The 144,179-nt window shown below is 35.6% G+C and overlaps 7 protein-coding genes across 10 annotated transcripts; 2 read left to right on the plus strand and 5 right to left on the minus strand.

The window, feature by feature from the left end:
• Positions 1-745: 745 nt before the first annotated feature.
• Positions 746-35,125, minus strand: LOC106133844 (transient receptor potential cation channel subfamily A member 1). Its single transcript, XM_060953527.1, has 22 exons — positions 35,019-35,125; positions 30,870-31,034; positions 25,210-25,365; positions 18,303-18,459; positions 17,705-17,795; positions 16,966-17,035; positions 15,508-15,633; positions 13,830-14,126; positions 12,684-12,923; positions 12,174-12,281; positions 11,626-11,804; positions 10,522-10,801; positions 8,337-8,506; positions 7,818-7,962; positions 6,941-7,048; positions 5,932-6,229; positions 4,642-4,847; positions 3,696-3,884; positions 2,613-2,885; positions 2,069-2,228; positions 1,325-1,455; positions 746-1,134 (listed from the first exon to the last, which is right to left on the minus strand). The coding sequence occupies exons 2-22, from the start codon at positions 31,020-31,022 to the stop codon at positions 997-999; spliced, it is 3,675 nt and encodes a 1,224-aa protein (XP_060809510.1). The 5' UTR covers positions 31,023-31,034; positions 35,019-35,125; the 3' UTR covers positions 746-996.
• A 3,357-nt stretch (positions 35,126-38,482) lies between these two features.
• Positions 38,483-43,719, minus strand: LOC132903986 (fer-1-like protein 6). Its single transcript, XM_060953816.1, has 11 exons — positions 43,489-43,719; positions 42,751-42,921; positions 41,919-42,067; positions 41,394-41,551; positions 40,402-40,580; positions 40,015-40,132; positions 39,746-39,845; positions 39,494-39,660; positions 39,240-39,340; positions 38,903-39,094; positions 38,483-38,555 (listed from the first exon to the last, which is right to left on the minus strand). Exons 1-11 carry the CDS (start codon positions 43,692-43,694, stop codon positions 38,483-38,485), a joined length of 1,614 nt encoding a protein of 537 aa, XP_060809799.1. The 5' UTR covers positions 43,695-43,719.
• A 1,786-nt stretch (positions 43,720-45,505) lies between these two features.
• LOC106133811 (fer-1-like protein 6) lies at positions 45,506-59,327 on the minus strand. The gene is made up of 17 exons (XM_060953835.1): positions 59,200-59,327; positions 58,614-58,764; positions 58,053-58,197; positions 56,610-56,796; positions 55,706-55,881; positions 55,023-55,173; positions 52,314-52,340; positions 51,559-51,725; positions 51,006-51,206; positions 50,534-50,683; positions 50,205-50,357; positions 49,863-50,039; positions 48,595-48,708; positions 47,516-47,647; positions 47,172-47,321; positions 46,549-46,700; positions 45,506-46,446 (listed from the first exon to the last, which is right to left on the minus strand). The coding sequence occupies exons 1-17, from the start codon at positions 59,276-59,278 to the stop codon at positions 46,008-46,010; spliced, it is 2,751 nt and encodes a 916-aa protein (XP_060809818.1). The 5' UTR covers positions 59,279-59,327; the 3' UTR covers positions 45,506-46,007.
• Positions 59,328-61,175: 1,848 nt separating this feature from the next.
• On the plus strand, positions 61,176-76,761 carry LOC106133957 (probable 3',5'-cyclic phosphodiesterase pde-5). 4 transcript variants are annotated; one of them, XM_060953451.1, is made up of 16 exons: positions 61,176-61,250; positions 61,838-61,903; positions 67,158-67,248; positions 68,561-68,674; positions 69,281-69,319; positions 69,917-70,038; positions 70,560-70,631; positions 70,897-71,058; positions 71,599-71,757; positions 72,591-72,805; positions 73,068-73,352; positions 73,757-74,321; positions 74,811-74,969; positions 75,178-75,353; positions 75,677-75,869; positions 75,949-76,761. In XM_060953451.1, the coding sequence occupies exons 2-16, from the start codon at positions 61,871-61,873 to the stop codon at positions 76,414-76,416; spliced, it is 2,853 nt and encodes a 950-aa protein (XP_060809434.1). In that variant the 5' UTR covers positions 61,176-61,250; positions 61,838-61,870; the 3' UTR covers positions 76,417-76,761. The 4 variants fall into 4 exon arrangements, with proteins under 4 accessions (XP_060809434.1, XP_060809436.1, XP_013189320.2 ...); XM_060953453.1 differs by having other exon boundaries at positions 72,594-72,805; XM_060953452.1 differs by lacking the exon at positions 61,176-61,250 and adding an exon at positions 61,588-61,608.
• Positions 64,650-65,501, plus strand: LOC132903929 (uncharacterized). Its single transcript, XM_060953454.1, has 2 exons — positions 64,650-64,725; positions 65,256-65,501. The coding sequence occupies exons 1-2, from the start codon at positions 64,650-64,652 to the stop codon at positions 65,489-65,491; spliced, it is 312 nt and encodes a 103-aa protein (XP_060809437.1). The 3' UTR covers positions 65,492-65,501.
• Positions 76,762-80,295: 3,534 nt separating the features above from the next.
• LOC106133851 (macrophage migration inhibitory factor-like) lies at positions 80,296-93,429 on the minus strand. Its single transcript, XM_013333696.2, has 3 exons — positions 93,228-93,429; positions 85,450-85,625; positions 80,296-80,510 (listed from the first exon to the last, which is right to left on the minus strand). Exons 1-3 carry the CDS (start codon positions 93,333-93,335, stop codon positions 80,438-80,440), a joined length of 357 nt encoding a protein of 118 aa, XP_013189150.2. The 5' UTR covers positions 93,336-93,429; the 3' UTR covers positions 80,296-80,437.
• A 675-nt stretch (positions 93,430-94,104) lies between these two features.
• LOC106133871 (macrophage migration inhibitory factor) lies at positions 94,105-95,851 on the minus strand. The gene is made up of 3 exons (XM_013333724.2): positions 95,670-95,851; positions 94,721-94,896; positions 94,105-94,250 (listed from the first exon to the last, which is right to left on the minus strand). Exons 1-3 carry the CDS (start codon positions 95,775-95,777, stop codon positions 94,166-94,168), a joined length of 369 nt encoding a protein of 122 aa, XP_013189178.1. The 5' UTR covers positions 95,778-95,851; the 3' UTR covers positions 94,105-94,165.
• Positions 95,852-144,179: the final 48,328 nt, after the last annotated feature.

The following is a 144,179-nucleotide window of genomic DNA, read 5'->3' on the forward strand; positions in this document are numbered from 1 at the left end:
ACCGCTATGTTTCAGGCCCCTAGGCCCCCCGATCCCTGGCCTGTGGTCCGCCTAATGACATTTTCGCGACATCTAACCAGGATTCTTATTTTAATACTACAAGTATGAACCTGAGGGATTAGTGCGAGTTTTACTTGATCAAAAGCGTCGAGCATGTAAACGCGAATTTGTATGTGATTTTATCAGCGCCACCTAGTGGTAACGCAATGGCACTAATACAAATGACTTGCTCGACCCGATTGATCAAGTAAAACTCGCACTATCCCCTCTGAGAATCAGGTCACATACACGCGCCCGTCAGATATGTTGGTGGCTTTGTATTTCCCTGTAAAATATGGCAAATTCCTTAAATCTAACATTAAATACTTACAAAAATATATACATAAGTACTATACCATTGTGTACTTTTATAATCGATAAAATAAAAATACAATGCGTTTCAATCAAACATTATGGGTAAAATATATATATATATATATATATTGTAACATTTACAGTTTTATTAAATAACAATATGCGGACTTAATGGCTAATAGCAAACAAATAATTTGTAAAAAGAATGTTAAACCATTTTTTTGTGTTAAAAACAGGTAACACGTGACAAATTGGGACATATAAAATTAATATTTTTTTGCAAAATAAAACTTTGAGGAGATTGGAATGCACGTCATACAAATTAATAAACATAATACTTTATATGTTTACGAATGTAGAAAAACATTCGTTCAAAAAATATGATACGGCGTTAGTACTGTTACGGTGTTGTAAACAATAAATCAGCGTTACGGATAGAATTGGCAATAATATTAAACTATAGAAGTGGAACTCTGGAATGTGTGGTCGCAATATCGTAACGATTTATTTTTTGCTTTTTTTTAATTTTGTTCTAAAGAAAACGACTTCATAATGAAATACAATACGGTGTTCATATTATTCCAATTTCTATAGCGTAACACCCCTTATTATTTTTATTAGTAGGTATTCATGCATTAAAAATTAGCCGCCTTTATTAAAAGAGGGCGCTGTGCGCAATTTTTTTCGGATCCTCGGTGAACTCCATCGAGGCACGACGCGGGTTTCTGATGGTGAAACACCTTCATCAACGTCGCCAGCCTCTGTTTTTATCTCCATTTTCTAAAACAAATAAGATAATGTGCTAAATAACAATGATTCTGGGAACGTTCTGGTGGAGGGTCAGTCAGAGTGCCCTTAACCGACCTTGCATAAGGAAATGATAAAAAACGTAAAAGGGCTATTTTACTACCTAAATTCAGCATTATCATTCACAGTATAACACGTAATTTTGCTTTTTCGTAGTCCATACCTGAACTATAAGACGGACTAGCGTGTGTTGTTGTTCCAAGAGCTGTGACATTTCCCTTAGTCGACGTTTTTGTTTGTCCAACTCAGCCGTGATGAAGTCCTCGTTACTTTCGAGCACAAGGTCTAATCCCGCTGTAGAAAAATAAATAAAAAGAATGAATCTAGCGACACTGTATTAGTATACATTTATCCATGAAGCATAAAGAAAGTCATAAAGTGCCCATAACCCACGACCAGTTTAAGATTTTGGGTCAGGTTCTAATAATCTCGTCGATACTCCCGATGAAAAAGTTTGCAAGTCTGTCTTGTCTGTGGCGTAGTAGCTCCGGAACGGATGAACCCGATTATAATATTTTTTTCGTTTTTAAAGCGCAGTCATGAGAGTTCTGAGCTAAGTTCAACTGACAAAAATCTATCCAAGATGGCCGTCGCTGCTACAAAATGTCGGATTAGATATAGTCTGTGGCCTTGAGAGTTTAGTTGAATACTTCTACACAATGCCGAAATTGCATCAAGGCCTTTTAAAACGTTTAATTAAGCACATTGGTAAATTATATGAAATAGAGATGCCATATATATATATATATATATATACACTTCACCTGACCTTAACCAAAACCATTCCCAATTTAACCAAAGTATCTTTTCTTTCCGAGACACATGTTAGGAGATGGACCTAATGGTTCTTTCTTTTTTGCTGTAAAAACTGTTAAAATACTCACACAATTCTTGTCTCCAAACTTACCGTCGTCGGTGAATGGATTACAGAACCATTTCCTGAGTATGAGGTCAAGAAATCCCAGTTTGCATTTGTTTGTGTTCGGGTATTCTATCAACTCGTCTTTGTCCACTCTCTCCAGAAGAATCGCTGGCAGCTGCCTTTCCAATTCGGTGTGAAGGACCACCTTGTCAAGAACAATCCTTAGTGAATTACCATACATTCATACATACGGTCACGTCTATGTCCCTTGCGGGGTAGACAGAGCCAACAGTCTTGAAAAGACTGAATGGCCACGCTTAGCTATTTGGCTTAGTGATAGAATTGAGATTCAAATAGTGACAGGTTGCTAGCTCATCGCCTAAAAAAGAATCCCAAGTTTGTAAGCCTATTTCTTAGTCGCCTTTTACGACATCCATGGGAAAGAGATGGAGTGGGCCTATTCTTTTTTGTATTGGTGCCGGGAACCACACGGCACTTTCCATACTACGGTATATAGATCCAACAGTCTCAAATAGACTGAAAGGGCAATTGAAATGAATTTAAATTTACAATAAACAAACAAACTTACTTGCATAGCCAATCGTTTCAGCTGAGCGTTCCTCCTGACGCTCTCTATGTCCCCGACGGCCAAACCGATGAGTAAGTTCATCAGCAGAATTGGCATCAAGACCATAAACACACCTAGTATTAGGAAAGTCGGCATCGGGAATGGGAGGATAATATCCATCTCTGGTTTATAGTAAGGTTGGACGTAGGTTCCGACAAAATCTATCTCGCCCAACATCATGGCGAAAGTTCGCATCAGGGACATTGGTATGCTATTGAAGGAGACGTGCTGACCCTGGAATAAAAACGAACAATATTTTTTGGCGAGGAGTTCCTGTAATAACAGGATTTCTACTAGTGATATTAATTAACGTCAAAATGCTTAAGCATTGCTTAAGCAAGTATGTTCTTAATGGTATGAATGACATGAAATTAATGGTAAAATAAAAATAGAGAATGAAAAGATGTATGAAATGTGTAACGAAAAATACAAAATAAAAAACAAATCGCAATGCAATATTGGTAAGGTTGAATTATTTTAATTTCGCTTAGCATTAAATAACATATATATAAGTATCTCTTAAACCACTGAAGTTCATGAAATTCCTATAGGCATCAAATAACCGGATGTGCATCCCTATGAGGAGACTAGTAAAATGATAAATCGCTTAGCAGTTGGCAAATCGTTTTTGGTACATTTCTTGTTAGTAACTTCTTAAAAGAAATAAAAAATATATAAATAATCTATAAATAATAAATATGTACATATAAAAAATAAAAGTATATATGATATATACTTTTATTATTTATATTTATATTTATTGTGCATTTAATTTAGTATTATTGTGTATATAAAAATATATAAATAATAAAAGAAATAAAAAATATAAATAATCAATATATTTCGTAACACAAAATATGAATTTTAAGTGTTAAAAAGTTTGATCTATTCAGGAACGTATTAAAGCAAGTTAAATAAACTAGGTACAGAAAGTTGCCCAATGCTCTTCACATGTCTGAATTACATACGAAATCATTTAGAATGTTTGAATAAAATAAAACGGAACATGCGCTTAATGGCTATTAAAAATAGTAAACGACTCACTTTAGACAATAGTATAAAGAATGCCAATCCGAATGCGATGATCAATATGGAAAATACCATCAACACCTTGATGAGCGTTTGCAGAATCTCAAGAAACATGACCACGTAGATGCCGACTTGATCGAAACGTTGCAACAGTAGTAACAGTTCAAACCAAGATAAAAACACTGTCACCGAAGCGGCGGAAAACTGGAAAATATAAATAGTTATATGTATTAGAAACAAAAACATTAAAATATTTGTATTTCCAGAGAAAAACAATCTGGTTCTTTATATATTCCAATTGATCTAGTAGCAGGCTGATTATTTGAAACAACGTGCGTCACCCAAACTACGCAGATTCTTCATTGCGAATTGAATTAAAATATCGAGACAGTCTTATGGTAGTTCATATAACAAAAACAATTGATGGCAGACTCACGTCCCCAGCTTTGAAAACGTGGATCCACGCCTTGTATATTGCCATCCTGCTCTCACTAAAATGTCTTTCTCAACCCGCATTTAGTATGGTAAGCAAGGGTTCTGCGAATATACGCGTAGGTTTTTTTCGTCATAACAGAATGGTTCATTACTAGGACTACCGTCCATTGTCACCAACCCAAGATCATCCATCAGGCGTCAACCCTAAAATTGGGGTTCCCCTATGACCACGATCAAGGATTACGGAAATAAGCTTAATACACTTAACGACTCCCGTCTACCTCCCGTGGACCAGTTAATGTAAATTACTCCTAATACAACATGGATCAGCAACCTCCTGACTTTAGTTTCAGTCACGTCTTCATTTCACTCATATATTATAGTAACACTTCAAGTTGCCTAAATATGCCGGTTTCCTCAGGACGCCTTCCTTCACCGAAAGCAAAACCAATGCGAACCAATACATTTTACTTTTTTTAAATCGGGCATTTTAATCGTTCGATCTTAGACTACTCATTTCACCAACCTGAATATCAGAATAGTTGCCAAGAACAGTCGGAAACACCATAAGCGAGGAGCAAAGGTAAAGCGGCCAGGAAACGAAGTTCGAGGGGTCAACCAGGTAATGCCATTTCTGCTGTTTCACATTATACGCCTCACGACCAAGACAGATTGCGTTATACACCAGAATAGCTACTGTGCTCGTGTACATTGCTACTAAGGTCTCGAAATCTGAAACATACGAGGCGTATTTTTCTTATAAGTTTAATGAATAGTCCAGGATCCTATCTGCAATCGCGGCGCAAATCGCGGTGTAATTCGCAGAAAAGTTGCCACAGTTCCACATTCGCTGATGTTCGCTCTTTTGATGACGATGATAAATTATAGACACGTTAAAACTGCTACTGTTGCGTCGGGACTACTTTGTACTTTGGCATTTAATATTTTTACTATTGGACGTTTGGACAGTTTGTCCTAAGGGTACATTTAATAAGGAGGCCTAGCTTCTGGATAAATGGATCTGTTGGACATCAAGACATAAAGTACTATATGACTTTTGGTTTTCTTGCATCTGGATTTATTAACCCCTTGGATCTAAAGACATCCGCTGTGACATACCCTGGAGGGAATAATTCAATTATGACATTCACATAATCATACTTTTCTCCCGGGTGGCTCATACGGATTAAGGTCTTTGAGAGCTGCTCCTTCTCCAAGTTTAACGTTTCGGAAGTTGACTCATTTCAGGAGTCACGTTTTGCGTATCACCTTACATCATCCTCCTTGAACTCTCTCTCATTGGGTACTGCCACCATAACCCGCCAATCGAGAGGTATTACTCCCGTGTCAATGAGAGTAATGATCATTTGATGATACAGTGGAAAATCTCTGTTGTTTGGTAATGCATGACGCTCTATGTTGTTGGAGGTGACCGTACTTGTTCCTGAAAGCCTTGGTGTCGTTATTTATCCATTTATATTTCCACTCTCCTTTTCTTGGTATGATGGCCTAGTCAGCGTACATTCTTGTCGAGCGTGGGAATGTAACTGTTAACGACAGCGAGTGTGGAGGGACATGTTTTTGGAGCAAATTACGCCGTGAATTTACGCAGGATCCTGGAGCCCGCATTAGAATGTTTTCGTTTGTACATATCAAAATAATCATTTTGGATGATGTATCCATGCATTCAATACCTAAGGAATTTAACTTAACTGTTGTTATTGTGATAGTTGGATCGGTAACAACAATTGTGTATAATTATGTATTGCTTACTATTAAAAATAAAACAGTCGTTTTTCTAAGCTATTTAACTTACCACCATTGAATTCAACGTTTCTGTTTCCACAATTAGTGCTTTGCGTAGTGAGTGCGCTTGCGTTCGTTCCGTTGTTGGCCTTACATATCTGATCTTCTCTTCTTTGAACGGACGATGTGCTCGGATCAGCATTCAACATCAACAGATACGTATAAACGGTAACAAAAGTCAGATATATACAGTAAAAAAGCAAATTTGCCAAATGAAAATATTTGCCGTAAGAATTCCATTTCATTTGAAGATATTTTTGGCTCAGTGGATGAGCCAGCAATTCTACACGACCGTGTGCCACCATGGCCTGAAAAATCAATTGTTTTGTAATTTCACAACAAATATATTAATATCCTCGCACATTATAACCATAGAAATCAGAATAATACCAATTTCTATGTAATAGACAAACATTAAGCCAATGTTATAGATACGAGTAGGTAATAAACCTTTAATTCTAAAATGGACTTACCATACTTACTTAACAAACATATTTTTACATTAATAATAGTATTTTTTCCGTAACATAAATTTTTGCCATGAAAAAAGTTATTAATGCATTAATGACGTTACTAGAAGCTCAAAGATTTGACATGATGCTATTCCCATATCCAGATCCAGGTCGTGTATCATTTTGTGAAAGATAAGCATTGTGATCGTGAAAGAGTGCCATCATTAATCAAACACTGATGTTGCCAGTATTCCTTTATTTTGTAACAAAAATAAAAAGAAATTCTTTAAGAGGTCATCTCTACGTTACCCTTCTACTTTAGAAAAAAAAACTTGTTAGAGAAAAATTTCATACAACAAATTTTTGCCAAAGCTACGAAATCATCTATATACACATAGTCCTTAATTGGGACTTATTTCTTTTAAAATTTATTCTGGTGATTTTAATAAAAAATCCCATTATCACTGCATTGTTTTTTAATTTTATTCCTTTTTCGAATACTTGGCAACATATTTGGACGGGTAGTTGGACACAAAGAAGCGAATGTGCTATGTGGCATCCACTCACGTTGATCACACTCAACGGTTCTGGCCGGTATTTGGGGTCGTTCAGCGCCAGTCGCAATGCGTCTATCTCAAGCTTGGAGTGTTGGTAGAATTTGAAAGAATACTTTATCTGTACGAAGCAAAAGATATATCGTTATCAAATAGGAAATGACTTACGTTGAGGGCGGGCAATGGGATTTTCTGAGACTTTGGTACGCTCTCTGTTTTCTTGACGCAGTCTTCGTCCTTCACTTGAGGACACAGTGCTTCGAAGTTGTATTTAATCTAGATTTCATAAACAGTTTTGATATTTATATTGGTTAAACAATAGTATCTATTAGTGTAAGAAATAAACACGTGTGTATAATACATGACATGCATCCATATAAAGTTCATTATTAATACTTAATTACAAATATTTTTAGTTAATCAATGTTAAAACAGCTATCCGAAGGATTTCTAAAACAAAGGACGATGATAAAAATCACTTTTAATAGTCCCAAAAATTGTTTTGTAAGCCTAACGTGAAAAAGTAAAACATCTTTTAGATTTCACGTTACATACAATTATTGCAACTATTGACTGTGATTGATAACTTCTATAAAATTATACCCTGTATAAAGTAAAATTAAATATATATAATTAAAAATAAAAAAAACCGCATGCTCATATTGCGTGCTCCGCCTAAAACTGGAAAGGTTTGGAGCGCTATGCATGGTGTCAATTTTCTCTTCACTCTGTCACTCGCAGCAATAAAATGGACGAACATTTTTGACAGAGTAATTTAAGTACATACATAGGTACATACACCAAAACTCCCACTTGTTAATAACAAGAAAGATCTGGCTAAGAAGACCCAAGGTCTCCCACTCCGAGCATAAAGAAATAGAAGGACTCACATAAAAACTTTTGGAATCCTTCTTGCAGTTGGCTTTAGTTATACATTTGTCCTGAACAGCTTCGAACACTCGCGGCATGTAGGCGATGAGGGCGAGGGTCACACACGGATGGCGGTCTGAACGCAACGACATTACTTCCTTCGCTCTGAAAATATCAAGAAACAAATTTTAATGTTATACATAAAAAAAGTATACCATGATCCAATTTAAGTTAGGTTTCCTACAAAGAATGCGGAGTTCAGATTAGAGTCTGAATTACGCGATCCTGTATCATGGTAGAAAATGCCACTTGGACTCCGGAACTGACGGTAGAAAGAAGGCACATAAAAAAAGTATACAAGAATAGTTATTATCTTAACATTATCCTTCCTTTGCGTCGCGCAGTCGTATAAAAATATCACTCCATTCTCTGTCTAAAAGTGAGTAAAAGAAAAAAAATATCCATAGATTTCAGAATATTATAAGACCATAGAAGTGTTATGAACTGTTGAACATGAAGAAGAAGTGATACGAATTTACCTTTGTTCATGAGTGACCATCGCCAACGCTGCCTCGGGGAACTTGTAGTAGATAGCGTAGTCTATAGCGCTCATGTCCAGATTATTATAAATGAGTCGGCAACCCATAGACAAGAGGAGAGCTATAGAGTTTGGCTTGTTCTCCATCGTGGCGAGGTGTAGAGGAGTATTCTGCAAAATTAAGTGTCAATAAATAAATAATAACACAACAACACAAATTGAGCTATCAACAACGTTGACCGAGAATTGAACTCGGGGCCCTTTGACTCTAAAAATAGTATTGGAAAGTGCAAAAATAAAGGTTAATTCTATCACCGAAAAGCTTTTAACGTTTTAGGGATACATCTATCGATTTTCGTTAGTGTAAAAGTATACTACGTTTTTAAGCCTCTCGCCATCATTTAAGAGTTTAAAAATAAATGCGGCGCGAAGCGTTTTAATGACATTAATTATTCGTCATCCAGGTAACCTCGCTATGTAACTTAATTTAGCTGTTGAAGGTGTAACCTCTCCCGTGGAAACAATGTCAAACTAAATTTTTTCAGAAATGTTTAAAGTGCTCCCGAATCAGGATGGGTTGGGGAGCAAATAAACGATATCTCAACAGTCCGATAACTAAGAGATATTTTTCAGATGCAATGCATTATCATATCCATAAAAAAATTAAAATAAAAAGAGTTTATACAAATAATAAAGAAAATTATAGAAAATTCATATTTCTGTTTGTACCGAATAAACTCAAGAACACTATTTGACATAATTTGGCACGAAGATAAAATTGATCTTCAGGAGTAATAGGCTAGGCTACTTTTTCTGGAAATTCCTACGGTATTCCCACTTACCCCACCTTAATCGGCCTGATCAAGTCAGTGAAAACGAATTGAGTGCAGCATCTCAATAGTTTGCGTGCACCAGTTAGCTTTTGATAAAGCACTTACCCCATCTTAATCGACCTGACCAAGTCAGTGTGAACGAATTGAGTGCAGCATCTCAATAGTTTGCGTGCACCAGTTAGCTATCAATATATCACTTACCCCATCTTAATCGACCTGATCAAGTCAGTGTGAACGAATTGAGTGCAGCATCTCAATTGTGTGCGTGTACCAGTTAGCTATCAATATATCACTTACCCCATCTTAATCGACCTGATCAAGTCAGTGTGAACGAATTGAGTGCAGCATCTCAATATTTTGCGTGTACTATTTAGCTATCAATATATCACTTACCGCATCTTAATCGACCTGATCAAGTCAGTGTGAACGAATTGAGTGCGGCATCTCAATTGTTTGCGTGTACCAGTTAGCTTTCTATAAAGCACTTACCCCATCTTAATCGACCTGATCAAGTCAGTGTGAACGAATTGAGTGCAGCATCTCAATTGTGTGCGTGTACCAGTTAGCTATCAATATATCACTTACACCATCTTAATCGACCTGATCAACTCAGTGTGAACAAATTGAGTGCAGCATCTCAATTGTTTGCGTGTACCATTTAACTTTCAGTATATCACTTACCCCATCTTTATCGATCTGATCAAGTCTGTATGAACGAATTGAGTGCCGCATCTCAATTGTTTGCGTGTACCATTTAGCTTTCAGTATATCACTTACCCCATCTTTATCGACCTGATCAAGTCAGTGTGAACGAATTGAGTGCAGCATCTCAATTGTTTGCGTGTACCGGTTAGCTTTCTATAAAGCACTTACCCCATCTTAATCGACCTGATCAAGTCAGTGTGAACGAATTGAGTGCAGCATCTCAATAGTTTGCGTGTACCAGTTAGCTTTTGATAAAGCACTTACCCCATCTTTATCGACCTGACCAAGTCAGTGTGAACGAATTGAGTGCGGCATCTCAATTGTTTGCGTGTACCATTTAGCTATCAATATATCACTTACCCCATCTTTATCGACCTGATCAAGTCAGTGTGAACGAATTGAGTGCAGCATCTCAATTGTTTGCGCGTACCATTTAGCTTTCACTATATCACTTACCCCATCTTAATCGACCTGATCAACTCAGTGTGAACGAATTGAGTGCAGCATCTCAATTGATTCCGTGTACCAGTTAGCTATCAATATATCACTTACCGCATCTTTATCGACCTGATCAACTCAGTGTGAACGAATTGAGTGCAGCATCTCAAATGATTCCGTGTACCAGTTAGCTATCAATATATCACTTACCCCATCTTTATCGACCTGATCAAGTAAATGCGAGTGGACTGAATGCAGCAACTCAATAGTTTGCGTGTAACCACTCATAGCGGCCAAGTGTAGGGGATTCCTCCCATTATGATCTCTATGCAACAAGGCGCCTCGGTTCAGCAGCAATTGTACTACTCTTGTGTGACCTTCTCTTGAAGAAATATGCAGGGGAGTGAGTCCTTCTCCATCGCTCTCGTTTATGATAAACGTGCCCTTGTCAGAATCCAATAGTTGACAAGCCGTGTGATAACGACCGTATCTGGAAACATCGCAAGAAAATGTCTTGAAATGTGGCAGGAAATTTTCAATTTAAGATTCTTTTAGATATTAAGAACAGCGCTGGCAATAACTGGATATCGCCAGCAGTTGGTCGTGCAGACTTTTGATTATTGTTAAGTTGAAAAAAACTTATTTTCGTACGAAGAGATACTGAGAATTGGAGATAACTAACATAGTGTACCGAATCGACACAATTCGAATATTATATTGTTAAGTATTGTCGAAAAATTTGTTATAACCGCTAGATAGAATAAACTATTTAACGGTAGATAGTTAATTGGAATAAATAAACTCATTCAACAATAAAAGTTAAGTGCGTCTGCGTTTATAGTGCTATTGTGTTTTTTTGCTGTCAGACATATTAAAAGAAACAGAGGGGTTAGTGCGAGTTTTACTCTTTCAAACGCGTCGAGCAAGTAAACGCAAATTTGTATATGATTTGATCAGCGCCACCTAGTGGTAACGCGATGGCACTAATGTAGTTCCATACAAATTCGCGATTACTTGTTCGACGCGTTTGATAGAGTAAAACTCGCACTAACCTCTCAGGTGTAAAAGTTTTCCCTGTCTGCCACGTCCACGCTTTAATAGTTCGTATCTTGTACAAACTTGGGATTCTTCTTTTAGGCGATGGGCTAGCAACCTGTCACTATTTGAATCTCAATTCTATAGTTAAGCCAAATAGCTGAGCGTCTTTACAAGACTGTTGGCTCTGTCTACCCCACAAGGGATATAGACGTGACCACATGTATGTATGTATCTTGTATAAAGGTTATACAGTGAAATATTTGTTTGCCAACTAACCTGGCAGCGAAGTGCAATGGACTCTCATTATTGTTATTTTTTAAATTAATGCAAGCCCCGAGTCGAATTAAATTCTCCAAAGATCTGATGTGACCCTCTCTGCTGGCGTAGTGCAGCGGTGAACAGCCAGTGTTATCTTTCTCGTTTAGAAGCTGAGCCAAACTTTTTTCACATCGATCCTGAAATAAACAAGCCGAACCAGGATGAATATTCGAAACATCTACATTTTTTTTTAAGTTAAGAACAAGCAATTTCAAGGAAAGAAATAGATAATAATAAAGCATTTGTTTCTCACCACAAAACAAGTATCTTAATACTAAGGTACAAAGATTTGAGTACTGCTAAACAGCCTGTTTGCGGGAGCTGACGCTTGTACTATGTTATTACCTGTATTACAAGTAGTATTATATAAATTTATTATTTTTGACTTTTCAAAAATAATAAATTTATATAATATTGCTTTATCATATTTTCTTTTTGTACATTTATAACGCTCACGTCACTTTTTTAGTACAACAGATATTAACACATTGACGAAGAGGACTCACCTTGCAGTTAGCAGCAAAGTCTTCCAAGCGACCACCATTCATAACTACTAGATGAAGAACATTTCTAGAGTTGATGTCTTTTAGCTGAATATCTGCACCAAGCCGTATCTGAAAATGTAATTACTTAGAATAAAAGCCATTTATGACTGCTTTTCTTTCTCCTGTCATTGATCCATGATAACATCCAATACTTCTTTCAAGTTTTTGACCATGATCTTGGATTGTGTAACTCAGGTTTTTACACGAATTGATCGTTGTCTGACCCCCGCAACCTATGCAGGGGAATCTAGATCAATGTTGTTGTCATATTTTATAACATGGGAAAGATGGTTCCATTTTATTAAAGTGTCGGAGACCACACGGCACAATAAAAACAATTTTTTAAGGGGAAAAATTTATATTTTCCCCTTAAAAAATTAAAGTGCCTTGAATAGTAAATAAACTTGGACTATCGACCAAATACAACTTCGAAAGTAGCTCTGTTAAAAAGTTTAAAATGTGCTGACTCACCAAAGTATGGACCGTCCTCCATCCCGCTCTAGAAGCAGCAAGCAGAAGGGGCGATCTTCTTTCCTTGTCTAGCGGATTGATATCTGAACCTTCAGAAATGAGATAGTTCACTATGTCGGGATGGTCGAACATAGCGGCGCAGTGTATCGGAGTCATTTTCTGCACGTCGCACGAAGTGAGGCAAGCCAATTTCTCTTTAGGTTGCATCGTAAACATTAACTTGACAATTTCCAAGGCTCCCTTAAAAAAAATAGAATAACCCAATTCACTTACCACGCAAACCGTTTAACTTTATCACATCAGGGACTCTAGACAAATTGCACATATGTACAATTTTCATTCGTTATGAGATAACTATTTCTAAAGGAAAATCCCTATTAACTTGTTTGAAATCATATGAACCTTATTAATGAAAACGAATAGAATGACTCCAGTCAGCGTGTGTTTTTTCTCAGCTCTTCCATACATACATTCATAATATCATGCCCCTTCAACGGAGGGATAGGCAGAGGCTACATCTTTCCTCTTTCCACAATCTCTTACTTTCGCTTCATCAACATTCATGACTCTCTCATGCAAGCTCGGGGTTTCGGGTACTCGTGACCTTTTGCCAGGATCTCCTTAATTTGATCAAGGTACCTACATTCGTCTAGACTCCTAAGAAAAAAACGCTTAAAACATTGCGAAGCTTTGTCATGTTGCTAAAAATTAATCATTGACTACTTGCTCCCACAAAAAAAAATATACTGAAAATCCGCCCTCAAATTGTTATTGGCACAAACTCAATTTTTTTAACGAGTGATACCGCTTATATCTAAAGTCACTTGACTAGCTATGAAGAGCTGTAATGAAATATGATGTGATACAAAAAAAGTCAACCAAAATCTACTTTTAATTCTTCGGTTATTTTAATATTAATTATAATATCATCATTATTTTCGTTGACCTAAGAATAAGCGTCGATCACAACGGCAACAGTGTACGATATCTTCAGCTTTAAGTATATTGTCTCTCATATATCGATCACATATATTACCTTTAACGAGCAACCTTAGATTAAAAGTACAAATTATTTAAAACTTAAAATTCAAAGATACTTTATTTTTTTTTATTACACAAGTTTTCTATAAAAATTCTCCTCCTTACCTGGGCACAAGCTAAATGCACGGGGGTCGACAGATCATGTTGTTGTGTAGAAATCTTAGCACCGGACCTCAGGCATAGTTCTACCGCCTTGATATCCCCTCCATGAACTGCAGAATGCAGTGGCACATTGCCTTCGTTGTCATAAAGTGATATCATCTGTTCTCTCGTACAACCCTTCGCCTCTCCCCATTGGAGGAAAACCTCCATAGTTCTTGACGATGCGTTTTTTGCGGCCTCGTGGATTGGATAATAGCCGTTGTTGCAAGGCCGTTTGCATTCCGCGCCCAAGTCGGTGATCTGTTCGGATATCACCTGGATTAATCATTGCAACCATATTGAAAGTGCCAAGGTCATTTCATGGCAAAATTGGAAAACTTACAGGGATGATTGAATGTTTTTTAAAATCGAGAATTGTACCTTAAATGGTGCCTTAAAATGTGAAATCCAGGACGAGGACAGTCTTTAGACATTCAGAATTATCTTTCGTTAAAACTGAGTTCCCAAAGATAAAAGCTATTTTCTTTATAGAAACAGGAACTTATCGTATTATGATGTAGCACAAAAATCACTGACATGTGAAATGAACTTGAATATATATTTGTTAGGTTCACGCACGCTATAGGGCTGTCAAACATAAAAAGTGTTGTTTCGTGGAAGACTTTCTGTCACAGTAGTGGGTCATAGAAGATTTATTTACTTTATAATTGGTGAAAAAAGTGAAAAAAATGTGGTGTGACTGTCAATAACAAAGTACCTTAAGTTAAAATAAACAAATACAAGTAGTTATTTGGCTTTATTACATGAAAACTGTATTATATATTTTTAAGGTACCTGAGTCGTAGGATATATTATTATACCTGTATCCATTAGCGGTCCGAATGACACAGCGGCCAATTTTCCTATTTATTTATATATATTATCCTTATCTATCCTTTATTAAAGTAAATAATAATTAACTATCCAATGACCTTTGGTGAGGAAAAAAATCGCAAGGAAGCATATTTAAGCAACGAATGTATAACTATGGTACTAAGTGGATTAGTTTCATCTGCGACCAGCAATTTACTGACGTTTTCACTGGATAAACGCATACAGGTTATAGATGATGATTCAATTTAAAAATATCTTCTTGGGTAAATAAACTTTCCCGAAATTTAGTATGTAATAAAATTTTACATTGATAGCGTAGTATTGATTGTTTTTACTGATGAATACTTTCCTAAATATTAAATCAAACTCGGGATATTTGAAAATAAACTCCTCCCGCGACACAGCATAAATAAAATATCATTATTAAAATACAGAAATGATTCGTTTTCCTTAATATCATTTGAAGAAAATTGGCATGGCAAATCATGGTCTCGTTCCGGAAGATCCTAATATACATGTGGGCCCTGCCGCGGAGCCCCCTATTAAAAAACATATCAATACATACATACGCCACGGATTTCATCACGTCTCAATCATTTAAATTAGCTTTATGATTGTATTATCCGATTTGTAATATTTATTTTCAAGTGTTAGGATAGACTTATAAGTTGGGATTCTTTTTTTTAGACGATTGTCTAGCAACTTGTTACTATTTGAATCTTAATTCTATCATTAAGCTAAGCAGCAGTCTTTTCGAGATTATATGTATGTATTTTGAAATGTTATTCATTTAAAAATAAATATTTACCAATACTCTTGCGCACAGGTCGTGGTCGTGTATTGCAGCAAAATGAAGAGCGGTACGCCCGTGTTCGCCGCCTAAATCCACGTTGAATTGGGTTTTGTACTTTGCGAAAACTTGCAACACAGATACCTGTAGAAAGTAAAGTGTAATGTTACCAACGTACTAATGTAACACACAGAAATTATGATATTACACCATTGTTTCACTGACATTAAGTCAGGTACTTCTTGATATCAGTTTTCGATAGTAACTATTTGTGCGCGCCAACCCTATCCATATTTTCCTTTTGGATATACCTAGTTATCAAGTCAATTTTGTAGCAGTAGTGCAAACCTCATTCCCTTAGTTCATTCCAAAATATTTTGGTAGCTTTAATATGAATTGTGAAATGAAAATGTGTTGCGTGTATAAAGTAGCAAGAAATTAGACGTTATCGTATTATTGTTTTATTTGGTACATTATAATATATCAAGAACAGAAACCTTAATTTATAACAACTTTTATATCAAAATGGCCCCCGCTCAGCATTTGTCGTGGTTTATACCACAACGCTGGTCTTCCGTGGGCACCATCGGGGAAAATAAAATAATAAATAAAATAAATTAAAAATATGGCTGCTCTCTCGGTACACTATTATACTACTATAAAAATATCATATAAAAATAAAAAAATGAGAAATTGAAGCTGCTTTTTACTTTTGAGTATCCAAAATATGACATTTTAATTTAATATTAAAAGATTTAGCTGTGACTGATTGTCTTATAGGAGGTGGTAGGTATGTTGTTCCACCAACTGGTTGCAGCTTATCTAAATCTATTTGTCCACAGAACGATTTATAGGTTGGATATAATAAAGAAAATGAAATTACACTTTTCATTCAATCCACGTTGAAGGATCCCGTCAAGTTACAGCGGGTTTCTTGAATAAACATGCATGAAGCTAGCTTATGAAATATGCAATGCATATATTTCGAATGTTATTCAATTGAAGTGCACAGGGAATCATGAACCAATGATATGAAACCTAGAAATTCTGCATAACATAGATAACATTGCAGATGCATATATAACTCCCGGTCACCCATAACGGATATTATTTTGTAGTTGAATTATCAAAAGACATTTTTTACACATACTAAAAAGATGTTTACACTTTTATCGTACAAATCAGAAAGTAACTCTCCTCTTAATTATTCAATGGTTGACTGGAAGAGATACTTTAATGGGATAAGTCTGCCTTTGTAGATTTTGTCTTACAAATCTACTGTATTTTTGTGTTTTTCGTATGTTACCTACATACGAAAAACACAAAAATACAGTAGATTTATAGAATAAATATATTACAAACCAACAAACAAACAGAAATAAAGTTTCTTCTGGAACACAAAATACAACATTTATTGATTGTTTGTCCAAACATTATTAACATATAAGATTAAGTAACAGTTGATAAAAAACGTACCTTATTTAGTTCTGTAGCCAAATGAATAGGTGCCTGAGTCTTTTCGTTCAATAGTCCCGTATCAACGTTTCTGCAACAAGGGAACATAAGGATAAGGGATAATGAATGATACATACATATAATCACGTCTATATCCCATGCGGGGTAGACAGAGCCAACAGTCTAAACAGACTGATTGGCCACGGTCAGCTGTTTGGTTTAATGATAAAATTGAGATTCAAATAGTGACAGGTCGCTAGCTTGTCGCCTCAAAGAAAAATCCCAAGTTTTTAAGCCTATCCCTTAGTCACCTTTTACGAAATCCACGGGAAAAGAGATAGAGTGGTCCTATTCTTTTTCTATTGGTGCCGGGAACCACACGGCACAAGTAAGGACAAGACAAAGGCAGGATAAATTGTCACTTCAAACTACTCGTTAGTTCTTCGTAAGTAGTTGTCCTAGAATCCCGTTGCTGTGAAAATTAAATCCATATCAAACCTAAATTAATCTTTTTTCTCCCACACGTAGAGTTTATACTGTAAATATTTCACTATTACCAAATCACGAGGTGAAATACTTCGGGATTTTCAAATTAAGATTCACACATAGTAGCAAGTTTTAAATAATGCAATTTGTATTAGCATTGACTCTAGGAAAAAAGTTATATTTTATGAAAAATGGTAGAAATTATTGTTCTTTTTAATTCCTGTAATAAATTAAGATTATACACACATGTCAAATTAAAGAAAAAGGTACTTACTGTTGTAATAAAAATTCAATAGCGTCTATAGCTTCGTTCTCAACAGCTACATGCAGGGGTGTGTTACCATTGTTGTCTTTGACATTAAGATCTGTAATAAAAAACAACTAAGTAATTTTCCCCCAACTTTTGAATCATATCATAACATTCAAGCATTGATTTGTAGCGGGAGCGATAGTTCGTCTCGACCGCCACCAAAGGGAAGATCAATCTATCATATGGCCTATAGAAACGCCACAGATTATATTACCAATTTTGATTAGTACTTGTAATGATATACATACATACAGTCACGTCTATATCCTTTGCGAGGGGTAGACAGAGCCAACAGTCTTGATAAGACTGACAGGCCACGTTCAGCTTTTTGGCTTGATTATTTTGATTCAAATAGTGTCAGTTTGCTAGCCCATCGCCTAAAAGAATCCCAAGTTTATTAGCCTATCCCTTAGTCGCCTTTTACGACATCCATGGGAAAGAGATGGAGTGGTCCTATTTCTTCTCTTTTGGTGCCGGGAATCAAACGGCACCGTAATGACTTACACTTATAACGACCAATTGCTACAAAAAAAAATTACAAATTAAATATTAATGACTCTACCTCCACCGTAGTTGTTGATGAAGTGTAATATGTTGGTGTTGTTTCTCGCAGCGGCTTGGTGCGCCGCTGTCCGCCCGCGACCGTCCCGGACCGCCAGCCGAGAAGGCTCACTCAGATACAAGCGCATAAAGTCTTCAACATTGCCGCTTTCTGCCGCCTGTTGGCAAACGTCATTTCTCAGACATTCTGAGACTTAGACTGCATACATACATATAGTCACGTCTATATCCCTTATGGAGTAGACAGAGCCAATAGTCCCGAAAAGACTGAATGGCCACGTTCAGCTCCTCGGCTTTATGATGGATTGTCACTATTTGAGATCCAAATAGTGACAGGTTGCTAGCACATCGCCTAAAAAAAGAATCACAAGTATGTAAGCCTATCCCTTAGTCGCCTTTTACGACGTCCATGGGAAAGAAATGGAGTGGTCCTATTCTTTTTTGAATTGGTGCCGGGAACCACACCACACGGCACTTAGACTGTATATACATAAATGTACTAGGTATATGTAGGATTAGAATGAAGGCTTGTGTTGAAAAAATGGCGCAAGTCATTAATTCTGCTAAAATTGGAAAGAAAAAATACACATTTCAATTAAAAAAAGTCTCTTGCTCAATTCACTTTGTCTATAAATTAACAAAGCCATAATCATTCACAAAATAAATACAAGACAAGACCAATACCTTCAAAATATCAATTGATATGACCTCAGATAACAACGCTGCCACTGCGCCATCATACATACATACCACCACGCCTGTTTCCCATTGGGATAGGCAGAGATATACATTTTTTACTTCCTAAAATCCTAACAGACCTCTCCCGCTTCCTCAAATAGGACGTTTAATAGTGCCATTTTGTCGTAGAATTAATTACTCACTACAGCTACACATTCACATCCATATCACGAAATAAGCATCTTAATTTCAGTTCAAAAGTAATAAAGCAATTAGAAAAGTCACGTGTTTCAGAACTATATCGTTTTCATGTTTACTATCACGTGTTAGACTTCTATATACTTAGCTCTTTTTTACTGGGATAAATAGCTTCAAGCTTGGGATTCTTTTTTTAGGCGATGGGCTAGCAACCTTTCACTATTTGAATCTCAATTCTATCATTGAACCAAATGGCTGAGCGTGGCCTATCAGTCTTTTCAAGACTGTTGGCTCTGTCTACCCCACAAGGGATATAGACGTGGCCATATGTATGTATTTATGTATGTATGTATAAAAAGCTTCTGGTATATAAGGCTTAAATACTATTTAACCCAGAATTCCGTCGCATAATTTCCACTCCTCAAAATCAGGTCCATTCGAATGATTCTTTCATACTGTTGCGATTGATCTTGACCAATATATCTCGGAACTATGAAATTGAATTATTCATGGGAGAAACTTAGCTATTTTCTAAGTGCCACTGTCACAAGTCCATTATTCATTTAGTAATGCAAGCAGAATATCTTATGACGTGACAAAGAGGAATGTGGAAAAGTATGTGCAATATTTTTTAACATCATTGGGTATTGTACAGAAATTACAAATGAGCGGTAACGATAGATTGTTTAGACTTAGATCCAGAACTAGACCACATGATGCAGCACCATGATAGTCCAGCTAAACTATAGGAAATATAGAAATAAAGATATCTTAATAAAAATCGTTTAGCCATGCGAACGAAGTCATCAGTCATAATAGCTTGCATGCGGAGAGTTATAAATGTGGATGAAGTGAAAGAAGTGAACATGGGTCGTGCCAAGTGGAAAGATCTGCCTATCCTTTCGGGAAATAGGTGTGATGTTATGTATGTATGTATAACACTCAGAGTTACGTAATAATAAAAAAAAAAAAACAATTTAGTCTTTGTGCTTGCTACCTTAGCCAATGCGATAATAAAATCATTAGGTACTGAGTTCAATATGGTTATTAGACCCCAGACAAATATAAATTATTATTTCCGTAAAATGAGTTAAATGAATTTTCGTAAATGCAAAATAAATTCTGAGCATCCTACAAGAAAATAGCATGAACATTAAAAATATTTAATTGATATGTTTAATAAACAATACATACATAATATGGTCACGTCTATATACCTTGCGGGGTAGACAGAGCCAACAGTCTTGAAAATACTGCATGGCCACGATCAGCTATTTGGCTTAACGATAGAATTGAGATTCAAATAGTGACAGGTTGCTGACCCATCGCCTAAAAAGAATCCCAAGTTTGTAAGCCTACCCCTTAGTCGCCTTTTACGACATCCATGGGTTTGGTGTCGGGAACTACACGATAAACAATGGCTGGGCTTTTATGAAACATGCATTGATATGAGGTACTTTCCCCTTTTTTATTAACATCAATGCGCGATTACATTGTGGCGCCACAGAAATATTAATATATCCTAATTGGCCGGCAACGCCATAAAATTTATTTCTCTGCACGTTGATGAACGATATATCATCCTATCCAGCCTAGAGAATCTGAAACTTAGCCGCGGCAAACTTTTAAAATCTATACTAATATTATAAAGCTGAAGAGTTGATACGTCTAATAACATCAATATATTTAATCTATTTACCTGTAATATTTCCTCAATTGAAGTTTTGCTTACATTTACAAGACCTAACATTTTAGACCAGTGACGCGGTAGTTTTATGGCGCCGTTTTTTAAATTTTGTAAATTAACAAGTCTCTTAGACGTATTGAATGGACCCATCTCTAAATTTGTTTATTTTTTTTTTTACCACAAAATAAATATATATCACAGTTCCAGTTGCAGAATATCTTCGCCAAATAAAAGGCGCGCGACTTCTTTGACTACATGTGTCAGACTGAGGTCTCAATATGGGCGGGCAGACGGAGGGAAATTGTTCACTTGTAGACTCGGGGCTGCAGCTCAATCAAATTAATCTTTCGGGATGTTAAGGTTTATTTTGTTTTGTTGAACTCGGTAACATTTAACGTAAACATTGTACCAAGTAAATAGCGAGGGTACGAGTAGGACGTAAGCGTTGGTTTGAAAACTTTTAGATTATAAGGGTTACAGTTGTTCTTTAAAGAATTTTATTTTGCTCAATCAATCACACTGACTGTAGAGGGATTATATTAGCATTAAGTATTCTTTTTTCAACAAAAAAATGTACAGTACACTCTTTTCTTTATATTGAATCTCAAACTTATAATAAGAACGTATGTAATATAGAAATCAAATTTATATTACTAATAAGGTTAAAGACTTCAACGACAAACCAAGTCAACTCCAAGTCTATAAATAAGATAGTACAATGAGAACACAGCGTAGTTAGGCTACAATAAAATGGTCACAAATGACACTTTTTCGTTTTATTAAAGTCTGTCTTACCTTAGATACAAACAACATTGAGCTTCATTCTTCGGTCGAGGTCAAGAGAAGTAGCAATATTTTCTTTAATTAGTTTTGTTTTTTATAAGGGAAATATATTTAAATGTATGCTCAAATCTATGCGCAATTAGGTATTATATTATTTTCTTAATTATAGCGCAAAAGCTTGAATAAAAGTATTTTGCACATATATCCATACATACACATTTAAATACTATTTGACCGAAATATCCCATCAGTTTTCATTAAGTGGATATTTGGCCCACTCATACGATTGGTCCGGGCGATCACACTCATATACATTTTGAAAAGTTGTCATTTCGCACGCAGGCGCAGGTCAGATTTTTGTGGGCGAGATATCCCTTAACTCGATTGTACAACCGCAACACGGTTTTATCAAATTTGGTCATAAAAAAATATTTAATTTGGAAAATAAATTCGTTGTACGACACATAGGTACAGGAGGTACGAAGGCGGTGTTTTTTTTTAATGTCAAGTTCTAGTATCAATTTTTTTGTAAAGAAGAAAATTAATTAAAAAAACAATCAGCTTGTCTTTAAAATGAAATTGTTTGGGTGATGAATTACGCAGAAATTCACAGCACATTCTGTTGCTTGAATATGTAGTCCTTTACGTTTTCTTTTCTGTGAGTGTTCAGGTCGTATACACTTTTACAACCACAAAGAAAGAAAGATGACTGGACATGGCTTGATGTCCTCGAATGTCATATTGGAAAAGAAAATATTCGCATCTAGAAAGCCGGCACTGCCTGTATCTAAGTTAAATCAAATTATAACCAAATATATCAATTATACAGCGTATTTTCAACTTAAAATCTCCTCCTTCAGCAGACTAGAAAGGCCGATGCAATCAACAGAAGTTGGCAGTAACAAATAAAAGTTTTAACATACATATGTACATACATAAACGTCACGTCTATATCCCTTGCGGGGTAGACAGAGCCAACAGTCTTGAAAAGACTGAATGGCCACGTTCAGCTATTTGGCTTAACGATAGAATTGAGATTCAAATAGTGACAGGTTGCTAACCCATCGTTTAAAAAAGAATTCTAAGTTTGTAAGCCTATCCCTTAGTCGCCTTTTACGACATCCATGCGAAAGAGATGGAGTGGTCCTATTCTTTTCTTTGTATTGGTGCTGGGAATCACACGACGCTTAAAAGTTTTAAGTATAGGTATATTAGTTTTTAATCCATGCAGCTTTGACGCTCTAATTTACTAATGATAAATTGTTCTTCGTTCACAACTACAACCATAAAAATAAGAATAAAATTATATAATTTGTTTACTTATTAGCGAATAATGTCATTATTAACATCGAACTGACCTCGGTAAGCTTCGCAGTACTCAACGGTAAAGCTGGTAACGTTTGTGACCTACGAAATATCCACATTTTCCACGATAAAAACTAAATGAGCTCCATTTCACCCAGGCCAGGCTCGTAGAGATACTGTACTTGGTTCCACTCATTATCTGATCGTTTTATCGATGCTAATCAAACCATCACATTAGTCCATTACCGGACAAACAAAGGCACTTATCTAAAGCTTTTGACTTTGTTGTGAAAGCTGGTAACAATTTATACAATGGCTTCACATTTTTGTTTAGCATTCTTGCAGGTTTTATTTCGCCTATTGCAATCCAAACCAAACTGGTGGGATAGAACGGCTGTTACATCATTTCATTTAATAATTAGCATTATTTGTTGTGTTTCTGCGTGCAATTTTATTTATTTATTTATTCTTTAAAAACTTACAAAGTATCATTACTATTTAATTTTGTTATTGCTTCGGCTTTGCTTTTCATAGTAAATATCTAACTTAAAATAACAGACCCGGCTAAAAACGATGTAGAAATGTCACCATTTTCCCTAAATAAATAAAGACAAGGCTATATGTTAATATTGCTCGACAATTGTCAGCTAGGAGTTGGTACAGATAATTAGACTCGTAAATAAGTTACACGAAACAGTCCCCATTGAGCAATTGGTTAGTGACAAATTCTTAAGGCTCTATTAGTTTTACCTAGAAGCGCAACAATCGGCTCAATAGAAGTAAGTGGTGTTCCTTCAACATCAAGTAAAGAAGTTTCTTCATTATCTGACATCACTGCACAATTGGCCTTTACTCCTCGCCACACCTCACAATTTATTTATTTAAACTTTATGCACGTAAAATGTACAACAGGTGGACTTAATGCCACAAGGCATTCTCTGCCAGTCGCCACAATCGCAAGTACAGTCTGTATGTGTAGTGTGCAAACTCAAATGTCTCGATTATCTCTCTTGAAACGAAAGCAGAGTGTGCATTACTCGATGAAATTCCACGTACGATATGCTTTCATGATTCCTAGAAATAAAAGATGACTCCCATGCTTAGAAACTGGATATTCGTAGTCATCGAGAAATGTGTTCATGCTTAAAAGATTTTACGAAGTGACTTTAACGCTGAGAAGTCAGTTTCTATGTCGAAAGTAATTGTACCAGTAAAATTAATGGTCATTGATAATTGCCTTTTCGACATTATCCAGTCTGCGTGACATGACAATATGTTCTGCTTGTTATGACCCTTGAAAGCAATTTAATAATGGATTCCGAGATATAATATTTTATTAGAGGGCAACTCGTTCGCTGCACAAGCATCATTATTGGATGCTTCAAAAACACAAAGTTTTTACGCATAAAGATAAATGAGAATAGACGGCACATAACTGCCATTGAAAAACTTACAATTGTCGGTTTCCTTTGTCACTTGATCGGAAAATTTCACCTGGTCTTAAAATGTATCTTTTGCAGAATGTCTCTCTTGCAAAATGTCGCGCCAGGGACTTAGAATAAAATTTGATTCTCTAAGCGAATATAAAGTTCATCATAAAGTTTGATGTTGTTTAATGATATTGCTTTAAAAATTGATAGTTACTTCAATTTAGATCCCTACATATTTAATTGAAATTTGTAAGCGGTCTTTTAAAGTAGGCTTACGTATGTAATCACACTCAGTAGCTTTAATTTCTTTTGTTCTTACGTTTGGCCGCACATTAGATCCTCTTATAACATGAAATGGCCGATGATATTCAAACAGTAATACCCGTTTAAACGATGGATTTGATAAAGTTATCTAGAGTGCTGGTGTCCCTCATTATCTGACTAAACAGCGGAACGTAACCATTGATTTATACAACATTCTATCGTATATCGATGAATCAGCTCAGCTATACGCAACACTAGGCATAATTATGAAATGAATTGAAATCAAAGTCTAACAAGATTTTGATTATGTCTTGGCTCAATCTTGTCGTCCCATCTTTTGTCACTCAAATACCAATATTGAATTAGTACAAGTAAGCGATTGATTTTATACGATTATGCTATACTATACACCAAATATGATGATAGAAGGTGATTCATTGAAAAAGTATTAACCTTTATAGCATGTAGATTTCGAAGATTATAATAAAAGCAAGATTATGAATTACTTGAAATATTTACAAACTATAATTTGAAAAAATATACAAACGTATATACGGACTTACCCTCAGTATTCGATAAGGGCTTTCAGCTAAAAGGCACACTTCACCAGAATTTAACTTATCTTGATCTTTACTCGGCAGCATTATTTGGAGTTCTCCGCCATGGTCGAGTTTGGGTCTTGGTTCACGGTTATGTCCAGTTAAAGTCCACATCCATTCCTAAACAAAAAAGATAAATAAACAAATTGAATTGGGTTTTCAGCTATGTTAAGTCTTTTGTACGAGAACATCATAGAAATGTTAAAGTCTACAATTCGAGTTTTATCATCATACTGCGTATAATCATCTCATTATCAAATAAAGCCTTTATTGTGAAATGGTTCTACATTATGAATATGAGCGGTAACTTTCTAGTCAATGATTTGATTTTATTCAAATTTGGCAGAGCGTAGGAAACGTTAGCAGTAAGTTGGGCTTCAAAATCGAGTTAGCTGTCTGAGATTATAATGAAGATGAAAAAATGTGACTATAATACAAAATTTTCTTAATAGGTAGCGTTGAAATTAATTGCTAGAGTTACGTTTGTTGAATGACTAGTTTGTTTAATTTTTTAGACCTTTTCACACACAAAGAATTTAAAATCTATCCAGTCAATATACGATTTAAAAGAACACATTACTTTAAAATCTCCACCATTCGTTTCTACAAAAAATTATGATGTTAATGGTGTAAATTACCTATTTGAGAATTTTCAGACACTGCAGTATTATTCTGTCTAGTCTGTGATATAAATTTGGTTGTGATAAAAATTTGGTACTTTTTGGTTAAACTAGGAAAAAAGGAAATATTTTAAAACTAACGGTTATGATTTAGCGATGAAAAATAATAAATGAACTTCAAATAAATAAAATTTATTTTTAATAATATCACACCGTCCAATTTGGCATCCTAAAAGTTTTGCTACAGCAGAAAAAAAAAGTAATTTTAAGAATTTTTCCTCTTTCTTTAATTAATGTTGGATAATACATTACTTCTTATTTACTTGAATTGAGTAAATAAGAAATAATGTATTATGCACTGTTCATTATAACAACCATAAAATAATAACAATTTAGAACAATTATTATATTTTTAATTAATACGTCTCGATATGACTTCCTATAAATTAATTTGCGGTGTTGATTAAGTTACTAGTCGATGAGAAAATGTCACGTAACAATATCAGCGTTGACTCGTGATTTACCGCGTGATCTTAATATTAGAAAATTTAATTAATTGTGACACATTTACAATACATAAATATTGTTACCAGTATTTAGGTATTTAATGAGCCGTTTGGTTTACGGCATTTTAGAATATCTTTCCAATAGATGTCGTAAAAGGCTAAGGGAAGGGCTAATAAGTTTGGGAATCTTCTTGTAGGCGATGGGCTGACGACGTCACTATTTCAGTATCAATTCAATCATTAATCTATACAGCTGAACGTGGCCTTTCAGACTTTTCAAGACTGCTGGCTCTGTGTACCCGGTAAGGGATGTAAAAATTTGCTCCTACAAAATGATATGGATACAGTTTCCTTTCTAAGCGGAATAGCGTACGTTACTCACCAGTCTAATTAATAATCATTATGAAAACGTATTGATGATTAACCTTATAAATACCTGTGTTTAATATAATTTGTATTGTGCAACCTCTTTTCAATTTTGTTCAGAATATGTCATATCTGGCCAGTTAAAACAAAAGAAAAATAAAATTTTTAAGTGTGCATTTGATTCTTTTTTACAATGTAATAGGTATGTAGTACAAATCAAATTGTTGAAACATCATTGTATCAATAAGTTCAGCGGCTTATTACAGTGCATATTTAAAGTTAAACCAAAGTGCAGTTTTACTTCATCCCAAAAGCATCCCCAGTTTATTTCCATATCTAAGTTTTACTTTTTATAGAGCTTACGCTTACTTACTTACTTGTTATTGCTTTACCGTCTTCAATAACCTGACTATCAATAGGTACTATGTTAATTATCTGAAGAAATGATAAAACTTTGTACAGATTTGTTATTTACTTACAATTAAACTGACTGATTGTTATTTTCAGTTTTATTTCATACCTCTGTCACATTTCAGCGCAGTAATCTGTCGAAGGTAAGTTCTGTAGAAATAAAATCAGCCGAATAAGTGCATTTCGAAATGTCTTCTGTCGAAGCTGTATTTTCGAAGATGTACCACCTTGTTGAAGTAGTTTCTGTCCGAATAACGCTAGTCGAATGTGTGTTTTCTCTAAGCAATTTAAGTCGAAATTGAGACCAAATCGAAAAAAAATCTGATGAAATTCAGACCTAGTCTTTCGTAATCAATAAAGTGTTAATTTAGAGCGTATAACAGACTATTGTGAAACGTATTATTGTTTATTATTGTCAAATTCTGAAGAAATTAATATTAGAGATAACCGTTGCCGCCAAATTAAAATTCTGTCTTTGCGCGTAGGGTTCTTTACTCGTTGTATCTTCTAACCGGTACCCTATCTGACTTTACCACCCGGGCACCCTTCGCTATCAAATATTGACAGGGTTAACACACAAATTAACCTTTTCCGGCGTCAAGAGCTAAGCTACAGAGTCGGTACATTAGTTTAATTGGCAACTAATACCCTTACAATGGTGAGGGGAAATCGCCAGGAAATCTGCGCTATCAGACAACTTTTATAAGGTTTCCTTGCAAACCCATTTCTGAAACGTGTCCCCCAGCCTACCCCAGGGTCCTTTGTGGGGACAGCATCGGCCCTTGCTTCAGGAAAATTATAAATAAGTACTCTTGCTGGACACGATAAGTTTGTTTGTTTGAACGCGCTAACCTCAGGAACAACTGGTTCTAATTGAAAAATTCTTTTTTCGTTGAATAGAATATTTATCGAGGAAGGCTATATACGTTCAGCTGTAAAGCCCATCGCCTAAAACAAGAATCCCAAGTTTATAAGCCTATCCCTTAATCGTCTTTTACGACATCCATGGGAAAGAGATGTAGAGGTCCTCATCCTTTTTTTTATTGGTGCCAGGAACCACACGGCGATAGAATTTTCTATTGTTATAAGCTTGTTATTACTAGTGTATCGTATGATATCACATTATTGTATTAAACAAAGCTGAAAGCATCATAACAAGACTAATGTCGCATCCTTTGTGCCTGAACTGGCATTTTAACACAAAAAACGAAGTTTCTATTAAGCCTTTACGACTAAAGTGCTTCATTTAATATTTTACTTCAAGTTGGATATATGCAATCATTCTTGTATTTTATATGTAGATTAGCTGTGCCCGCGACTTCGTCCGCGTGGAATAGTTATTTTGGGCATCATTGAAACCCTTTAAGGATAATTAATGTTTGTTAACTTATTCCATTATTTATTTGCTCCTTATAGTTGTAGCGTGATGTTATATAGTCTAAAGCCTTCCTCGATAAATGGTCTATTTAACGCAAAAAAGAAGTTTTCAATTCGAACTAGTTCCTGAGATTTGCGCGTTCAAACAAACAAACAAACTCTTCAGCTTTATAATATTAGTATAGATATATTATTTACGGCAGCCGACGTTATACAGATTTTTAATCTTTTATACCTAATAGTGATGACAATATACCGACTACTACAATGTGCCGTGTGGTTTCTGGTACTTTTTATGGAATAAGACCACTCTCCCATGGATGTCGTAAACGGCGACAAAGGGAATAAGGTACATTCATTCGGTGCGGTTTTTAATATAATTCAATTTTGGCTAGATTTCCTTGCAAAGGCTACGGAGGTCAGACGAGAGTAGCTTCGAGTAAAAACCTAACTATCCAGATTCGTGGGTAAAAGGCAAAAGGCCAGGTCTCCCCTCTGGGGAGGTGAGTGATGTAAGGTTCTGAAAATAAAAGGTTGTAACAAAAGTGCGTCGGAGGAATCTTAATTTTTTGCATATTGGGTTACATATTTAAAGTTAAGCATTAATTATATTATCTCAAGGGACAAGTAATTTATAATAAGGATTTTGTACGAAACTGAATATATGGTGTGTAGGTTTGATATCTGGATAAGGCCTAAAGTAATGAGTATGAAGCATCTACGAGTATTTGTATTATATTTTGTCTTGGACGTTGAAGTATTTATAAAAAATATGACAAGTATATTATATTTAATACTAGCTGTCCCGGCAAACGTTGTTTTGCCATTTACATAATTACTAAGCAATTTCTAATTAAAAAAACAATGTTAAGGGACAACTCTTATCACAAAGGGGTATGAAAAACAGATGTTGGCCGATTCTTAGACTTACTCCATATGCTATAAATATCATGAGAATCGGTCTAGCCGTATCGGAGGAGTACAGGAACGAAAATTGTGACACGAGAATTTTATATATAAGATGTACCTATCCCTGCCGAGGTAGAAAAAATCAAAGGTCTTGAAAAAGACTTTAAGGACATGTTCCGCTAAGTGGCTATGATGGAATATAATATGACCTTATATAACTAAAAGTTTAGGGTTTCTACATAGTCAAATGGAAAAACTACTTGGTTTATGGGGTAGCTATGTCCGTTGACCTGCCTTTTTGACAACAATTTTATTTGAAAACAATGCAAATACACCTTCAATTGCAACATTGAAGGTGTATTTGTAAAATTCTCACCTTGGGACATAGAAGCTTTCAAATGGAGGTTTCTAAAAATGTTTATATTATACTAATTTGCTTATAAAGTAGTAAAGAAAAACATTCACCTCTCGCACTTGGCCGGATTTCTAAGTAAATAACTCTTGAAGCTCGCGGCATCTTTAAACACCATACGTCGCAAAAGAGGGTATAAAAACTTAAGGATTATGAGATACATTACCCCTTTGTTGACGCATTTTAGGTATTTTTCCGAGATTTTGTTTTTCACAAGCTTAGTGAGTGTGGATGTGCGAAACAGTGTTTGTCTTTTCCATACAAACTATTAACTGGATTTGTTTGAAAATAGAAAGCCTATTTGTTTTTAAATTGTATTGTACAAAGAATTTTGATACAATTGGCCAGTATTAATGCGTTATATACCTTTGAATTAAACAGAGAGTCTGGTCCCGCTTTAACCAAATTTCTTGAAATGTTGCGTATTTATAAATCAGAGTCTGGAGAAGGACAAAGGGTTTTCATACATACATACACAAAATCACGCCCCTTTCCCGGAGGGGTAGGCAGAGACTACCTCTTTCCACTTGCCACGATCTCTTAAAGACTTTTAAGAGTTTTCATCCCGTTAAAAATTACAATACCCGTGCAATTTGCGAAATACACAAGAAAAAAATTGTATTGTTTTGTAAGTGGCGCTAAATTCGCGCGTGTAGGTAGCGCTATATTCGTGCGGGTGAAGCTGCGGGTAAAAGTTTGTAGGCTTTACAGTGAAAACTATAGTAACAACTGAATCTGTATCAAACGATACAAATTATTAGACCGGGTACTATCTCCCAAAGTCCCAAATCTGTCAATTCTATTACGATACATCAAACGTAATTTTCCTTTCCGATTTATATACGGGACATACGAGACAAATTACGAGTACACAGATTGAGTTAGCCTCGAAGTAAGTTCGAGACTTGTGTTACGAGATACTAACTCAACGATACTATATTTTATAATAAATACTTAGATAGATAAACATCAAAGACTCAGACCAATCAGAGAAAGTTCGTTATTTAGTGACGAAATACTTACTGCAAGTCCTCTTTTTCTAGGCACTGAATGGGAATCGTGTGAGAAGATTGGTACGGGGGGTACTCCGCATCCAGCTGAAGCGACTACCGCAGGCCCCCCACTCCTTGGTGGCTGCCTTTCGGCCGCCGCGCCGATGAACCACATCCTCGGCATTTACATTCAAATCTATAAAGAAAATTATTTTGAATTAAACTTTCTGTTTAGTTATGAATGTGGATGATGCGAAGGAAGTATGCAGAGATCGTAGCAAGTAGAAAGATGTAGTCTCTGCCTGCCTCTCCGGGTAAGAGGCGTGATTTTAAGTATGCATGTAAACTTTATGTTTGCGACATACATAATTTATATTGAAATTAAAGTACTTACCTATCCCTTTTTCCTTCTTAAGATTCTCAAATATATGTACGTAATATATCAAGAAGATATTACAAATTTAGAAACATCAAAGACATCAGATTTCTTTCTTTAATTTTGAAAAGTATTATCAAATTGTGTGCTCATAATAAATGTGTAAGTCAGTAATTGAAATCTCAAAATATCTCTCAAACTAAAATCTGTCCAGCCCATTTGCTTGGACCACTAACTTCATATAAATATAATCGGATTCTTGCTTGAGAATTACTTTTAAAATTTAAAATTATTAAATTTATTGCATCCTACTACTATTATAAAGGCGAAAGTTTGTTTGGATGTATGGATGTTTGTTACTCTTTCACGCAAAAACTACTGAACCGATTACCATGAAATTTGGTATGTAGGTAGCTGAAGACCCAGAATAACACATAGGCTACTTTTTATCCCAGAGTTCCCGCGGGATTGATAGGGTTTCCATGCGGACGAAGTCGCGGGCGGCCTCTAGTGTATTAATAATTGTCAAAAAAAATAATTGAGAAATTATGAAACTACATATTGGAGAGCAATATTGGTGCCGTGTGGTTCCCGGCAACAATATTGTAAATGTAAATAAGTGTAAATAGAAAAAGAATAGGACCACTCATCAGATTATAAGTTATGTTATGTTATGAAAAATAATACTAAATGTATGTATAATACCTTTAAGCCAGTGTTAGAGATTTATTTAACCAAGTCAGCTTGCAACGAATCAGCGTATTGTGTAACCTCGTCATACACATGCATATGCTGAGTGGAAACCATTTTGTTTTTTTTTTTATTTCTATGTCTATGAACAATGTAATAATACATCTTGCGCCAAATAAACATTTTTCTGTCTTTCTTTTCTTATCTTTTCTTTTTTGTTATAAACGAATTACTTTTCAAACCATAAATAAGATTACGAGACACAACAATACCTATGTCTTGTAATCATATTTATGTCAAAACATTGCCACGTAGAGGAAAGTCACCACAAAAAAAAAATAACAATTAAGTATAACTAAACAATTACTCCTTTTAAAAGCTCCAGTTACGATGTATGTTAATCAATTTATATAATTTGATAGCGGTCGGTATCTTTCGATCGCTCATCGCACTAATGGTATGGGGCGCACCTTCGAGTCTCAAGTTTGAACAGCGAAAAATTTATTTTAGCGTAGACTTAGTAAGATTATAGAAACACTATAACGTTCCGGAAAGAGTAATTTTCTGTATGTAGGTAGGTATGTACATCGACACTCTATCTATACAAACAGTGAGGTAGGTACATTACATTAAGATTGAATAATTTAATTCTTTTGTACATTTTGTATTCTCTAAAATAACGAATTTAGCCAAATGTTCCGATACTTCTGGCGTTAATTCCAATCCCGACATATCCCTTTTGGAGCAGGGCCCAATTGCCCCTTTTGACGATTATTCTGGATTGAGAAGTCAGGTATTACACAAAGCGACTCCTGCCTGACCTCCGCAACCATTGCAGGGAACAAAACCCATAATAGATCACGGTATCAGTTCAAATGAATAAATTGGCCTATTCCCTTGGCCGCCTATGACGACATCCATGAGAAAGAGATGGATTGCACCCACTCAAAAGAAAAAACTGAGGTACCTATTTCGTCGAAAAAACATCGAAGTATCATGAGTTACATTTATAGGGCCAATAACTACGAAACGGCACTCGGCAGGCTTCTGGCGCTGATTAAACCCGTTTAATCATTTGGATGTGTGATAAATAGAAGTGACATTTTAGTGAACAATTTTTTTTACAGGCTAGGCTAAAATTTTATTTTCGATATAGATTTTTTCTTGTAGTTAGTAGAAGATTAATTGTTTATACAATCTTTTGTATTGTACAGATTGTTTATCGAGCGTAGGTAGTATAAATTATAACCGACTAAGGGGGTATTTACATACATTTATAAAAAAATATATAATATGAATCTGATTTATAAATTACATAACGAAATCTTTTTTCTTTTCTCTTTTTATTTATTATAATTAGTAATGGTTAATACCTGTTAACAAATAAATATATACGAATTTATTTGAAATTGATAAAATGATTCATTAAATTCACAACATAGTATATCATAAGACCATAAGTCGTTTTTTATCCAATTACCTACTATATAGAAAATTAAACACATTTTGTAGCGGCTCATTGTAACTTTTGAGGTGACATCTTTGTTGGTAGGTAAAAGTTCTAGTAAAGGACTTATATTGCGTGTAATGTAACTTGTATATGCGTCATACTATAGCTTTACGTAACTATAGCATATTAACAAAAACGTCATGAAAATTAAGATTGTAAAAGAACGCAATAACATTTTCCATAATAAGTGGTACGCGTATCTTGTGTCGGTTTCTTTTTTCTGACGCTACTTATTATTCAAAACCATTCCTTCAGAACACATATACATATGTCACGTCTGGAGTAATAGAGTACACGCGTTGTATATACTTACCTCTACATTCCTTATAATGTTTCTTTACATTTAGACTTTAATACGTTATTTATAACATTAAATAAAAGCGTTAATACCTATATAGCAAAAATCTAGATCATTGTTTCTAGTGGTTTTATTGAATATCTGGAAATATATTTATCGATGTCCTGAGAACGGGAGAAGGGACCCCACTGCAACCCAAACAGCATACAGATATGTACAATGGGAAATTTCTATGACTTATATAATAAAGAGAAAAGATTTGTCTTTTTCTTTGTAACAAATAAACTCACAAACTAAAGTCTGGGCAGATTTTGATTTCGCACAGAGATAAAATTGACCTTACGCAGAAACAACAGGCTTTTTCTGGATATTCTCAAGGGAGCAAGCTCCGTGTTAAAGCAAATTGTCAAATAAAGATACAATTTTATCAAATTTCAAAATACATAAATAATCATTTAATGTATCTTTGAGCTTTTGAAAGCTACAATCACAACTAACAAGAGACTTGACGAGAGACTTTTACGAAAAATCATCTAGGTACATAATTGTAATTATGAAAAGGCAGATGGCTACGAACCGGCAGAACCTGAAAGTTTGGGTTTAATATTTGCGAAACCCAGACTAGCCCGGGTGACATTCTAAGAAATAAGGACTAACGTGCAAAGCCAGGAATTGCAGGATTTAATTCAACTAAGGTTATTTCAAGTAGGCATAAATATAATATTCTTGATTGCATCAAGACAATAGAATACAATAAAAAACAAAGCAAACATAGCATAGCATAGCATAAGTATATAGGGGGACAAGTTATCGCTTAAGCAATCTTAAAAATGACATTTGATAAGAGTACATACAACTTTGTATTATATTTTTATACTATGATCAGTCATTGCGACACTGGAAACTTCTTCTAAAATCATGGATTTTTTCGATCTGAAATGACGGCAATCTAGGTTTGTAAGAATAAAAGCTACTAAACTGTTGGAAAACACACACGATACGGCAAAGATTCGAGTATTAATTACATGATATTGAAATCTCTAAAAAAAAAACTTTGCCCTTTTTAACGTTGCGTTCGGGAGGATATCAGAAAAGTAAAAAAAATACAAAAAATATTCACAAGCCTGGGTCAAAGCAAAGAAATTTCGCCATTGGTTAGGACAATAATATTTATAGACAATTCATTTTGTATCTGATTTGTACAAACTACGATAAGACATACAAAATATTATATATCACTAACATTAAAGCCATTTTTTAATTATATATTTTTTAAATATGCACGACATTCCACATGTTTACATACCTTTTAGTTGCAGTTCATAAAAAAACAAGAACACTTCTAAGAACTTTCACAATTTCGCTGAAAATCTGAATGTTTAACGTAATGAGCGAGCTTACAACGCGGCCGCGTTTCCTATGGTCAGCGCAAGCCGCGATGAGATAATGTCGCCGCTCTCAATACACCAAGAGACAGGCACACATTTTCCTGCCAAAGTAAGTTTCTATAAAAAGAAAACTCTTTGCTTCCATGCTGGTCTAGATACGAAGAAACCACCTGGTATTTTCCAGTTGTATTTCTTCCAGAGCACATTGTAAAGTCAATCAAGGGAAAAGCTGCTAAACATTTAGATTCTTCTTTCAGGCGAGGGCTAGGAATCCCATTTTTTTGTTGCCTTATAGTAAGTTGTAAGATTCCTCTCAAATTAACATAATTACTGTTACCAAGTTTAATAAAATTAAAAAAAAAGACTTTTTAATCTGATTGCTGTGTTGTCCCTAACGTTATATCAAACCTATGGAATTTAGTATTACGTATATTATGTGTGTATGGCATTATACGTAACTTCCAAGAATTCGTGTTACCTACCTCAAAAATTTGTTCGACATATATTTATACACATTATTTTGAAAAGCATGTTTTAAAAGTGTCAAAATCATAAGCGACAAACGTGTGTACAATTCCGACTTAATATAATTTGGGCTAGCTCTTAGTCTAACTTACCCTTTTGTGTAGGCATGCGTGTTAACGCTCTAATGTCACAGCGGACTTTGAATGTTCAACAAGTTTAACTGATAGACATACGATTATGAAGTACAAGATGTACGAGGTTTAATGTCTATGTTATAATATATTTTAATAATTAAAGTAAAGAACAAAAAAGAAATGTTTTATTTTCCGTTACGGATGACGAATCTGCAGTTATTTTCTTTTCTGTCTGTCTGTATGAACGCACATGTAGGCAACCTACTTCATTTTATTATAGTAGTTTTTTTAAATATTTACAGGCAAAGCCAGCTGGTATACCTACATATGCATATACTTCTTAGTTTTCCTTAAATATAGTGCAGTGCTATACATTTGATTCTTTCCTGTTCAGTTCTCCTTTTTTCTCCCTCAGTACCTATTATATTCTTAAACTTTCAACAATTCTTCCGACACACAAAATCCACTGAAACGATTTAATTGAATTTCGGCATGAAGGTACCATACATGGAAACATTTTATCTCGGTATACTGTCATGTTCCCTAAGGATACTTAATCCAAAAACAGATATTTAGGTATTAACTTGAAATTGAGTACGAAGGTACCTAACATACCGGGGTGACATCTTAGATACATTTTATACTGGTACACTGTCATTTTCCCGAAGAATAATAAAAACAGAAACTTGGGTATATAATGCTCGGAATACTAGTTCAAGTTGCATTATTAACGGCAAATGTACTTAACAATAAGGTATCCGAAAGCACCAGTTCTTAAAACCATCCCAAGTGAGAAAGGAATAAGAGGGATCTTATCGTCGTCGACGTTTCCCGCAAAATAGTGAGTTTACTGACACTAAGTATAACATCACGCCTGTTGCCAACAATATATGGATAACTTTCAAAGACGTTTCGGGAACATGGAGATGATGAAGATGGAGATGAGTAATATAGTGTCGAATCTATAAAATATATTTGCATACTGTAGCGGCCGTTCAGCCTCCATGGACAAACAGACTCTTTGACATGACATTTTAGATGACCAAAACTGACGGACAGACTAATGAAAAAAAGGCCAATCGAAACTAAGACAAGACGACATTAAATAAATAAAAATATTGAGGGTGCCGAGAAAATGAAGAAAAAAGTTTTGTTTTGCTTTGATGTCGTTTTTATGTTATTATGTTATAAAAATAACTACAGTATTAATAACTAAAAATAAATTAAATATTAATGACACCTGTTATTATAACATAAGTATTTTCCGTTTGTATTTAGAATTATGAAAGACTTAGGATTACGATGTATGCCAGTGTTTTCAGATTAAAAATTAATCTAGACAGATTTTAAGACTTAAAAATGAAAAAAATAACGGAACCCTTATAGGATCACTCGAGTGGCTGTCTGTATGTGATTATACATTATTATGTATAGGTACAGAATTGTAACATTCCTAAATCACACAATATATTTTTATGTATATTACAAAAAAATATTTCAATCCATACATGACACATCTGCAATCATACATTTAGCTTTTTGTTACATTATTACGAAGATCGTCATAACACTCCCATCGCTTGCCTCGGAAACAATGTGATCTTTAGTGGCCAATACTCTTTACATTATTTGTTTTAGGACCCGAAATACAGACTGACAATATAGACTTAGTAATAGGGTCCCGTTTTACCCTTTGGGTACAGAACCCTAAAAACAACGTCAAAGAAAAAAAAACATATGCTAAATAGAAGTACACTCGCGGTCTGACGTCAGGATGGCGGGTGTACCTATTTTGTTTAAAATCTTTACAAAGAAGGAGGTACGCAGATTTTTATGATAGGTACACTGAGGTACACATCCAGTACGTTTTAAATCCAAAACATATATTTAAATCCTTGAGGTACACTCGTGATTCTGACACACATGAACAATTTGCTTGGGCTGATTTGTAACCGCACACATACTCGTGTATTAAGGGACTTACATGCGCTAAATGAAATTAAGACACGAAAGCACACATTGATATCATTAGACTTTAATGCCATCTATCAACAACACTCGTGACCACTACGTTTATAGCCACTCAGGAAATAATGCCCGAGTTTTCTTAGAGATGGCGCAAGTGATGGGAAAAAATTGAAAAGATAGACTCAACTAAAAATAGACACGTCATGGTTTTTATTATAAATTAAATATACAAATAAGGCGTCTAAGGGATAATCGTATAAACTGCGATTCTTATTAAAGGCGGTGGGCTAGCAACCTGTCACTATTTGAATTTCAATTCAATCATTAAGCCAAATAGCTAAATGTGTCTTATCAGCCTTTTCAGGACTGTTAGCTCTATTTAGCGTGACCGTGAAAATTATCTGGCTCAGAGAATCAGCATTGCAATTAAATTTCAGATTGTTATAATCTTTTTGTTTTAAGTTTAAGTTTAGATTTTGTATTACCACGTTAATATTTATTTTTAATCTGTTCACTGGATTTTACTTTTCTTTTCACGAATGATTTATTAATTAATTTATTTCCTGAATACATTCAGAATGTAAATAAAAGGTCTTATTTTTTAAATACGGTTCTCCTAATGGATACTATTGGGGGAAAAAAATTAAGATAGTGTAGTTATTTTATAATAGCTTGGTTAATATAAAACAACTACATATTATTATTTTTTATTTCAACAACCATTAAGTTAGTGAAGTAACAATCATAGCCGTAAAAAGAATATACGTTTTTAGGTTTTTTTACGATTATTTCTAAATTTATTCTTGGTTATAAGTTCAACTATTAGCCAACTGATTTGCCTCCTGCATTGGCTCTTCAGAAATATCACCACCGAGAATTCCGATGTTTCTAGAAATAAGAAAAATAAAGTCATACATAATCATGAAAAAAATTTTGTATTTTTTTAAGATACTATTTTTATTTTGACATATTTTATCCGTGGATGTCGTTAAAGACGACTAACGGAAAGGCTAATAAACTTGGGAGTCTTATGGGCTAGCAACTTGTTACTGTTTGAGTCTCAATTCCATCACTAAGCCATAATACTGTGAACGTAAAGAAAGAAGAAGTCTACAGACATAACCACAAAATAGAAGTGAAGGAAAATGAAGAATTAACTATACCTACCTAGTTTAAAAATGTAAATATATTGTGAAATTCAAAACGATTGTCTGTAAAAAAATATTTATACTTACTGTAAATATTCTTGTACTATGGAAGTGTCAACGCACAAAATGAAGTAGATAGCCACGATTATTGCGAAAACGGTTAGAGAAATCATAAAACTGTGACGTCGAATGAAAGAACTTTTGCCACACAAATGGTCTTCATTATTTGCTTCTCTTCCGCTGAAATAATAGCAGAGAAAACAAGTAGCACTGGATTCGCTGAAAACGAAAAAATCTATTTATACATTGATAAAGACGTGTTATATGTATGTAACGTAAGGACAATTTTCTCTACGTCCAATTATTATATGTATGCTATAATGCTTAAGAAACTTAACTAAAGAGGATGTGCTTCTCAACTTACTGTGGATCAGGCAGCGGCGAAGGAGGACCACGTCCTAAGCCCACAGGCACCAGATCAGCTTGCTCTTTGGGTAGCAACGTCATTTCCAAATCTATCGCACCCTGAATATAAAAAAACTTTAGTTCACAACGACTCATTTTTGTTTCCAGTACAAAATCAACTGATTGGACTCAAGAATCTGTTTTATTCTTTTTTTAATTTTATAGAGCTAGTGAAAAAAAAAAGGATTTTTTGTAAATATAAACAAATCTTACCATCAATACGTCTTTCCCGCAATTGTCTGCGCCCTCTAAAGGCCACCAAGCCCTTACAGATCTCGTTAAAAATAAATTAATTTTTCGATGTTCATCAAAATTCAAAGAACAATTTTGTGGAAGCTTCACGCCGCGTGGAAAATCTGTTAAACTAAGTGTTAACGATGCTGAAAAATTTAAAGCGGACAAAATAAGCTAGATGAAAAAAGATTGAAATTGTATGAATAGATAAATAAAAAATAGGTAGATAACCTATAATCTGTTCTGAAGTGTTATCAATTATTTGAAGAACAAAATTAGGCGGTATCTTTTCCTCATACTCAGTAAAAGGTCCTCTGTTTTTTACTATTAACTGAAAAGAAAAACCACCAGTATCAGAGATCGTGGCAAGTAAAAAGGTGCAGACATGCAAAGAGCCTACCTTTCCGGTAAAGAGGCGTGATCATTATACGTAAATATGTATCTCGTTGCAAAACTAAAAATAACGTTAGCGTACATCATAATACATTAATAATTATTACCATGCTTTCGGAATGTTGGTAGCAAATGTGAAATATCATTCGCCAATTGAAACTCGCTTTATCTGTTATTCCGTAACATACGTCGGTGGTTTGAGCTTGATCACTACAACCTATGAACCTTAAAAGAAAAGAAAAACTAATTTGAGATTTTGATTCGAGGTGTAGATTAAACTTGTTACTTCCTTACAAACTGGTTGTCTGGAAGAGTTTGCGGTACGAAAAGCCGCCTTTTGTCTATTTGTTAATAACCGGCCATTCTGATGTCAGAAACAACCGTCACTCAAAAATATATTTATAACATAAAGATTATGTTATTATATTATTATCAAATAATATGTCCAACGGTAAAATCTTTGTGTTTTGTTAGTTTTCAGAAAATTTACGTACCCTCTTATAAAAACATCTACACTCTTCTTCGTCATTAAATTTCTTATATTTAAGCCGTATAGATCCCAAAGAACTATTCTAAGTTCGTATTCTTCAACTTTGGGAGGTGTTATATCGACGGGTGGCGGAATGCCTTTGGAATTCAATGGAAATATGTCGATCCACATCAATAGTTTACCCTAAAGATAAATAAATTAAGTTTAAAAAAAGTTCCATAGTACTACTACAGGAAATATTTATAAATAAATAGTATTCTTCTTCTTCCTGGCTTTAGTCAGAGTTTTACACAAAGCGACTTCAGTCTGACCTCCGCAAACTTTACAGAGAAACCTATCTAGTGTTGGATCGATCACTGTTTTGCTCCTCAAGATAATTTCCCTCACCGTTAGGGCATTGGTTAGTATTCAAACTAATGTATATAATTTAGATTACATTAGAAAAGAGTCATTGGTGCATGACCGAGGTGGGATTTAGTAGACAGACAGAAGTGTCGGTAGATGAAGAAAATTCGGAATCAATGTTATGTATCTATATTTTTTATCATTACAGTTGATAAAATAGATAAACAGGGAAAAATGCGTTACTTTATGTATGTATGTATGTTGATAAACAGGAGTGTAAATAGCCTCTACTAGTTCCGTCATAAACATTACTTCCGTGTTTTAATTGAGTGGGATTTTTTAAGTCATAGGTTGCATTGTTAGTGACAACGATGATAGAATTCATGTAGGTCTTTAATTACATAACAACTCCTACAAATAAAATTTGTAAGGAGTTGTTTTGTTTTTTATTATTTAAAGTTAGGATAGTTGTTGAATAAAATGCTGCAGTGCAGTTTGTTACCGCTTCTTCTGCACTGACGATTTGGAAGCGGCAGTAAACTCAGTTTTAAGTAATTTAATTGACGTCAATTAATATTGTGAAACCAAAAGATATGACAATTATTGAAGTGTCCCATAATAGAATTTGTGGTAAACCAAAAAGAAACCCACTTGGCTTAATCCTGGTTTATCAGGACGATACAAAGTGCGAGTTTCAACATGTTCTGGAACCAAGTGATAGCCACACAATGGAAGAGTATGCCACTGATGTAATATGCTCAAGCAAATATTTTCTTTTTTATCCAACGACCATATGCTATCTTCCGAATCTGTAACAGTAAAAAGGCAACTTTTTTGCTGGTTAGTCCAAATTATCAATTTGTGTCAACATAAAGGTTGCACCTCAATCTTAATGTTTGGTTTGATGAGCCAAGTCATAACATCATGGTTGAATATTCATAATGGCTTGGTATGATTTTGTAGCATTTGAGAGTAAAAAAATAGAGAGAAATTAAATGCGCTATTTCTTCGTTATTTAGTAGTGAGTATATTAAAATTGTAGGATAAGTTTCGGTAACACAAAATTATTAGTTTGGTATATATGATATGTATGAACCGACTCCTTAATTTAAATGTTTTCGATAAACAGATTTTCTTATTATTGGAATAAGGATGCGCGATTAATAATATGCTGACTTGTGTTATTATGATTCCTGTATTCTACGCCATTAACGACAACTGTAGCTACATCTGGATATGACGGTGGCGGAAGGTGATTCAAGCAACATATTTCTTCAAGAATAGCCGATGGTTTCCGACGGTCGCGCCATTTTGCAGGACCAATCCTGAAATAAGTATACTTTTAGAAATCATTCGTACGCTTTCGTTTCGATTGTGTGACGCTTTTGGCATTTGGCGACTTATAATTAGTCTATAAAATTAAGGTTTTCAAACACATGTTAGTTTATTATAATAAAGGATTTTTTTTTATTTTACATTTTCGACATGTACCTATAAAAACAGAAATGTCTTAATAAAATTGGCATAGAAAATTTTAACACAAACACCTAAAATAAATAATATTTGTTCTTGACATTTCGAAGAAAAACAGTATAACAGAACTTTAAACAATATAAGACATCGCGGTGATACTTTGCTTTCATGAGAATAATCAATACATTATTACATATAATAAAAAGGTAAACCATACATCTCTGAACGTGGCCTTTACTGACTGACTATATGTATGTATATTCACTTAATATACCAATTAAATTGTAAATATTATTCATTATCAGTGATTTATTTATTTATTTATTATTTAAAAGCCCAAATGTATGGTTGTCATATTAAACTCGAATGGTTTTATTTTGGAAATTGATACATCCGATGCAGAAACTATAAACATCGCAATTAGCTTAATTTCAAATAACTTCAAAGAACGACCTACTTTTGGAAACCTTCAAATATAACACCCCTACGTAACCGAAATGCCCATATTTTATTAAGTCCAAAAGAAGAAACTAACAAATCATATTTTCGGGATAATCCAACACAGGCATTGTGTTTAGTATAAATGCGGTCTTCCAAATCAATACTTGTTTGGCCAATCAATTCCTCAGATGAGCCACCTTCAGAATCATATAAGGATAAAGACAGCAGATATTCTTCTGGTATTGTACAACGCAATTCATACATTCTGGAAAAAGTTGTTTTGGATTAAAATTAGAGACGACTGAGTAACTTACTCTTACTGAGAAAAATTACTGTCATTTATAGAGGGTGACAGATCCCTTCAAGCAGATTCATAACAATAAGCTTAATTTCTGAATGAGTGGACCAATTAATAAGCCAAATATATACATATAGATATTTATTAATTAATCCACTAAATACTACTTTTAGTCAACATTTTTATTTTTTATAAATAATACAGGTATAAAACGTTTCAGATCATGTTACAATGATCCGTTGTCACCACCGTCAGCGTCGTCAATGTTTAAATGTGACAATGAGTTGGTACTTTTATACCTTTGACTACATCAACAATATCATAACTTGATCTCTGAGACACAGGATGGAATGACCTTTTACGCACGTTTGCAAAAAAGATGTACCATAAAATATGAAATCACATCTGTCCAAGCGATCAAGCTATATTTTAAAAACGTTAATATAAAAATTGACCGTTAATAAAATGACTTTATACCTACATTCATTTGAAACGATGATTCACAAAACTAAAAATCAGAAAATTCAGACTCACTCTCCAAACATGGACTTATCCGAAGATTGTGAGTTCCGTTGGTGATCCTTATATCGCTTTTTTCCTAAAGATATTACAATTGACGGATCTTGATCTTCCGAGTTATCTTTAGATGCGACATCTAAAATCTTTAGTACATACACTCGAACTAAGAATTTGGCAGGACCATTGGAAGGATAATCAGCGAAATACCTTAAATATTTCATGGCCAATAAGTGAAAAAGATATAAATTAACAATCCATCATTATTTCATTACAATTATTTACTCTAGTATGCAAAAATAGCATTTAACAGTGAGGCCGATGTTTTGATCGCGCAAAACGAAAAACCTCGTTGATGATAAAAATAATAATGATTTCAGTTCCGCGGGAATTTTGGGAAAACATATCTTAGTACCACAAACATCCCTATACTACATAAGGAACCTACATGACAAATTTCAAATATCAAGCTGTTATACCCAGCGGTTTGGGCTGTGCGTCGATATGTCAATTAATCAGTCTCCTCTTTTAATTAAATATCAAAACGATATCAACCGCAAATAACTCATGAGTTTGTAGTTCATTAAAAATCTAACATAATGAAAATATGATTTCCTAAGATGATTATACAGGTAAACATAATAGTGGCTGTGGTGAAAACGTTGTTTGACGCAGAACTTGGCAACAAAGGAAATTAGAAAATTGATAAACTTTTGTATTTGGTACGATTGGTTTTTGATAAACTTTTGGATTTGGAATGATTGGCTTAAAATCAGGGATAATTTTTTTTTACCCTTTTTTCAAATCAACACCACTTGTACTGACGACAACAGAGTCTTCAGGTGGCGGCCAATCGTAAATAGCTATGCCAATTTTCAACGATCCACAATAACGCTGGTCATCTTTCCCACGGGCCGGCTTTTTTTCTTTGTTGTAGAATTTAATATTGAAGCACCAATCCTTAAACTTTGTAAACTGTGGTTGATTTTCTAGTTCTGATGTATAAATCTAAAAAAGAACTTTCGTTATTAACTCGTGTAAAGAGCGAGAGGGAAGTATTCTTTTAAGCGTTACGGCAGGATAGTCTTTAAAAAGGTAGAAAGTGAAATTTATCATTCATAACATGAAATTTATAAATAATTTAGAAAATTGATTGATTATAATTAGTTACTAACCCTACAATTTTGAGTATGGATAAACTAAAGTAAATAAAAAGGGAGTAATAATGTTGCAAGTACCTTACTTGCCACAAAATATACTAAAACAGATTATTTTACTATTTTAAGCAGATTTGATATTTTAAATATTCAATTTAAAATATATCATCTCCAGCGCAATATCATCAGCATACAGGAGAAGTAACGTGGGCTACTAGGTAATAGGTGTCTCAATGTGAAGTGAAACATCTCAGCCAATACTCAACAGAATGCCCCGAAATGTTCTTTAGGTATATTATTAAATGCTGTCGTCGACCTCCATCTTTTTTCTTACAACATTAACTTATTTAACCTTCATACTTCTTTCATCACTTTCACTTCCACCTGGATCTAAAAATATACTAACAACTATATTATCTTCACTGAAATCGTCATCATTTAAACGATTCTGCAAAAAAAAAAGAAGTGTTTAAAAGAAAAAAGTATTTTTCCTCCTGGCGTTAGTCGCGATTACATTCTCACTTCTCTAGAGAGGAGTCCAGGTAGCGCCTTCGACCATAACCCTGGATTTGGTAAGACAGGAGGTTTTAATACGAAGCGACTTTCGTCTGACCAACTAGTTAGGGGAACTCAACCCATATAAGTCAGCACGTAATTGGTACATGTCTGAGGTAGACATGATACCTTTCAATCATTACATCTTTTTTTAATTCTAATGAACAGAAAAGTCGTTGGATTAGATTAGGGAATGAGAAGGTAGGGAAAAACGGTATCATGACTTTTACGTCATTAAAAAAAAGGAATATGTTCTCCGTCCCGGCACGGCACGCTTTCGCTATCAAGGTATCTCCTTATATTTCAACTATATTATTCAGCAAAATATGACGTTAAAGACTATGTCAGAGATTTTGCTCCGCACAGTAGAATACGTAACAGAAGGCATGACTTGAATAAAGTAACAAGATGATAGGATTAGTATCATCAAACAGTAAAGTAATGGCCAGTTTGTAAAGTAAATAATGTTTCATCCTTATTTTTTCTTACTCGTACGTACAGTAAGAGCACTTGAAGAACAACATTTTTGTTTGATTATTGATAACAAAAGCGATTGTGGCCGGGCCAAGACGGAACAAATCAATTATAAACCTTTGAACAAAAATATCTTTGCCACCAATCTTTTAGGGCTGAAGCGTTTTCATGTGTCTTATTTTCAATATCAAACATAGGTAAAATCATATATTCGTTTTCATTAACTTGTTTTTTTTTATTGATAAATTTTCTCCATTTTGATATTTTTAAATCATTCTCATTTTTAGTGGCATCTGCGATACATTCGCTACGTTGCGATTTTTTCATCAAATATGCTACGTGAGCTGAAAATTAAACATCAACATTTTTAAACTGGTTTTTGTGCGCAGTTTTCCTGAAAATGGACATTTCAATCTCTATATTCGGAACGAGATAATAAAAACCTTGATGAAATGTCGAAGTCTTTATTCTCTTGCCCTTGAGCTGACGCTCTCTTTCCGTCACAGAAATACACTTTACCAGAAATTTGCTAGGATTCTTAACAACATTTGCTCCAAGAAACACCGTACGTCCAAAGGTACTACAGTCATAAAGTCGAAAACTTAAAGGTGGGCAATAGGATTCTGAAAGCGGTGCCTCAAAATTATAGGAAGATTGTTCATGTGGAAAATTGCAATTTTCTTTTTTATCTAATACGTTTGACTTGACTGTTAAATTGTTTATTTCTAAAATTACACATGGTTTCTTTGTTACGGAGAGGTCTCTTAATCCCCACCATTTTATATCGATCCTGAAATGAAAAGTTTAGGAGTGTAAACTAATTATTAACTGTAAATTACAAGGCAGTTAATATAATGTATGAATTAAAAGTAGCATGTCAATAAATAAGTACTTGTATGATTTCGTATGAGGCAACAAGCTCTGAGGTAAGGCTTCAACTTCATTGAGGTTAGAACAAATTTTTGAGTCTCTATTTAAATTAGCATATTCACGTATCTCTGCAGAAGTAGTGTAGGAAGTAGTTTTTAACAGCTTTTCTGGAACCTGTCAGTTGAAATTCCATATTAAAGCTCTTCAAAACTTTTTGTTCAATTACTACCTATATCAATACTACATGCTGATTTGGGTGGCAATATAAAGACACCTAAATCGTCCCATTTATTAATTGTATTTTCCGAGTTTAATATCAAAAGAATATTATAGAATACTTAGAACTTAAAATGTCGATAGACATTGTGGCAAATAGTGTATTTTTTTTAAATTGAGAACCTGTCGAAATTCAGATAGTCCTTTGTCTTATAATTTTAATTGGTTTGAATTGAGGTCCTTATAATACGCAGAAGAATATGCATGAAATGGGCGCGACTATTAAAACTTAACTATAATATTGGTAAAAATATTGGATATAAAGCTAACACAACATAATTATTTTGGTATCATTGTGTTTGGTGGCAGTGCATGTGTTAAGCTGAGACGTTTTAATATATACATATTTTAGGATGACATTTGCACAACCTGCAACAGTTGCGCAGACATAAGTATTTCGCCTACATGCTCAGTACAAAGGTAGAGTTCAAAGATTCGTAGCTTTGGAGCGTATTCATAGGACTGTCGGTCATCAACTGTCGGTCGTATGTTCACTCTGCCAACTAAACATTCTTTCCCCTGAAAGGTTACTGAGCATTAGTTGCCTTTACTAAGTTAATTGCCGTAGGTACTCGTAATATCTTAATATGCTCTGCTCTGTAGGTAGTCCAGTTACACGACACTAAAAACATTGTGAGGAAGTGGTTTCTATCTATTTTCTATATTCATTCTAACAGTCTCAATACAAACAAGAAATCAATAAATTCCAATACCTGTGTAGAACTCTCAACAACATCCACAGTGAGTTCAGGAGGGCTGATCGATACTTTATTTTGTGTCGTATAGGTTTCCAAGCGTACCTTAAGAACTTGGTTCCAAGTTAGTAGAGAAGATTTCAAATGATACTAATAAAAAAACATAAAAATTGTGTAAGTGCACATACGGTTTAAAAATTAAGGATACATTAGACGTTTTCAGTGACTTTTTAAGTGCCAATTCAAGCCAATTCTACCTATACTCTTATACCCGAGCGAAGAAGCCTCAGTTCCCCTATCGTACCTAGGAAAAACTCGGGACACTACAATAATTATAAAGATTAGAATTATACATAAACAACAGATGTTCAACAAATATTCAGGGTTAAAGTATCCTAACCCTGAAAAATAAAATCGAAAATTGTAGAGCTCTTAACATTTTTTATAATTTGTTTGGTCTCCAAAGAAGACTTCGGCAAAGGCTTCAAGTCAATAGATATTGTGATGATTATCATGACATTTATTGACGTTCTTATGCTGAATCTCAGCATACCCTTTGCCCTTTCCTGTCATATGTAATATCACATCTTTAAACAAGACCTGCACCTTCCAACCCTCTTATGCCAACTAAAAAACACAGCAACAATAATCAAACCTGTGCAAATTTTAATAATTTCGACTCACAAGAGCAACTTACGAAAAAATTTAAAAAATAAGATTGCCTCCCAAAATCTCCAATCCAAAAACCCTCTCAAAGTTAAAACCCACTACTAATAATGATATTAAAAAAATGCTGTGCAGAAAGGAGGAAAAAAGACTTAGGTACCGCTGTAGCAATAAAAAAAAACGTCACTCAAAGTTTTTGACTGGAGAAAATTTGAAGAAAGGAATTAACGGAATTTTTAGTTCTTGCGCGTTGTATGTTGCAGACAACTTATTGACAACAACAAGGAGGAACTGTTCGTTGAAGAGATTGACTAGACATTTTGACCATGAAAACGAACTGACAGAATTAGGAAATAAGAAAGGACTGCCGAAAATTATAAGGGGCGTAGAGGTACGACCAAAAAACTAGTCTTGAAAATCTCTGTACTTACTAATGTCTCACAAACGTTATCTAATATGTGTACCCTAGCAAAAACATTAGTTTTGGGGTTTGTATCACCAACTCTCAGCTTTGCACTGTATATAAATACGCGGCACTCCAAAATCTGAAACAAAATATATTGTCAAATATAAATGTAGTGATTTAGGATCACATTTTGATTGTACTTAATAATATAAATGTATAGATAAATAAAATAAAACGGACAATCATTCCATTTTTATGTATATAGTCCGCCATAGATACGGCGAACGAGTAATTTTGAAATGTCTTTTTGACAAGAGAGAAGATTTTGTGTTTTCCGTTCGTTCATCTACGCTTGAATACTAATTTATTTCTTCCATATTTAGCTACTATCCTTTTCCGTCTACTCTTCGTCTGACTGCGCTTCACATTCTATAAAGTTAGCCTTAACGCTATCGCTTCATAGATATACTTTTTCGGTGTCCATCAGATGGACCGGTTACCCAGAATATTAAGCACGAATGTTTGTCTACACATTGCTTCTCTTTGCTTCTCATTAAGAAAGAATTGCTTTCATCTTAAATCAGAAGAAATTAAATAAGTATTAACCATTATTTACCGGGTTTTCTACTAGGCGATGACAAGAAATTAAAGATGAACTGAAAAATCTTTTATACATACATACATCATACATCAATAAATAATGGTAAATAAACGGGTTCTGCTAGAGAGTATGGTCTCGGGCAGGACCCCAAAACATGTGAAACTCCAGCATTCATATCTTTGAAATTTGTTATAAATATATACACTTATGTGTACAACCTGTTTATATATTTTGAATTGTTTCTTTTTCATTATGGCTTAAAAAGCATCCAAATGGGTATTTTTAAATACCCATTCGACTGCTTTTGAGTCATTATATATCATTTCATAATATTTACCGATTTTATTTCATTTCATTAGTACAGTCCACCTTTTCACAACATTTTAAGAGTCAAGACGTAGATTCGAGTAAGACTCAAGTTTTACTTACAACAGTTTGGTGTTTACCATCCTCAAAAACGTAATTAACATGTTGCTCGACGCAGCCGCTAGGGGTAAAAGTATCAACAAAACTCTTATTCCTCGGCCCGATTTTTAAAAATCGTTGTTGGACATTTTATTTCGTTTTCGTGAAGGGCGAATAGTAAGAACCGAAAATACCAAAAATTATTTAAAAATACTGGTTCGAGACTCTATTGTCGACGGTATAGCTACTTTAATATTAATAAAAACCATAAATAAAAAAGTACACACCATAGGATTGGCCTTCAGAAAAATATTGTACCCTTTTAGTTTAATTTTATAACCCGGTGGTAAAGAGTCTTCGAAAGCCAAGTACTGTATGTATAAACCCATCCAAAATTGCAGTTCAATTTTAGCTATTATGCAATAACAAGCGGCAGAGTTCTGATGTTTAGCACACTTAAAAGGCTGAAATACGATTGTAAAGGGTAGAGTTATTGTGACTTCATTAGTTCAGTACCTATTACCGTACGACTCGGGTAACGCTGACCCCAAGGAATTCATAACGCCACATTTTTAGAATGATTCATAAGATGTTATGGGAGGGAAAGACGAAAAATATCAAATCAATACCTTCAAGTATAACGTTTGCATGCTACCCGTCAATCGGCCATTTTGTTCATAATCTGATGAAAACAAAATGTCTCCTGGCGATATTCGATGATATGCAACTCTCACTCCACCAATGCAAACCCAGACTATAATATCGGGCCAACCATGGGGATTCTGCGGATATTTTGATTAAATCATTAGATAAATGTGTTAACTAAGAAAAAACATAGTGTACGCCAGCTTGAATAGACTTGATTGACTTTAAAAATCTGTACAGGAAGAAAAGCTTCCGTTCATATTGTAAAAATCAAAGAAGAAAGGCTTAAAACTTGGGAGCGATGGGACCATACCTTATTTACCAAAGCTGTTAATCTATCCACAATTTTCTTTACCTCCTCCACGGCCATTTTAACATACTTCTTAGTCAAAACTGAATTACTTTTGATTGAATATAAGACGTTATCCGAGGACCGATCGGACAGCTTATTCCGTAGATTTCCCTGAACCAAAAGCAGTAAAATTTTAGTTGCCCTACATTGCAACCTTTATATATCTACTAGTGTGTCATTTTTAGGTATTATTAATTTACTGTTCTCGTGGGAAAGCGACAATATGCGTAAGCGAAACAGCGGACAAAATATATTCAAGTGAAATTATAACCTAGTGGATTGCGAAAAGCGAATAAGAGTGATTATAAACTGACAGCAAAGGCTAGCTAAAAGTGAACCATTTTAAGGAAAATGTATTCTCTGCCTGCAATACTGCCTTACTTTTCATTACAGTACACTGGTAAGATCTATGCACATTGCCTAAATGCCTTACGATTTCTTGCATCTGTAAGGCCAATAGTTTATCATCAAAGTCTGTATTCTGGCCCATTGGTTCTTCTGAATCGATTGACTTCAAAAAATATAGCATGCCAGAATCTGCTTCATTGACAGCCTTTCTTAATATGTCGATCAAGTCGTTATACACGCTTTTATCATTGTTAATTTGTTCCTCCACAAATTCCATGGCAGCACCCTATAAATATTTTTATATCTATAAACATAATCGAAAATTTCTGTCAAGAGTCCTTCAAGGATAAATTTTCATACAACGTAGTTCTTTAGATAAAAATAAATCGGTTCGAAAAAGGGTTTTCGTTACTCGTATTATCTCTGGTGTGTTAAATCTATGGCTCTGCTGGTCGTGGTGGCAGCTACTGGAAACTGACATTGCGCAGATTGTAAAAAAACGTTTATACGACTCTGAATCCCAATTCCATCATTAAGTCATCCAAATAAATATGGCTAGTAAACCAAGTTAATGATGCCCAGAAGGTATAAAAAGTATTCTTTATAAACCATTTAGACGATAATGCATAAAATCTCACCAGACCATTCACAATACGTCTCACGATGTTATTCCTGTATATTCTAAATCGAAAATCAGGCAGTCTAGCAGCCAATTGAAGCACATGATATCCTTTGGAAAAGTCTATGCTCTTACATGAATCAGTTTTAGATAGTTCACACTCCAATACATTTAGCCTGCGGGCTCCTAAAATAACAAATTTATCAATCCTCGAGAGAATGAAAAAAGAAAAATGATAACCTTCCTGCAAACCTGTGCATTCCATAGTTGTAAATAAAAAAATGGAATCAGTAAATTTATTCGCCTTAAAATATCTCTTGGTTGGTTGGAGCTTCGTCTTAAATAGAGACTCTTGAATAATACGTAAATTTATTTAACCATGTAGTAAGATCTATGGATTACATTTGTAGAGCCACAAGAATACTTGTAGATATTGATTAAATAGTCAACAAAATAAAAAATAAAAATGGTCTTATAAAAAGCCCGATTCCTCAGATACCCGATTTGGGTTTTAAAAAAACAAGGCGCAATCGCAAGCTTGGTATTTTTTTTAAATAACCTGCGCCTTTTATATAACCTTAACAGTTTGAAAAACGTTATACGCATGTCGGACCGTTTCAAAATCATAACACGCGGGTGGAGCCGCGGGCATAATCTAGTAAATTTCATGTACATGCGTAAATATATGTTTTAAAAGTACCCATAGTATCGCTACCAGGACATGTATACCCTCGTAGTCATACTGGTATTGCATTAGATTTAGTTTACACTTACGTATTTCATTCAGCATTGCATTGAACTCTGAAAAATATATGAAAATAATAATGTTATTTGGATTATAAAAAGTTCTGGATTGTAAAAACTATTAATATTTTTAGAAAAAATGGATTTCCATTGGTTGTAGTCTTAAAAATTGCAAGCGCAACTGTCCCTATGACTCTTTCCTAGTTATTTACAGTACTACAAATTTTATAAGATACCTCAGCAGTGTTCGACGGCGTAGAATAGCGCAACCCACCGCCAAATTTAACCGAATAAAAATTTAATAATATAACAATCTTCTAGTGAGCCTACTTTCTATCAACCTGCGAGATAGCAGGAGTCAGTTTAATGTACCTGCAGTACATTAAACTGACTCCTGCTATCTCGCTCATATAAGTGCAATAGCGGACAGTTTAGTTCGCAGTTTCAAATGGAGCGATCCAATGATGCCCTCAAAATGGAAAGAAGGGCGCACGGAGGAGTTTTAGTAGGTAGGCTGGTACATTAGGTGACAGGAGTCCCACATTCTCCCGGGTGAAGGCCCGTGTTGTCCGTAAAAAGGATTTCCTCTTCGATAACAGAAACAGGTTCAATTGGAGCGCTCGGAGAGGCTCGACTGGTATTACTGTACCTCAGTTTGAATGCTAACTGATAAGGAAATTAGTTTTAAGGTGAAGTTTAATTTGAAGAAACCCCAATGAAGATAAAAAAGGTGGGAGAAGACATCGTACGGATTTGTAACCATGACCCAAGTTGGATACGACGGGAGACTTATCCAGCTTGGATCATGGTTATGCTTCTTTTAAAAATCTGACTAATTCTTGACTTTTAAGTGTCTCACTAGGTATCCTGCATAGTGAGCACTTCCGTTTACTAAGTGAGAGAACCATAAAAATCGAAATGTTGAAAACTACGGCCATGACGAACCTTTTTAGTTTGGCGCCATAGATTTCGCCCTAGATTTGTCCATATTTAAAAAAAAGGAACTGACAGATCCGTAAAAAATTACGATTTTTACTTCATCTTTATATTCTACACTGCTTTTTATTTAAATTCAGTTGACCTTCGTTTTTTTCAATTTTATAAACTCGTCTACATTTCGTAGCTTATATTGTCTTGGCTTGGTCCTAGAGCCGAAACTAGACAAGGCTAAAAAAAAAGTTGCACCGTTATTCCCCTACATCACGCAAACGACAACCACGCCACTCACGTCCCAAAAAAGAGCTGAGCCAGGATGTTGGGGCGATTTCTCCTTTGGTAAATTCATTTGATCAACTTTATACAACATTCACAAATGACAGCAAAATGAAACAAAAAAGTTCTCTCTCTTATATCATTACAGATAAATACAATTAAAAATTATGGAACGTAATTTATAAAAGGTATTTATCTGTAATGTAATAAAGCACAAAATCAATTGAGCATAGTTGTATATTTAATGATTGTGTATTTTATTAAGATCCATTTTCAAACGGGCGGATAATTTTGTTTGATTTTGATACTTTCTTCTGTAGATACTACAAAAATAAAACCAAACGACCAGAATGACGCTAAACTAAAGTTAAAACCAAAAAGCTCGAAGCGGCCCAAGCCAAAGCCGTCTTAGAAATGAAAGCAGGACGTGCACAAGCTAAAATTCAAGTTGATTTGTTACCGGCGAAATCGAAGAATTAAATAGACGAAGACGGACACGTGCCTGCAATTGGACAGATTATATATTCGAGCGATAAGACTCACTCATTGGGACAATTATCTGAACTCTTGTACGAGGAAGCCAATAAGACAGTGATGGCATACGACGTTTTTTATGTCTAGGAGCATAAAAACATAAAGAACTATATAATTGATAACCATGTCATTCATTCATTCAATTTGAAACGACAAACGTAAATCTGATGAGGGAAAGGCCAGTTGGAGACGCCCAAATGCAGATTTTGTTGAGAAAGCCGTCTCATACGTTACTCTGAGACTGAGATTTAAAAGAGCTTTACAAAGAGATTGATGAGGTTTGCTCGTCTTGTTTTTCGTCATCGTGACCCTGAGATGTAAATGTGGTAAACCATACCACCGTCTCCTGCACTGGATAGCACCAAAAAATAAGCAGTCAGAAGAAAGCCCGGCCAAGTGCGAATCGGATGATGGTACGGAACCCCTCGCGTACAAGGGGTGCCGTACCAACATCAAGTTTATACCTTTTAGGAACCCTTAAAATCAAAAATTAGGCTATCAAAAAGCAACAGTGAGGCCAGCGAGATAGTAACCCAGACGAACGTAATCCAATGCTGTAAGGTATTAGTAAGATTATAAAGTACAAAGCTAGATTAGTAGCAAAGGATTTACGCAGATTTGTGGAATTGATAACACAGATCCAGTACACCGACATGAGAGAATGACTTGACTGAATTCAATTAAGTTTGACCTTGACCACAAAAGACCTTTCCACACCTAAGAAAGCAATCCTCTGCGCAAATGGCAGGATGATGATTATGTAAATTAGTACATTCCTAATGTGCAGGTTTTTTCACGATACCTTTCTCGCTGTAAAAGCATCAGTTAGCACCCATACTAATGTACATAACACAGCAAAGAGTCATTGGTGAAATGGTCAAGGTAGGATTTGAACCTGTGCCTTCTAGCGTTTCACACATTTTATTCAGGTTTCTACATTTTGGTCAGCAACTGTGTGTCGTGATATAAGTCTAAGTAAAACATTTCGATAACCTCCTTCATCATCTTTTTCTTCTCCATACTTGTTAAACATTTCTCCAATAGTAATTGAAACACCACATTGTCCTTCAAATTGAGAATCTATCACAGACACGTCTAAAACAGGACAGTAGATGCAAAAGCCTTCCCAGACCCAGAGTTTATCCTGAAATCAAATATGTAATATAAATGTTAAATAATGTGATTTAACAATTTGACTGACTAATTTACTGACATGTCAACCAACAAACAGTCTACAAATGGTATCGAACGGGATTTTTCGTTTTACGCGGGGTAGGTATGCCATATACCTAGTCTTTGCAGGCGTACAGATACAACATTCGATACTCAGTTCTGAAAAGGTTACCATCACCACGGCAGTGCCACTACCATACTGAGCCTTATTTCTAGCACATAAGGTTCAGTTTGGGCGCAATTTGTGAGAGTCAAGGATGTAAAAGAAGATAATGATCAGATAATGAGTGGTACCCGAGTGGGCTCTGGGTCTTCCTTATTTTTCTCATTCCTGTGAGGTAAACATTTCCTAGGATGAAAATCTTGAGATAGCAATTAACTTAAGACAAACAAGAGCGATTCATAGTTTCTGAATTTGAACAAAAATATTGAAAAGATTACACACACTCAATTAATTCTGACTTCTCATAGGGAAATCATTTAAGAACAAAAAAAAGTCTTACGATTAATAGAGGTGAAACTGGCTTCACATTGACTGCCCTCACTTTTTGCTTGTTATATGGTACTGTAGTTTTCAAGGATACTAGTATGGCTCCACGATTGTACGGACCTTCCGCTTGTTGTAAACATAATGTTCCATACATGTGCAACAGAGATGGACCAAAAGTTGGCAAAAAACCTGAAAATATAGAAAAACAAATTGGTCAGGTCAAGAGTGCCAGTAAATGAACTGGATGGAACAAAATAAATACATAGGATTTGTAGCAAGTTGAGTTATTGGAAATCTTGAAATGTCTTTTAATCAAAATTAATAATTCTAAAATATGCCATGGTTAATAGGAAAACTAATTCATTGTGACATCTTTTTATTCATTATGCTTTTTCTTTTCTTCATGTGGTTATATATTTATTATGGAATGTATTTTTGAATGAAAAGAAGACAGAAGTTTACTCATGTGCCTAAAGAAATGAACTATGCCAAACAAAAAACCCTGCAAGCTTTCATTCCAGCTGGAATTTAGGGCAATCTTTTTTAAACCACATTAGGAACTTATGTCAAATTTCAACTCTTTAGCACCAGCAGTTTGGTTTGTTATTATATTATTATATCTACCTGTATACTTAATTTCACCAAAATGGATTCAATAGTTTTTGTGTGAAAGAGTAACAAATACACATCCTTACAAACTTCCACATTTATACATAGTAATACATATAGTCATATCTTTATCCCTTGTGGTGTCAACAGAGACAAGTCTTGAAAAGACAGAAAGGCCACATTCAGCTATATGTCTTAATGATGGAATTGAGAGTCAAATCATGACAGGTTACTAGCTAGTTAAAACAATTGGAATCCTAATTTCACATTTTGTAATAATATAGTTACCTTCTTGGAAATTCACTAACCATTCTCTCCATCATGAGAAATCCAACCCATATTCAAATGGGCAGATCCCAGTATCTTAGTGGTGACACCATCATGAGTGCACACTTCAAAACAGACCGTTGAGTTGGTGTTTGGAAACATTTCCACCATGGAAATCTCTTCATTGTAGACGGGGTTGTTGTCATGATGTCTTACTGCTGTTTTGCCCTGAAAATATAAAAATTAAAAAATATGTAAAGTATTTCTGTATATATCACAAATATTGTAAAAACAAATTTAAAACTTTTAGCCAACTCAAGTTTGCCACAAACCATTTTATCACATCAGTTTTCAAATTCTTTCAAACTTGATGCCAAAATAAATCGTTGGTTCTTTAAAAATTAGATAAGAGAGAGTGGTGTTGTACCGCAATGAAGGAAAGGGTCCTGCCCTTTCGTATTTGCTCCCAAGGATTGCTGTACCTAAGATTCTTCCGATGTTCAGTGGTAGACACCAATTATCTTAGCTAGAATCGAAATACACGTAGGTTGTTGTTCCCTGTTCTTTTGGAGCTCGAATAATTAAGGCAAATTTGCCGATGAAAAGTTTTATTTTTCTTGGATCCATCTTGCAACCCAAAAGACGAAAATAAAATAACAAACTTAATAGATTATGTACTGAATAAAATCAAGTGGCGCGCGATTGCAACGAGTGCTGCCAACTGTCTATTAAGAAAACGGGCTAAATCAAAGCGCTATGTACAATAACCTAAATAACAAAAAAAAAACAAGGCTTTTGTCTGTTTGTTTGTAAATACTTTATTGTACATATATGAAAGAGTATTCATAGTCACATAAAGTATTTCTTTTTTTTATTATTTTTAGTTAAGCAAAGGAACTTTCGTATTGCTCACTGGTCAGTTTTATGATGGGAAACTTTTATTTTATATTGTAAATGATTTAAATGTGTTTTACTAAAGAGTAAAAACTTCAATTTCATTCGTTGCTTTTTGAAGGTAGGGAGTGCTAATTCATGCCGCCTGCTTATTAGATAAAGCTAAAAACGCGCTAGAGCTAGCATCGATAGTTGGTAACACTGACAAACATCAGTTGCCGGGTAAAGTGACGGCATTACCAGCCAGTGCCAGTGAGTGAATGAACGAAGTTTTAAAACTTTTATATCAACCTAGGTTACCATACTATTAATAATTTCATGTTATTATGTATTGTAGTTATAAATAAGGTATTATCATGTCTTTTACTTCTTTTAGTTTATGTTGAATGAATCCATACTAATATTATAAATGTCAAAGTGTGTTTGTTTGTCCGTCTTTCACGGTAAAACATCTGAACTGATCTTCATGAAATTTTGCATCAATATAGGTAGGTAGGTACCTAGTTTGGTGTACAGAAGAGAACATAATTGTAGGTATTTATCACGCTGGCAAAAGCTAGTCCTTTATCGCAAATCCTTCGGGAACTTACCGCAAGCCCACAATATGTCACTTTGACGAACGTGTTGAAGGGTTTTGCGTTTCGTCTGTCAGGGGCACAGAGGCTAAATGCGGAGTAAATAGTGAATTGGTAGTGAGCCTTCTGTTGTTCCAAGATGGCGGCTATTTGTGGAGTGCTGAAATTTATTTTTATACTTACATGAAATCTAGATAGTAGCTCTTATGCTTGTTCGTAAGTGAGGAAAACTTAGTATTATTCTTTTAGACTATGACTCGTAAAAGGCGACTAAGAGAATAAGCATATTCATCAATTGCAGTTTTTCTATGAAAGGAAAGGTTGTCAGACGTCAGTATCGATTCATATTAAAACCTTACTTACCCAATCTAGAATCGTGTTCAAAAGGCGTTGAGGATGCAACCAGGACTGAAGCCAGTAGGAAAAAGTTCTTATACAATCGATGGGCTAGCAACCTGTTAAATACTAATTAAATCCTTCCAGCCTTTTTGAGATTAATGGCTTTGCCTACCCCGTAAGTGAAAGAGACGTATTTTTATATTCCTGCAATTATGTACATACGAAAAATTAACTCACTGTTCATTACTTTGTTTTAACATTTTACATTCCAGTTCCAACGTTTCGACGTCTCCTTTGTATATTATTATAACGCCAACTTTTATAAAGCCGACCGATTCCGTCGTGGATGGTAAACTTAACTGAATCCACTTCTGGTTAACCTGATGATCTGTAAAACAACATTTAGTTTATAGGGCTGTCGTAAAAACTACTTACCTAAACGCATACCGCGGGCTCCTCTCCAGAGGTGAGATTCCAACCGGGACTTTTAAGCCAGGAGGAATAAGCAAGCAATTAACTACTTATTAGCATGTCATTGTAAAAGTCAGTTTTGGAAAACGCATTTAAAGTGGGACTAATTTTTTAGGCGATGGGCTAGTAACCTGTAGTTGCTAAAGGTCTAACCTGTAATTTTCCCCATCTATACTAATATTATAAAGCTGAAGAGTTTGTTTGTTTGTTTGAACACAAGCAAAGAATAATGGAATATGTAAAAAGAAAAAGGGGAAAATTATTCTTCCTTGAGGACTTCAATGATGCCCAAAATAACTATACCACGCGGACCAAGTCGCGGGCACAGCTAGCATTGGATATTTTTTCTTACTTGATGATTCCCATACAGATCCCAGGTCAATGATCCCTTCACCCAGGAGTCTAGTGGGAGCGCAGCACCGCAACTCCATGACCCCCAGCCATATGCTGGACTGCTCCAGTTCAGGAATGGTTCTGCAGGTCTCGAATACAAAGCTCTGTAATACATACATACATACATAAAATCACGCCTCTTTCCCGGAGGGGAAGGCAGAGACTACCTCTTTCAACTTGCCACGATCTCTGCATACTTCCTTCGCTTCATCCACATTCATAACTCTCTTCATGCAAGCTCGGCGGTTTCGGGTTACAAAGCTATATAACGTGACCATTTAATAATACTTATATATAAAGAAAAAAAAACAGTATTTCCAATAATTTCCGTTTCCGCCTGAATTTCGGGATAAATATGACTGTGCGTTCATATGTTAATCAGTCAGACCTTTTTAGGGGTAGGCAGAGACTACATCATTCCACTTGCCACGATCCCTGCATACTACTTTCGCTTCATTCACATTTATTTATATAGTATAGGTATAGGTTATGCAGTATGACTAAATCCTACTACTATTATAAAGGCGAAAGTTTGTATGGATGTATGGATGTTTGTTACTCTTTCACGCAAAAACTACTGAACCGATTACCATGAAATTTGGTATGTAGGTAGCTGTAGACCCAGAATAATACATAGGCTACTTTTTATCCCAGAGTTCCCGCGGGATTGATAGGGTTTCCATGCGGACGAAGTCGCGGGCGGCCTCTAGTTTGTAAATATACGCTAGAAATGTTGTAAACCAAACTCTTTGTAAATTAAACCAAGTGGGTGCAGTGTGGTTCCCGGCACCAGTACAAAAAAGAATAGGACCTCTCCATCTCTTTCCCATAGATGTGGTAAAGGCGACTAAGGGATAGGCTTGGGATTTTTTTTTAGGCAATGGGCTACTAACCTGTCTTTGATTTGTCTTGCCTTTGAATATCAATTCTATCATTAAGCCAAATAGCTGAACGTGGCCGATCAATCATTTCAAGACTATTAGCTCTGTCTTAGGGATATAGACGTGTCTATATGTATGTATGTGTGTTAACCAAGTAAGAAGCAAGGCGATACTAAAGAATCAGTATAAATGACGAACCTCTCTAAATACGGGTTCCACCATATTTTTCCTTATGGTCGTTCGTCTTTTTTTCTTGCCGTACATTATGGCAACGTACGACATGCCGGATAAAGAAAAGCTCCACGTCAATCTACGAGCTTCCAGGACATGCAAACAGATCTGTGGAACATACATATGGTCACGTCTATATCCCTTGCGGGGTAGACAGAGCCAACAGTCCTGAAAAGACTGAAAGGCCACGTTCAGCTATTTGGCCTAATGATAGAATTGAAATTCAAATAGTGACAGGTGGCTACCCATCGTCTAAAAAAAATCCCAAGTTTGTAAGCCTATCCCTTAGTCGCCTTTTACGACATCCATGGGAAAGAGATGGAGTGGTCCTATTCTATTGTTGTATTGGTACCGGGAACCACACGGCATCTGTGGAATCTATTCAGCGATGGCTTCCTTCACACGAGGCATAAACGTGTGTCATCTACCACAAGTTTAAAATTAAGCACGTTTCACTCACGTGGTCTAAAAGAGGAAATTTGAAATAACGAATCGTTTAACGCAGACCTCTACAGCCTCTACTCGTATACACTATGGTAGCTATACGATATTATACTAGTTTATAGATATAGACCTCGTGTGGAACCTCAAACAAATACATTAAACAATATTCATGACAGAACCTACAGAAACAAAAACGTACACTATAAAGATAGTGCCAATCTACTATCCTATACTACCGTTTTCCTCACTTAAAACATGTAATAGCAATTAAACATTCGATGATCCAACATCTTTGACAAACAAACAAACAATAGCTACTTTATTATAGCTGTATACGGCTTTTGGTATAATTGGAATGGCGGCTAAATGTTATCATTGCCGCCCGGACCGCGCTGCGAGTGGCATGAAATAATATTGCATTATCTGTGAATTAGTGGACAAGGCTTTGTGTTGAGTGAGTTCTTTTTTTGTGGGATCTCTTCCAACTGGTTCAATAGTTCTTCACAATTGAACGGTCACGCAAAACGGAACTTTATTTAACCCTCATTTTGGAATCATTAGTACCTATGTTAGCATTATTTTTAAAAGAAAACAGACCTTTGATCCATAAACCTTTCGTCAACTTTCCATTTCATGATCTTTTGTAAATATTTTGACCACTTTATCAGACATATTTGCAAATAAAAACTATGCAAGAAAAATGTTCATATAGGTACTTATTATACATTCATATTGGCGCTGTGAAGAAACAAGATGCGCTTTTGAAACATTAGTTTGAAGCCCAAAAAATTTCGAATCTAATTGTTTTATAGGTATATCTATATCTAGATATAATGTATTCTACTTATTTATCTCCATAATGTCATAAGTATTTTGGTCTAAGATGCAGGTTTTAATTTGATGTTAACAGATACTTTACCTTCATAATCAAATGTGCTTTGGCACTTCCGACTTAATGTTTTTCTTTTAATTTTTAAAATATAATAATCCCACTGACATAAAAAATGTATTTAAATCTGTGTTTAATCCCTTAATGAACAGGTTACACTCAGAGACCAGAAATAGGAAGCAGTGATGAATAAGGATGATCACCCTTTGAAGGTGAAGGTACGTGTCAATATTTTTTATCTCTTAATATTCTTACTTTATAAGCATCATCTTCGTACTAAGCTTCAACATAATGCTTCTGGCGTTAGTTAGTTAGTCTATATATGAGCTCGATCGTAGAGTCGGTAAGTCAGTCAGTAATATTCTTAGTAAGCATTAGATACCTTACCGCACATACGGAAGCAAACTGTCTAATATAATTAAGAGTATGGAAAAGGCCATAGGGTATTTTTCATCCCGGTAAAAACTATAGTTCCCGTGGGATTTACAAAGAACCTGTATTCATTTGTAGGCCGCGCTAAATTAATCGCTTTTTGATGGTAGGTACTTAACGCTGAAGTTGTTGCTTTTTGTAGGTGGCGCTAAATTCGTTGCTTTTTGTAGATGACGCTAAAGTCGCAAGGGCAAGGTTGTGGCTAAACGCTAGTGGTGATAAAATTTCTAACTCAGCAGTAGTTTCTGATCCGATATTGGAAATGCAACACCTACTACCTACTTATATTTGTACTCGCGATCTCGAAAACGGCTCTAGCGATTTCGTTGAAATTTTAAACATACGGTCGTAAAAAACGATTTAGCTATTCCCACATTCAGGAAAATTTTAAAACCAGGAGAAAGCCACATCCAGGAAAATTAGTTTTTCCCATATTTTCATCCAAAACATATTCCCACATTAAATGACCGCAAGAAATCGATAATTTCGGCAACACGATCAATCCACTGATGACTCAGTTGGCGAGCGATCGGATTTCATGTAGGGTGTGCCCGAGTTCTATCCCTAACACTAAAGCGAAGGTTTTAGAAATTTATCTATTTAAATAAATTAGGATATCGATAAGAGACAGTTCCCTTTTACAAAAGTAATTAAGGGATTAGGTAAGTATTTAATGTTCTTTTTTGTTTATGGTATTTCTAACGTTACCAAGCACCGCTCGGTCACCCAGGTATTAATATATACGTTTACGTTAATATTTTGGGCACGTTCAAATCGTTACTCAAATTTAGTGCGCAAAACATACCATTGTCTTCTGTTTTAAGAGTCAGTAAATGGGGTGACGTAATACACATGTTCGTGCAATCCTTTAATAGAAAAGTTGTACATACATATTCAGGCATCATCTAAATATCTTAGAGGAGTTCCTTTAAACGTGTACAGTTCACCGCAAAGATTATATTGGTTTGAATACTAACAGATGCTCTTACGGTGAGGGAAAACATCGCGAGGAATCCTGCAAATTCAGGCAACTTGATATGAAACCATAGTTACAAATACAGGTTAGGTTTACCTGCAAAGGTAGCAGAGGTCAGATGGGAGTAGCTTCGTATAAAAACTTGACTCACCAATCCAGGGTCCATGGTCATACGCATACCCCGGGCTCCTCTTTAGTGAGATGAGGATGCAACCGGGACTTAAGCCAGGAGGAAGAGTTCAAATCCAAAGGCGGGTCAAGTTTTTCAACTGTCGATTGTACCATATTATACGTATAGTCACGTCAATATCCCTTGCGGGGTAGACAGAGCCAACAGTCTTGAAAAGACTGAAAGGCCACCTTCAGCTGTTTGGCTTAATGATAGAATTGAGATAATTTCCTATTGAAAAGTAATTTTTATGAGTACTTAGCTTCAAATGATTATAAAGCCATATGCCAGCAACCTGTCACTAACTTAGAATGTCAATTATAAAATAAACTATCCAACTAAACTTGTCTTTTAAGTATTGTGAAAAGCAAGTTAGAAGCCCAGGGCTTTGTCTATGCCGTAAGGAAATAAGAAGATATAGTACATTATATTGTTATATACCTAAGTAACCTCAATTGCCCCGTCAGTTTTCATTGAATCACCAATACCAAAATAGATCTCCTGGCGTCATTTCAATTCCAGAAACCTGCCCCCATCCATTCATATAATAAAATATAAACTGACCGATGTCTGTCCTTGGAAGATATTACTGTAATTTCTGTCTGTATGTTTGCACTCGCATCACGCCGAAAACTATTATTCCGATTTTATCTAACGGAGGCTTTGTCCAACTTTAAAACTGGTTTCACTCACAAAGGGGGGTTTCACTCAAAAAACTTCACTAAAAAAATTATCAGTGAAAGCAAACTTCTGCGAACGAAGTCGCGTGCAACAGCTAGTCTTATAACTATAAAAGCAATCCAGTAATTACAAGGGTACGTTGTCAAAGGACAGTACCAATAATTGCCAATGCAATTAAGAGGTTTGCTTAATTGCGTCCACATCAATCAGCCATAGTCCCATAAAATAAAGATATTACAATGATACAGCGACTTAATGGGGAGTTGTAATTTTGATGTTTTTATGTGAGCAAAATTAAGTGCAAGCCTCTATGCTGGTGGGGTAGGGATGAAAGAACATAAAACGGTAAAGAAATTAGATTGTTATCTTCAGAAATGTTGATACGATTTTATTATAAGTATCTACTTACTTACGAGTATTTTAATTTTATTATGTCACTTTAAATCCACTCCCCTTTCAGTTTTTTCTTGTCTCTATGATCATTGTAACCTCACGATGTTTTGTCATTGTTGACGACAATACGACATTAAATCATTAATTGTCATTTGGTGTACCTAATTAATGTTTTGCGACTTTGGTGAAATAAATTATATGCGTTGTATTTTTTTTAAAGAAAGCAATTATACAAGTTTTTTTTTTTAAAATGACTTCATTAAGTAACATGACACAAAATTTTACAAAAAAAATTGTAAACTACAAAGGCGTGATGGAGAAGGCTTTCGACAAACTCAAGAAAGAGGGGAAAAACGATGTCGAACATTTGGTTCAGTGGATGAAAGAATGTAAGTAGCCTTAGACCTGACAGAATATGGTCTTCGTCAACTTGGTGTTTCTATATATCTTCAACCTTGTCATTTTTCTTAAGTGATCTATCAATGTTTTCAAAGTATACATGTTAAACCCAAAACAATGTTACTTCAGTAAGTCAGAGGCGTAGCTAAATGACCCTTGAACATGAGTTAGAACATTTTGAACAAGGCAGTTGGCCCATCGTCTGCAAGCTATCACAGCCATCATTTGAATGCCCGCCCACTTTTGTCTGTATTCTGTACTTTTTAAACTAATGTTTACCCTTTATTTCTAGTAAGACGTAATTTAATGAACCGACGTCTGAAGTTATAGACTGCGATCTTGCAAGAGATTGTCAATTCTGTCTTGTTCTCCATACTCTGTTCTCTCTCTCATCCCAGTTGCACCCTCTGCCATTAAGCTTCTAGACCTAGGGTCCTCTTTCAACTCCATCCGGTCTACCGCGTGTTCAGTTCTAAGACCACTGTTAGCTTCTCTTCATTCAAATTTCTACCACTTTCAGCAAAAATAATCGACGAAGCAAAAGCCACTGAAGATAAAGCTAGAACTCTATTGAAAGAGGTGGCCAATAAACGAAGCGTTGAATTCGCACACTTCAAGGCAACTTTGGGAAAACTCGCGGCCGAACAGAACGCTAAATTGGAGGACTTCACTGTAGCTTTAGCGATCAAGAGTGAAAAATTCGTGGGCGCTTTGTCGGCGGCGGCGTCGGCTTTCAAGGATGCTATGAAGAAATAAATTTGAAGACGTGCCGTCCATTTTGTAATAAACTTGTGAAAATTGCAAATGAGCTTAATTTTTTGGTGTTGATACTAGTATTTCGGCTAGCTTTGGCACGCGTGTCCGCCAGCGTTAATAGTATCTTATGTTTTTCTCCATCGACCACTCTTTAGTACTTATGCGAAATTACATGGAGATCAGTTATGTGGTTTTGACGAGAAATACAGACAAAAAAAAAAACACATTTTCACATTTATATTATTAATAAGGATTGCATAATCAGCCTTCTAGCGATAGTTAGTTACCAAGATTTCAGCTATCACTTTTTCTTATAGAACTAGTATTCACGAGTGTTTATTAATTAAACTTTTTATAAACACAACGCAGACTTTTTCTGCTAGTTTTAAAATGTCCTGACGCAGTTGGGAAAATGCCAGTATGGTGACGAGTGAGATTAGTATATTTTTAGCAACAGCCATAATATAAATTATAAAGATAGGTTGCCCTGAATCTTCATTATTTATGCATTAAATAAATAAAAAACAAACGTCTACCATGTCACTAAAATCTTTTACGTTTTCCAATAGTTCAGTAGTCCTATTTGTCTAGAATACAAATAGAATATTCTATATTAGACACTTGACCCTAGTGTGATAAGAGCGATAGTACGTACGCAGATATTAGCTGGAATTTCAATAAATAATAGTAATCTATACTATAGATATAAACGACGCAAAATACAAACACAATATATTGCGCCCACTTCAAACTTTCGATTAGGCACTGTACTGATAGGCTGGGATAATCTTCCAGGTATATATATAAAAAATAACGAATACATTTCCATTTGTCAGACAAAGCCGCGTGCAACAGCTTGGTAAGTTTAGTTTTACTCTATTTCTCTTATGAAATTCGCGTGAACTCCCCCAGCCAGTTAAATAATAACTATTATTTTCTACTGAAGTCACTAAGGAAGGTTTATATTGTATTTTTTTTTTGTTTTAAGTACTAACTACTTCTAATATAACTAGGCCTCTTAAATAAGTAGTACTCGGCCTATTGCGATTCTTGCAACTTTTTGCAACGTTATATCTCAGAAACGGTGGCTATAAGGTAAAAATGTATTGAATGTTTTTGTAGCTAATCTACAAATAGATAATTATGTCTCAGGTAATTTTCTGACAAAACTTTTTTTGACCTTTGAACTCGAATATGTTTTTCCTTAAGGCTGCTTTTCCACCAAAGCTGTGCGAGGGAAATGTGTCTTGCCAGTACATACGTGTAGCAGAGTTGTGAAAATGCGCATTAATGTGGGTTGCGAACCATCTATGTCTATGGTCTGTCTATAGTTTCACTCCATACCCCTCAACATTCAACACATATTCTGCAACAATCCGTTACAAAGATAGGCTACATTTATCACGATAAAGAAAACGAGGACGAAGTCGCAGTCAAAAGATAGTAAACACAAAGTATATATGAAAATTTACATATTAATTTTATTCTTAATGTATGTAGAAGAATAGCTATTCATTAATTATTTGGTATAATTCAAGTACATAACTACACCCCGTTGTTAATGATAACCAATGCTACATCACATAACGTTCATACCAATTCATATTTATTTGACTCCGACTGTACTATGACTGAGCGTAAAATTAAATTAATTTCTTTTTTCCAGCCAATGGTGCGTTGTCCCCGCTCAAATATGGCGTCGACCAGGTTGCAGGAGACCCACCTTCCACCTATTCTACGTGTTTCTACACCATATGGTAACATACATACATACAATCAGGTCTATTTCCCTTGCGGGGTAGGCAGAGCCAACGGTCTTGAAAATACTGATAGACCACGTTTAGCTGTTTGGCTTAATGATAGAATTGAGATTGAAATAGCGATTGGTTGCTAGCCTATCGCCTAAAAGAAGAATCCCAAGTTTATTAGCCTATCCCTTAGTCGCCTTTTACGACATCCATGGGAAAGAGATGGAGTGGTACTATTATTTTTGGTATGGGTGCCGGAAACCACGCGTGATCACGCCAGTTTCCTGGAGGGATAGTCAGAAACTATCTTATCACGATCCATTCCTTAAGTTTTATTAGTTAGAGCGACGGTTAAATAATATCTAACATCACACATTGAGTTGTCCAAATAGTTGATGGGACTGAGACGCTTCCGTTAATGCCAGATGGACGCTAGCCTTAAAGTATTTTGTATTTATTGATATACAAAATGACGTAAAAAAGTGACTGCAGAGACCAATTTTCTGAATAAAATATTGATTTTGCTTTTATCCATGTACCTACGGGATAATTCAATGGGACTCGTGGTATAGATGGGAATTGACTACCACTGTATTGGCTATCACCTGTTGTCATTTGAGCTTAGTTGTATTATTTTAAACTGGGCTTCCGTGCATATGCGATAGGCTTTAATTATTAATTAACTGACTTAAACAAAAGGAGGAGGTTTTTCAATTCGACCGGATTTTTTTTTATTCATTTCCACGGATTTATGAAACGATTTTGATTAATTTTTTTTTATGCCTTAAACTCAATTCCATTACTTAATTCATGACGGTATATGTGTGTGTTTGTTTGTACTCATGTTTATACTATGGCATGTGCATGTATTAACATACCTTACTGATCAATAAATACATATAATAAGACAGTCAAATTCGAGTGTGTATATACATAAAATATTTTTCCAAAAATCTGATAGGGGATAGATATTTAAAGTTCTGTCAGTTTGTTTGTCTGCTACGGTATAACTTCGAAACCAGTCAATGGGTTTAAACGAGGCTTAACAGATTTGTAAAATCACTTAGGATCGTTGTCAAAACTTTGAAAAAATACTTAAGGCGTGCTTCAACTTAAAAACATTTAAACAGAGTTGAATACGGTTTCCAAAAACGTATTTAATTTAGATAAAGCTGGAATTTCTACTTTGTTTTATGGGTGTCTATCAGAATACCTTCATTATTAAATGACAACATCATATTTTACGCGACATACTACACGCTTAAATAACATTGTCCTACTAACCATAATTATGTTCCCTTCTTTAATGAAACATTTTCAGAAGATTCCTCATCAGAAAAACAATGGTCTCGCTACCACCACGGGTGCGTGGACAGAAGCTCACCATTCCTGGATTGGACTTCCCGTAAGGGTATGAAGAAGAAGTTAGGAAGTGGTAGGTATCGGGTTTTTCGTTCAAGGAGTAAAGAGAATAAGTACGCTCTTATACCACTTTTTGTAGTATTGCTGGGAATATTGTGTGTATGTATGTTGGTCCGCCATTATCTCGCGTTTCGCTGAACCAATTAAGATGCGGTTTTCAGTAGAATTTTTTACACTTAGATGAAAATCACAAAAACCGTCTTTAAAAAAGGAGGATATCGATTAAAGGCGGTTCTCTTTTGGCAAAAGTTATGTCATTCTTGTATCAAACCTTCCTGGTTCGAGCAACCTCTGAGTGGAATCAATGTATTATAACAAAATTCTGGTGTATTGCCAAGCCTCATATTTCATCACAAAAAATAAGACCGGGCAATCCAAACTAATATTTGAATGTGAAAATGTGTATGTCTTCCACATTAGAACCACATGCATGCATGCATGTCATAGTGTCCATAGTATGGAAAAGGACATTTATCGTATTTTCACGCGGGCAAAGCTACAGGCGAAATTTAGTAGATGAAAGATATTCATTCAAACGAAAACCTTAATTTAGTAATTAAACAATTTGTTGTTGGATTAATTTAATGACCAAAAAAAAACATTTACTTATAATTTACAGGTAAAGGGCGTGGCCGAATATTACGAGATCCGTTAAAAGGTTCGATTTTAATCTGTTTATTTGTGTTGCTGTCACGTTTAGTTTGAAATAAAGACCAGGTAGACAGAGCCAACAGTCATCAAAAGACTGAAAGGCCACGTTCAGCTGTTTGGCTTAATGATAAAACTGGAATTCAAATGAAATTAAATAATATTAATTATTTATTTGTAACAAATGAAACAGATAAAAAAATACAAAATTGAATATTCAATTGATCTTAAACTTTCCCGTTGCAATATAATATTAATAAATATTAGAGGTATTAAACGCGTACGTAACTCACCTTTATTTTAATATCGGACGTTTCGTAACTTGAGCTTACTTAACTAAGTGCGTGTTGAATATTAACCTGTAGGGCATGATGAGAAAAGAACTTTTTCTGATTGGCCTGGGTCTTGGATGTTTATTTATATAAGTAATTATTATAAAATATAGTATCGTTGAGTTAGTATCTCGTAACACAAGTCTCAAAGAACTTACTTCGAGGCTAACTCAATCAGTGTAATTTGTCCTGTATATATTCATTTATTTGTAGTATTTATAAATTGAATAATAACGTGTCTTATGAAAATGATTTCGTTTTTTTTCTGTTAACAGATGAAGAAGAAATAGTGTTGTACTTGGACCAACATCGGGGGTTTCTCGAGAAGTACGTGACTGACCGGGTTTCTGCTGAGGAACTGGAGCGATGGTTATTGTACAAATTGAAGATGACTACGGTAAGTTTGAAGATTCGATTGTTATTTAAGTATGTTTATTAACCGATTTAAAAAAAAGGGTATCCGATTGTTTGTTTTGTTTCTCGCAATGCCGTGTGGTTCTTAGTACAAATATAAAAAAGAATAGAACCACACCATCTCTTTCCCATGGATCTTGTAAAAGGGAATACTTTCACGGTACCGTCGCTGCAAGAAAATACTTGCCTTAGTAGGCTGAATACAATATGGAGTAGTATCGCGCGATCATCGCACGCGACTATCGAATGGTAATTTACAGTTACTTTGTTCTTAAAAGCTTAGGACCACTCCATTTCGTTCCCGTGGATGTCGTAAAAGGCGACTAAAGGGTAGGCTTATAAACTTGGGATTCTTCCTTTAGGCGATGGGCTAACAACCTGTCACTATTTGAGTCTCAATTCTATTGTCAAGTCAAAAAGCTAAACGTGGCCTATCAGTCTTTTTGGCACTGTTGGCTCTGTCTACCCCTAGTCTTAAGATGTATTACAAAGTGCAATTTGCAGGTAAATATTGCTGAAAATGGACAAATCACAACAATGAGCAAAGAAAAGTCTTCAAAGAAATCTTCTTTCATGGTAAGGATAGAATAAATTTATTTAATTATTTGTAATGTGAGGTGGTTCTAATAACGCCGCATTTTTTTTAAGATGGCATTTAATTTGAATTTGTCGATTTTGTAGATGGCGCTCAATTCACGCGGGCGAAACGGCGGGCAACAGCTAGTATAATTTATTTCGATGGACAATTATGCTGAAGAACAGAACTTAGTTTAATCATATTTTGCTGCGGTTAAAAGCTAGCACGTTTAAAATAATAAGTAACATCGATTTACTATTTCAGGATCTGATTGGAAAGTTGCGTGAAAATACATCCGAATACCAGTTGGTTCTGGAGCTGGCAGGCTCTGTCGCCACCGCCGTCGGGGTAGAAGTGTATCGCATTTACAAATTGAGAGGGGAACAGCCTGATGTGGTGCAGTATTTTGTCGTAGACAATAAAGTGGTAAGGTATTAGGATTATTGTTTTAGGGTTTTGTACTACATCCAAATTATTTATTACTAGCGGCCCGCTACGGCGTCGCCCGTGATGCCAATATACCTGCATATAATGTAGCTACCTTTTTACGATGATGTGATGTGATTGATGAATTTTCATCATCGTTTCACTATATTCGATGATAACCAGTCAAAGTTACAATCTTAACCTCTTAGATAATAATGTATATTTAGCTAATAAAGATTGTTTTATTATCATAACTGTTCGTGCCGTGTGGTTCTTCACTTTAGACCACTTCTTCCTTGTCCATGGATTCCGTAAAAGGCGACTAACTCAGCAAGTCACAGATATGATCAAGAAAAGACAAATTTACAAATTAAAATCCTGTTTTGAAATGATCCTTTTCTGATAACACAATTATGTACTACCACATAATTAATTTGTGATTTTTAAATATTTTTTGATGTACCCTACTCATCTCATTTTAAGTGGAATGTAATTTCTTTATGAGTATAAAGTTCTTTGAACCTATATATACAATTTTAGATTAGCAAGGAAACCCATCACATGGCCTTTGCCCGGGCGGAGTCTGACACAGCAGCTTTCATCCTGGAGTTGGCGCGAGGCGGGATTCCTCTGAGGATATCGTCTCCCGACAGCCGCGGGCTACCTAGTTCTTCAATATCTGGGAGGGCTAGACAAAAGGTTGTCCGAGTAATATTATTAAGGACTTTGAGCTTTTTTATTAGGAATAATGTTCTTCTTTCTCCTGGCGTTGGTCCTGGATGCTTCCTTACCATTCTGGTGAAGGAGCTCGGGGTATGCCTTTGACCATGGATCCTGGATTGGGTGACTCAGGGTTTTTCACGAAGCCACTCTCGTCTGACCTCCGCAACCTTTGCCGGGCAACCTAACCCGTATTGGATCGATCATGGTTACACATCCAGTTGCCTGAATGTGCAGGTTTCCTAACGATGTTCTCCCTCACTGTAAGAGCATCGGTCAGTATTCAAACTAATATACATAAATTCTAAAATGGTCAATGGTACATGGTCGTAGTGGGATTCAAACCTGTGCCTTTTTGAGTCACATGCATTTTAACTGGGCACCATTACGATACGACAACCATCAATTTAAAATGTATTCACGGAATTAAAATTTTGTTGGGATACTGCCAAATTTAAAAAAAATAGGAAAACCGGAATCTATTTGCTGCCATGCTTATCTGATAGCGAAAAAAAAGCATGCCAGCTGATTATCTTCTCATGCAAATTGTAAAAACCGGCCAAGTGCGATCTACAGTCTTTTCAAGACTGCTAGCTCTGTCTACACAGTAAGGGGTTTAGACCTGATTTATGAATGGGTCACGCAGAATCCTTCGTTAAGGTATTTACACATTTTGGATTATCACATTTTCGACGGAATGTTTTTTTACTTAAGATGAAATATTTCCATTGCAAATCTAGAAGTAACATGAATAATCATCTAAAAAGATATTTTAAAATTTGTCGCTGTTATTTCTTTTTTTTTAACCCTAGAAGGAGCCCAAACGTGTGATGTACCAGCCAATGCAGACGTTAGGCGAGACCTCTTACGTGATGGAGATGTGGAAGAACGCCGGGTTCCTACAGGCTGATGAGGAAATCTCCGCCAACCTGACCCTGTGGGGGGTGCTGGCCGTTCACTTCCGTGGACTCTATGAAGAGAAGATCAAAGAACGCAACATGGCCGATTTCCTACTCGACGTGGTCAAGTAAAGTTTTGTTTCTTATTTTATCAAAAATATCGAAAGATATTTCTTTATGTTAATGGAAGTTGGTGAAGTTTAAATAAAGTTCTGTTATCACTCGACGAGTGGTATTTTCTTCATTAATTCTAATACTTACCAATCAGTTGTAGTATAATTTAAGCCTCTATGACGATGTTACACAAATACTACGTAAATTAAAGGAACTTAATTACCCAGATCTACATAACATTACACAACTACATTAACAGAGATTAATTAATTTCAGAGCAATATTCGAAGAAATGGTTTCTTTGGATCAGCTGATAAAAAGGATACTGGAGTTCGCTCAGCGTTTAGTTAACGCCGACAGGGCTTCCCTCTTCCTGGTTGACTACAGGAATTTCGAGCTGGTGTCCACTGTATTCGATCTGAAGTTTGAGCCCGGGCAGGACCGAGATATGGAGAAGAAGGAGATCAGAATGCCGATAAACAGAGGGATCGCCGGACACGTGGCGCTGTCAGGCGAAACAATGAACATCCCAGATGCTTATTCCGATTACAGATTCAACAGGTGTGTATTTCAATACATACATACATATAATCACGTCTATATCCCTTGCGGGGTAGACAGAGCCTATAGTCTTGTAAAGGCTGAGGAGGCCACATTCAGCTATTTGGCTTTAAGATAGGAATGAGATTCAAATAGTGACAGGTTGCTAGCCCATCGCCTAAAAGAAGAATTCCAAGTTTATAAGCCTATCCCTTAGTCGGCTTTTACGACATCCATGGGAAAGAGATGGAGTGGTCCTATTCTTTTTTGTATTGGTGCCGGGAACCACACGGCACTCACACGGTATTTCAATCATGGTATGATTCCAGCAAATATTTATGAATGTCAAATTCACTAGCCTGTAAAGCAATACCTTATAATCTTCTCTCCCTATAAAGTTTATTTGATTTCATAATTAATTTCAGAGATGTTGACGAAGCAACCGGTTATAAAACAGTCAGTATTCTCTGCATGCCAATAAAAGTGGAGGGCAAGGTCATCGGCGTCGTTCAAATGGTGAATAAGAGGTCCGAAAAGAATTTCGGCCACGAGGATGAGGTGGCCTTTGAAATATTTTCTACGTTCTTCGGGTTGGCCCTCCATCACGCACGATTGTACGACAGGATAATGAGGAAGGAGCAAAAATACAAAGTGGCTCTAGAAGTGTTGAGCTATCACAATACTTGCAGAGAAAACGAGGTTCAGACGTTGCTGGTTGAAAATGGGAATGTCGATGTTAACTTAAACGATTTCTATCTTGATCCTTACAGTTTGAATGAGTTTGAGAAATGCCAATGCGCACTTACAATGTTCAACGAGTTATTCGACATGAGTACGTTCGATGTGATGACTGTAACGCGGTTCATACTTACGGTCAAGAAGAATTACAGGACAGTGCCCTATCATAACTTCGACCACGGCTGGGCGGTCGCACATGCTATGTATGTCATTTTGAAAACCGATGCACGAAAACGATTTGACTACAAAATGGTGAGTTAAGTTTCTTATTAATCTTTCAAGATTCAAACAAAATGGTCTAAGTTGTACTACATAAATAAAAGTGTCAACGTATAAACAATAATACGACGAGATAGTTGTAAAAGATTTGTTGATAGATACATATGTATATACATACATCCATACATATAATCACGACTATATTCCTTGCGGGGTAGACAGAGCCAACAGTCTTGAAAAGACTGATAGGCCACGTTCAGCTGTTTGGCTTTATGATGGAATTGAGATTCAAATAGTGACAGCTTGCTATCCCATCGCCTAAAATCCCAAGTTTATTAGTCTATCCCTTAGTCGCCTTTTACGACATTCATGGGAACGAGATGGAGTGGTCCTATGCTTTTTTTTATTTGTGCGCGGGAACCACACGTCACCTCCACAGATACATATGTGGCTGATAGTAAAATAAATAGTTATAGTCTACCTAGTGTCAAAGCTTTTAAATAAGTGTTTATTTCTGCACAGCGCTTGGCCCTGTTTGTAGCCTGTCTCTGTCACGACTTGGATCATCGTGGCTACACCAACAAGTACATGAGCGAGACAGCATCACCTCTCGCAGCTATGTATACCACCTCCACGTTGGAGCATCATCACTTTAATATCACGGTCACTATATTGCAACAGGTATGTTGATCTTGCGCACAATTTTTTGTAATCCTGTTTTTAATTGGTCTTTTACACTACACTTTTGGTGAATTTTTCACTTTTCTTACTGTTTTTAAACTTTATGTAACCATTCTCTCCTTGAATCACCTTTATCTGTGACACAATGTATTGACAAAAGGAACTATATGAGTGTTGTAATATGGTTTCATATTGATAACCCTTTCAGGAGGGCCACAACATTTTTTCACACATGTCAGGCGAGGACTACAAGGAGATACTAGGTTTCATAAGACAAGCCATCTTGGCTACGGACTTAGCGGCTTTCTTTCCTAACCTGGAAAAGATGAAGGATTTGCACAAGGAGAATGACGTGCAGTTCGATTGGTCTAACACTAGTCACAGGTACTTAACTGAAAAATCTGACGTACAGGAACACAGATTTTTTCAGTAACTAAATCAAAAGGCGGACGAATGGATTTACTCTATTGCCTAAGGCATATACTTTGAATAAGCGATGCGGCAGCAAAGTGCTCTGCTATGCGAAATTTATAATGAAATTATAAGAGTTAGAGCTTTGTATTTGGACTTTGTATAAGTATAGCAAATATTGTTCTTCTTAAGTCGCTCATGGCCATTTGCTGCGAATTTTTGTTTAACCAAAATTAAGTTCTTACTATGATTTAAGTTCAACTAATAAATTTCAATTTATGTATATTTTTCAACAGAGATCTAGCCATGGCTATATCCATGACTTCAGCTGACTTGTCAGCTTCCGCCAAACCATGGGACATCCAAATTAAAACTGTGAAGGTTATTTTTGAGGAGTTCTATGCTCAGGGGGACAAAGAAGCAGCAGCAGGAAGAACACCTATCCCAATGATGGACAGGACTAAACCGGAGGAACAGCCCGCTAGTCAGGTATTGAATTTAATTTAGATTTCTTTACTTGCTTAAGTAATGTATATGGTTGATTTAATAAAACTATGTAAATTTCCAGGTCGGTTTTCTCAGCCAAATTTGCATACCATGCTACACAGTACTTAGTAAAGTTCTGCCCAATACAAAGCCTATGTACTTGATGGCAATGAAAAATCTGCATAGATGGAAAGCTAGGGCTGACAAAATTGCTAAAATGAGTTTTGAAAACAAAGGCGACGTTAACTTAGAACAATTATTGGCAGACTTTGAGGCCGAGGAAGAAATTGAAGAGACTCCGATTGAAGTTAAAGATGTAGATGAGACAAAAGTGGAGGAGATAGTTGAAAATTTAGCTACTAATGACGACAATAACGGTGTCTTACAACCAGTTGAAGCTCTACGTCAGATAGTTCCTTCTTGGGAAGAAGACGTTGACGAGGATAAAAATGTGAATAAATCATTTTGGAAGAACACAAATGAGTCTTGGGTGGATGATGAAGGAGTTGTCCTTAAAATTAAACCCAAAGCCAATAGAGCTATAGAATAAAAGAAACAAAAACAAGTTACAAAAATATTCTATATATTATATGAAATATTAAGCTATTAAGTATCACTTAATATTTTAATTACATTAAGTATATGTTCAGCTGTTCATTTGCGAGAGAGATGATGATACCTTTCAAATAAAAATATCATAAGAAAGCTTGTCATCATGTTATCCTTGGTGCTTTAGGCGCTTGTTCAAGGTAGTAAAACTACATCAGTTCGACAGATCCCATAGTAAGCAATGAAAAGGCCTTATAATTAATTAAATCTCGCAGTAATATTTATTGGCTGATATACAGCCATCGTCAAATACATTACAACCATGCCCAAAAAAGGGAAATTAAAATTTTCAAAATTATTAATTGATTATTCAAACACAATAGTTATTTGAATTTTGCACACAAAGATAAATTATTACACTATTCATATATATTTATTCCCCATTTAATGAGTTAAGTAAATATCTACCCTACAAAATTCAAAAAAAATTCAAAATTCAAAATTTTTTATTCATTATTATAGGATATTATTATATCGCTTAATAATTGTCGTATGGTTTAACAACTTGGTTGACGTCAAATATATTACTTAAAAACTAAGTTTACTGCCGCTTCCAAGGCGTCAGTGCAGAAGAAGCGGTAACAAACTGCACTGCAGCATTTTCTTTAACAACGTCAACTTCACAATATTAAATTATACTTAGAATATAATGTGGACGGGAGAATACATTGTTCACGGGAGATTTATATATTTATGAGATTTAATATTGAAAAAAGAAAAATATATATATATATATATATATATTTTATGGATTGCCAATTTTAAAAAGATTTATGTACAGAGTGTACTGAAATTTTGATTTAAGTTCAAATTAAACTACAATTAATTACGAGGTTCCTGTGCCAAGCTCGAGCCAGATGTTTTTATCATTAAGGTAATCATCAGTCCTATAATAAGCCTTCTCACAAAGTACTTTCTTTACATACTCTTTGAATTTTCGGTAGGGCATATCAAGAACAGACTCCGGCAACCTATTATAAAATCGTATACAGTTCCCCATAAATGATTTACTGACTTTGCTAAGCCTATGAAACGGTATGACTAATTTATGTTTATTACGTAAATTTCTATCAGTTGTGGCACTAACTTTTTGAAAAAAAGAGGTATTTTTCCTAACATACATTATAAGATCAAAAATGTACTGGGACGCTACTGTAGGTATGTTTATTTTCTTAAAGAGTTGTCTTAATGAGTCTCTTGGTCCTAAGCCGTAAATTGCGCGAACGGCCCTTTTCTGAATTATAAAAATAGTTTGTATATCAGCCGCGCTACCCCATAAAAGTAAACCATAAGATAACAAGCTATGAAAATAGCTGAAATAAACAAGCCTAGCTGTAGCTACATCTGTCAATTGTCGGATCCTCCTAACAGCATAAGCGGCAGAGCTAAGTCTATTGGATAGTTTAGAAATATGAGCACCCCACTGTAGCTTTGCATCAATTATAATTCCTAAAAACTTTGTATTTTCAACAAATTCTAATTTCTGGCCTTCCAGTATTATGTCAGTATTGGCCTGCCTTACGTTTGGAAGGGTAAATTTAATGCATTGGGTCTTATTAGCATTTAAAAGAAGATTGTTGGTTGAGAACCAGATAGATATGGCCGACAGTATATTATTAACCGAACTTACATTTTCGCTATGGCGATCTAATTTAAATATTAAAGAAGTGTCATCGGCAAACAGCACTATACCCGCCTGTTTTTCCACCATAAAAGGCAGGTCATTGACATATACCAAGAAGAGGAATGGTCCTAAAATTGAGCCCTGAGGAACACCCATTGAGACGCTTGATCCGCTTGACTTTACTCCATTAATATCTACAGTTTGAAGCCTATCAGTCAAATAGGATGCCATTAGTTTAGTTGATTTGTGGTCAAACCCATATTGACGAAGTTTACGCAAAAGTGTCTGATGATCTACGCAATCAAATGCTTTAGAGAGATCGCAAAAGACTCCAACTGAATCCTGTGAACTCTCCCACGCGTCATAGATTTGAGTAACAAGTGCTACTCCCGCATCAGTGGTGGACTTCCCGGCAGTGAACCCATATTGTTGGGAATGGAAAATGTTATTGATTTTAAAATATTGTTGCATTTGATTAAGCATCATCTTCTCAAACACCTTGCTCAAAACTGGCAATATAGAAATAGGTCTATAATTGCCAAGGACTGTTTTCTCCCCTTTTTTGAATAGAGGTATTAATTTGCTACATTTCATTAAATTTGGAAAAATACCCTCATCAATACATTCATTAAATATAAAAGCTAGATCAGATGCAATAATATCTATGATTTGACTTATGATACTAACAGACATACCCCAATGGTCTTCAGACTTTTTCAAATTAAGTTGTTTGAACGCCTTTAATATAATATCAGAGTTAACATATTTAAATTTAAAGACAGATTTGATGGGAGTTGTGTTATTATTAAGTAGGGTTTCAGCGCGCAATGGACAAGAGTCAACGTCAGAAGTTAGCTCCACAGGGATTTTTGCAAAGAAATTATCAAAAGCATTTACTATGTCCTGAGTTTTAGAAATACTTTTGTTACCGGATGATATTTGTTTAATACTGTCTCTATCTTTGATTTTGCCAGATTCTTTATTAATAATGTTCCATGTTTCTTTAATTTTATTTGGTGCGTTGTTTATTTTACTACTTATGTGAAAAGACTTGGCTTGCCTGCAAACTTTTTTAAATAATTTTGAATAATTTTTGACATATTCTACAAAACTGGGGTCAAAATTGTATTGTTTCTGGGCATATAAGTCATATAACTTATTCCTACTCTTGTGAATACCTAATGTAGCCCATTCACTGAACTGTAATCTATTACGAATATTGACTTGTTTCTGCTTGAACCTTTTTGAGTATTCAGCAGAAATCATATTAAATAAATTGTTATAATGTTCATTAGGATTATTTCCAGAATATGTTAAAGTATTTAATTGATTTGCAATGTTTATTTTAAATTTTCTTATGTTTTTGGAAGAAAGAGGTCTACACATAATTTTATCATTATTTAAATTGTTTAAGGACTCTTTCTCAAAGGTAACATATTGACCGGTGTGATCCGAGGGCAATTTGTGAATAATTGATTTCCGTATAAAAAGATTATTGCAAAAAAAATTATCCAGACACTTGGCAGATGTAGATGTTATTCGGGTTGGTTCGAAAAAAACATACTCTAAATTATAAGATTTAAACAAATTAATAAATTGTATACTAACAGTTGATTTAACTAAAATGTCAATGTTAAAATCACCACAAATAATTAATTTTTTGTTACATTTTGAGGTAACATGTAACACTTGATCCATTATTTTTAAAAATTGTTTAAATTCACTGTTTGGGGGACTGTACACACAAACAATTATATGATGATCTAGCTCGGCACAGGTCACTTCGGCACACCGCTCAACCGAAAGTCTGGTTATGTCTGTTCGCTCTTTACAGCGAAGACCGCATTTGATAAATATTATAGACCCACCTCTAATTGCAGACTTTCTGTTTAAGCAGCTCACAATATTATAATTGTTTAGGCTGAACATCATCTCCCCCTCCATGAGCCAATGCTCAGTCAAACATAAAATGTCCACATTTAATTCTTCTAAAACTAGTTGTACTTCTAATTCTTTGCCGGGAAGACCTTGTATATTTTGATGGATAATTCTTAACCCTCGAGGGTTTCCCGTTGTCTGAGTGTGCAGTTTAAATTAACTGACAAGTCAACAGAGTTACCATCACACAGAGTTGGCAATTCTGTAGTCAACTTATAATTAATATTTTGCTTACAATGTAAACTCGTCCAAATACATAAATGTTATCCATATTTTCTATAAAAAAAAATCATGTTTTGAAATCTATTGTTATACGAAATAGTTACAATATTGATGTTGTATTAAATGTTACATGGTGTTTCAAATGTAGTTTTTGTTTTGGTTGAAATTGTAATTTATACTACAGATTGTCAAAAGTAATACCAAACCTGCCGACGTTGTAGCCTCTGATGTCGTAGAAAGATATGAAGAACCTGAAAAAGTAAAGGCATTATCTTAAGGACATACATACATACATAATAATCACGTCTATATCCCTTGCAGGGTAGACAGAGCCAACAAACTTGAAAACACTGATAGGCCACGTTCAGGTGTTTGGCTTAATGATAGAATTAAGATTCAAATAGTGACTCCTGTCACTATTTGAATCTTAATTCTATCATTGTTGGATGTTAGCCCATCACCTACTCGTAAAAGAAGAACCCCAAGTTAATAAGCCTATCCTTAAGTCGCCTTTTATGACATACCTGAGAACGAGATGGAGTGGTCGTATTCTTGCTGTGCCGGGAACCACACGGCACTGTATACATATCTTTAGGAGGCTCTACAAAAATAACAGTACAATACAAATTATCTTCATTGCCCATAAAACATTACATATGTAGTTGAAACAGACATTACGAATATGTTGAGCAAAGGCGGTTTTTCAGTATGGTTCCCGTTATTCCCGTGGGCAAAGTTAGATTATAAGGGAATTGTATAGAATAGATTTACTTTCAATGTTGGATACTGTAATAATAATGCAAAACCAAATGTATTGGTTTTATTCTAGTTAAAACACAACTATGACAGTAACAATAAAGACAAGATTATTTTTTAAAATATCATAGATAACATGTCATTCTCCCCCCCTTAAATAATCCCTTAAATAAGCTGGTGGTCTGCGATCTCTACTGGAACGGCGTAGAACAGGTTCTTCGGACTCGGCTGCCCGTCCTTCATTTGACACGTCAGGTTCCACAGTGTCATTTATAGTTCCCTGGACATCCGGCTCCATATCAGCACTTTCTTCACTCTCCCGATTAAGTTGCGGCAAAGGAGCTAAATGTTTATTAGAAACTACTGTTTCACGACCATCAGGAAGCTTGACATATGAATACATGGGATTAGGTTGTAATAATTCCACTTCATCAACTAATGGGTCATATTTAGAATTTCTTACGTGTCGTTTAAGTAGTATAGGTCCTGGAGTAAGTAACCACGTTGGCATAGATTGTCCATTTAATGATCGTCTAGGATGATGAAACATACGTTCATGAGGGGTTGTATTGGTACTTGTACATAACAACGAGCGTATTGAGTGAAGAGCAAAAGGCAAAACTTTTTCCCATTCTTCGATTCGCATACTTTTGGACCGAATGCTTAGTTGAATACTCTTCCATAATGTTCCATTTAGTCTTTCTATTTGTCCGTTACCTTCTGGATTGTAGGGAGAGCTTCTGCTAGTAGCTATTCCAAGGGAATGAAGAAATTGTTGGACTTCTTCTGATAAAAATGATGTTCCTCTGTCAGAGTGAATATATTGTGGTATACCAAATAGATAAAAGATATCTTTCAGACAATGAACAACAGTTGAAGCAGTCATATCTTTACATGGATAAGCGAAGGGAAATCTAGAGTATTCGTCGATTACTGTTAATATATAACGATTAGTAGTGTTACTTGGCACAGGCCCTTTGAAATCTATATTAAGTCTTTCAAAACACGAAGTTGCTTTTATGAGATGGCCGTGTGTCTGACCAAATCTTGGTTTTATTTCTGAACAAATAGGGCAAGACGAAACCATGGATCTTATTTCATTAATCGAATATGGCAGATTCTTTTGACGTACCCAATGTGCCATTCTCACTATTCCAGGATGGCACAAAGCATCGTATATTTCATAAAGTTTATTTGTAGATATACTAGCGCTTATTCTAGACAAAGCATCAGCAGTGAAATTTTCTTTCCCTGGTCTATATATAATGTCGTATTTATAACACGACAACTCAAGGCGCCATCGTTCAACTTTCTCGTTTTTAACTTTGCTTGTATGATTTTGATTCAGCATAAATGAAACTGACTGTTGATCGGTGATGAGAAGAAAATGTCGACCCAAGAGATAGTGTCGCCACTTGCGTAAAGATTCTACAATTGCGTAAGCTTCTTTTTCAATAGCAGAGTGACGGCGTTCCGAATCGGAAAGACTTCTAGAAAAAAATGCCACTGGTCTTCCATTTTGTGTAAGAGATGCTGCAATTGTATGCTCAGAAGCATCAGTTTCAACGACGAATCTTTCTTCATTGTCTATTGCAGTCAAACATGACTTAGCAATAGTAGATTTAAGAGAATTAAAACTAGAAATAGCTGTTTCATCGAGTGGAAAGCTTTTGCTTGAGATTAAAGGCCTTACCTTTTCAGAAAAATTTTGTACCCATTTTGAATAATGCGCAAAAAGCCCGAGAGTTCTTTTCAGTGAAGGTCCATCTGATGGGACTGGTAAGTCAAGAAGTGGCTTAAGACGAGTTGAATCTGGTTTAATAGTGTTATTATGAACATTATAACCAAGTAAATTTATAGAGCTAGAAGAAAAGGTACATTTGTCTTTGTTAAGTGTCAAACTGTATTTCTCGGCTGCCATCATAAATCTTTCCAAATTTTTGTCATGATCGTCTTTTGTTTTGCCGCATACGGTAATATCATCTAAATAAGCAAATGTGCCGTTAAGTTTCTCTGACTCTATTATAAATTGCAGTGTACGTTGAAAAGCAGCTACGCCATTGGTTACTCCAAATGGAATGCGAGTAAACTGATATAAATTACCACATGCTTCGAATGCTGTATACTTTTTTTCTTTTTCTAATATTGGAATTTGGTGGTAAGCACTTTTCAAATCAATTTGACTAAAATAATTGTATTTAGCTACATTAGCAACTACCAGTTCTATGCTAGGCAGTGGATGAGCATCAAGTTCTGTATATTTGTTAATAGTTCGCGAATAATCAATAACCATGCGGCGCCGGTGATGATCTCCCCCAATAATTATTACTTGTGCCCTCCAAGGAGATACAGATGGTTCAATCACTCCATCTTGTAAAAGATTATGTATCTCTTGTCTTATAAAAGTTTCTTCATCAGTGCTATAGCGTCTCGACCGGACTGCTATTGGTTTTATGTTAGGAGATAAATTTGTAAAAACAGACACAGCTGGAACAGTTGCTTGCATGACATTGCAGATTTGAAGGCTTTCTCTTTTTCCACCAAAATGTAATTCTACTGACGAATGATCCTTAAGAACATCATGTCCAATAATTACATCAGAACATAAGTTATTTACAATAAGTAATGGTATGTTTTTGTACGTACAGTTATTCAGTCGAATAGTAGGATAGCAGATACCATCTACATGTGATACATGATTCAATGATGCCAGTGTAATCGTTTGATGGCATGGTTTAATTTTGAGATTCATAGCTTGCACCAGATTACGATCAATAAAGCTCACGGAACTGCCAGTGTCAATAAGTGCATCAGCTCTTGTATCATTGACAAATATAGTAATTGTAGCTTTTCGTAAATTAGACGGAGAAGCAGCTATTATTCCAGACATATTGTTCTCAATTTCAGTTTCTACGGAATTTATAGTTGGTCTACTTCTACATACATTAGCGAAATGACCTTTCTTAGAACATAATTGGCAACAGGAATTAAAAGCAGGACATTTGTTCCTTTGATGTACATTTCCTCCACAGAAAAAACATTTTCGCTGAGAATAATAATTTTTCTTAGCTTCATTTCTGTTTTGTACTAAGTCTATAGTGTTTTTAGACATATTGAGAGCATTAAGAGTCGTTGGAGTTGAATAAGATTTCGTGTTATTTATTGCTGTTTCAAGCGAAATTGCTACATTAAGTGCTTCGTCTAAAGTAAGTGATAAATGCTCAAGGAGTCTTTCACGTATCTGTTGAGATTGAATACCTGAGATAAATGCGTCACGAATATATTCATTTCTATATTCTTCAGCTGATACTTCTCTAAAATTACAATTATGAGATAACAGTTTGAGTGCTTGTACATATTCTGAAATACTTTCACTTATTTGTTGTTTTCTTATAGTAAGAGAATGTCGAGCATGTATTTCATTTTGTGGTTTTATGTAAATATTATTTAGTGCTTCTATAGCTTTAGTATAGGTTTGGTATTCTTTTATATATGAATATACAGTTGGCGAAAGATGGTTGACTAAGAGTTTTAATTTGAGTGATTCGTCTTTAAATTCTGATAATTCTTCAGATAAGAAATTTATAAAAGTATACCGCCAGTGAGTCCAACGAAGATCAGCTCCACATATATTAGGTTCCACATCAAAACGTTCTGGACGCAAATACCGTGCGATATTTCCTGTGGAAGTGGTAGCCATTTTTTTTTTTTCAAAGAAATTTATTTTATTTTGTAAAATAATGTTTTGCTGATAAAGAATAAATGTGACTAAGCGTCGATATACATTATTGATAAGGTTTAACTAGAATAAATTGTAATAATAATGCAAAACCAAATGTATTGGTTTTATTCTAGTTAAAACACAACTATGACAGTAACAATAAAGACAAGATTATTTTTTAAAATATCATAGATAACATGTCAGATACATGATATGATACTTATAGACATCAACATAACTCAAGTCTTATTATAGCTACTACCGCTCCCAAAGCGCATGTGTCGAAGAAGCGGCGGAACAAACTACACAGCAGCATTTTCACCGGGCGTCAGTTTACAAATATAGATCTCTCGAAGGGAGTACTATAATTACCGTGACTCAAGTTTTGTCATTTTTGACAGGGCCATATTACGAAAACTAATTATGAACTATAACGGCCTCTGTGGCGTAGCTGTAGTGCTTGTCTGTGACACTGGAACCCGGGGTTCGAATCCCGGCCAGGGCATGATGAGAAACGAACTATCACTGATTGGCCTATTTCTTGGATATTTATCTACTTATATAAATATTTATTGTAAAATATATGTAGTATCGTTGAGTTAGTATCTCGTTACACGAAAGTTTAGAATTTACTTCGAGGCCAACTCAATTTGTGCAATAGGTATGTCCCGTATAGATAGATATATTTATTTATTTATTTTAAGGTACTGTACCTGTCAGGAGTTACGCCAATTTCCTTATGCATGAAGTTGGCAAGTTCTTTGACGATGTATTTGTTTTCTTCTACACCCAGATTACCTATAGACTCCAAAGTAGCCACAGCAGCTGGAGCTGATGAGTCACCACCAAAAGACACTTGACAATCCCCACTGATGACGCACATCATATGCTGGAAAATACATTAAATTATTAAGATACTCATTTACGATTTACATATAATCACGTCTATATCCCTTGCGAGGTAGACAGAGCTAATAGTCTTAAAAAGGCTGAATGGCTACGTTCAGCTGTGTGTCTTAATCATGGAATTGAGATACATGTAGTGCCAGGTTGCTAGCCTATAGCCTATAAGAAGAACCACAATTTATCAGCCTTTCCCTTAATCGCTTTTTATGAAACAAAGAAAAGAAGGGAAAGATATGGATTGGACTTATTTTAAAGAGCCGGGAACTACACGACATATACGAAATCATGTTAATATTATATCGGTTAGCTCTGTCTACCCCGCAAGGGATATAGACGTGATTATATGTTACGTTTATGTTATATTCGTACTGATAGTGTCAGCAAATATTAATTCATACATACAATGTCAATAAATATTAAGACACAAATACCCACATTTTAACAAAATAGTTGAAGCAATGTCAGACTCGTCTGTTCGTGCGCTATTGGTCGCGTGGTGGGAGCAACATCCCCACCCTTCTTCTATAAATAGCTGCGCACGAACAGGCAAGCGACATTATTCGTTAGACTTTTGAGACGAGTGACTGCTCCGGATATAAAGGTATGGCTGTTATATTTTATTAGTTTTTTTTATTTGTGAAAATATTATTTGTGTCATTATTATTCTTTTAAAATGTTATAATTAATGGCTGAAATTGCTGAAATATTGATGGCTATCATTCTTTTTTCCCTTTTAATGTATTGTTGAAATATCGATGTGGCTTTTATCATGTTTATTATTTGCTACTGCCTTGAATCCTTATTGCAATAAAATATCCAAATTGTGGTTACTCAATATAATTATTTAATTCTATATGCATTTTATTTCTTTATCCCGGCCATCCCACATTTCAGAAGTGGGATAGTTCATGAAAATGCTTATATTTTTTTTTTGTTTCATTAAATAATTATAAACTCTTCGCTGCTTTCTTTGCCGTTTTACAATTTCAAATGAGCAGGTAAGCTGCCTAATTGTTTTCGAGCGACTATTTTCAGATACAATGGATTTAACACTACAAAACGCTGGGGCCGGGAGCCCTATACTGCCCAGTCGCCAAGATCCGAGTTCACTGAACCCGAGGTCATCTTTCTTACTGACACCTGAAAAGGCGGAAAGCCGCCGTGACGATCGGTCGCGCAGCCGCCGCGACGGTCGGTCGCGCAGCCGCCGCGACGGTCGGTCGCGCAGCCGCCGCGACGGTCGGTCGCGCAGCCGCCGCGACGATCGGTCGCGCAGCCGCCGCGACGATCGATCGCGCAGCCGCCGCGACGAGCGCCCGAGCAGCCGCCGCGACGAGCGCCCGAGCAGCCGCCGCGACGAGCGCCCGAGCAGCCGCCGCGACGAGCGCCCGAGCAGCCGCCGCGACGAGCGCCCGAGCAGCCGCCGCGACGAGCGCCCGAGCAGCCGCCGCGACGAGCGCCCGAGCAGCCGCCGCGACGAGCGCCCGAGCAGCCGCCGCGACGAGCGCCCGAGCAGCCGCCGCGACGAGCGCCCGAGCAGCCGCCGCGACGAGCGCCCGAGCAGCCGCCGCGACGAGCGCCCGAGCAGCCGCCGCGACGAGCGCCCGAGCAGCCGCCGCGACGAGCGCCCGAGCAGCCGCCGCGACGAGCGCCCGAGCAGCCGCCGCGACGAGCGCCCGAGCAGCCGCCGCGACGAGCGCCCGAGCAGCCGCCGCGACGAGCGCCCGAGCAGCCGCCGCGACGAGCGCCCGAGCAGCCGCCGCGACGAGCGCCCGAGCAGCCGCCGCGACGAGCGCTCGAGCAGCCGACGCGACGAGCGCCCGAGCAGCCGACACGAAGAACAAAATAATCGTGAGTCTTTTCACATTGATAACATCTCCCGAATAATTCAAGCCTTACAATCAGATTCATTAGATAAACTCGGCTCGATGCAAAATACAGTCCCAGAGTTTGATCCCGGCAGAAAGGAACAGACCATGACTATGTGGTTGCATAAAGTGAACGAATGCGCAAGTATTTATGGTTGGTCAGAAAGGAAAACAATACATTTCGCTTTACCTAAATTACGTGGCGTAGCACAAAGGTGGTATGAGGGTTTGTCGTCTGTCCTTTTCTCTTGGGCCGAGTGGCAGGTCAAACTTTGCTCCGCATTTCCGTCAGAGGAAAATTATGGTCAGATGCTTACTGATATGCTGGCAAAACGAGCTCGATATAATGATGGGCTAGAAGAGTATTATTATGACAAAATGGCACTTATAAATAGGTGCGGTATCGTAGGAACTCGAGCCGTTGAGTGTATATTGCACGGTATTGATGACAGGTCGGTTAGGTTAGGCGCGGAAGCTGTCAAATTTGATGACCCGGATAAGTTACTGTCGTATTTACGTAACGTTAGAAATGTAAAACCATTAAATCCTAATGAGCGTAAATCCAAAATACCTTCTTTCAATTTAAATGAAAATCAATCGCGAACGAATGCGAGACAAATACGTTGTTTAAACTGTAGACAGGAAGGTCATTTGGCTGCTCAGTGTAAAAAACCATTAAAAAAATGTGGCAAATGTGGCAAAATTGGACATGAAACAGATAACTGTTATTCCAAACTGCCAGTAGTCGCTGATAAAACTGTACTGAGAGTAATTAATTCTGAACCTAGGGTACCAACTGGTTTATTAGGATGCTCTTACAGTAATCAAAAATATTTCAAACAAGCACTCGTAAACGGTATACCTCTAAAGGCTTATATTGATTTTGGGAGCGAATGCTCTATAATTAAATATTGTGAGTTTTTGAACATTGGTTCACAGCTCTTTAAAGATAATCTTCCTAGTTTGCGAGGGTTCGGCAATTCGTCTGTCAGTCCATTAGGCAAATGTAACGTAGACATCACAATAGATAATATTTCAGCCAATGTGGATCTTTTAGTAGTCCCAGATAAAACGATGCACGTTCCCTTAATTATTGGTCAAACATTTACAGAGCAATCTCATATATCATTTAAAAAGACTAGTGATCATTTAGAAATTGCTGGGTTAGAGATAATAGATGAAATAAATCCAAAAATTGAACTTTTTTGTAAAACCGAAGTAGAAATAAGGGGATTAACTGTTGTTCAGATTTATAGTAATGACCCTAATTTTGAAGGTGAAATATTTGTCGAAGGAAGTCTACGGTATAAAGATTGTGTTCGTTACTCTGTTTCATCCGGATTATACTACATAAAAGATGGCCAGGGGCACGTTGTCGTCAGTTGCAAGCCCTCTGACAAGTTAATTTTGCCTAAAGATCTTTTACTCGCTCGCGGGAGAATCGCTCATGAGGAGTGTTATCAGTCTCGAATACTAAACATCGGTAATTCTTGGGATCGCAGTGTACAAACTATAGTAGAATCAGATTTAAACATTGACAGTGACCTTCATAATGATGATAAACGCCAACTCCTAACTTTACTAAATAAATATAGGGAATGCTTTGCATTCAACTTATCTGAATTACGTTGCACTACTGCTGGCGATATGAAAATAGAGCTGCACGATTCTCAACCAGTCGTTTATAGACCATATAGGCTTGCAATTAAAGAAAAGGAGAAAGTCAGGGACATGATTAACGAATTGTTAGACAATAATATTATAAGACCATCTACATCATCTTATGCTAGTCCTATAGTTCTTGTTAGAAAAAAAAATGGGGACTTCAGGCTTTGTATTGACTATAGAGCACTTAACAAAAAAACTGTTAAAGAAAATTACCCAATGCCCCTCATTGATGATCAGCTTGACATATTAGCCGGTAATAGGTATTATTCAACTTTAGATCTTACTTCTGGATACTATCAGGTGCCTATAAGAGAGGAGGACAAGCATAAAACAGCATTTGTAACCCCTGATGGACACTTTGAGTTTAATAGGATGCCATTTGGGCTTGCAAATGCACCAGCAACCTTTCAACGTTTGATGAACCAGATTTTAGGAGCTGCTCGACATGGAGAAGCATTAGCCTATCTAGACGATGTTATTATCCCATCAAAGTCTATTCCCGATGGTATGACTAGATTGCAATCAGTGTTGCGGTTATTCAAAAGTGCCGGTTTTACACTTAATCCCTCTAAATGCTTTTTCTTCAAACGTACCGTTGATTATTTAGGATTTGAAGTATCCGAAAACGGTATAAGTCCAGGCTCTAAAAAAATAGAAGCTGTAGAGCAGTTTCCTACCCCACAGAATCAGCATAATGTCCGTCAGTTTTTAGGTTTAGCTAGTTTCTTTCGCCGGTTTGTTCCAAAATTTTCGATCATTTCAAAACCACTTACTCATTTACTAAAGAAGGATGTCGTTTGGGTTTGGGGACCTGATCAAGAGACTGCATTTAAAACTTTGCAAAAGGCATTGTCTCAAAAACCCGTTTTAGCGTTATATAATCCCGAGGCTGAAACTGAAGTTCACACAGACGCTTGCAAGTTAGGTGTTGCAGGAATTCTTCTACAAAAGGATGAGAATAGAGCTCTCAAGCCGGTGGCCTACTTTAGCAGGCAAACTACTCCACAAGAGCAAAATTACTCTTCATACGACCTTGAAACACTGGCTGTAGTCTCGTCATTTCATAAATTTAGAGTTTACCTCATTGGTCTTGATTTTAAATTGGTCACGGATTGTAACTCACTAAAGTCTACTTTCCAAAAGAAAGACATGATCCCTCGTGTTGCAAGATGGTGGGAACAATTACAGGAGTATAATTTTAGTATTGAGTACAGGCCAGGCATCAGAATGTCTCATATCGATGCTTTAAGTCGCAATCCGGTTCCCAATTTAGAAGAATTACATGTTTTAGTCGTATCTGATGCAAACTGGCTGACGACTGTACAGAGCGTAGATGAAGAGACACAAAGAATTATAAGAATTCTAGAAAACCCCGAATTAAATGATTTAGTCGATGTAAAAACCAATTTTAAGCTCAAAGGTGACAAACTGTTCCGTATAACTGATAATGGTGATAGGTGGGTTGTGCCAAAGGGAGTACGCTGGCAAATTTTAAAACAGAATCATGATGATATTGGCCATTTCGGTTTTGAAAAAACATTAGAAAAAATTAAATCAAATTATTGGTTTCCTAAAATGCGCCGTTTCATAAAAAAATATGTAGATTCTTGTTTAGAATGTGCATACTCAAAATCAATTTCTGGAAAGAAGCCTGGTTACTTACATCCGATACCGAAAATAGCCACACCCTTTGACACAATCCATATAGACCATACCGGTCCCTTCGTACGAAGCGCAAAGGGGAATATGTACATTTTGGTAATAATTGACGCGTTTACGAGATATATTTATTTACAACCGGTAAAAAAATACGAAAACACAATCAACTTTGAAAGTACTTCGTGAGTATTTCGGCATTTTCGGGGTCCCACGTAGAATAATTTCTGATAGGGGGACATCATTTACTAGTAACAATTTTAAGAAATACATTACTGAAAAGGGAGTAAAACATATTTTAAACGCTGTTGCTACTCCTAGAGCAAACGGACAGGTAGAACGATACAATAAAATCATTGTGGATTCCCTTACTGCTAAAACAGTTGGAAAACCCGAAAACAAATGGGATGACTACCTGTCCGATGTGCAATGGGGTATGAACAACACATTTAATAAAGGAATAAACCGAACACCGGCTGAGGCCTTGTTTGGTAAAAGGTTGGTAGGCGGCACGGAAAATAAAATTGTATCAGAATTAGAAGGGGATATAAGCAATAATAAAGATAAACAAGGTTTGGAAGAAATTAGAGATGAAATCAGTTCGCACATTACGGCTAATCAAGAAAAAGAAAAAGCTTATTTTGATAGGAAGCGTTGTGATCCAATTATATATAAAGTTGGTGATTTGGTTCGTGTAGAACGTCAAATCCCAGCTACGAGTCAGAGTAAGAAATTAGTTCCCAAATACCAAGGTCCATACCGCATTACTAAAGTCATTGGTAACGATCGGTATCATATAATAGACACACCTCTTACCAAAAGGGGCAATAGACATTATTCTTCAGTAGTCGCCGTTGACAAGCTCAAACCTTGGTTAAATTTTAAAAGACCACACGATAGCGAAAACGAGTCGTCTAATGAATCCGATTAGTTATGGCATGTTATCAAATGTTTCAATATCCTAAAAATACTAATAAGGACGGAAGGGTCCTATTTTAATTTCAGCAGGACGGAAGGGTCCTATTTTAATTTCAGCAGGACGGAAGGGTCCTATTTTAATTTCAGCAGGACGGAAGGGTCCTATTTTAATTTAAGCAGGACGGAAGGGTCCTATTTTAATTTAAGCAGGACGGAAGGGTCCTATTTTAATTTAAGCAGGACGGAAGGGTCCTATTTTAATTTAAGCAGGACGGAAGGGTCCTATTTTAATTTAAGCAGGACGGAAGGGTCCTATTTTAATTTAAGCAGGACGGAAGGGTCCTATTTTAATTTAAGCAGGACGGAAGGGTCCTATTTTTATTTAAGCAGGACGGAAGGGTCCTAAATTTAGTTTTATATAGACGTAATGGTCCTTATTTAATTTAAAGAATAGCATGAGGTCATGCTTATGTATCAGGAAGGCCGAAATGTCAGCAAATATTAATTCATACATACAATGTCAATAAATATTAAGACACAAATACCCACATTTTAACAAAATAGTTGAAGCAATGTCAGACTCGTCTGTTCGTGCGCTATTGGTCGCGTGGTGGGAGCAACATCCCCACCCTTCTTCTATAAATAGCTGCGCACGAACAGGCAAGCGACATTATTCGTTAGACTTTTGAGACGAGTGACTGCTCCGGATATAAAGGTATGGCTGTTATATTTTATTAGTTTTTTTTATTTGTGAAAATATTATTTGTGTCATTATTATTCTTTTAAAATGTTATAATTAATGGCTGAAATTGCTGAAATATTGATGGCTATCATTCTTTTTTCCCTTTTAATGTATTGTTGAAATATCGATGTGGCTTTTATCATGTTTATTATTTGCTACTGCCTTGAATCCTTATTGCAATAAAATATCCAAATTGTGGTTACTCAATATAATTATTTAATTCTATATGCATTTTATTTCTTTATCCCGGCCATCCCACAATAGTGTGGATGGACACTACTAGTGTTGCTATTAGTGATATTGATATTGAAGATGATTTTTGAGGTAAGATTGGCAATACTAGATTCTTACTTACAAATAATTCTCAGCAATACAAATTTAAATTAACAAAAAAAAGAAGACATGATAAACGATAATAAATGATAATCGAAATAATATGTCTAGTTGTTGTAATTTTATTTTTATTAAGGTATTTCCACGATTCAATTTCACCCAATGTAACTCAAAAGAATCATTAAAATAAATATGTAGGACAAATTACACATATTGAGTTAGCCTCGAAGTAAGTTCGAGACTTGTGTTACGAGATACTAACTCAACGATACTATATTTTATAATAAATACTTATATAGATAAATATCCAAGACCCGGGCCAATCAGAAAAAGCATTATTTATACTAACCTCAAATATCTGACTCAAATACTTAAAATCCTAAGTAATACTCGTACTAACCTCAGTTTCCTTCTTAACCGTCTCAACCATAATCGGAGTAATCTTTTTGCAGAAATCTACAGGAATCTTAGCTGTTGGAACGTTTGTTAATATCTTCAGACATGGCATCTTGCTTATTTGTTTATTTTCTAAATATATTATATCACTATGTCTTCCCGTTTCTGTTACTTCGTTGATAATGACAGTCCCGTTACGATTATATCATTTAATATCATAAAAGTCTTTGTGTTATCACTTATCAGTGGAAAAAAGCGTAAGTACATAAAGGCGCGTATTCACTGTTTGATTTCGTCAATCAACACGATTTATTTACATATTTAATATTGTACATTTAAACATATAGTTACTGTTCACTAATATTCAGACCGTTGCAAAATTAAAATAGCAGAATTACACGCACAATTCTTTCACCATGAAGTTCAATGGAATTGTTATGAATTCGTTTTGCCCGGTAGACCCGTAAATGGTATCGATAAAGGCCTAATATCAAATTATATTTATAATTTAATGCAAAGGAAATTATATTCACACAAGTAAAGCCGCCGGCAAGATTTGTATTTAAAAACCCTCAATATAAATAATTCTTAAATACTTGTACGTCTGTAGCCAAAAAATAGAATGAATTTGTGTGCGCCGTGCGCCTGACACTATTTAAAATGCAATATTGCTAAGATCCACTTTGCCTTTGTTTTTTACTCATATTCTTTGCGTGTATTCGGTTTATTACATTGTTCGCTCCATAGACAGTCTACAGCCCATTTTCGTTAACCCATTCTCCATTACGGCAAATTAATTTTTTAAAGACTGTTCGATATCTCAAGTAAGGGATAAAGCGTGATTAGATATAATTGTTACGCACTAAAGAAAACATAAAAGCTTTGATAATTGATTTTATTCCATAGGTTCTTTGGTTTACAGAAGAAGTGAGAAGTTATAAATTATAATCTTTTGTCCAGGTATTCAAGAGTAATGCCTCCCTTGCCTATGTTGTAGCCTTTCATATCATAACATGACACGAAGAATCTGTAACAAATATCAAATGCATTTTATCTTGAACCTTTTGCAAAATTTAAAAGTATAGTAACTTATGCGGAAACATGTTGTCTCTGCCTACCCCACCGGAAAAGAGTATAATAATTTTTTTTGAAATTCTATTTACCTAACTTGTAATAACCTGACTTACACAATCCTTGATTGTAAGTAGTATTAATTGAAGTGACTTATAAAATGTCGTGTGGTTCCCGGCATTGTATAAAATGACTATTCCATCCGTTTATCATAGATTTTGTAAAAGGCGTCAAGGGGATCGACTTATAAACTTTGAATTATTTATTCGGGCAATGGGCTAGCACCTATCACTGTTTAAATCTCTATTCTATTATAAAGCCATACAGCTGAACGTAGTCTTTCGGTCTTTGCCAAACTGTTGGCTCTGCCAGCCCCGCAGTGGATACAGACGTGATTATAAATATGTATGAACATTTTAAACTCACCTTTCAGGCGCAACGCCAATTTCCTTCTGCATGTAAGCGGACAATTCTTTGACTAGGACCTTGTTTTCCTCTGGACCAACGCTGCCAATGGACTCGAAGGTGGCGATGGCACCAGGCGCCGAGGAGTCCCCCCCAAATGTCACTTGGCAGTCACCACAGATGACACATGAGAATTTCTAAAAAAATACAATTTATATACATAATACGTGTAAAACTTATCGTAAAGTAACAATTAATCCCGCGGGATCTACAGGATAAAATCTACACACTAAATATCATCGTAATCGGTACAGTACCTAGTATTTGTGTGAAGGAGTAACAAACATTGATTTATATTATAAGGATATTAGTAGGCTGATGTAGTCTTATGTCTGTCTTTCCTTGATTTTGATGTAGATACGTCTATTATTTGCCTTGTGGTTACCGGCACCAATAGAAAAAAGAATAGGACCACTCCTTCTCTAACGATGTCGTAGAAGGCGACTAAGGGATTGGATTATAAACTTGGGATTCTTCAATTTGGCGATGAGTTAGCAACCTGTTGCTATTTGAATCTCAATTCTATCATTAAGCCAAGCAGCTGAGCGTGACCTATTGGTCTTTTCGAAACTGTTGGCTCTGTCTACCCCGCATAGGTTATAGACGTGAATATATGGATGTATTATGAATATATTATTATTTTACTACATAGAGGCCTGATTTTATTCTTAAAGGTATGAATGTTATTTCTAAAGACCAAGAGGACTCAATTAGGTGGACGGACTAGATACGACGATAAACTTGGACACCATTCATCACTCGGCCAAGGAAACCATCAACCACCAACAGATCAGAAACCACCAATTAACCAAATCATCAAATCATCTCGCAACTAGGGAATCACGACCTTCAGCATGAGGACACCGACTCTAGAACGAGGCTTTATGTTACGGTACAAAATCCAACTCACCTCAGCCTGCTTCTTGACCGTTCTCACCAAAACCGGAACAATTCTATTGCAGAAATCCTCCGGGATTTTCGATTTGGGAACGTTGGTCAGTATTCTTAGACACGGCATGTTGTTGTGTATGTCTTAACGTTAACGTTGCTCTGGTTATAATACCCGTTGCAATGATAACGGCTAGTGATAATAGTGCTATCAGAAGAAGTTATGTTTTTATATGTTATCAACGTATGACAGCGTGAATAAAGAGTTGTTTTCACTGTAACGTTTAAAATTATATAAATGACATTGATATTTATACAAAAGAAATTTTACCCTTGGCTATGATCTAGGTATATCATACTAGAGGCCGCCCGCGACTTCGTCCGCATGGAAACCCTATCAATCCCGCGGGAACTCTGGGATAAAAAGTAGCCTATGTGTTATTCTGGGTCTTCAGCTACCTACATACCAAATTTCATGGTAATCGGTTCAGTAGTTTTTGCGTGAAAGAGTAACAAACATCCATACATCCATACAAACTACTACAACAAATAGTAGTAGGATAGGATTACTGTGCCCGCAACTTCGTCCGCGTGGAATAGTTATTTTGGGCATCATTGAAGCCCTCAAGGATGAATAATTTTCCCCGTTTTTTTTTACTTTTTCCATTATTACTTTGCTCCTTATAGTTGCAGCGTGCGCAGCATAAATAGTCTATTCAACGTAAAAATATTTTTTCAATTCGAAGTAGTAGTTCCTGAAATTAGCGCGTTCAAAGAAACAAACTCTTCAGCTTTATAATATTAGTATAGATAAGCGGCTTTTACTAAGGCGCTTAGCAAAAATATTTAAATTTTTTGTGCAAGTAATAACTCTATATTTTATTAGAAATCTAGTTTTCTTTTGGTGAGGCTATAATTTACCTGTTAAATTTTTAGTAAACAATTTTCGAGGAACATAATCATTTTACTTTAATATTTGTTCGTAATAGTAAAATAATATATCCTTAAATTGAAGCTTTATCTCAGTCAGAAGTGGCCTAGTAACTAGAAATACTATGTAAGAGCCGTCTAGGCATCTAGATCAATGTCAAGGAACTGAGACACATATTTATAAATTTATTATTTTTAATAAATCGATACTACGATATTTCTATATTCATTTCTTTAATTACCTTCAAACACACTAACAGCTAAACGAATAGTGATCCAACTTAACCCTCTCTTGTCTCGGAGATGGAAATATATGTACATACGAGTACATACATAAAATCACGTCTCTTTCCCGGAGTGGAAGGCAGATACTACATCCTTCCACTTGCCACGATCTCTGCATACTGCCTTTTGGAAATGTATGTATGTATGATAAATGATACAAGTATGTTTTTTAAAGATTTTGACAGACAAAAATGGAGCATTCGAATTCAACTTTCCCTAGAATCAAACCTGGTTGAGTCCCCGCTGAGGTTTATCTGTGACCAAACTGGAGTGGATTAGTTACATACATACATACATAAAATCACACCACTTTCCCGGAGGGGTAGGCAGAGACTACATCTTCCCACTTGCCACGATCTCTGCATACTTCGTTCGCTTCATCCACGTTCTTAATTCTTTTCATAAATTAAATTGTTAGTTAAATTACCTATGTACCTAAATCGATCCTTATCAGACCTCTACGACCTCGTAAGGTAACACAGTCCTCTTTACACTTCACATCCAGCTGCCTCAATGTGAAGGTTTAGTAAAGACTCCTCGATGGTTTTGGAGGGTCCTGTACTGCATCAGTTCATCTGAGAAAAACATACCGCATTTTTACCTAAACCACTCTATCTACGCCAAATTGTTTGATCAACAAATAAATTAGTTTCTTTAAACCCTTAGTTCGTCGTGATCCATTTAAAATTATATTTTTATTATTTAAATTTCGTATTTAAAACAATTAACCACAACAGTTGACGTCATTGGTGAAGATGCTGCATTGCAGTTCGTTGCCGCTTCTGCACTGACGCTTTGGAAGCGTCGGTATACTTAGTTCTATGTAATTAATTTATTCGACGTCAACCAATGTTGTGAAACCAAAAGATATGACAATTATTAAGTGATGTTAAAATGTCCATAATAAAGAATAAAAATTTTGAATTTGAATTCCGAGATGATAAGTTCGCCGAAGTTTAGGAAACTACACCAAATTAATAGAAGAAGAAAGGAAAGTATTTATTGTGAAACACTTCAATACAATTTCCACTAGGTATTATTGCGTCATTGTTTTATCTTCAATTCTGTTTATATTTAGGTACTTATTTTTTGTGTAGGTTTACTATTGAAACTTGCTTTACAGTTGTTTTTTCTTGCAACGACTATCGGTCACAGGATATCCCCAGTTTTATCAAAAAAAATTACATTTATCGACTCATAGAATAAAACTAGTTACGAAAAGGCGGATTCGATTTGTTTATCACCTTTATTGTAGTGTGGTTCTCGACACCAATAGAAAAAAGAATAGGACCACTCCATCTCCTTTCATGGACGTTTCAAAAGGCGACTAAGGACCTGTCACTATATGAATGACAACTTTATCATGGAGCCAAATAGCTGAACGTGGCCTGCCAGTTTTTTCAAGACAGTTAGCTCTGTCCACCTCGCAACGAATTATATGTATGTATTAAGAGAAGAGAATTTATTAATACTTCGACATGCCTCCTCTTTTTCATCTTCCAAATGTTTTTCATCTTTAAATTCGTGTTAAAACCTGATTCACTCAAGCCGGGATCCATGGTCAAAGACATACCCTGGGCTCCTATCCAGAGAGGTTAAGATACAACCGGGACTGAAGCCAGAAAGAAGAAGACTTTGTTGAGTTTGTGGTACAATAGAATCCTAATAAATCGCCACTCCCAAAGTACAAGATCTTTGTATGTTCCCTCTCTTTATGTTTTATATCATTGAGTGTTCTCATAGTTGTTTTCTGTTCCAGAAAATTACCAGGTGTTCACACCTTATGAAAATTAAAAAAAAGTGTCCGAGCGAACTACAAAATGATTATAAAATCCAAATTTTATCGTCAAAACGTTATGTGAAACGATGGGCGTGACTGATTATTCGGTAATGAAAATTAAGATATTTTAAACCTAATTTTGATGTGACTTCGTGATTCAAATTCTTGTCACCATTATTACCTGTTAAATATAATTATCTGTACTTTAAGAAGCGTTTTATTTGACTACAAATATATTAAATGTGTTTTTTTTTGCAAATTTTGAACTAGATTTTATCAATCTTAGGATTATACTGATTATGTGGTTCTCGGAATCCTACTTTGGGACGGCGTGTCTTTATTGTTCAAATTGTTCCTTAACTCCCGATTCACAAGGATTAAACGAATAGTAAAAAGATCATAAGAAATATAAGTATATTTAGGGGGCGTCTTAACTTATATCTCATGAAATAAATTCGTAATTAAGATTCGTTGCATAATTCGATGTTCAAAAGACGAATTTATAAAGCACGAAGTGCTTCTTTATTGCAAATACAAACACTTCTTCAAGCTACATGTCACACTGGAAATATAACTTTTATACCTACTCAAAAATAGGTACGTGCAAAACTGCTTGTCCGTTCATACTTATATCTGTTTTATCTCACCATCGATATTTTTATTTTCAACGGCGTTATCGGTGTATAACAGTTGGTAACAAAGTGATGTCATCTTGATATCGATTTAATAATGTTAATAAAAGAAATAAATATATCGTGACGTGGTGGGGTGGGGGGGGGGGGGGGGGGGGTATAACTAATGTACATTTCTTTCATTAAAATAACAATAAGTATCCGGGCATCCTCTGGTCAAATAATAAATACTTAATCAAATAATCAACCAAGACCCAGTCCGATAAAATAAAAGTTCTTGTTCCATGATCACCTTCCCGGCTATCGAACCCGAGACCTTTTCGTTCTGAACCGAGAATCCGACAACAGCGCCAAACGACCACCAAAAGCGCTGTAATAGAGGAAACATCAAAACAATGTGTCTAATAACTTATTAGGATATTATACACAGTTACCCAATCTAAAGTGTGTAACGTTATGTGCGCAGTGTTGGCGTGACGTGTCGCTGCGTTGCGTTGCGTTGCGTTGCAAAACATCGCGAAGTGACCGTTGCCCAAGACACACATAAAGGAGCCCACATGCACGCCAGAATTAGACACAATGCTGTATAAAATCGTATGCTTTACCCAACGAAATTCCAATCTAACTCATTCATAGATATATGTAGCATAGCTTTCGCCAGCGATTACGCTTGTTTATATGTCGTCACAGAAGTGGCATATATTTTTTGGCAACCTTTGTTTATTTATTTAAACTTTATTTCACAGACAATGTTAATACAATGGCCTGACTTTTAAGCATTATCTGATATTTAACCTTTAGGTTAAAACGGGTAGTTTTTGAAAATAAATACGAGTAGTTATTCTTTCAACATTCAACGGTTCCACATCAGCAAATTTCACCTGATATAAATGGTGGTGGTAGAACTGTTAAAGCGCCCGAATAAAAAGGGGTGATCCACAGGATGGCACAGGTACAAATTCTATCGCGGTAGTGTAAGTATGTGTACGTAACCATCATTCAATACGGGTTGGGTTCCCCTGTAAAGGTCACGGAAGTCAGACGGGAATCGCTTCGTGTTAAAACGTGAGTCACCTTATCCAGGACCGTTCACTGGCGAATCCTGGGTTCCTCTCCAGAGAGGTGGGAACGGCCTCTGTGGCGCAGCGGTAGTACGCTTGTCTGTGACACCGGAGGTCCCGGGTTCGAATCCCGGCCAGGGCACGATGAGAATAGAACTTTTTCTGATTGGCCTGGGTCTTGGATGTTTATCTACATAAGTATTTATTTTAAAATATAGTATCGTTGAGTTGGTATCTCGTAACACAAGTCTCCAACTTACTTCGAGGCTAACTCAATATGTGTAATTTGCCCCGTATATATTTATTTATTTTTGCTTGTGTCACCACAATATCATTTGTCTTGCTCCGATTTCTATACGTTCAAAGATATGCATGGCGGATTACATCAGCTATTTAAATATTTTACGTCTAGTCTAGACATTTGTATCCGTTTCACTTTTAGTAATAAACCCGAAAATATGAAATCTAGGCATTAAATTAACATTTCCAGTTAGCCTAGTGGCACGGCCCAAATTCCCATCGGTGAAGAAGGTAATATAAAAAATATAATGCCCGTTAAAAAAAATACAATGTGATTTGAGAATCCCGACTACCTATCCCGATTCACTAATGCGAATAAATGCGAAAGTAATTACGTTTGTTTGTTACTTAAGTAACGGTTTGATATGGAACGTTTATGTTTTTATTGTAATTTGTTATTTTAAAAATCGAATTCAATGATTGGGTTTATAATTCGTTTTCAACGAATACCTAAATCTTAAAATGTTGGGTATGCACAAAAATAGTTTTTATTTTTAATTCTGCACGCCGAGAAGCTATGTGTTTATGACAGTAAAGACTGTGGTTAAATCAAAATTTTAGTTGCCCCTCTAACAGGGTCTCACTTTTAATGTTTGCAGATTATAAGTGAACTTTTTGTGGCAAGCGAATTAACGGGCCACAGCCAATTGTTGTATAAAAACATATCGATGCAGGCGACTCATTACAACTCAAATTACAGTTCACTTCAACCGCAGTTCATTCGAAGCTGTTTCCCTATATTGCACCCGCAATTAGGCAGCCGATACAGCCACAAAGCCACCGGTCATTATGTGGTTTCTGAGGTGTGAGCTGACAAACACAAACTTGCCACGGTGCGATTTGACACTGCGATAATATTGAAGGGAAAAACGTGATTTTTGTTCTTGTAAGTACACGGTGAAAACTAATAATATAATTTTGACAGCCACCTTAAGTAATAAGAAGATAATAGAAAATAATGCATAGGTAAACGGTCGAACGATTAGTTGCCCGAATAAAAAATTAAGCAACCTGTCACTATTTGAATCTCAACTCTATCATTAAGCCAAATAGCTAAACGTTCAGTCTTTTCAAGACTGTTGGCTCTGTCTACCCCGCAAGGGATATAGGCGTGACCATATGTATGTATGTATTAAAAATAATGTTGAACAGCTTTGAATGGTGCCGTGTGGTTCCGCGTTTATCTCGCGTTTCGCGGAACCCTTTTTGATGCATTATTCAGAAAAGTGTTTGTTACAATCAGGTGAAGGTTTTAGAACGTAAACCAACGTTAAAAAACGAGGGTATCGATCGGAGGCGGTTCTCCTTTTTTACAAAAGTTATTGTCCGAGAGAGTGCATTAGTTTGATCACTCACCGATGTTCTTACGGTTAGTGAAAACATCATGAGGAACCTTCATATTCAGGCAACTGGTAATTGATTCAATATAAATGTCAATCTAGACTCACAGTTTGGAATATTTCCGTACTAACACTATTATATTGCGCAAGTCTCATACATACATTACGTAAAAGTAAGTACCTACTTCAAAGGTTAATTGTAGTATGCAGCATCTCCCTCCCGGGAACCGAACCCTGGCATTTGATTTGTTATGCAACTAGGCATATGACCGTTTGATAGAGCTAAAGTTATGAAGAAACTAAGCATTGACGGCGACTTCGTTCGCCACAAAAGTTCGCTGATAATCTCAATATAAAAAAGCTGACCCCCAGTTTCGCCCCCTTAGAATGGTGGGACGAGAAATTGTTGTATATACCAGTTTTTAAGTTGGACCAAGCCATATACACCAGAGAAAACCACATTTAAAACTGAGCAATAGTTTCCGCGTTATGCTAGTACAAACATACCTACACGCAGAAATTCTAAAAATCTCATCTGAATACCTTCCATCTGTAAAAGCATTGGTTAGCAATCAAACTAATGTGCAAAATTGAAACAGAACAGGCCGCATTGGTTTTCAAGCTTGTAAACGTTTTTATTATGTAGGTACCTACCTATCTTCAACCGTCCACTTCCTGATTAAAACGATTCTGATGCAACTTCCATGTGACACTAAAGTATCAGCGGTCGCATCTATTCCTAAAAATGAACTTCCTAGTTTAAAATTCTCACCATTATCATTAATACAAAGATTAAGATTAACAGAAGACATTCTTCACTCCGTTTTACTGATATATAGGTAATACTTAAATGAGGACTTATAAAACAATTCCCTAGTAAATGCTATTTGGTTCTAGAATAGAGCCACTCCATCACTTCCGTGGATGTCGACTAAGGGTGAAACCACATGCCTCTTCTACAAGCTACAGGTCTGGTAGCCAAGGAAATCGTGTGTGGTGTAACAGCTGCTTCAAATTCAAAAAGGCTCATTAACTTTAGGTTATTCCTTAAGATTTATTTATTCAAAGCTTTTATTTATCATTCTAACATTATATTACAGGCTAGCCCAATCTATACTTATGTATATTAAAGCTGAAGAGTTTGTTTGTTTGAACGCGCTAATCTCAGGAACTATTGGTTCGAATTGAAAAATTCTTTTTGCGGTGAATAGACCATTTTTTGAGGAAGGCTTTAGGCTATATAACATCACGCTGCAACTATAAGGAGAAAAGAAATAATGGAGAATGTGAAAAAAACAGGGGCTTCAATGATGCCCAAAATAACTATTCCACGCGGACGAAGTCGCGGGCACAGCTAGTGCGATGTAAACTTAAATTTGGTATCAGATTATAGTAAGTGGCATACGTGTGAATTCACTCAGAATGCAAAATATAAGTCGTTAAAGATGATGAGTTAGTAAACGGACAATATCTGAATGTTAATGCTGTTTTCTCTGTCTACCATTTGAGGGACAAAAACTACTTGTGTATATAAACAAAATCGTATATTACGTCAATAACATAACTTACATAATTTTGATTATAAATCCGCATAAAAATTTTGCATCATTGTGCAATCATTGCAGCATATTGACGAAGATCAATTAAATGCAATAAATTATGCAATTATATTTTATTGCTGCATAAATTAATGTCTTAGAAATAACTTGCTCATCATAACTGCATATAAGTAAGATAACATTTACATGCTGATTTGCCTGTACCCAGGTTGATGAAGCAGTCTTTAAAAAAAATCGGAACCAAATGACCAATGCGCAGTGCTTTTCATTTTAAATATAAAATTTGAGATAATTTTTAAGGACTTCTGTCCATCCCGACTAATATTATTAATGCGAAAGTATGTTCATTTGTTCTGCTTGTTGTTTCTTCACGAGTTATCTAGTAAACCAATCTTCTTAAAAAATCTGGAGAAGAATAGTGTAGATACACACGTGTCCCGGTAGATCCCGTGAGATTTGCGAAATATCTGTATAATTCTGTAGGTGGCGCTAAATTCGTTGCTTTTTGTAGGTGCTAGGCTTTCATTTAATTAAATTTAAGCACCAAGCAAAGAAATAAATTTACTTTCGCGTTTATTATATAAGTTGGAATTGGGACATTATCCCTAACTTTATGGCCGGTACATACTAAGCTTTTACATATTTCGTCGCGTCTGTTCATTTGCGTAGTGGTTCATTTAGTCTTTGTGCGTAATCTGAACTGAGCTCGGCCGTGGGAACAATCTTATGTACTTGAACTTACACTCCGATTGTCGTTCACAATAGTGAGAACTAAATAGGGATCCGCGGTGAAAGGGCAAAGAAAACCTTTTAAATCACAGCCCACATTACAAAAATTAATAGGACCACTCCATCTCTTTCCCATGGATGTCGTAACAGGCGACTAAGGTATAGTCTTACAAAGTTGGGATTCTATTTTTAGGCGATGGGCTAGCAACGTGTCACTATTTGAATCTCAATTTTATCATTAAGCCAAAAAGCTGAACGAGGCAGTATCAGTTTTTACAAGACTTTTGGCTCTGTCTACCCCACAAGGGATATAAACGTGACCATATGTATGTATTTAGGTATGTAATATAATTTTCTCAAGGCAGAGGCTCTTTATTCATAGCCACCATCCCTTTATACTTCACTTAAATCATTTACATAATCTATCATAAAGTCTTGTCATTTCATAACCTAAAACCTTTTACTTTTACTTTTTTTTTACTTTTACTTACCTCTCATACGGAACCCATTGTAACATTTTTATTCTTTCCCGAGCCTTCTCTTTTTGCTAGAGATTAACGCCTGTTGTTTTCTAGTCGCAATAACATAATAGCCGTAACAGAACAGCTATTAGGTCTATTGCATTGTCTTTCAGAGTATCTCTTTTGAATGTAATTGTCTTTATTTTCCTGTGTTGTTGGAGGTCTAAAAAGTTGGACTAGTTCTGGGAAGAACATTTAGGAAGCTGTCATAGCATGATTGTTTAGCGTTAAGTTAGAAATTCCGTGCCAACCGGGATTCTAACTTAGGCTAAAAATCTAGTTTAAGACGATAGGTAAGCAACCTGACACTATTTGAATCTCAATACCATTATTAAGCTACAGTTGAACGTGGCCTTTCAGAATTTTCAAGACTGTTGACCCTGTCCACCCGTAAGTGATAAACGTGACGACATGGTCTTATGTATGTTTACATGTAAGCCAGACTCCTCTCCAGAGTGAATGTAACTGGGACTTACGCCCGGAGGAAAGAGAAGATTTAAAATAAACTTATAAAACCTGAACAATCAGGCAAAAAAATAGTTTTTCTGTATAAGCTGACCGGGGATCGAACCCGGGTCATTGTGATTGTGTAGTAAAGCTAAGCAGACTACCACCACAAAAAAAAACACTTTATTTAACACCCATTTAATTTCTTTGCTTAAGAAATATTCAAAATCATTAATAGTTTTTGAATATTTCTAACACGAACGTTAACAAAGAACCAGATAAAACAATAGGATTGACGTATGAGGCCAACGGACCAACTAAACGAGAATTGATAATTTTTAGATCTAGGCTAGGAAAGAATTACATACGTGAGTTATCGATATTTTGTTCCCAATTCCCACGGGAGTAAATTCAAAATTTTTTGTCAAATTTTATTCAATTATCTTGCTTCTCTTAGTTTCTGAAATTACATTTGTAATTACCAAATCGGACACACATTCTCTGCCTACCCCTCTGGGAAAGGCTTGATTTTATGTAGGTCACAGTCACACACACATAAACACACTTCCTTATCGGAATACAGGGAGCTAACGTTAAATTGGTATTCAGTTAAAGTCACAGTTCTGACAAAAAAAAAATTATTTTTGCACACATAATAACATTCAGATAGCATTTGTTCAGCATCCGCGACAAAAAAAAAGGTGATCGATAATAATGAGATGACATATCTAATCGACATCAGATTTGTCACAACATTACATCACTAATGTGGCAAAACAATGGGTCTTCCAGTGCGAAAATTGTGTAACGTGATTGTGCGTCTGACCATAGGTGGTAATACAATTAATAAGAATGTAATGTTAATAAATGTCAGCCTATGTGGCGAAAAGTCAATATAATATTTCAAGTTAGATAACTTTTTTTTTGATATATCGGATCATTATATATACTGATGCTATTAAGCTCTTTTGATAAATATCGCGATACAATTTTGCATATGTTTTTCTTGTTAATATTTTTTTAAATACTTCTTTTTGCTCCTCGTGTTGGTCTTGGTTACATCCTCACCTCTCAAGGTTAGTTAGGTTTTTACACGAACCGGCTTCCGTCTGACCTCCGCAATCTTTGACCTAACCTAACCCTTATTTGACATAATAGGTATAATTTGCATAAAGTGAATGTGCGTGCCTATTCCCTTAGTCACCTTTTACGATATCCTTAGGACACCACGTGTTTGTAAGTGACTAAGGTGAAATGCCCAGAAGTACGAATACGTTCATAAAGTAACTGCTTAACTCAATGGTAGACTGTCAGATAATGCTATTAGCATTAAGTCTGCCTATTGTACTTTACAAATTTGTAATTGTTAATCAATAAAGAATAAATAAATAAAATAAAGCTTAGTTGGTCACCGGACCAGAAACATATCACAAAGTATGTAAGAGTATATAATTATTTTATGAAGAAGATAAAAAATTGGCACTTAATGGATTAAAATTTGGTGAAATGACCGTGCCCTTTCAGTCTTTTCAAAGCTATTGGCTCCGTCTCCCTCGCAAGGTATAAAAACGTGACTATATGTTTGTACATATGTACCATCTAAAGACCAGTTCATATCAATGTGACGCATAATACGATTAGTTTACCTTCTGCCATACTATGCTACGGATCTTGTCCAGTGATTTGAATGTGCGGAACTGAAGCATGGATGCAGACACATCCGTCCTACAACAATGAACTAGCGGGTCAATATTCCTGGTTTTGTTTCGTCCACATTCTATAGTAAAATATTTTTTTTAATAGGTAAAGAAGTCTTAATTTGAGTAAACTACAGACATTACTAGTAAGTACATAACTAGTAATCTATACTTATATTATAAAGCTGAAGTGTTTGTTTGTTTGAACGCGCTAATCTCAGGAACTAATGGTTCGAATTGAAAAAATATTTTTGTGTTGATTAGAAAATTTATCGACGAAGGTTTTAGGCTACATTACATCACGCTGCAACTTTTAGGAACGAAGAACTAATGGAATATGTGAAAATAAAACGGGGTAAATTAAATCATCCTTGAGGGTTTTAATGATGCCCAAAATAACTATTCCACGTGGACGAAGTTCCGGGCACAGCTAGTGTAGTAATTATATGAGTAAAGGGAGGTTAAAGAAGACGATTGGTACAGATTAGACACAGGTTTTCACCTCAATCTTTATCAAATTATTAAACATCAATTTAAGTTCCATATACAGACAGTATAATACACTTGAGTGTTAAATAATCAAGTGTTCTAACATATGATATTTTAACTACAAATTCGACATGAGAGAAAATTGGCTTTATGGTCGAATGTGACCAAGCACTTCTCATTCACACAGCCATCCCATTGAAACGGAGTTGTGAAATTTATAATTATGGAATATTTTTGTTGTTCGGGTCATCGACCGCAAGTACTTGTTTACACGCAACTAGTAATCATAGAGCACGTTATGTAATCGTTACTTAACATCGAATTATTTTTATACGGACTCTCGTACAATGATGGAACAGAGACAAAGCTTCGTGCGACGCGTAGTGATGTGGTAGGTAAGTGCACGAAGCGACTGTATGAATATCGTTAATGTTTTATATACGAACAACACAAGAATTGAAAGAGAAATTCAATGTCACTCTGTGAATTTCGCAAGCTAAATGGGAATTCTTTGCTCTGTGATTACAGCGGTTACCTAGCTCGTGTTACCGTAACACGATACCGGGACTTATGCTATGAGAATGATGATTTAGGTCCTGGTGTTAGTCCCGGTTACGTCCTCACCTCTTTTGTGAGAAGCTCAAAGTGCGCCTTTGACAAAGATCTTGGATTTGACAAGTCAGGATTTTACACGAAATAATTTCTGTCTGACCTCTTCAACCTAACCCATTTTGAGTCATGGTTGAGTATATTCTCAATGTTACTTTATTTTCTAATAAATACTCATATAATCACACATATCCAATACATGGGAGAAAGCCAAGAGAAAAAAAGAAAACCCTATGTTCAGACAGCTAAAATATCCAGGCTCACAAATATATTCGTTTTCCATCACGAAATACCTAGTACCTAATAGTTTAGGAGCAAAAACTTAACAACTGTTAACTGACGACGAATGACAGCTTCATTATAATGTATCTTAAATACCTTATATTGTAATGACGGCCTGTTAACGTAATAGTTAAGTTTTTGATACTAAGTTCTTGCTTGTAAACTTCCCGTACATGTCGTGATGAAAATCTATAATATAATTATTATATGCGTGGATATTTTATAACCTACATTAAACAAATTGTATAATTTCTATGTGACTCTGCTTCTGTTCCATGTTGTTTTGTAAGTATGACCCGCGCTTCTGCAATCAAACTCTCACGAATGGCAGATAGTTCATGTTTGGGCAGATTGCTAAAGCCAGAGTTCCATTACGTTGCTAATACTACGGTTTCATTATACATGAAGTGCTAATGGAGTAGGCTTTGAATAGGTACAAGCGATGTTACAAACTTATCAATTTATAGGTTCCTTTATACTAAGGTATATTCGTAAATAATAACAAAAAGTTTCTCACTTGTTGCCATTATTTTTGTCATTGAATTTAGTCTTTGTTTTCCTTTTAAGATTTGTGTATATATTAAAAAATGAAAATGTATAGTAAATGTGTAGATATAGTGCTTACCGCGTTAGTCCCCACGTCTACGTATGTATGTAGATGTTTAAAACTATTCAACGGATTTTGATGCAGTATTTTTTTATTGATTGATAGAGTGATTCAAGAGGAAAGTTTATATGTATAAGTGCTAAAATAAAAGTAGGAAATAATTATTCAATTACGCTAAAAAGTAAAATAAAAGAAAGATAAATAGGTTGGGTTTTTATAGAAAAGACAGTTACCAACATTGGTCGACAAGCACAAGTATTGGCTCTCTCACCTTTGAACCCGTTAAATCGTGCGTCGGCGCAATACTTATAGAAATAATTACATAATGTACATATTTCCCGTGTATAATGATTTTGCAGTATGACAGTAAGAAAAAAATCGTGATCATGATTTGACATAAAATTAAAGACTAAGTATAAGTTTTATTTGGCTGTTTTATTCGCAAAATTGTTCGTTTTTTTTAAATTATAACTAACAATATATAAATGAAGAACTAACTAACAGTTATTTCTTGGGAAATCAGAAACTTTATGAAAAGGAAACAATTGTACGTAGCCAATTGTGAAAAAGTTACACGCACTCATAATTACGCCAGTACAATGAATAATCCTGTGTATAATATTATACAAAAGCATTAGTCTTCATTTTGAAAACAACAGATGAAATCAGTCTGAAATATGATTATGATCTTGTTAACCAAACTAGCCTAATATTCATAATACAACATTAGCCAAACAAATTATGTGGCATTTTTTATTTATACAACAAAAGACTTTCGATTTGGTTCTCGGACAAAGACTAGAACAACAGAACATATAGAAGGCTAAGTGTCCATCAACTCAATATTTTTGGAAGTAAGTAAGAAAAGATTATTAATTATACCATACATTTGGAATTTAATAAGATAAAATATTGTTTTAATATGATAATTTAATGACTTTTTATTAATTAATAAAATTCTCCCTCAACCTCCTGATATTTTCCAGTTACATGCAACATAAGTAAGGTTTGGGTTACATTTATTTGGAGAATCCGTATGGGACGCGCGACGCCGTTATTATCGCGCGAAAAAACTATCGCTGTTTCGCTTTTTATAATGACGTGAAACGGGACAACGTTAGTGCTTTGCTGGTGTGAAAAGGTCAGATATTGCGCGAACCTAATAGATTTTTAACTAGAAATCCTCATTTCTGTTGTTTTGACATGTATGTATATTCTTTAACTAATGTATTTTGAGAAAATTTTAATTAAAATTATTATTATGTACCTATTTAAAACGTCGTTATTTTTGTTGAATTAGGTAATACTGATACAGTAATGTTTCTGACGTACTGCTCTCTTTTTTACTGTGGCGCTCCATTATGTTTGTCAGTGTCGTGTCGAGCACAGAGCACGACCGCACGACCGTTGCACCGATATGACTGCGAGTAAAGTCATTATGCAACACTAAAGATGCACTCACACAACTTACAAAATATAATTATCATCGCAAAAATTAATATTTCCATTTTTTTTTAATTAATCGGCCTAAATAGACCACTTCGATAATATACGTCATCAGCCTTAGTACAATATGTCAATTACCAATAATACTATACCGCTGAACGTAGCCGTTCAGTCTTTTCGAGATTATTGGCTCTATCTACGTAAGGGATTAAGACGTGATTATATGTATGTATGGAGATAAAGAAATAAATACAAAATGACTTTCGCATTCACGATGTAAGCTGGGACTGACAGCATTGTGGGAAACGGCCTTGCCATCAGGGTCATTGAACTTTCCAGGAAATGCGGGGAACACCCGACCCGTCATCTAAGCTGCTTCCTATACTCCGTCCCGCACTCACATTAAGCTAACACTATCTCATGTGATACCATTAATTGGAAACAGGAAGGCAATATGAAAGTCAGACCTTGATAATGATCTAGAGATGGTGACATTCATATATCCCAACTTACATTTTAGCGCCAATAAAAAAATGGATTGGACTGCTCCATCTCTTTCCCATGAATGTCGTAAAAGGCGACTAAGACATAAAGTATTTTAGGCGATGGGCAACCAACCTGACATTTTATATAAATCTCAATTCAATCAGTAAGCCAAACAGCTATACGCGGTTTATCAGTATTTGAAGACTGTAGACTCTGTCTACTATATTTGTATGTATATAATATTTATGAATGCGAAAGTGAGTTTATTTGTTACCTTCACTCATTTACAAATTAATCGTCTTGAAATATCACGCTATAATTTAGAGTCTGGAGAAGGACATAGGGTACCTTTCATCCCGGTTATTTCCCATGGGATTTGCGAAAAACCTGTATTCTTTTGCACTTGGCGCTAAATACGTTGGTTTTCAAAAGTGGCATTTAATTCGTTGCTTTTTGTAGGTGTCACTAAGATCACTCGGGCGAATCTGCAGGTCAAAGCTAGTCTGTTTTATAAATAGTAGACTAAACTAGATGGTAAGTTATTACTTTAATGGTCTAAGATGGAATCACTGCGTCTACCAACTTGCAGCTGGGGTTTGTGGGTTCCATGAAGGGCCTTGAACCCACATACATACATACAGTTCCTGGCCTCTGTATATGTACTACTGCTGTTACATATAATAACCATTTGTATAGTTGTTTTTCTTTATGTTGTTCATGTTTTACCAACGATTGAATGTCATGTTACATTACTATGATTTCACAACTTAGGTTATTATTATTATGTTTTACAAAACCTATTTGACAATTAAAAGCATTAAAAACTGGCAATATTTAACCAAAGGCCGGACCGCTGACTAAAACATCGAGTGTACAGAAAGATTTCTGTTCTTTTCAGGATATTTTCTCTCTTAAAAAATGTAAACTTTATTAACAAGAATAAGCACGCAATAACGTTAAGGAAACTACATTCTGAAGTTCTCCGTGTTAAAAATTTACGTAAGAAAAGAAACAACAAGTCACTCCGACAGTGACGGTAGAAAACTTGAATATTAAATGAAATTAGGAGCAGGTCATGTGTCTTTACGCGAGAATTACATTTTTTACCTATTGCTAGAGAACTTTTCACATTAAAAACATGCAAATTGAAAGCTAGATGTTATTTCGTATTTGTCCTCGCCAAAATTTTTACTGTACCATCCATATAAAAACTAAAATGGTTACTTGTCAGATGTCGTAAGGCTGTTAAACTTATGAACTTCTACAACTCAGAGTGTAGATACTAAACAACTCTAGCCTAGCTGGCCTTAAGGATATCTATAATTACCTACAAAAAGCAAACGGTGCCTAATCTAATTGTGATGTATCTGTACATCACCTTAATTTTACCGAGGAACTTGTTAATTGACCGAGCAAACAGAACGCAGCCACTATGACACGTGAACGTTCGGAGCGCGTACGGTAGCTTGTCAAAACACATTAATGTGTTGTATACACATGATGTTTACCACCCTCTACAAACTTATTCCTTCCACATAAGGCTGTATTTGTAATTTATTAGCCTTGACCTGGTCCATCATTTTGAGACTGTCTGAAGAGGATAGCGTATTAATTGGTGAAAGGTTTATGTTCAATGTGAGTAAAGAGGCTTTTAGGAGGTCGAACGGCGCAATTCCACTATTTGGATGACTTTAAGATTAGTAAGAGCCATTGCAATCTTTTTATGCCGACATCATCATTTTGCAACCGCTACTGTTGGTTTGATTGACGTGTCATTGGTTAGTTTTTGGACAAGTCATCGTAGTGGTTACACTATAAAATTCTAAATCATTTTTGTCTTAGATTTAAGAGCTCGATGTTTTGATAGAGGTAAAAAGTCCCTTGTGTTTTTATTTTCGGTCAGAAAAAGCGAAATGGTAATCATGTTAGTTACCTACTGAAAATGAGTTTACTACAGATTGTTCGTTTAATGAAATAATCAATTACATTTGTCAGGACTTTACTAATGCAGTCTTATTATGAAGTCGCATAAGTCATAATAATATTTTTAAAATTTTGTTTGTCAAGTTTCCTCTTTGTTTCAAATATTAAATCAAATATCGTAAGTGTATAGACTGTATTATAGCCAGTGTAGTTGCCATTGACAAATAGTTATTGGCACCTACTCGCTAATTGTTCGTCCAATATCAGACCGCCTTTCGACACTTGACTCAGGTAGACTTTGACCACAGACTTTGACCCATGGCGTCAGTGGGTCTTACCCAAAAAACTTGTGGTTCTAAAATTTTTGCGAAATTTGCGCACTATCTTTTTCATTTTAGTCTTACCATAGTTTATTCCAAAAAAAGACTACACCTTTTTATTATAGTATACACAACAATATAATTTACAGTAGAATAATATTCTTGAATGAGAAAAGTGATTGATTGACTGATGGATATATCAACTCACAGTTCAACCTGCTAGGCTGAAGGATTTAAATTTAGCACGTAGGTTCCATATGTAGTCTTAAGTTTTGATTCAGAGTTGCACTAGTATTTCCTAAAACTCCTACGAGATTTTTTCGTAACATAATCCGGCCTAGTTGACAATATTGCTACCCATTGGAACTACGTTTATTTAATAAAAGTTTAAAGTAGTAAAACTAAAGTTATATTATTTGATGCCAAAAGAAGTTTGTTGAGAGCCTACATCATTAATATTCAACAAATGCTGATGAGACGGCGGGCGCGTCAAAACATTGAATAAAGTTGCCATAATGTTAATGAAAGCGAAAAACATTTAAATCATTAAGTTACATTAATTTTTGTTTTCTTTTATGCTCCGCACATTTACCTTTTTTACCCGGCTCTTTAGAATAGAATAGAATAAATAAATAAATATATACGGGACAAATTAAACAGAATAGAATGATTTATTTTCAAATTGGATACAAGGTATCATTTAATCTGATTTTAACAAATACCGCTAGAATAAGGCTATAGGCTCTCTTTCCCATGGATATCAAAATGGCATCAAAAGGAATAACGTTTTATACTGGCCTGATAGAGAAGATTCATTATGTACCCTGCTTTTCTCTCGGCGCAGATAAAGAAAGCTTATAAACTTAAGATTCTTATGACAATGCGTAAACTTTATTTCAATTCCTGGGCTCAATTCTATCATTAGACCATCGAGCTGAATGTTAACTTCTAGTTTTTCGGGACTATTACCTACATCTGTCTACCTCGTAAGGTAAGGACGTGATATATATATATATATATATATATATATATATATATTGTCAGATGACCTTTAAACTTTCACTGCTCAATGCTCATCTTAAATGCCGACAACTATACACGATTATTAGATTAGACTCCGGCGGATAATTTCTCGTGCCTAACATCATCTTATGCAAATTACTCGTATTGGTCATTGCACAACGCATTACCACTCACGTACGGGCAGAACTCGACGGAATCCTTAAACCGATTGCGACAACATTTCTTAATAATATCATGGCGGATGGTATTCGAAAACAATTTTTAAGATTTTTTTTTATAAGACGCAACGATTTTTCCTGCTCTTTTATCGACTTTAAATCAATGAATGATTCTAAATTTTAACAGTCATGCAATTTTTAAGATTTTTTTTTATAAGACGCTACTATTTTTCCTACTCTTTTTCGATATTGTTTGTAATCAATGAAACATTCTACATTTCAACAACGATCAATTTAGAAATTTTATTGACCCAATGTATTGACCATATTTTTTTTCATTTATGAACCATCATCCTGTTGGCGTTCATTAAGTGGAGACGTCCCCATGGTAGTGATAAATATTTTTGGACATTAGACATAGCGATGATAACTTCAATTCAATACAGAAAAACCTGACTTTCTTATCCAAAATTATGGTCACAAGCGCACCGCGACCGCGACCTCTTCTCCAGGAAGGTGGGGATGTAATCAGGAGGAAGAGGAAAATCATTCTTATTAGTATATAGGTACAGTTCTGGGTATGTTCGAGTTTGTCACCGCTTTTCTGCATTAACTCTTTGGAAACGTTAATAAACTTAGTTTTAACTTATTTATTCGACGTCAACCAATGTCATGAAAGAAAAAGATATGATAATTATAAAGTGATGTTTGGAATTTCCCACAATTTTAAATCGGACATACATACATAAAATCACGCCTTTTTCCCAGAGGTGTAGGCAGATACTACAACTTTCCACGTGCCACAATCTCTGCATACATCCTTCGCTTCATCCACATTCATAATTATCTTCATGCAAGCTCGACGGTTTTGGGTACTCTTGACCTAACCCTTTACCAGGACGTCCTTAATTTGATCAAGATACGTTCGTCTAGGCCTTCCCACTCCGACCTTTCACTTCACACTCTCCTTGTATATCGGCTTAGTAAACCTGCTTTCATTCAACTCTTTACATGACCAAACCGTCTTAACATACCCTTTTCTTTTCGGGCAATACACATTAAATGACCAATTAATTAATAATAATTAATAACATTACCCACACGAAAATATGCGTTCACCACATCTTGCACGAGTTATCCATCATGATCCAACGCACGCACAAAAACTAACGGGTGACATCAAAAATGAACATAACAGCGATGTTGTAAAACCGAATTTCCTAGTTCATGTAAGATCATTAAGCCATTAAGGAACTGTTTAATGTAAAATAGAAGTGCATTACGGCTATAGAAATTCGTCACGTACAGTATTGACCAACTGGCAGGCTTAGTAGGTGAGCCTGAGGAACCTGATCGGAATATGCCGCCACTTTGAAACGATTAAAATAAGGTAAAGAACAGAAGTGTACTTGCAGTCCATTTATTTAGGTACGTTAGTAAAGGTAAACACGAATGTGTTTAATAAAAAAAATATTGTTCTAAAAATTTATTAGTAGTAAATTTAACACAGCAGAAGTAATTCATTATGACATCTTTTATATAATTTTGATTACAATACAAAATCACGTTTCTTATCTGTTGCAAGTAAATCAAAATTTGTGTTGAACTATTTAATTTTTTAATGCCGCAGTTACTACTAATATAGTTTGGAATCACACGACAATTTTCATTGGAGTTTGTATGAAGTTTTCTTCATTATCTGTTTCTTATTTAATTTGTGATGGCGGCGGGTGGGCTTTTGATTAAACAAATACTAGTTTTATATTGTTTTTACTTTAAAATATACAACAATATTTCTTTTGGGCTCTATTTCCTATCGACGCTCAAAAGACTAGATTCTGAAAATTATCTAAGTCCGCTTAGTGACTTCTGTTAGCAAAGCTTTTATTTTACTAACAATTTCAATCAAATAACAGAAAATTCAATCATGTGACACAACATTCCGATAGTAATCCAAATACAAACAAGAATGTCCATAGTTTTAGTCCCAATGCTTGGAAAATTCGTAATACGCACTTAAAAGTGTTGTAACCGATGTATCGATACCACAATGATATAATCGGAGTTAATTTATGTTGAAATGTCAAAACACAATAAAACCCAGTGAAAATATAAGGCCGCATCATAAAGTCTAACAAGACATTTGCTTTTCTTCATGTATTAATTATGATAATGCAACATTCCTACTCGATTTCTATGGTAAATTTATGTATATTTCTCTATTATGGTCAAATAGTGGGTGACTGTACCGGGTGCAGGTGTATTCTGCTGAGTTCTGGAGATTCGATCCGCAATAAGAATTTGTCAACAGAAAATAGTACTATTTCTTTGGAATTCCTAGGTCGCGTTTCTGTTTACATATATATGTATAGTCACGTTCGCATTCTTCGCGGGGTAAACAGAGCCAACAGAACAGACTAATAGGCCACGTTCAGCTGTTGCCGGCTTAAATGATAGAACTTAGATTCAAATAGTGACAGATTGCTAGCCCATCGCCTAAAAAAGAATCCCAAGTTTGTTAGCCTATCCCTTAGTCGCCTTTTACGACATCCATGAGAAAGAGATGGAGTGGTCCTATTGTTTTTTGTATTGATGCCGGGAACAACACGGCCACAAGCAAAAATATACAAACTTACTTAAAAAGAATACATAAAAAGTACGGTAAATTTATTGCATTCAATATGCCGTTACCTAATCTTGTTTTATGACGGTAAGAAGTCAACTGATGACTCATTTGTTGTGTTAATAGTTTTAATAAGCATAATTTTAATAGCTCTGTAACGTGACACTATAAAAACACTTCTTCGACGACTTCCGTGGCGTAGTGGTGTAGAAGTCTGCCTACCACGCCGGATTTAACGGGTTTGATTCTCAGTGCCGAAAAAATGTTTTTTATTGAGGCTCCGTTAAATTTTGGCTGTATTGCTTTAGAGCCCGGCGCCAATTCTAAATCTAGGTGACTTGATTAGGTTTATAAACAGAGCGACCCAAACCCTAAACCTAAAGGTATGAACAGAAACAATACTTTGATAGCTTCGTTATTTCATTTACATTTGCTTAGCTTATATCCCTCCTTTCCTCGTAGTCATTGTACGCGCGACGCCATTTTTATACATACATTCATATCATCATGTCTATATATCTTGCGGGGTTGACAGAGCTAACAGTCTTGAAAAGACTGAAAAGCCACGTTCAGCTGTTTGGCTTTATGATAGTATTAATACTCAAATAGTGACATGTTGCTAGTCCATCGCCTAAAAGAACAATCCCAAGATTATAAGCCAATCCCTTAGTCGCCTTTAACGACATCCGTAGGAAAGATATGGAGTAGTCCTATTCTTTTTCTGGTGGTGCCGAGAACCACACGGCACTCACATCGCCATTTTTGGCGCGCGAAAAATTATGCCATGCTAAGAGGCTGGTCGGTTTTTACAATGTCTACGGAAAGATTTTAAGTGATTCTTTCTACCCTGCCAGAACCACATTCGTCTCACACATTTATCATCATGTCTATCCTTTTCGGGGTAGACAGAGCAAACAGTCTTTAAAACATTGAAATACCACGTTCAACTGTATGGCTTGATGATGGAATTGATATTTCAATAGTGACATATAGCAAGTGAACAAGAAACTACAAGAAGAATCCCAACTTTATAAGTCACTAGAGGCCGCCCGCGACTTCGTCCACATGGAAACCCTATCAATCCCGCGGGAACTCTGGGATAAAAAGTAGCCTATGTGTTATTCTGGGTCTTCAGCTACCTACATACCAAATTTCATGGTAATCGGTTCAGTAGTTTTTGCGTGAAAGAGTAACAAACATCCATACAAACTTTCGCCTTTATAATAGTAGTAGGATTCTTTTAATTGCCTTTTAAGATATTACATTCGACTTTTGGGTGTTTAATTAACTTTTTGTCCATATTACCCACAGCAGTAGCTAAGTTACTTCTATATAGCCTTATTCTTCTTGTGTAATTAGCTTATTATGAATGCACATCATCAAAGGTCAATGCATTCATCTATTCTTAATTTAATCTAACTTAATATAGAAAGACACAAATATTTAGTTACTTAATGTGCCGTTGTTATATAATTACTGAATAATTCATACAGTATTATTATAATATAACATATTCAGATGTTTTTTTCGGAGAGCACGTGATTTGTAACATTTAATTACTATGAAGTAATGCCGTTGCCAAAGATTCAAAGTTATTTTCACATAAATAATAATTTGCAAATTGTTGAGGTTATAGTTCGTTTAACGAGTTGCTTAATATTTGTTTCTCTAAACAATTCAGCCATTCAGGACTAAATCTTAAGCTTAGACATTAAGTATGACTAATTTGTTTTGCTTTGAGTACGTGAAAGACTTGACTTTTTTCTAAGGACAAATCTACTCTTATTTGGAGTTTGCGGACTTAGATCATCGAGTTATACAAAAGTAAAGGTAGTAGTTTCTTGCTGGGTTGAAATATCCGTACTTACCGAAATCTTAAATGTATAAAGTAACATATTATTCATATACATACACACATATGGTCACGTCTATATCCCTTGCGGGGTAGACAGAGCCAACGTTAGCTATTTGGCTTAATGATAGAATTGAGGTACAAATAGTGATAGGTTGCTAGCCCATTGCCTCAAAACAAATCCCAAGTTTGTAGATGAGGAAGATGAGGCCGATGATTCGATTCGTTTTTTGTATTGGTGCCGAGAACCACACGGCACATATTTATATTATTATTTATTTTACAGTTATCGCACCACCCGTACATCCATCTCAGCTTGGTCTAAAAGTTCGACTGGCAGAGAATGCATTGTGGCATTAAGTTACCTGTTGTACATTTAACGTGCATAAAGTTTAAATAAATAAAATCCACATAAAGTTTACTTGAAGCCTTTGTGACTTCTGAGACCATTCAACAGGTAGATACATACATTACTCAAATAATAATCACGTCTATATGTCTACAAAAATGAATTAGCAAGAATTATGGTTATATTCTTAATTGCTGCCTTCTTGTGGCGGACGCAGGGTCAGCCAATGACCACCACGATGTCAGGTCCGTTGAGATGCAAAGTTTTTTTCTTAAGTGCTGTAAACCGCACGACAAACATGTGAAGCATTAACTGTTGCTATAATGTTTTGTGCAAACCTAAGATTCTCTTAGAACTGTATATTAATATGTACACAGCTTTAACGATCAATTAAATCTTTTATGGTTTACCAAAGGTGGTAAACGAGGTATGAAAACAAAAAATACATACATACATACATATGGTCACGTCTATATCCCTTGTGGGGTAGACAGACCCACCAGTCTTGAAAAGACTGAATGGCCACGTTCAGCTATTTGGCTTAGTGATAGAATTGAGATTCAAATAGTGACAGGTTGCTAGCCCAACGCCTAAAAAAAGAATCTCGAGTTTGTAAGCCTATCCCTTAGTCGCCTTTTACGACATCCATGCGAAAAAGATGGAGTGGTCCTATTCATTTTTGTACTGGTGCCGGGAACCACACGGAACTTGTGGAAAACGATGCAAATAGGCTGCATTGTTATAAAAATTTGAAACACCCAAACAATATAATTTTCACAATTTATTCCAATCTTATTTATAAATAGCTTAGGGTCATCCGTTACAAATTTTCAATACATATAATCACATAATTAGTGTCATGCAGTGCGGCCATACATAATGAGCACCGCGGCGCCTTCTTACGTCATAGATAGGCCGATTATGTTAAAATTTCGAGTCATTTATGATTCCGAGACTCATTCGTAATAACGAATGACAGATATGGCAAAAATGGCAGCCAATCTAAAGATGCCAGAGATGTAAGAGTGAACGCAGATATGACCGCGCCGCATACACTCCAGATGCCGATTTCAAATAATTATCACTACATAGTATAAAATAAATTCGCTATTTTAGTCTGTTTGTCTGTATGCTTAAATCTTTAAAATTACGCAACGGATTTTGATGCGGTTTGTGTAACAGATAGAGTGATTCAAGAGGAAGGTTTTTATGTATAATTTTTTTCCAATTTTGCACCCGTGCGAAGCCGAGGCGGGTCGCTAGTAAATAAATAAATACGGGACAAATTACATAGATTGAGTTAGTCTCGAAGTAAGTTAGAGACTTGTGTTACGAGAAACTAACTCAATGATACTATATTTTTATAATAAATACTTATAGTATATATAAACATCCAAGACGCAGGCCAAATAACTGTTTCTGATTAGAAACAGTTATTTTCTCATCATGCCCTGGCCGGGATTCGAACCCGGGCCTCCGGTGTCACAGAGGCCGTCAAAGCTTTTAATATATATTCGTTTATTTCTTTTTTATAGAATAGATACGGAATAATACAAACTATGAAAATAATACAAACAATGTTTCAACATAAAGAGATCCACACCTACACAAGAGTGGAAGGTATTTTAAAAAGTATGATAGACTTTGTGATTGTAGATGAAAGATTGAAGAACAAAGTGCTGGATACCCGTGCATATCGCGGTGCTGGCATTGACTCGGACCATTTACTGGTGATATCCCGGATAAGGGGTATCTTCAATCGCTGGCGGCACAGGGTAAGGGAGCAAACCAGCGCTTTGGAAAGAGTAAAAGTAGAAAATTTGCAAGATATGGATGTAGGTAAGAAGTATATTAATAGACTGAAGGATGAATTTGAAGATTTAGAGGAAATGAGCGATATTGAAGATGGATGGAAGGAATTTAAAGAAAGAATTGTGAAAGTAGCTGTTGAAGTGTGTGGTGTAAGTAGAAGAAGGAAAGGAAAAAATTACAAAAATGCGTGGATGAGTAAAGATGTGCAAGAACTTGTGCGATTAAAGAAGAAAGCATGGCTGGATTTGTTAGCAGCAAAAGCTAACTTAAGAATGCAAGAGGTTATTGATGAAGATGTGAATGAAGCACGTAAGGAATATAAGAAAATGAAAGATTTGGTTAAGAAAGCTGTGATTAGAAAGAAAGAAGAGTATAAAGAGGATTTTGATAAAAGGCTATCAGAAGACTTTCAGTCAAATCTGAAAGTATTCTGGAAATCCGTAAGGTCAGCCCGAGGAAATACTATAACCAGAGAGCTGACTAGGATCAGATGCCAGGATGGTAGCGTTGTGAAAGGAGAAGAATGTGTACTAAAGATATGGAAGGACTATTTTGAAAGTTTATTTGAAAAAAAGGAAGGAAATAAGAAAGATTTCTGCTATAGCGAAGAAAAAGAGAATGAGATGGAAGGCGAAATTGAAATGTTCGAAATTGTGGAAGCACTTAAGAGTATGAAAGCGGGAAAGGCTGCTGGGTGTGATAGAGTGTCGGTCGAGATGCTTAAAGCAGGAAAAGGCGTAGTAGCTAGTCAGTTGTACTGCCTTTTCAATTTGTGTTGGAGAAGCGGCCGAGTACCAAAAGATTGGTGTAAGGCTGTTATCGTGCCACTTTACAAAGGAAAAGGGTCACAGCTGGACTGCAAAAATTATCGTGGTATAAGCCTGCTTAGCGTCGTCGGCAAATTGTATGCTAAGGTATTGATTAATAGAGTCAGGAATGAAACTGATGACAAAATATGGGATGCTCAAGCGGGATTTCGAAAGGGAATGGGATGTACTGATCAGGTCTTTTCCTTGCGGTGCATAGCCGAAAAGTTTTTGGCCAAGAGTCAAAAAGTCTATTGCACATTCGTAGATCTGGAAAAGGCCTATGACAGAGTGGAGAGGAATGAATTGTGGTCAGCACTTTCTATGCATGGGGTGAGCAGTCTCTTAATACGAGCACTGAAATCCTTATATGAGGATTCGAGTGCTTGTGTCAGGATAAACGGAGCGCACACTGAGTGGTTTAAGATTGAGAAAGGCGTTAGGCAAGGATGTGTTGCGTCACCGTGGCTGTTCAACCTATTTATGGATAGCTGTTTGACAGATTTGAAAGAGTCTAAAAGTGGATTAAGGATGAATGAGTTACTCGTCAAATGTCTGCTCTATGCCGACGATCAGGTTATACTGGCGTCATCAGAGGAGGAGTTACAGGAGATGGTAAACTGTATGCATGAAGCTTTAAAAGAGAAAGGAATGAAAGTGAACGTAAGTAAAACTAAAACACTGGTTTTTGAAATGGAGAAAGAAATGACAGCATGTAATATTTTGATTGGAGGAGAAAAAGTGGAGCAAGTGAAAGAGTTTGTATATCTAGGATCAAAGTTTACATCAGATGGCAAGTATGATAGTGATATTGAAAGGAGAGTGAAAGCGGGGAACATGGTGAATGGAGCTTTGCATGCCTTTATGAGCAGTCAGAAACTATCCAAAAAGGCTCGACTGGCTGTGCACAGGGGCGTGTTGGTCCCGACATTAATGTATGGGAGTGAAAGTTGGGTATGGCAAAAGAAGCATGAAAGCAGAATAAATGCAGTGGAAATGAGAGCGTTAAGGAGTATGATGGGTGTGAAATTGAGTGACAGGATAAGGAACAGCGTGATAAGGGAATGTTGTGATGTGAAAGAAGATGTAGTTACAGGAATAGAAAAGGGTATGTTAAGATGGTTCGGTCATGTGGAGAGGATGAATGAAAGCAGGTTGACTAAGCAGATATACAAGGAGAGTGTGGAGGGAAAGGTCGGAGTGGGAAGACCTAGACGAACGTATCTTGATCAAATTAAGGACGTCCTGGTAAAGGGTCAGGTCAAAAGTACCCGAAACCGCCGAGCTTGTATGAAGAGAGTTATGAATGTGGACGAAGCGAAAGAAGTATGCAGAGATCGTGGCAAGTGGAAAGAGGTAGTCTCTGCCTACCCCTCCGGGAAAGAGGCGTGATTTTATGTATGTATGTATGTATGAAAATTGTTAGTACTATAAATATGACTAATTATAAATATATACAGTAAAGTCTTTATCTCTTACGGAGTAGACAGAGCCAACAGCCTCGCAAACACTGAAAAGCCACGAATTGTATACAAAAGCATAATAATAATTGTATGCACATTCGTGGAAATAGAATGATAGGTCACCTACAGCTGCTAATTGATAGGGTTGAGATTCAGATAACGACGTTGTCAGCCTATCACCTAAAAATGAATCCCAAGTTTATTGATTGGCCTTCCCTTGATTGGCTTTTACTATTTGCGCGGGAAGAGAAGCAGGTGGCGCACGCTATTTTTTTTTCTTAGCTTCTATATCAGCGTGGGAGCAGAAAGTAAATACTACTAATTACTTTTGGTTTACTTGAAGAAATCTCAATTGGGATAAGTCTGCTATTGTACATATTTTTTTTAATTTCGTACATATTGTATTAATTCCAAGATCTGTATAGTTTCAATTGTTTGTGCAATAAATAGTTTACAAACAAACAAACTTATGTGTGTATATCTTTCTTTTGATATGCAAATTGTACACTCGAAGAGAGACATAAAAAACAATGTTAGACCCCACGCACGCCATGACCGCGGTCATAAAAGATTGACCGATTTCTAACAAGGAAAATTTTAATCTTACGAAATACCAAGAAAGAAATAATTTTGTTCATGATCAAGGTTGTAGGTACGTTTTTTGTGAGTTTTGGGAAATTGCTCGTTTTTAAGAAACTTTAATGATCTGGAATCGCTCCAGTCGTGCGATGTACCATAATATAGTTACGAAATATATATATGTATATACTTTAATACATATCAGATTTTTATATTGTTTTCATATCTTAATGAGCGAACCATCTGCAATTTTTTTTCATTTGATTCCTAATTCGATTTTAGAAAATTTACTCTGTCTAACCCATAATGATAAATATGGTGGATGTATCATGGATTTAAAAACCTGACTCACCCAATCCAGGATCCATGGTCAAAGGTACACCCCGGGCTCCTCTCCAGATTGGTGAGGATGCAGCCTGGACTAAAGCCAGGAGGAAGAAGATTATGTATCATGGATTTATTCCTTATTTAAGGCTGACGTTGAAAAAAACACAGGGGCCATGTTGAAATTGACATCTTATTAAAACATTTAAAAATCATAATTCCTCCTTTGATAAAACCAAAACGTCTTACAAAACTAACAGACTGACACTTATGAAACTATTTAAAGCTTGCATTTTGAAATAGTTATTATTTTGAGGCTTCAATAAACCATACAAGGTTACGATATTTTTTATTTAATGTTATACCTCCTTTGTATGTAAACATTTGGCAATTTATATCACTATAATAAATTCAATTGGGCATTGCGATGAGAAACAGTCTTGGACGTAGTTGGGTGCCGTGTGGTTCCCGGAACCAATATAAAAAAGAATAGGACCAGTCCCTCTCATTTCCCATGGATATCGTAAGAGGCGACCAAGGGATAGGCTTATAAACTTAGAATTCTTTTTTTAGGCGATGTTCTAGCAACCTGTCACTATTTGAATTTCAATTCTATCATAAAGCCAAACAGCTGAACGTGGCCTAAAAGTCACTTTAAGACTGTTAGCTCTGTCTTCCCCACAAGGGATATTGCCGTGACTATATGAATGAATGAAAGTAGTCACTTCTAACAACATTAAAAAACTTGGCTTGAAGTTGTTAATGATAATATGCGTGCTAATTGTCTGAAAACGCCGCAGACTGCACAAAATATCAGAATAAATGAAGGAAAGATGACCTCAGGCCCCGAAACACTATAGTGAAGAATGCAACAGGGAATGCCCAAAGATGAGAGAGAGAGAGAGAGAGAGAGAGAGAGAGAGAGAGAGAGAGAGAGAGAGAGAGCGGACGAAACTATATTATATAAATAAAGAATATTGCACGGTGTCCATATAAAAAAAAATAGTCTACTGCTGCACACATACATACATGGTCACGTCTATATCCCTTGTGGGGTAGACAGAGCCAACAGTCTTTAAAACACTGATAAGCCACGATGAACTATTTGGCTATATAGTTATAACGTCTCATTTCTTCTGTAAACTAAAAAAACCTATGGAATAAAATCAATTATCAAAGCTTTTATGTTTTCTTTAGTGCGTAACAATTATATCTATATAAACACGTCTCTATCCCTAACAGGGTTGAAAGAGCCAGCCAGCATTCTTGAAAGACGTTCAGCTGTTAGGCTTATTGATGACGTTGTTGAAGAAAATGAAGAAAATGCTGCAGTGCAGTTTGTTACCGCTTCTTCTGCACTGACGCCTTGGAAGCGGCAGTAAACTTAGTTTTTAAGTAATTTATTTGACGTCAACCAATGTTGTTAAACCATACGACAATTATTAAGCGATATAATAGTATCCTATAATAATGAATAAAAATTTTGAATTTTTGAATTTTGAATTTTTTTGAATTTTTGAATTTTTTGAATTTTTTGATAGAATTGAGATTCAAATAGTGATAGGTTGCTAGCCCATAGGTACCTACTGCAGCACATAAAGGTCATTTACCGTGAAACGAAATGTTAACAAATTCTAAGCTATGAAACATAACCTTAAAGGTCTATCCTATCGCATTTTGTTATTACAAAACCTGTGAAACGATTGTAGAGAGTCATCCAGCGGCATTGTGCAATGTGCTCGAATGTGAGTGTAAAACAAACATGTGCAACATACATACGAGCACGTCTATATCCCTAGCGGGGTAGACAGAGCCACCACTCTTGACGACTGAAACGACGATGAAAAGACTGATAGGCTACGCTCAGCTGTTTAGCTTAGTGATAGAATTGAGATTCAAACAGTGACAGGTTGCTAGCCCGTCGCCTAAAAGAGGAATATCAAGTTTATAAGCCTATCCCTTAGTCGCCTTTTACGATATCCGTGGGAAAGGGATGGAGTGGTCCTATTCTTTTTTGTAATGGTGCCGGGAACCACACGGCACAAACATATTATTATGCAAAAGTGCATAAAAGCCGCCACTATAGAATAGCACCCCTCAATATTTCTTATTTTGATTTTTTATATATGAATATGTATTAACTAGCTGTGCCCGCGACTTCGTCAGCGTGGAATAGTTATTTTGGGCATCATTGAAGCCCTCAAAGATGAATATCCCGTTTTTTTTTTTACATTTTCCATTATTTCTTCGCTCCTAATAGTTGCAGCGTGATGTTATATAGCCTTAAGCCTTCCTCTATAAATGTGGTATTCGACGCAAATAGAATTTTTCAATTCGGATCAGAAGTTCCTGAGATTAGCGCGTTCAAACAAATAAACTCAAAGCTTTATAATATTAGTATAGATGAATGAAAAAGGACATTTCATGCAAATAATTTCGCAAGTGCTTGAAGTATGTTCGCCTCATAACACACGGAAGTTCAAGCATAATTCATTACTCCTGCACTGCGGACGATGTAACGCAATAAAATGCATTAGTATTTATGCAACTATATCCCTTGCGGGGTAGACAGAGCCTAGTAGTCTTGAAAAGACTGACAGGTCACGTTCAGCTCTTTGGCTTAATGATAGAATTGAGATTCAAATAGATTTGATAGAATTGGAATTTCATCTTTTCAAAACTGTTGGCTCTGTCTACCCTGCAAGGGATATAGACGTCATGATATGTAGGTACATATGTAAGTAAGCTTTAATCGCGCGGGTAAAGCTGCGAGTAAAAGCTAGTATACAATTTAAAAATCAAGACATAAAGAGAAATCAGCTGATATAACTTACTCGAAATTCCAGTAAGTTTAATGTCCTTAATTTGTTGTATTTTTTATTGGTTTATTACATTCACAGTAATCTCACTTTACATTATATTGACGTATCCGTGTTGAATACAAGAAACAACCAAATTATTATTCATTCATCATATAGTCACGTCTATATCCCTTGCGGGGCAGACAGAGCCAACAGTCTTTAAGAGACTGATAGGCCACGTTCAGCTGTTTGGCTTGATGATAGAATTGAGATTCAAATTTTTCGCTTTGATTCCTGTTTCCGTCCCTGTCTATTCTTATTCACGGATGTTGTATGATTATCTTCTCTCTCTTTCTAACTTTTTGTAAATCACTGAGTAGGTCAAAGCTCGCAAACATATTGATTTGATAACCATTACAAGAATGTCGGAGACATGTTTCAAAATACTTTGAGACTCGCACTTTCTATCTTTCGTCTCCCTCGCACGCTGGTCTAAGATGCCTCATCTCATATACAGTATGAGATTATGATGATTAGATAATCTATTGTGGCCCGGTAATTAATATATGTCGCAAAAACTTGTTATTTCTGACGCATGACCTCATACATAACATGCCAATTATCTTTAAATTTCACCTGCGCAATAATATAATGGACTAGCTTCTGCCAGTAGCTTCACCCGCGTGAATTTAGCGTCGTCTACAAAAAACGACGAGATTTAATTTAAATCCATCAAATAAAAAAAAAAGAAAACAACGACCAAATTAGCACCGCCTAAAAAAAGCGGCGAATTAAGCATTTTTCGCAAATCCCTCGGGAACTATAGTCTTAACCGGGATGAAAGTACCCTATGTCCTTCACTGGACTCTTAATTTTATATTTGTGATGTTTCATGAAGATAATCCGTGAAGAGGTAACAAACAAACAAACAAACTCACTTTCGCATTTATAGTATGAGTTGATTCACCTGTGCAATAATATTATAATGAATTCCGTGCCTTTCGCTGCTTTCGCAAAATGGGCGCGATAAAATTTTTGACTATTGGTTTTGAAGTAGGTAAAAATACCGTGACGTTGAGGTAAAACGTCGCAGGTGAGATGAGAGATAATTTTAAAAATTCATAGAATGACGGCAATCGGTTTTGGACTAATTATCTAGAATAATTAATAATTGGCAATGCTGCCAGCCTTCTGGACACACTCCCACAAGTTGATGCTACGAGTATGCAAGGACTGTACAATTTGTAAATTAAATTTTACTTTGTAATCAACTTTTTATTTCTTTCTTTTTTATTAGTAGTTTTAGCTTTAGTTTTGATTTGTGTTCATTTTAATTAAGTTTTCTATTTAAGTATAATGTATAAAGAGATAATTCGTATTTATTCATATTGGACTTCGCAATTTTTAAGTGAGCTTTGGTGTAGCTATAGAGACGAAATCCAGCAAATAGCCGCCTGAGCATAGCGAGCTATTGTGTGAGCGCTGAAGTTAAGGTCCAGGAGGCTTGTAAAGGTTCCCCAAGCGGTGAAGAAGACGCAGGAGAGACCGCAGTGGCACGACGTCATCTATATCTGTATATATCTATACATATAATAAAACAGTAAAAATATTTTCCCTGTACATTTAATATTTTTCACTGAAATGGATAGAGGGACACTTACAATGAATAATAGAAAGCAAAAGTTTTTTTTTGATATTTTTGTCTGTCTGTCTGTCTGTACATATGATCACGATTATCTCCGAAAGTTCTGAACCGATTTACTTAAAACTTTCACCAATTGGTTTGTTTTAATTCAGAAAAACATATAAAGTTTGTTTCATCAAAATCGGTTCACACAAAAAAAAGTTATCGTCATTTTAATAAAGTCAAGGCATGAGTTTGCCTGCAAATAAGTTTACGCGGTAAAATTCGAAATTTACGCGGGCGAATTCGCGGGCAACAGCTAGTAATATATAAAAATACTTACTATATGATGTTTCTGAAAAGGTACTGTGAGATGTTTATGCATTTGTACTAAATTCGCCATCTACGACATGCGCAGAAAGTTGTATTATCCATTCTGCCGGGAAACATATGGATGCTTTAATCAAAATGTTTCCAACTTATTGTTTGAATAATGTATTAAGGATATCATAATTACAGCAGCTACTTATTTGTAAATTCCCGTGATTTTTGTATATATTCAGTTTATTGTTTATGTGCATCTCGCGTGTAACTTCCTGTCTGAGTCACCATTAATTACCCAGAGGCCATTATATTGTACATTCGCCAAAAAAAAAACAATAATTACTATTAAAATGATTGGTATAAAAATCTTGGTGGCATCCTCACATTGTGGAGAATAGCCCAGGGAATACACCTTTGAACATATTTCTGGATTGGGTCTTGAAGTCTGGTTTCTACCCAAAGCGAGTCCAGGTTTTACAAAAAGTTGCCTGATTTGCGGGTAACCAGATGTTTTACCTCACGGTATCACTCAAACTGCATATAAATCTAGAAAAAAGTCATTGGTAAATGGCTAAGGCAGGACAATGAACCTGCGCCTACGCATCATTTTGTTTATTCGAGAACCTTTATAATTTTATTAGTACAACTACAACTTGCCACAAAAAGTTTAGAATTTATTCAAAGTTTTGAAGCTAGTAATGAGAATATCGCCTTTCTTTACACTTTCCTGTCGTGGGCCTGCTGGAAGAAATTTCTCTAGAAATAAGTAGTGCCCTTGTACTGAATTCTCTTTATTTTAAGTTTTATTCTTATTTCCTTTGATGAACATACATTTAAATATGTAAATATATAAATTAAAAAAAAATATCGTGTCTAATGATGACGAAATCTTTCAACGCGACTAATGTCAAAGCATTGATTTTCAAAGCTACCAATTATTCATTTACCGATTCGGTAGACTGATTAATATGGAGTGTCCAAAAAAATGAGGCAAACATTAAATCACAATCGGATCCAGTTTGTCTTTCGCGCGACAGACAGACATTTACATAAGAACAACTTTCAACAACAGAGTGCGCTTAAGGTTATGGACAAATTACTAAGTAAACATTGCAACCCTGTAGCACAAGTCTGTTTAAACTATACCCGACCTGTTCTACGTCATAATAAAAAGCGAGACAACGATAGTTTTTCGCTCTGTAAAAACGGCGTCGCGCATGCCATGTTGGGAGCCACAGCGGTAGATGTTTTTGTTTTTTTCTTTATATGTTTAATGGTTATAGTAAGTCTACGTCAGATTTGAGCAGCCGTTCTCTGTTTAATAAGTAGAAAGACCTGCGTCTGACCATCCAGCCACGGAAGGCCGATTTTGTAGGATTTGAAGCCAACAAAATCTTTTGACACAAAGGTTATAATTACCAAAGCCAAACTCATTTGAACAGCGATTGCGTTGTGCGTGCATATTTACAGACTGTTGGTTTCACTGCATAAAATAAAATACTACATTTTATTTTAAACAGCATCTTCTTCTTCTTAGTCGTGTCACTCTTGACAGAGTGGTCGTGGTCATCATGTAGTGTTGGAGGCGGGCGCCAATGTGAGCCTTACGATGTCCCGCCATCTCTCCCTGCTGGAAGTCATCCTACTGCACTCGTTAAGTGAACCGCCAATCACAGACTTTATTTGGTCGGTCCATCGCATGGGTGACCTCCCGCGCGGTCGAGAGCCTTCCGCTTTACCCTGGACAACAAGCCGTTCTATGGATCTGTAGCGGGAGCAATGATTCGGCTCGACCGCCACCAAAGGGAAGATCTTCCGCCAGGCTAGGTGTTATGCCTGGGGAACCGCGGCTCCGACGATATTGTGTCGGAGGTTGTATATATAGCTCCAATCCATGAAATCTCTAAAATCGCGATTTGGGTTCTTCGCTGCTATTGGCTGAGCGCGTCGATTTCTTCGAGATGATTGACAGTTGTTGTGTGATTTGATGTTGTGGCGAGTGGCGTAGAGATGTCGCCACAGTACTCCCCCCCAAGACCGGAGGTCTGAAGTCTTGAGATCTTGCTGTGCAATCTGTGCTTCAGTTGTAGGTTGCAAGTGCCAGGTGTCTTCCAGTGAGTCGGAAGTTGCTCGAAGTCCTAGTGAGTCAGGAGTGAGCCGTAGCGTTGCTCGTAGTCTGCGGTGAGTCGAGACAGTAGAGAGCGAAGTCGACTTGTTGGCGCCGGTAGATCTCGTGCAGAGCTGCCACGCTGGAGAGAAGAGCGGCCGTCGAAGAGATCCAGGCGTGGGCTGCGGTAGATGCGTTGGTCGCTGACGTCGAAGAGAGTGAGTGAGGGTGGAGACAGGACCAGGAAGCTCGGTGAGTCGGCTGCGATGGACCTGCTGCGATACCCAGTTGCTGGCTTGCTGTGAGACTGCTTGCAGAGTGAGGAGTGATGCTGAGGATTGGAGTTGATGATAAGAAGGTTGCTTCCAATCACGTCGGGGTCACCAATGTAGCGGGAGCAATGATTCGGCTCGACCGCCACCAAAGGGAAGATCTTCCGCCAGGCTAGGTGTTATGCCTGGGGAACCGCGGCTCCGACGATGTTGTGTCGGAGGTTGTATATATAGCTCCAATCCATGAAATCTCTAAAATCGCGATTTGGGTTCTTCGCTGCTATTGGCTGAGCGCGTCGATTTCTTCGAGATGATTGACAGTTGTTGTGTGATTTGATGTTGTGGCGAGTGGCGTAGAGATGTCGCCACAGATCGGTTGCCTCTCCTTGTAACGTGTCCAAAGAATGATATATGATAATGTATAGTAAATAATGATATATAAACAGTATATATACATACATATAATGATGTCTATATCGCTTGCGTGGTAGACAGAGCCAACAGTCATGAAAATATTGATCGGCCACGTTCAGCTGTTTGGCTTAATGATTTAATTGAGAATCAGATAGTGACAGGTTGCTAGCCTATCGCCTAAAAGAAGAATCTCAAGTTTATAAGCCTAGCCCTTGGTCGCCTTTTACGACATCCATATGAAAAAGTGGAACCACACGGCGCTTATTTAAAATAGTTTTGTTTCACTATGGAATAATAAAAATACTCGTTGATATAATTATACTTAAGTTATATTTTGTTCACTCTACTCGTAGGTAAGTTCTATTTATATTATACTTACTCTGAGTTTATCACACAACAAACCCGTTTCAGCGTAACAAAGTAGCGAGTAACATTTAACTTGTCACACTACAATGTTACCCTGGTTAATTGGTTATATTTGTACAACTTTTACGTGGATCCTACAAAAAGCGACTAAGGGCGAGGCTTATTTACTTGGGATTCCTTTTTTAGCGAAAGACTTACAACTTGTCACTATTTTAATCTCACAGCTGAACGTGGCCTTTCAGCATGTACGAGACTATTGGCTCTGTCTACCCCGTAGGGCATGAAGTCGTTATTATACGTTAAACTCAAATGTTACGCCTCTTAAATGTACGTAAAGAAATACTAGAATTAATTAAAAAATAAACAATCTATTGCTTCAATACCATTCTATTTTTGGATCATATAAATATGTATTCTTGTTTGAAATACACAAATTCACGTCAGTGTTACCAACTTTTATTACAATCGTAATTAATATTGCGCGTTCCCACGACAATAAACGCACTATGCAATACATACATACTTGCGTAAAGTCAAATTGTAGCTATATTTATAATCTGCGTGTTTTGTTATGTCAAATTTTGTATCAATAAAGAGCATGTATACAAATAGATATACAATCATAATTGCTTGTAGCAAATAGAATACGCGCGGCTCCATAAGCCTAAATGAGAAAACCGGTACAAAATTTTTGAAAATGTCCTGTATCTATACCTGAACGAGCTGATTTTTAAGTTTTAAAGATAATTTTTTTTGGAAAAAATTTTTTGGTAATTATTATTTTTTAAATATATGTTGTTTTATTTTTGGTTCAAAAAATTAATTAATAATCGTACATACATATAATCAACTCTATATCCCTTACGGGGTAGACAGGGCCCACAGTTTTGAAACTACTAACAGGATTCAGCTGTTTGGCCCAATGATAGCATTGATTTTTTTAAAAATGAAATTATAAAAATTGGTTTTATATTAAAATCAATGGGCACAAATGACTGATAAAAATCTTGATAGCAAAATGGTATTACATCATGGGACTGTAACATAAATTAAAGATCAAATAAATGCTTCACTTCATTTCATTTGAAATGTGCCTTATTAAAATGCTCATAGAAAAAATTTATTATCTGGGCTGATAGTGTCGAAACTTGATAAAAGTTTTTCAGGGAAGACGTATTGCTTTAAAAATAATTATTACTTTTCAATTAAGCCAAGGTTTGTTCGGTACTAATGCACCGAATGTACTGACTTGAAAATTCCAAAAAGTCTTCCTGGTAAATAAGCTGAGATTTCTCTGCAATCATTGAAGTACTATATTGTTACTTCACTGTTTGAAGTGTATTTTATTTAAACTATATCTAGTATTGTATTTAGCTGTTAATCTAAAATAACGGTAGTTATATAACATAATTTTCCGTATAATACTTAAATCAATGGATACACTGTTGCATTCTTGTACAATTTTCAATCAGAATCTAAGGAAACTAATTGAAGATTACAAAGTAAGGTAACGATTTGTACTGTCATTATTTTATGATGTGTCGGACGTAGCTCAGGTCGGAGGTCACACACTAAGTTATCCAGTTACGGAGTTACAACGTTTCGTCACTCTTTCAATTAATTTTACCTTATGATCTTATACGGTCTTTTCAATTCAATATTTATATTATAGGTATGAAAGTGGTTAGATACACCATATACATATGAAGATAAAAATTACTACAGATGATGTTTTGTAAAAATAATTCCTTCTGGATTTGAAAGTGCATCAAAATCCGTTCAGTGCTTAAAAACTGACAGAACTAGAGAGTGATTTTTTTTAATTTCATTTATTTCGTGAAATTTAGAACCCAATACTAGTGGGACTTCTTATAAGACCGGCGGGACATTATCGGCATGTCCACGAGTCAAAAATCAATGACTACTATAAAATTGTGAAAAGTCATTATGGCATTTCTGATTACGTCTTCAGCCTTAAACGCAGGAAATGTCAGGTGCATTGATTGACGGAGAGAAATTATTAAAAAAACGCTCCAACTTTCGCGTATGGCTTTGAACTTACGTTGATATTTCCAAAGTCCAATGTCGCAAGTATTCCGAGCCCTTTAAAACAAGGCTTCATATAAAGGATCCAATTGTAACGGGTAACAATGATTACGTCACATGTTCAATTTTGTATAAATTTCGCAAGAGGGCCACAATTCTTCGGCGCAATTACACCAAAGTTGTATTTCTATGTCGGGTTGAACATGGTTATGTAACGAAAAAGTTGCGTAGGATTTGATGATCAGCAATCGAAAGGTCGTGTACAATATTGGTATGTGCAAGTTCACAATGCCCCGGGTCATACTTGCGTAAAGAAATCAATGATTAATTTATCGGAAACTTAGTAATGATGGGTAGGTCAGTTTGTAAATACATTTTTATATGTTGTACTTTATACCTTTATATGAAACATACATTCATATAGTCACAACTATATCCTTTGCGGGGTATACAGAGCCAACAGTCTTGGGAAGACTGAAAGGACAAGGTTTAGCTGTATGGCGTTATGATAGAATTGAGGTTCAAATAGTGGCAGGTTGCTAGCTCATCGCCTACAAGGGGAATCCCAAGTTGCGTAGCTAAATACCTTAGTCGCCTTTTACGACATACATTGAACAGATATGAAGTGGTTCTATTTTTTAATGATATGAAGTGGTTATTCACTTTAGAAGTGTCAAAAACCATGCAGCACAAAAGACATTCATACATTATATGGAGATATTTTAGTAATATATATTTTTTTATTTATCACAAAGTTATGTAAACTTTGAACGTTTTCTACATGTCAACCTATTTTTCTTTGATTTGACTTTGAGTCAAATCAAAAGCACTCAATGTTAGTAAATTTTTCTTTTAAAGCCGAAAACACTATTACGGTTCCTTCAATGGGGCATCGAAGGTCACTTAACGGAAAACAAAAACAATTGAAAGGTCTTGCGCACTTAATATAGTATTCTATCAGGGTTCAACCCTAGCCGACGATGGGCTATGTAGGGTTGCACCACATTCGCTATGAATAAATTTAACGGAAATATATGCTAAACGGCGCTTCGTCTGAACTTGACCCACTACAGCACGTGGTTTCGTTCGCTTTCCAACAAAAAATAGCGAACGTGCAGAAGTATCACTTTAAAAACTTTAAATTAATATCAGTTATTCAATGTTTGCTCATTAAAATATAAATATCAAAAATAATTCATTAGGTATTTATAATTATTTTTCGTATTATATCAAATTGGTATTCCTTCAATGATATAAGAAAATGCTGCAGTGCAGTTTGTTACCGCTTCTTCTGCACTGACGCCTTGGAAGCGGCAGTAAACTTAGTTTTAAGTAATTTATTTGACGTCAACCAATGTTGTTAAACCATACGTTTTGACAATTATTAAGCGATACGAAGTATCCTATAATAATGAATAAAATTTTTGAATTTTGAATTTGAATATGTTGTTATAGAATAAATAAAAAGAATATATGAAAATGAACCCACTACGTATATAGCAAAGAAACAATTACCTAAAATAAAAATATAAAGTACTTATTTCAATAAAATAATAAATAAAATAAACAAGAAGAAACAAGTCATTAATTAATTAATATAAATATAAATGGTGCTCCTGAGACATGGTGCCAAGCCAAGAACACAGGCTGCAATTCTTCGCTAAATAACAATCAATATTCTTTACACGAGATAAAGCCGCCCCTTCTTACCAGTGAAAAAAAAACTATTTTTAATTCAGACATGTCAACATGGCTTCAAGCAGAGTGAAACATATGTCACATATTATGTAGTAACTTCTGTTATAGTTTTATTTTTTAGTTTCCACGAAATATATAAAATGTTTTCATCATACATTTCGTCAAATTAATTAGACGTTATGTAAGTAACAATAATTTAAATAAATAACGTGAAATACGTATCATAATTATATACAACAACACATAAATAAATCTGTATTATTTTTAGAGGGAAATTTATTCTTATTCGGTAATCTACACATATAATAATTATATTATAAATTCACGATTTTAATTTGCACCAACGCAACGAGGTAAACCAAATATTTTAATTAGGATCTGACTTACATTTAAAAATCAAAATATGAAATATTTTCGTAAATGAATACTAAACCTAATTATTATTTTATTTTGTTTGTCGACTTGATTGTGAAAAAATGCAACAGCAATTTTTATGTAAAAAAATACAAAAATGTATTAAAATTATCGTCTTTATGAAAATACTATAATAAAAAGTAATAAAAAATTATATGGTTTATCTTTACTCATTACTCCCGAAGTTGCGTCGTCTATTGTCTACCGTCGCCTGGTATAACTAAGACGTAAGTAAGATCTATAGGTACTTAACGAATTTTATACCGTACTGCTAAAATCTATTCAAATCTAGTTTTCATCATCTCTCTGGCTTCAGTCTCGATTTGTCTTCGTATCGCTGTAGGGAAGAAATGTAGGATTGAGTAGAGCAGTTAGTTTTTTACATGAAGCGGCTCAGTCTGAGTCATCTTTACAGGAGAACCTAACATATATTATTATGGTTCTTACTCTCAAAATCCTGTTGCCCTAACTAAAGAACAAGTTTAATTAGCAATCAAAGAAATGTACAGTGGGCATGTAAGCTACATGGACGCTGAGCAGATGATTTTCTTTTAATTAAAAATTGGAAAGAGGTCCTCAGTGTCTCTGCCTACCTCGCCGGCAAAGAGGCATGATTTTATGTATGTATTTATGTAATAACATGTATAAAAACCAAATAGCATTTTCCAGATTACAACCGTACATAAGAATGAAGTAAAAGTCCATATTTATGGGTAATTTGACCCGTTTGAGTTTGCCTCGGAGTCATTAAAATTCAACTCCATCCTTGATCCGTTTTCTGTGATACAAATGCACATACATACACACGTGACTTATTCTGTGACATAACCAGTGATAATCGGCTTGTGTAGCATAATAAAAGTGACCGTTTTCAACACATCGCGAGATACTTCTATATACTAAAATGGCAGTGATGCTAATTTCGGAACAATATTAACATAAAATGCACATTGTAGCTATAACAGTTGATGTTATCAATAAAGAACTTGTAGGTATGTCATAATATAACTATTTAGTCCAAACGCTGAGTTTAAGATTTTTATCCATACATTCATACCAGCATTAGTTTGAATACTAACCGATGTTAATAAGGTGAAGGAAAACATCGTGAGGAAACCTGCACATTCAGGCAACTGAATGTGTAACCATGATCGATCCAATACGGTTTAGGTTTACCTGCAAAGATTGCGGAGGTCAGATGGGTGTTGCTTCGTGTAAAAACCTGACTTACCCAATCCATAGTCAAAGGCATACCCCGGGCTCCTCTCCAAAGTGGTGAGGATGCAACCGGGACTAAGCTAGGATGAAGAAGACTAACTAAATAAAGCCAACTATCTTGAAAAGGTTGATGGAACAGATTCAAATAGTAACAGGTTGCGAGTCCATCGAATAAAAGATAAATCTCAAGTTTATTAGCCTTCCCCTTAGTCACTGTTTACTAAATCCATGGGAAAGAGATGGAGTGGTCCTAGTTTAAAGTGTCGGGAACCACTCGGGCTTTCAATAGTTCAGGTACACCCAGGTGTTTTAAACATTTTTTTTATACATTGATGTGTTTTTTATAAGTACATAATTTTCTATACTTCGTTAAGTGAATGTGCCACTTACAAAAAAGTGAATGCTCTCTCAACTTTCACGTATTCATAGACGTCATGACTAACATATCGTCATCAGGAATATCTGTGTCAAGGTCGTCCACCGTCATCCAGTTTGTGACATCGCATCTCTAAGACAAACACACGGCTCTTGACCTCAGACGTAACTTAAATATTTTGCATTAAAGTTGTGATATATATAAATAATAAACTTATTATAATTCACTTATTGTCCGCGTATGTGAAACTGCTGTTTGCTTTGATGTTGTACAATTTAATTAGCAATTTAATGCCGTGTGGTTCCCGGCACCAATAGGAAAAAGAATAGGATCACTACATTGGGTCTTATAAACTTGGGATTCTTCTTTTAGGCGATGGGCTAACAACCTGTCACTGTTAGAATCTCAATTCCATCATTAAACAAAACAGCTGAACGTGGCCTTTCAGTCTCTTAGAAACTGTTGACTCTGTTTACCCCGCGAAGGAAAAAGACGTGAATCTATGTTATGTTATGTTCTTTTTCCTTTCTAAGTTGGCACCTTCTAGTTACAATGTAGGTACCATCCTGTCTAATTTAATTTTTAATTGGCTCCTTAGTTTTTGAGATTTCGTTTTACTGTAGTGTTTTTCGCTTTTATTAAAATTTATACATACATAATTACATACATATGGTCACGTCCATATCCCTTGCGGGGTAGACAGAGCCAACAGTCTTGAAAAGACTAAATGGCCACTTTCAGCTATTTATTATTAAATTTTATATATATTATTTTTGTTTTGTTCGTAATGACATCGTATGTAACCTTATCAAGGTTCTAAGTTACCGCAAACATGGTAAGCATCTTAAGGCGCCGCGTTGCGCAAGAGTCGGGTTGGCGCAAACCACATCTTATATGGTCTTATCACACACATACATACGGTCCTCCGGTAATTGCTTCCTTGAGTTATGGCTAAGAAACGCAATGAGATATAACATGGAGAATGAGCGAGTGGTCGACGTGTTTGTAAAGAGAAAGATACTCAGGTTTGAATTTATTTATTCACTGGAGGGGTTTTAGTGGGTAGGACTGGCACATTAGATGCCAGGAGTCCCACACTCTCCGTTCGGAGAAAAAACAAAAAAATATAATAGAATTGAGTGAATCTCAATAGTGACAGGTTGCTAGCATGTCGCCTAAAAGAAGAATTCCAAGTTTATAAGCCTCTCCCTTAGTCGCCTTTTACGACATACATAGGAAAGAGATGGAGTCGTCCTATTCTTTTTTCTAATGGTGCCAGGAGTACGGTACTATATTCGAACCGGATTATTAGCAAATAATCTATACTAATATTATAAAGCTGAAGAGTTTGTTTGAACGCGCTAATCTCAGGAACTACTGGTACGAATTGAAAAATTATTTTTGTGTTGAATAGACCATTTATCGAGGAAGGCTCTAGGCTATATAACATCACGCTGCAACTATAAGGAGCAAAGAATGATAATGGAAAATGCGAAAAAAAAACGGGGATAATTATTCATCTTTGAGGGCTTCAATGATGCCCAAAATAACTATTCCACGCGGACGAAGTCGCTGGCACAGCTAGTGTAAACATAATATTATTTAATGGTCCCCATGAACAGGATCCCGGAGGTCGCCCATCGTAACCACGGAAACTCCCACCAAGCAATGCAGAATAATGGACTCAAAAAATAAATGATGAATATAAGATAGTATCGAAAGCTCGAGGAAATACATGTATCAATTACATCGAACCTTTTATAGGTTCCATGGAATCGACACCAAATACCAACGATGACTATCCTTTTTGACAATTGGCTAAGTAAAGTTTTTTATACCTACCTATATATTTTTTTATTATAGGTACATACATACATAAAATCACGCCTATATCCCATGCGGGGTAGGTAGTTAAAATTGTTCCTACATATCCGAAAAATATAAGATCAGCTTGATGTGAGCTTTTTATTTTTGCAAGAAACAATACAGTGATGGCTTTTATAAAGGTTTACTTAGTGAACCAACAACCCTTGAAAGTTACCAATATTGATCAGATGGTCACAAAACCAGTTCATGTCATTTAAGTGCCCACTTTACACAACTGACCAAAGAAAGGCGTGTCATGTTTTAGTGTAAGAGTCAATAATTGAGACAGTTATTTTACTTGAATGCATGTTCACTGTGTATTATGTATATATAACAATAATTTTGAATTATGTAGTTTAATATTTAAAAAAAATATTTTTAGTGTTTTCTTCACAAAAGGTATAAGCATGCTATAGGTATCTCGTGAACCGAGATGTTAAAAATATCACACATGATGTATTTATGTTTGAATTATCCTAAAAGTAAATACAGATTTTTTTAATGAACATGTAAAGTACTGGTTTGAATCATGGTTAGGAAGGAAATTAGCTGATTTTTTGTTACACGCATCGGTAAGTGTAAAAACAAAAATCTGTATTTTTTTTCATTTATCTATTGACAATGTTTTATAATAAATATTTTTTAACTGTGAAAAAATAATATTTAACTGTGAGAATTAGAAAAAAAATAGAATTTCGGTTAATATTCACCAATTCGGACAAAATCCAGCATCGAATGAAACATTAGTATAGACAGACACACATTTTCATAAGATAAAAACGAAAAATATCTCTCTTTACGAATTAAGTGACATCTCGCTCACAAAAACAAATTCTGTCATTTTTTTATTTTATGTTTCATCCTCTGAATGTGACTTATACGGGTGAAACATTTTAAGGTTAATTTTAATATCAATGACCCGAAGTTGTTGACCTCAGTCATCACAAAATGACGATTATTGACGACATAATCGATGACATTACCAGCTTTTTGCACTTGCTACACTTGTACATGAGAAAGTCAACATCATTTTATTGTCTCTTGATGACTTCCGCAAATTTAATGGTGAGTAGGAGATATTCGTTTTTACATCAACTTCTTTATTTTATTTTTGTTGGACAGACAAAAGAATATTTGTATTATTTGGTTGATATACTTCAGCAATGCTTATCACCCTCATCATCACCCTCAGGATCACCAGATCTTAATCCTACTAATATTATAAATGTGAAAATTTGTGAGTATGTCAGTATGAATGTTTGTTACTCTTTCACGCAAAAACTTCTGAACCGATTACTATGAAATTTGGTATGTAGGTAGCTGAAGACCCAAAATAACTTTTTATCCCAGAGTTTCCGCGGGATTGATAGGGTTTCCATGCGAAGTCGCGGGCGGCCTCTAGTACAATATAAATTAGTTGATAAAACAATTAGATTGACCTTTTTTCGACTAGTTTGAGATCATCAGTATCATGGTAATCTCTATATTGATATTTTTAAAACACACACAAATAAAGCAGCACCAAACCAAACCAACATAATAAAGTACATTACTAAAATTTAACCAAAAATATATGTTTTATATTCATTTAAAAATATGATGGTAAATCCTTTTAAAAAAATAATATTTATAAATTGCACAGTGCTTTAGTAAAAAATAACAACTTGTAAGACATCACATATATAAAAGCAATATTTAAGATAGCTGTCAATTTAAAAGAAAAATCTGTCATTATGCCCATTGTAATCTTATTGCATTTTGTGTAATAACACACACATAATTGGGGATATTAAATAATCATTTTAAAATTTCAAAACCTACAAAAGCTTGTCTATTCAGTATATTATAATAAAAATGACATTTTAAGACCAGTATTCAAACTATTAATTATAATAAAAAGATAAAAGAAAATATAAACAATAATTTATAAATTGTGTAGTCTCTGTAAATCGTTTGCCCACGGCAACGTGCCCAGAAAGCTGGTTGCATTGCAACGTTGATAGGCAATGCTTAATCTTTGACCTAAGAAGTTTCCAGCCTTCTGGTCGCGGGATACCAAGATCAGTCTCTTAGAAAGAAAATTAATAAGCTGATGGGATGATGGACCCCAAGGACCTAAGGTTTCCACCCCAAAAGGCTCAAAAATGTAGTCATTAGAAATACATACATGTTTGCGCCTTTTGAAGCTTTCTGCAGATTCTACTGCGGCAACATACAATAGTATTTAAATTTTGTAACCTAATAATAAAATAATATTCCTCTGGGGCTTCCACCTTAAAGTATTTATCAGTATTTGAAATACACGACTATGTAAGTAGTGACCGAAGGCACGGGTAAGAGCTAGTAAGTAAATAAAAATTTGGTGGTTTTCATGCAACGTAAGCAAGCACCAGTTCTGAGATCGAATCCCAAAGATATGTGTGTATATATTATATTTATTACTAGCTGTGCCCGCGACTTCGTGAATAATTTTCCCCGTTTTTTTTTTCATATATTCCATTATTTCTTTACTCCTTATAGTTGCAGCGTGATATTATATAGCCTAAAGCCTTCCTCGATAAATGATCTATTCAACGCAAAAATAATTTTTCAATTCCAACCAGTAGTTCCTGAGATAAACGCGTTCAAACAAACAAACAAACTCTTTAGCTTTATAATATTAGTAGTATAGTTAAAATAAAGTATCGTTAAGTTAGTATGTCGTTACACTAGTCTCGAACTTACTTCGAGGTTAAATTAATCAGTGTAATTTGTTCCGCATGCATTTTTCATGTGTACCTAAGTCTTAAAAATATAGTATACATAACTTAAAAGATCGAGACTTATGTTTCGGTACTAACTTAATACTTTAAAAAAAACATCCAAGACAAACATGAAAAATATTTGTTTTTTTCATCAACCCACGACCATCTTTTTCTTAGCCTTTAAGCCTGTCTATGAGCCCTTAGCACATTCTATGTCTAGACATGGTATTAGTGTAGCTATTTAGAAAGGATGAAATTGATTTATGGTGTAATATTTTTATACACAGTTCCAAGAATCACATCAAGTGCTTCTCATAGTTTTCAAATTAGCTTTTACTTATTTAGCGTAACCAACAAAAGAATAAAGGTATTTCGCTGGATATGGAGGAATGGTAGTATTCACCAGGAATAACAGAACCCAATGTTGTTCCCTACACTTTCTTAATTATAGCGTGGTAAAGAAGATTGATGACCTACCTACGGTTGCGAGACGTGGACTCTTACTGTCGGGACCGTTCACCGCCTAAAAGTGGCTCAGAGGGCCATGGAACGCTCAATGCTTGGAGTCTCTCTGCGGGACAAGATCAGAAACGACATTATACGCCAGCGCACAAAAGTCACTGATATAAGTGTGCGAATAGCGCGTCTGAAGTGGCAATGGGCGGGACATATCTGCCGCAGAGAAGATGACAGATGGAGTAAAAAGGTTCTATTCTGGCGACCCCGTACAGGAAAACGAAGTGTGGGTAAACCAGCTGCCAGATGGTCGGACGATATCAAAAAGACGGCAGGGCCGACCTGGACCAGGATCGCCGCATTAAGATCAAAGTGGAAATCCATTGAAGAGGCATACGTTCAGCAGTGGACAAAAATATGCTGAGAAGAAGAAGAAGAAGAAAGAAGATTAGTTCAGAAGATAACGCGTAAGAAGATTAGTTCAGAAGATAACGCGTGAACATGTTATAAACAAATAAACTTACTTTCGCTTTTAGTATCTCATGTTGGGCCCTAGAAAATAATCACCATTGTATCTCTTATTTTTACATAGAAATAAAAGTTTATTCTGAATATGTATTTAATCATACTTTATAATAATTTATCTTTCAGTCAATTCGGCGCGGGATTTCATCTCTTTTACACACTTTGTTTTTTGAATGCATGGAAGCTTTCCTTTATAAATCGGTTAAATTGTTATATTATGCCATGTTAACTTAATTACGGAGGGTCAGACATGTCAACGTTAATTCAACTGTCAATAAATTTAAAGGTTATTCGAATTATCTGTCAGTTTCTTTTTTTTATATAAAATTTCATTACTTATTGTCATGTTCATATGAACATGACAATAAGTAATGAAATGATCAGGTTATTATGTTGGTATTAAATTTACCTTCCTTAATGTAAATAAGAAATAATAATAATAAAAAAAAAACACAATGCACACACACACATATTGCAGGTTGTTGTTGGTTGCACATTTAGGCTACACATAAATACTACTCCTGGCTATAGTCCTGGTTACATCCTCACCACTATGGAGTGCAGCCCGGGGCGCGCCCTTGCCACGGACCTTTGAAAGCGTGATTCAGGTAATACATACATACATAAAATCATATATGATTTTATTAATAAATACATACATACATCAAATCATATATAATTATATATATGCATTATTAGGAATATAGGCTATAGTCTATATTCCTAGTCTACTCTAATAAATGCAACACGAAGCGACTCCCATCTGAACTCCTTTACAGAAGAACTTAAACCCGTATTGGGTCCTGATTACACTTCAAGTTGCCTGAATGTGCAGTTTCTTCACGATGT

This window comes from Amyelois transitella, chromosome Z (assembly GCF_032362555.1).
Source record: "Amyelois transitella isolate CPQ chromosome Z, ilAmyTran1.1, whole genome shotgun sequence".
NCBI lineage: Eukaryota > Metazoa > Arthropoda > Insecta > Lepidoptera > Pyralidae > Amyelois > Amyelois transitella.

Coding starts and splice junctions, on each gene's coding strand:
- LOC106133844 (XM_060953527.1), bottom strand. CDS start 31,022: ATGCCGAGGATGTGGTTCATCGGCGCGGCGGCCGAAAGGCAGCCACCA. Junction 18,460..25,209: donor GCCCTTATCGAATACTGAGG/GTAAGTCCGTAT, acceptor GTTTGCCAACAG/GCGGCAGAAAGCGGCAATGT. Junction 14,127..15,507: donor ACCTGTGCGCAAGAGTATTG/GTAAATATTTAT, acceptor ATATCCGAACAG/ATCACCGACTTGGGCGCGGA.
- LOC132903986 (XM_060953816.1), bottom strand. CDS start 43,694: ATGAAATATTTAAGGTATTTCGCTGATTATCCTTCCAATGGTCCTGCC. Junction 39,661..39,745: donor CACTTCAGAACAGATTATAG/GTTATCTACCTA, acceptor TAAATTTTTCAG/CATCGTTAACACTTAGTTTA. Junction 39,341..39,493: donor GCGGGAAAGACGTATTGATG/GTAAGATTTGTT, acceptor TTTTATATTCAG/GGTGCGATAGATTTGGAAAT.
- LOC106133811 (XM_060953835.1), bottom strand. CDS start 59,278: ATGGAGTTGCGGTGCTGCGCTCCCACTAGACTCCTGGGTGAAGGGATC. Junction 58,765..59,199: donor ATCTGTATGGGAATCATCAA/GTAAGAAAAAAT, acceptor GTTGTTTTACAG/ATCATCAGGTTAACCAGAAG. Junction 55,882..56,609: donor TTCTCATGATGGAGAGAATG/GTTAGTGAATTT, acceptor CTATATTTTCAG/GTTTTTTGCCAACTTTTGGT.
- LOC106133957 (XM_060953451.1), top strand. CDS start 61,871: ATGAATAAGGATGATCACCCTTTGAAGGTGAAG. Junction 73,353..73,756: donor TCCGATTACAGATTCAACAG/GTGTGTATTTCA, acceptor AATTAATTTCAG/AGATGTTGACGAAGCAACCG. Junction 75,870..75,948: donor AGGAACAGCCCGCTAGTCAG/GTATTGAATTTA, acceptor GTAAATTTCCAG/GTCGGTTTTCTCAGCCAAAT.
- LOC132903929 (XM_060953454.1), top strand. CDS start 64,650: ATGGAGAAGGCTTTCGACAAACTCAAGAAAGAGGGGAAAAACGATGTC. Junction 64,726..65,255: donor GGTTCAGTGGATGAAAGAAT/GTAAGTAGCCTT, acceptor TACCACTTTCAG/CAAAAATAATCGACGAAGCA.
- LOC106133851 (XM_013333696.2), bottom strand. CDS start 93,335: ATGCCATGTCTGAAGATATTAACAAACGTTCCAACAGCTAAGATTCCT. Junction 85,626..93,227: donor CGGTTAAGAAGGAAACTGAG/GTTAGTACGAGT, acceptor TGTATTTTCCAG/CATATGATGTGCGTCATCAG. Junction 80,511..85,449: donor ATTGGCGTAACTCCTGACAG/GTACAGTACCTT, acceptor TTACTTTTTCAG/GTTCTTCATATCTTTCTACG.
- LOC106133871 (XM_013333724.2), bottom strand. CDS start 95,777: ATGCCGTGTCTAAGAATACTGACCAACGTTCCCAAATCGAAAATCCCG. Junction 94,897..95,669: donor CGGTCAAGAAGCAGGCTGAG/GTGAGTTGGATT, acceptor GTATTTTTTTAG/AAATTCTCATGTGTCATCTG. Junction 94,251..94,720: donor ATTGGCGTTGCGCCTGAAAG/GTGAGTTTAAAA, acceptor TATTTGTTACAG/ATTCTTCGTGTCATGTTATG.